The following is a 144,179-nucleotide window of genomic DNA, read 5'->3' as shown; positions in this document are numbered from 1 at the left end:
ACTGAGCTGAACTGAGAGGAGGCAGGCCAGACACTGGAGTGAAACTATGGGTCCCCACCTCTCTTCCCGTAGCTGTTCATATGCCTGCACAGACCATCCTGGACAAGGCTCCTGGACAAGCCAGCTTGTAAGCATAAAGAGTTTTAGGGGTTCCCGGATGAAGAAAGACTTTCTTGACAAAAAAAAAAAAAAAAAGGTCATTTTAGGCCCTGGCCACCTTGTGAAAGTATGTAAGAACAAACAGTCACTAGCAGGCAGACAGGTAAGCCTAATTGTATCAAAGGCAATAAATCAGTGGTAAAACTCCCTGTACTGATTCAAAGTGAAGATTGACATCCTTGAGGTGTCATTGCAGGATTGAAACCCCTTTGAGCACTCAGATACCAGAGCTGCTAGAGCCAAAGAATTGATGACCCCGACCTTTCCTGGCCTTCATGACTTTGACCTGGACTTGGTCACGTGAAGATGACTTTTGACCCAATTCCATGCTACAGTCCCCATTGTGCAAGCCCCTTCATGAATACATACACACCCTTAGCTTAAAACCTCCCCAGTTTTATTGTTGGAGGAGATACCCTTTGGGAAATGATGTTCTTACTTGTTGCAAGTGAAACCCTTCCTTTTCCTATTCTTTGACTTGGTTGTGTCTTTGTCTTGACACCCACCTGCCCTCTGGGAGTTCATTTAGATCACAGTTTTCCAGGAATCTGTGACTCACCCTGCCCTTATCTACCTGCCAGGTGCTTCCCTGGCCAGAGGCCAGTGGGCTGATCTCTAGGAGAAGGAGCCAGAAGGGCCTCTGGATTAGGGGGAGGGAGATGAGCAGAGGGTAGTGGGGAGGGGCTGCAGGCCCTGGTGTCTTCCCTGCAGGACCAGCCTGGGCTACAGCCTGCTCCACTCCCTAGCCCTTGAGCTGACCACAGTCAGAGCCAGCCAGGTTATTAGCCTCACAGATCACCTTAGCATTTACCTTCTGAGGCTTGTCTCTGCACTTCAAGGAGAACATTTCCAAAAATGCCTCTGGATTCATTCTCGGTAAGACAGAGACTTCTGAGCAGATGGCCCTACAGGACTGAAACCACAGGGGAGGAGAAGGCAGGGCTGTTACAGAGCCATTTATTTCTTGTTTATTTCCTCTGAGGCCAATGACGTGCAATTCTCATAGATTGCTCCCAGGAAGAATGTGGCATCCTAAGGTCCAAAGAGCTGCGAGAGGCTTACCAAATTTCTAGGCCAACCTCTTCTTCCCAGGCAAGCATGCTCTTCATATAAAGACAGAACTCCAGACACAAGTAGAATTTTTCTCCTAACCAGGGGACACTGCAACCCCTCTCTAAGCACGGGGTTCCCAGATTCCTCTAACCTACCCAGTGTCCACACCTGCACAACACTTACGAACCATACCTCAGCCAGGTGCCCAGGTTAAAAAGCAGTGGTCTGTGAAGTCACAGGAACCTGGCTTCGGATCTGGAATGCACTGTGTATTAGCTGCGAGGCTTCCAGCAAGTTTAGAAGCTTTGGGCCTCTAGACAAGGGGGTGAAATGGGGACCAGTTGAAATGGTCAATTTTATGTGTCAACTTGACTGGGTCATGGAGCGCCCAGATATTTGGCTAAACGTTATTTCTGGGTATGTCTTTGAGGCTGTTTCCACCTGCAATTAGCATTTGAATTGGTGGGTTCAAATAACTAAATAATTCAGGCTACAAAACCGCCTAATTGAACTATGAATACAGGTCTGTTTTATCTGGCATTTTGCTTCAAATCCCTGCTTTTGTTGACTGAGAGGCACCTGACTCTTTTTTTCCTTATCTTATCTTATCTTATCTTATCTTATCTTATCTTATCCTATCCTATCCTATCCTATCTTTTAAATTTACATCCAAGTTAGTTAGCATATAGTGCAACAATGATTTCAGGGGTAGATTCCTTACTGCCCTTAACCATTTAGCCCATCCCCCCTCCCACACCCCTCCAATAACCCTCTGTTTGTTCTCCGTATTTAAGAGTCTCTTATGTTTTGTCTGCCTCCATTTTTATATTAGTTTTGCTTTCCTTCCCTTATGTTCATCTGTTCTGTGTCTTAACATCCTCATATGAGTGGAGTCATATGATATTTGTCTTTTTCTGACTAATTTCACTTAGCATAATACTCTCTAGTTCCATCCACATAGTGGCAAATGGCAAGATTTCATTCTTTTTGATTGCCGAGTAATACTCCATTGTATATATATACCACATCTTCTTTATCCATTCATCCATCGATGGACATTTGGGCTCTTTCCATACTTTGGCTGTTGTTGATAGTGCTGCTATAAACATGGGGGTGCATGTGTCCCTTCGAAACAGCACACCTGTATCCTGTGGATAAATGCCTAGTAGTGCAATTGCTGGGTCATAGGGTGGTTCTATTTTTAGTTTTTTGAGGAACCTCCATACTGTTTTCCAAAGTGGCTGCACCAGTTTGCATTCCCACCAGCAGTGTGAAAGAGATCCTCTTTCTCCACATTGAGAGGCACCTCACTCTTAACCCAACCCTGCATCTTATTACAGTAACTGAAGCCACTCAGAAATAACTCCATTGTGATATTTAGCAGATTATTTTTAATCTGATGAGTAAATTCACATTAGTGCAGCTGTTCATGTCAAAGAGAAGAACAGAGTGAAGGGTGTTTGGGGCACCTGCTGGGCTCGCCTCATAAAAGGGGGCTTATCTTGCGTTCTGTCTCAGGTCATGCTATTTCTGTGGGAGTATGCTGTCACAGACTTACTGCTGGTGGCAATTATAACACTTGAAGAATGAGGAAATGTCCTAATTCAGTAAGAAGGCCATGACTACACAAGTGAGGCAGTTTTCCAGAGGAAGGAGGATGCTGGCCGCAATCCCATTTTCCTAAGCCTTGTGCTAGGCAGACTTCCTGCACACCTACCCCTTCACTAGGTTTTCTTTTTCTTCTGTGGGACTCACTCCCAAGGCAGAGAGCAACCACTGCCTTGTTCACTGGCTAGCTGGGTTCACCTGCCTATGGGACTGAGATCTTCCTAGCAAATTCCTTCTGGAATCATAGCCTTCAAAATTGCTGTTCCTTCAGCCAGAGACAGGCTTCCCCCAGGCCTGTACATGACTGTCTCCTTGCCATTCAGGCATCAGCTAAAATGTCACCTCCTCAGAGAAGCCCTCCCTGACCACCTGTCTAAAGAAGTCCCCACCCCTGCCAGCAGTTTCATGTACTGTCAGCCATGTGAGTGTGCCACTTCAGACATCGGACTCAGCCAGGCGTTCAGATGGCCACGGCCCTAGCTGATATCTGACTGTGAGGATGTGAGACCCAGTCAGGACCCCCAGCTGAGCCTGGTTACCTCACTGACCATGAGGGAGGTAAGTGACAGCAGGAAGCCAGAGTGCTTATCTCACTGCAGCCCTAGGAGGAGCGAAATCCTTGTTTTTGTTTTTGGTTTTTAGTTTCTATTTTAACCGCCCCTCCCCCCCACTAGTGCTCTTCACAAATGTCCTCCTTAATCCCCACCACCTATTTCCCCCATCTTCCCCCTCACCCCCCACCCCCCGGGAACCATCCGTTCTTTACAGTTAAGAGTCTGTTTCTTGGTTTGTCTTTCTCTTTCTCTCTTTGTCTCCCCCTTTGCTCATTTGTTTTGTTCCTTAAATTCCGCACATGAGTGAGATCATATGGTATTTGTTGTTCTCTGACTGACTTATTTTGCTTAGCATTATCCTCTCTAGCTCCACTCATGTGGTTGCAAATGGCAAGATTTCATTTTTTTTTTTAATGGCTGAGTAATATTCTATTGTAAATATACACCACATCTTCTTTATCCATTCGTCAGCTGATGGCCACTTGGGCTGCTTCCATATCTTGGCTGTTGTAAATAATGCCGCGATAAACATCGGGGTGCCTGTATCTTTTTGAATTAGTATTTTTGTATCCTTTGGGTAAATAGTAGTATGATTGCTGCATTGTAGGGTAGTTCTATTCTTAACTTTTTGAGGAAGGGAGGAGGGACATTCTTTTTATTTTATTTTAGTTTTAGTTTTAGTTTTTTATTAAAAAAATTTGTATGTTTATTTTTGAGAGAAAGAGAGATAATGAGAATGAGCAGGGGAGGCACAGAGAGAAAGGGAGACAGACAATCTGAAGCAGGTTCTGCACTGTCAGCACAAAGCCCAACGTGGGCCTTGAGACCTTGAGCCGTGAAATCATGACCTGAGCCAAAGTCAGACACTTAACCGACTGAGCCACCCAGGTGCCTCTGGAGGAGGGACATTCTTATCCCCATTAGAAAAGAGGAAATGAAGCCACACAGAGGCAATTTTACCCCCACACCTCTGCTATGAGGCATTAGTAGCCTGATTTGATAGAGGAGAAAGTGAGGCTCCGAGGGGTTTGAAAATCTCCCTGGGAGTCCCTGCTGGTGGCTTTGGGGTAGGTTAGAGGCCCAGAGGACTGAGGGCCTGAGCCTCCAGCCTCCACCCTCACCCCTTCCCGGCCTCCCTGTCACTTCCAGCCAGGCTACTGCATTTCTCACCTTTCCAGGGAGCCCCGCCCTCCCCAGGCAAGCACCAGGGGCTGACGTTTTGTGAGCTGTGCTAGGAGCAGCGCTGAGCAAAAATAAACTCCAGATGGAGCAAAGAGCTAAACAAACAAAAACGAGAATAGAATATTGGCAGAATATATAGGAGAATATTTTTGTAATCCTGGGGAGTGTAAGCCTTCCTCACCCAGTCACCAAACCCAGTGCTACCAAGGAAAAGATGTAACAATAAAAATCTTCAGGCTGACAAAAGGCACAGCGAGGGGAGTGAAGTGGGATCACAGGCCCTGTGTTGGGCTCTGTGCTGACAGCATGGAGCCTGCTTGGGATTCTTTCTCCCTCTCTCCCTGCCCTTTTCCCTGCTCTTGCTCTCTGTCTCAAAATGAATAAACATTAAAGAAAAAAAAAAAAGAAATGTGGCTAGTCTGAACCACAGTGGGCTATAAGTGCAAAATACACTGAGATTTTAAAGGCTTGGTGTGAAAAAGATCATGTCAATGTCAAATACCTCATTAAGAATTTTTAAAATATTGATTACAGGTTGAAATGACAATCTCTGGATATGTTGAATCAGATAAAATATTATTAAAATCAATTTTATCTGGTTCCTTGTTTTTTTTTTATATATTTTTTTAATGTTTATTTATTTTCAAGACAGAGAAAGACAAAGCATGAACGGGAGAGGGTCAGGGAGAGGGAGACACAGAATCTGAAACAGGCTCCAGGCTCTGAGCTGTCAGCACAGAGCCCGATGCGGGGCTCGAACTCACGGACCGTGAGATCATGACCTGAGCCCAAGTCGGCCGCTTAACCGACTGAGCCACCCAGGCGCCCCAGGTTCCTTGTTTTTTAATGCGGCTCTTGGGAAAGGTAAAATTCCATATATGACATGCATTTATTTCCCATGGACAACACTGTTTCAGGATACAACTAAGCTGACACTTTTTGCGAGCTGTACGGATATGTGGTTCGGCTCAACCTGGGTTGAGTTCCCCCCAATCCTTAATTAATGGGGCCACGTGACTGAAGGTTGCTATCTTCCCAGCCTGGGATGGGCAGTGGGTGAAGAAGGGTGAGAGGACCCAGGGTCCGTCTCTGTATCTATCAGGCTGGACGTTGGGCACGTGCATCCCTGCCATTCCTAGACTTGGTTTTCCTCTTGTACATGATGTGGGGGTGTCAGCTCCTGCTCTGAGAAAGGGAGACTAGATGCCTTCTGGCCTTCCAATGCCATGGTGGGGGTTGGGTACTCCCGACAGCAGCCATCCTGGGCCTGACCCTCTAAGGGACGGATGGACAGACTTCTGGGACTTAGAAGGAAGCCACCTCCCTGCTCAGTGGCCTCAGAGGGAGAGCTGCCAAGCAGAGCTGGATGTGGAGAGGTACAGGAAGCGAGGGCCCTGGCAGCCCAACACACACCCAACCTCAAGGCTACATTGGCCTCATTGACCTGAGCACCTGGATAGAATGGACTTGAACCTCAGAGGAGCTGGAATATTCTGAGCCGGTAAGAGGAGAGAGAGCAGAGTGAGTGTGCTTAAAATATGTATGTGTGTGTAGGGGAAGTCACCATGGCCAGACTCCTGCTCCCCCCTTTCATAGGGGGTTCCTCCGCATAAATATTCTTTCTTCTTCCAGCCCGACAAACTGAGTGAATCAAACCTTTGGGGCTACTCACACTGCCAATACTGAAATGTGAGTTGGTGTGTGAGTTAGAAATAGTATTCAACTCTGAGCCAGGAGACAGCCTCCCCACACCCCCCAATAAAAAACGTAGGTCAAACATATCACGTCAGGTGTTTTGTTTTTCCTGTCACATAGAAGTCCACAGGAAGGTGTTTTAGGGCTGGTGTGATGCCCCACAGTAATCCGAGAGCCAGGCTTCTTCTGCCTTCCTGCTCCACCGTTGCCAGTGAGTGGCTTTCATCCTTAAGTTTGCCTCTGCTTCAAAATGACTGTTGGAGCTCCAACTATCACACCTGCATTCCAGGGAGGGAAAAGAGGAAGAGAGAAGAGCAAAAACATGCATCCCAGCTTTCTGCTCTCCTCAGATATCATACTCGGTAGCCTCTATTTGCATTTCATTGACCAGAATTTCATTACTCGGGTGCAGGGGAGTCTGGGAAATGTTGTTTTCTGGCTGGATGCATTACCACTTTGAATTAAACAAGAGTTCTGCTTCTTTTCTTTCTTTCTTTTGTTTTTTTAAAGAAAGTGGGGGAGGGAGGCTTTTTAAACTTTATTTTGAGAGAACGAGAGAGCGAGCACGAGCAGGGGAGGAGCAGAGAAAGAGAGAGAGGGAGAGAGAGAGGATCCCAAGCAGACTCTGTGCTGTCAGTGCAGAGCCCGACATGGAGCTAGAACTCATGATCTTTGAGATAATGACCTGAGCCTAAATCAAGAGTCGGCTGCTTAGGCAACTGAGCCACCCAGCCGCTAAGAGTTCTGTTTCTAAGGAAGAACAGGAGAATGAATCTTGGTGGGCAACTAGCAGTTTCTGCCTCACCAACATGGCAGTCAAGGTCTTGAACCTCCACACCAGTGAGTTCATTCTGCAGGCATGGCTCGCAGATGGGACTGCGTGGAAAGCCCATCATTTGGCTGTTAGGTCTCTCTGCCCTGACTTGAAGAAGAAACTCCTGAGCAAGCTGGAGTTTCCTACCTCTGGCTCAGCATTTCTGCTGCTTCTAAGGCAACATCTGGAAACCCATGTGAAGGCCAGACCCACTGACAGCTCTTCCTCATTGTTCCCCAGTGAGGAGGGCAGTTTCCATTCCGCTACCCTGGAGTTGCCCACTGGGAAGACACTGAGTTTGCAAGTGCACGCACGCATGCGCACACACACACACACGCCCACCCCTCCATTCCAACTCTCCCTCTCACCTACACTTCTCCCAGCTCTCTCTCGTGCACACACCTACATTCCCCCCCCCCCCCAACTGCCCCTCACCCTTGTCTCTCTTTCTTGCTCACACTCACCTCTCAAGGCAAGGACCCTCTTCTAGTATTAATACCTTTTCCCCGGAGCAGGTTACACAGCCTTCTCCCATAATACTGGCAGATCTTTGGGGAGGGGTGTGGGTCCTGGAGGTCTGCGATCCAAAGCCCTGCACGCCCCCTACAGGACGCTGTGGGCATCACCCTTTCAGCTGCGCAACCTCGTAAATCAATATCGCGTTTCATTTTTAAAGCTGCTTTCATGATGACACTGGTTTTCCATTTAATCCCCCAGAGCTAACAATATGTAATCAGTTTTCCTTAACAAATGACCTCTTTTAACTTCATTAGATCATAATTAATTTGCTAGCATGTAACCAAGATAATTAACACTGCAGATTAGAGCCAGGCAAAAAGAAGCAGCCTCTTTTCTCATGGCTGAGGCAAATATTGACTCAAATCTGAGCTGTTTTCTAATTTCCCTTACAATTCAATTCATTGAAGGTGGTGATTGGTGGTGACTGGTGGGTTTTGTTTAAAAAATTAAAGAGGAGGCAAGATGGAGGGGTCTTGCTACAGAACACTGCGTTGCCAACTCATGTTTTGGATCATTTGGCTTTCCTGTCCCCGGATGCAGAGACATGAAACCAGAGAATCAAGTGGCAGTTGAACATGGTTAATGGAGACTGTATTATTTTTTTTTAGAGTTTATTTATTTTTGAGAGACAGAGCATGAGTATGGGGAGGGACAGAGAATGAGGGAGACACAGAATCCAAAGCAGGCTCCAAGGCTGTCAGCACAGAACTGGCTTGAACCCATGAACTGTGAGATCATGACCTGAGCTGAAGTCGGATGCTTAACTGACTGAGCCACCCAAGTACCCCAGTCAATGGAGACTTTAAATACCTGGAGCGACTTTCCCCTCAGTAGGCAGGGAGGCGGGGAGGTGGGGCAGGAGAGAGGCTCCCCGACTGACTGTAGAATAAGGATCTGGATTGTGTGTATTCTCTCGCCAGGGGTAGGGGTGTACAAAGCCCCTCACTCCCTTCTCTGGTTTGCTCCCCATGAAGATTGGTGCTGGGCATGGTGGAGACGAGCCACCTTGCTGGCCTCGGCATTTTGGATGAGAAAACAGCCCCAGAGAAGTGAGAGAGGCTTGCCCTGTGTCTCCCTGCTGTTGGCGAACACCGATGCAGACGTTGGCTGATGCTGGGCTCCTTGTAGCTTTCAGTGGCACCTGTACATATCATCAGTGAGGCAAGCAAGGTGCCAGGCCACGAACTTGGAGGACCCCTTACTCTCAAGCACCTGCATTTGTGCCCTCACTACCTTCTTGTTGCACTCTGGCCCAGGCCCCGCATCACAGCTTGCTAACCTCTGTTTCCAGGTATTCCCTGCCAGACCCTGCACTACTCATTTTTCAGGTATTATTGCATTCAATTCCCACCATCCTAGTGATATGGGTGTTATCGGTACTTTCATTTTTACTGACAAGGACAGTGGGGCTTAGAGAGAGAGTAACTTGACCAAAGTCATGAGGCTGGAAAGGCAGAGTTCGGTTGGAATCCCAGCTCCAGGCCCCATGCTCTGTTAGTAGAACCCCAGATTTCCCAGGGAGAGAAATGCTTGGATCCAGACATTATCGTCCCATGGGTTGCTTGCCCAACCTGCAATGGCAGGGGTGGGGGTGGGGGTTCCCTGGAGAGGGGCTGGGGAAGGGAGAGAAAGCCAGGTGCCACATGGCTTGGGAACATGGCCTCGCATGTGTGAGTGGTGGTGGGGAGGGTGTGTGGCCACAGGAAGGAAGCAAGGAATCTCACTCTGTCCCCTCAGGTCAGCAGACCCTGCTGATGAAAGCAGGGCTGCTTTTACCTTTGCCTCTTGCAGCCTCCCAATCTTAAACACATAATTTCTTTGCATTTGGCTCTTTCTCCGAGTCTCTGGAGATGGAGCCTTTCCCTGGGGACGGAGGATAGGGTGGGCATGCTCAAGGGGGCTGGGGTTTGGGGCTCAGGCTGTGGCTAACTCCAAGCCTTGGAGGCTGATAGGAGGGCAGCCTCCTGGAGCATCCCCACAACCCCAGTGCAAGGAACATTTACTCTTTGGGGGAAGGAAAGCTGGGGACAGGGGGTAGGCTCTCTGCAAGGGCAGCAGGGATCTCTCGGGCCATGAACAGTGCTCTGAGGGAGCCAGCCCAGCCCCCTGCCCACAGTGAGCTGAGAACCAGAACAGCAGCTGATCTGAAAGACTGTGATCTATGATTTATACCCAGCTCCTTCCAGAAAGGACTGGCGGCTGTCTGCCAGGGGATTTGTTACTGTGGGTTTTGCTTTGATGAAGCTAAGGGGATTTCAGGTGGTCCCTCAGGTTAGGTGGTACTGAATCTGCTGTGAAGCAGATTCCCATGTATTCACTTCTCTATCTTCACAGCACTGCTACAGAGTCAGAATAATTATCTCCATGTGACATATGGGGAAACTGAGACACACAGGGTGACATGACTTGCCCAAGGTCCCATACCTGGAGAAGGCAGGATTTAAATCCAAGTCTGCTTGATTTGGGCAGCATCCAAGATTATTCCCTAGGAGGCAGATGTTGATGTCATTTAAAATCTCTGGCTGAAATCTCTTTGGTGCCTACGGGCATTTTAGGCATGACCCAGCTCTGCATGTTACCCAGATGGTTCTAGCCACCCACTGACCTGTGGCCTATATTTCCCTGGGAACATTTCCACCCAAAACATGGGTCTTGGCTGGTCTGGAATAGAATGTCTTTTGTTATGTAGAGTAAGGAGTGAAGGGGGTGAGATTTGAAATCTATGTACTTTGTGCATGCGGACCTGGCCGTAAGGAGATCTACTACCCACCTCTCCAATCAAAGAACTGAATTGTAGATGATGCGGTCCTTAAGAACATGACTCTGAAGTCAGATTGCCTGGTTCCAATGTTGGCTCTGCCACTGGGTGATGTATTTGTCAGCTTGGGCGGCCATGACAAAATACCATAGACTGGGTCGCTTAAACAAGAGATGTTTAAATATAAACATTTCTCAAGAGAAAAATGTATTTTCTCACAGTTCTGGAGGCTGGAAGTTCAAGATCAAGTGTTAGTTGGATTGATTTCTTCCGAGGCTCCTCTTTTTGGCTTGCAGATGGCCTCCTTCTTGCCATGTCTTCACATGGCCTCTCCTATGTGCACATCCCTCTGGTCCCTTCCTCTTCTTATAAGAACACCATTCCTATGGGATTGGGGCTCTACCTTTATAACTTCATTTAATGTGAGCTATTCCTTTAAAGACCTTATCTCTCAGTACAGTCACATTGGGGGTTAGGACTTCAACATATGTATTTTGGAGGAACAAAGTTCAACAGGTTTTTTGTTTTATTTTTTATTTTTTGAGAGAAAGAGAGAGTGAGAACAGTGGAGGAGGGGCAGAGAGAGAGAGAATCCCAAGCAGGCTCCACACCCAGTGAGGAGTCTGATGAGGGGCTGTATCCCACAAACCATGAGATCATGATCTGAGCCAAAAATCAAGAGTCAGATGCTTAACCAACTGAGCCACCCAGGTGCCCCTGGAGGAACACAGTTTAGGGCATCATATATGAATATAGTCAGGAGCCTCCCTAAGCCTCAGTTACATGAGGTTAATAAAAGTAACTATTCCATAGAGTTGTCGAGGGAGTTGAGGGAACACATGAGGACAACACATGTCATATAGCAAGTGCTTCATGTACCCACTGCCACCACCATCACCTCCACCATCACCACTGCATTATCTGTGTCACTCTAAAGGGAGTTACGAGGAACCCAGGGGGCTGCTGGTTTCAGACCTGTAGGTCCTGCTTGTCGTTTTTGGCTCAAAATTGCAGCCACACAGAATCAGAGCTGCAAGGATCTTGACATATGATACCAGATGCCGATTCTACAAATGAAGAGACTGAGGCTAAGCTAGTGGCTCATCTAGGGTCAGAATACTGGTGCCCTGGCCCCTGTTCTGTTGTTCCTATGGCTTTTTGAACCATTTCAGTGACCACAAGGGGCCAGAAAGATACGTTCCTTGCTGGAGCCACCATGAGGTATCTGAACTATTATTTTTTTCCCCTTCATGTTTTTTTTTATGTTTATTTACTTAGAGAGAGAGAGTGCACACGTACATGAGTTGGGGAGAGGCAGAGAGAGAAGGAGGGAGAGAGAGCACACAGGAGGGGCAGAGAGAGGGAGGGAGGGAGGGAGGGAGGGAGAGAGAGAGAGAGAGAGAGAGAGAGAGAGAGAGAGAATCTCAAGCAGGCTCCACACTATCAGCACAGAGCCCAACATGGGGCTCAATCTCATCAACCACAAGACCATGACCTGAGCTGAAATCAAGAGTCAGATGCTTAACCAACTGAACGACCCAGGTGCCCCTTCCCTTAATGTTTTAATGCCTGTTTTCCTCATGTCTGGACAGAGTGCCTGTTAAAAGTGAATGAATTAAAACCATTAATTACCAGCTCCCAACACATGGGTCCTCAGCCCAGCCCCTCTTCGCAGACCCAGTGTCCCAGCTCCTGATGTGATGACATCAAACCCTTCCAAGGGCAGCCTAACATTTCCTTGCCTTATCCCATCCAGGCATCTGTGTCTCCCCAGGAATTTGGATGGAAGTATTAATAATCCACCAGGTTTCAGTCAGAAGGGCATGATGACTCACTTGTTTTGACAGTATAATATCTCTAGTTAAAAATAATGCAGATGCTAAAATCCAGAAGTCCCAACAAGGCCTGGCAGTTTGGTTGACTTCTGACCAAACGTCCACTCCTGCCATCTTCCTTCCAGCAGGACCCAACTGTGCTCAGGTCTGAGGTACCGTGTACTCAGTGGGAGTCAGCCTGGAGCCCAGCTCTCTCCTGTTTTGTGTTAGGGCTGGGCATGTGACCCAGTTCTGGCCAATGGGATTGGAGGGAAGTCTCCTGGGACTTTTTTAGATGGGAATCCCCTGCCTCCTAGTTTCAGGTCTTGGGATTCAGTTGTTTGGGAAGTGATGGCTGCAGCAGCTCTCCTACAACCAGGAGGGCAAGGTCAGAATAGGCGCTCAGAGGATGGGCCTGGAACCCAGGCCACACAGAGCTTTGAATCTGCCCCGGAACTGCCCACCTCCATCTTCTTAACTGAGGTGAAAACCTGTGTTGTTGTTGTTGTTTTATTTTTGAGAGAGAGAAAGCTCAATTAGAGGAGGGGCAGAGAGAGAGGGGACACAGAATCAGAAGTGGGCCCTGTGCTGACAGCAGAGAGCCCGATACAGGGCTTGAACTCACAAATCGTGAGATCACGACATGAGCCGAAGTCGGATGCTTAACTAACTGAGTCACCCAGGTGCGCCAAACCTGTGTTGTTTAATTAAGCCAGGTTTACTTGGGTGTTACTTACAGCCAAAGCCATCACAATGAAAGCCAAGTTGGTGGTGAAGCCCTTGGCCAGGTACAGCTAAGGGAAGGTGTCTGTTTCTACTCAGGGACAGAAGAGATTGTAAGGACCCTGGATACACTTCTCAGTCCTGATGTCTCACCTTGTGACAGGTGGTCAGATAGTCCTCCCACACCACCCTCTTTCCTGTCCCCTTCATCCTATCCCCCTCCTCCACCTTCATGCAACAGATCAGTGGGCACTGCCCTTCGAGGTGAGGGGGGGTCGTTCTACTCATTAGCTTCACACCAGCTGCCTCTTCCTTCCCACGGCCATTTCTCCACCACCATCTCCTCAGCTCATTCTGGTTCTGGACTTCAATTTTACATGGAGGTCCAATGAGCAGCTACTGAGGTCTACACATGCTCCAGGCCATACACGCCCTCCACTGGATCCCTCCACTGACTGTCTGATATGGGCCCTCAGGCTGAGCCTGGTGCTCACCATATTTTGCAGATGGGGAGGTGGAGCTAAGTGAGGCCAGGTGATGCCCCTAAGATGCTGCAGCCAGGTGTTACACCTCTTTCTGCTACTTTTTCCCTGTAAGATGGGGTGAGATTGGTAATATAGTGTAGTAGGTGAGGGTCCTAGCATGAGGGCGAGTGGATTCAGATGTGGCTGGGCAGGGGCATGGGCGCTTTCCAGAAGTGCGTTGGCCTGATGGCCTAAGGAATTTGCTGGGATGAGAAGTCACCTAAGGGAGAGATTTGGCAAGATCAGCTCCACCCAGGACTGGCAGTGGCACAGGGGAAGTGGTTGTTGGGACTGCACTGAGCCTGAGTGTAGTCTGGGGCCTTGGCGACCTATAGGGGACAGCATTGCAAGTAGGGGCTGTGAGATGTCAGGATGGCCACACTGCAGCTCGGGGGCCTGCAGGACCTGAGTGGGGAGAGAGGTGTCAGCATGGCCCAATGGCTGCCAGTGCTGGAGAGAAACTAACACACATATGGGCAGGTCCAGTCCCCAGGTAGGACAGGTGTGCATGGGGGCTGTGTGATCCCCCAGACATTTGAGGGCTTTGCCTTGGAGGAAAGCTGTAGACAGCCTCTCCTGCTGAGTTCCTTGCCCAGGGTACTATAGTCCAGGAGTTGGCATATCTGGCCCACCACCTGTTTTTGTGTGGCCTATGAAATAAGAACGGTTTTTACATTAAGTGGTTAAATTTTAAATATTTATATAAGTACATATATAATATATATATAAATTTATATAAATACAATATACTCAATTTTGCTTCTTGGCCTACAAAGCCTAAACTATTTACTATCTTGGACTTAGTAAAGTTTCCTGGCCTGCCTGTGGTATGGTCTTTTTTTTTTAGAGTCCAGACTTGGGGGTACTTGGCTGCTGGTGGAGAGACTTGGCCTTGCCTGTATCTCAGCCCTGGGGATGCTGGCCTTCCTTGGTTTTAGGCACAGTGCACCAATATGCCCCCCTTCATTTTCCCTGAGGCCCCCCAAGTATAGAAGGGTAGGTCTGGGAGAGGGTGCCAAGCTCCAAGAATGAGCCCATGGCTCCACCTTCCCACCAAAGTCTTCCCAGGGCCGTCGGTGCTTCTGACAGCCACTCGTGCTGGGGGCAGGTGTGTTCCTGCCAACTGAGCAGCATCTTGCTGATAAAACCCAGTGATCTGCGTTTAACAACAACAAGGCCCTGCCATGTGTCTTTCCCCCGGGGCTGCCCATCTGTCGGCCCTGGGAGATACTCTTCGTGCAGCTGGAAGCTTCCCCACCATTGAATCAGGAGAGAGCTGAGGCCCCCAGAGCCAAGCCCAGCATACAGGCCAGCAAATCTCTGTGCTTAGCCTACGCCAGCTCCTGGCCACCTTCCAGGCTCTCCATGACATCGCCAGATGGTGGTTAACGAAGGGTGAAAAGCTCCTGGGGAAGGCCTGGGCACAGAGCAGTGTGGGAAGTCCAGCCAAACAGAAGGCACCCTGACCCTGGCCATGGGGAGGGCTCCAGGTGTGGCCTGCCTTGGGCCAACCAGCTTTTATTCCTGACCCCTTGCCAGCTGCCTTTCCTTTTCTTTCCTTGTCACTGTCTCCAGGGACCTGCCAGTTGGATGCTTATACATTGCAAAGGACAAGCAAAGGCAAGGTGTTAGTGGGTGTGTGAGGTCTTATAGGCTCAGGCCAGCGTGTTCTGGGAGGGCAACTGCTCTGTGGCCTGCCTACCTGCAGATGTCCTAGCAGACTGAGCCCTTCCTTTTCCCTGGAGTGAAGGATTGGGGCATCACACATCTGGGATCTCTGTGGTTCATCATGCATCCCGCCGAGCTACAGGCTGGTCTGTTCAGGTGAAATAGTTTGACCTAACTATCAGAGCTGTGACTGATGTTCACTTCATCCCCTAATGTTCTCAAGCATCACTCTAGAGAGGCCAGTTCACTAGTTCTGTCCCTACCTGGGCCTCTGTCTTCTTCTCCCTTCTGGAACCCCCAGAGAGCCAAGTGGGTGAGGCCAGATGGGAGAACAGGGCTGGGTCAGGACAGATCCAGTTCCACATAATGGAGAGAATATTGTTATAAAATAATCCAAGCCGACTCCAGGATGCCTGTCTCCCTAGCGGGAGCATGTGGCATACTTCCTTCCCCTGGGTGTGAGGAGGGAATGTGGGACGGAGGAAGGAGGACACCGCAGGACATGGTGTGCTGTTATGACAATGTGCCATGGTGCATCTGCCAGGAGGTTCTGGGCTATTTGTCGGTGGGAGCTGGAGAAAGCTGCGGTGCTGTGCACGATAAAGCAGGGGGTCTTTTTGAGGTTGCAGGGGAACAGGTAATGAAGAAGATGCCCAAGCAACCTGGTACGCGCTGGCTGGTAAAATGGCTGAGGTTCTTGAGAGTGGGCATAGCCAAGATTTAATTTTAAGCTTGTTTCGCGGATCCACGTGCCCTTCCTCTTTCCAAATCACCAGTGCAAACTGCTGCCTTCTCAAGGCCCGGGGTGGGTCTGTGCCCCGTGGTTGGACAGGGTCATATGAACACAAAGAACCAGCCAGGGAACACAGAGCAAAACCCAGGAGTTCAGAGGAGGCAAGGGAGGAGAACTGGAGGGGCCAAGGGCATGTAGCACTTTGGGGAGGGGTGTGAGAGGAGGTCTGAGGCAATGTGGTCTGGATCTTAGGGTACAGAGAGACCCCAGGGGACACCTATCCACTCTAGAAAAGTGCACTGAGCCCATGATCCCAAGGTGGGTGGATGACAGCTCTGCTCAGCTGCACGTTGGCCCGTTTTCCTGGCAGGTTACCAGCCAGTCCCGGTGTCTACATCTCCCTGGCTTTTAAAGCAAAGATAGGAGTCTGCAGCCCAGGGTCGGTCAGGGGGGCAGAGCTTTAAAAGGGCACCAGTCATGCCTTTGAGCAAGGGAAGAGCTGGGCATTGGAATGTTTCTCTTATTCCGTTTATTTTGTCTCAGCGATGGGGAGTGAATGGAATTAAAAACCTAAAGAAGCTTGGAACTTTAAGACAGTGGGGATAGGCCCAACCTGACCCAGGATCCCTGGGTCCTTGACCCAGAGGTGGAAATGGTTTTGGAGAAGGTCTTCCCCAGGCCTTCCCCTAGCCCTGCTTAGCCATGCTCAGGTGGAGGTGTGGTCGCAGGGAGGGACGCTGGCCCCAGAGGTTCTTACCTGCTGTGGGTTTGGTGTTTTCTGGCTGGTGAAGGTCTTGCTTGGCTAAAGAAGAGCTAGAGAAGGTGGAGCATGAAGCCCAGATGCGCCCTATTAGTTCTGGCTGGAGAGGGAGCCAGCCTGTTGGGGAGCCCAGAAGGCAGCACTGTTTGTTGCCAGGCTCCCATCCGGGCCACTGGGGAGGCGGGCATTGGCACAAACCATGCCAAGTGAGGCATGGAGCAGGTTGCATTTTACAAAGAGGTCTGCACCAACAGGCACCCCACCCCACACTCTTCTTACAGTGTGACATTGACCTCCATCATGCAGGGAAGCAGGTGTTCCCTGAAACTGGGAAGATACTGGTGACTGCCTCCACCAGTGAAGTGTGGTAAGTGACTTACAAGGCCAGGTCATAAAGGGTAATCTAGCTTCTGCTGGGACATGCACTTGTGGGGGCCTGAGCCCCCAGCTAAGAGGTTTTAGTTACACCAAAGACCCCACGCTGGAGAGAGCATGTGGCGAGACCGTATAGAGATAGAGAGCAGCTCAAGGAGCCCACGCTGCCACAGTAACCCCGTGGAGCATCAGACCTGAGAGGGAGTGAGCCTTCAGGTGACCCCAGCCCCATCATTCATGTCTTCCCCACCGGATGCTGAATGGAGCACATGAACCCCCTGCTGAGCCCTGGTAACACTCCAGCTTCGTGGGCAAAAGAAACACGTTGCTGTTTTAAGCCACAGAGTTTTAGGCTGGTTGTTACGCAGCCACAACTGACTGATACAGGGGTGGAAGGAGGATATTACCACATATTAAGCGGCCATTTTGCCCAATATTTCACAGGCATGACTCATCTAATTCCTACAACAGAAAGGTAAACACCTCTGCTGGCCCTTCTTTAGAGATGCAGACGCTGGGAGTCATAGGCACTAAGTAGCTCCACCAGGGACACATGCCTGTGGGTGACAGGGTCAGGACTGGAACCCAGAGCTGACCTGGAGCCAATGCTGTTTCCCATGGTGACACCTCTCTGTTCTGGAATTCTTGCCCCAGCTCTGTTGTGAGCTGACTGACCAGCCTGGGACAAGCCCTGGCCCTCGTCTATGCCACAGCAGACTCCCCGTCTTGTACCTGTGGCCTTGCCCGACCTCTGCCTTTGGACACCTGAGGCTGGACCCTATGGACCTACAAACTTAGGCCTTTTGAGGCCAGTGGAGCTGCACACATAGACACAATGAGGGCTGGCTCCCCAGCAACAGTGACAACAAGAGAAAAGTGTGCTCTGGAGCACAGAGCGTTTTGTAAAGGAGCTGAGAAATATTCTCTTTCTTTAAAAAAATTTTTTTAACATTCATTTTTGAGAGACAGAGAACACGAGTGGGGGAGGAGCAGAGAGAGAGAGAGGAAGACACAGAATCTGAAGCAGGCTCCAGGCTCTGAGCTGTCAGCACAGAGCCCAATGCAGGGCTTGAACCCATGAACCGCAAAATCATGACCTGAACCGAAGTTGTATACTGAGCCACCCAGGCGCCCCAGAAATATTCTCTTTCCATGCTTAGCATTTACCCTGTGCAGAGCACTGCTCCAAGGCTTTTTACGAGTAGTAACTCTTTAATCATCAGAGCAGTTCTATGAGGTGGGCACCTAGTTGTACAGATAAGGAAACTGAGACACAGGGAGGTTACTGAATTTGCCCAGAGTTACATGGCTCATGAAGGCTGGAACTGGTATTTGAACCTATCAGTTTGGCACAAGCATCCCATGTGGAGGGACATTAAAACAATTCTCTTCTCAGACTGGTCCAAGCAGATTCTACATTGCGTTTTCTTTCTTCTTCACATCCATATTCCTTGATCTGAATCTCTTGGAGAGAGAAAACAGGAAGACACAGGCTGGCACTATGAAGGGGAAATGGGGAGCTCTGGGCTTCTCTCTGCCCCCCAGGATGCATTCAGTCAAGTAGCCTGCTCCTGCACAATGTGGAGACAGAGGTCTGAAATGTCCCTGAAGAGGTACTCCCATCTGAGCAGGCTCAGAGTCTCCGCAGTGCCTGTTGCCATGGCAAACAGCCATATAGAGAGCCAGGCAGATCATTCCAGAACCCCCGCCCCACCGGTTACCCTCTGACCCAGCAAAGTGAATGGTCTATGCTTTGAAGATGCTGCATCTCTAACAGGAATCTGAGCTCAATGTTTGGCCTCACCTTGGAGGCCATGTTCCTGCTTTGGACCCGGAAGTAGCTTTCCTCCCACCCCACTGTTCTGGGGGGAATAAAGATAGTGCAGTGTTCCGATGCTCACAACCCCTCAGCCTTAGAAAAGCACAGTTACTCTCCACGCTGATGAGACTGGATCCTTGCATTTAAGCTGTCACCGAATGCTGATCTTGAGCTAGGCCTTGCATGTCCCCATATCAAACACTCAGGAGCGATTCACTAGTCAGTGACTGAGGTTGGGTTATTGTTTTGTTGGGTTAAGTAGAATATCTCCCCTTTTTGGGCTCCTGGGTGGATAGAATGAGGTACAGTACATCAAGGACTTAGCACAGCGCCTGGCGCCAGAGAGAGGCAAAATGCATGCTTATTCCTGTTCCTTGTTCTGACCTGTCCCCCTGCTACCCAGTACATCATCTTCTGTCCTCTCTTTCCCTGGAAAGTACACCAGAAACATGAAAGAAAGCCTAGAGGGCTTCCTGGAGGTGATATTCCTATACCCCAAACAGGATGTATATATGTTCTAATAAAATAATGGCCCCTATTTTTACAGTATCTACTGTGTGCCATGCACCATCTATATGCTGTCTCACTTGATTCTTATTGCAGTCGTTTGAGGTTTCATTATCCCTACTTTTCAGATGAGGAAACTCAGATGAGATGCAGAGAAATTAAGTAACTTACCCAAGACCACACAGGTTATTTGAACCTGCGAAGTCTGGTACCAGAGTGTGGGTATTTAACCCCCACGCAATCCTTTTTTGTGTCATATTTGTGTTTGTATTTGCATCGGGACTCTTTCCAGCTGCCCTTCATACCCCTCTTCCTGCTCTGGCTCCTCTGAGCAGCTAGACCTACCTCCCTGAGGGATGGGGAACCTCTTGCCTCTGTCCCCTTTTGGATTCTCTATGCCTTCAGTAAGGCAATGACCATTTGTTCAACCACTGGACTGCACCTTCCAGTCCACTGAATGACTATGGAAAGAGAAGGGAAACAAAGGAGACAAGCTCAAGTGTGAGACTGACTGGGGCCATAGCCATACTGGTTGGCAGGCTCATGGAAAAGGAAAAGGTCCCAGGAATGGGGCTAGAGTGGTCCTGGCAAGGCCAACTCAATGGTCACCATCCAGGGTCTAATGGCAAGCTCTGGGAAGTCTGGGAAGCAAGCTCCAGCTTTGAGAGACAGGGCTGGAAAATTCTGGCAGTGTTGGGTCTCCAACCTGAGCTCCCTCCAGACAGGGGAATCAGAGCTGGGCTCCCGGTCTGTGGGGCAACAAAGTTCTGGGCAGGGAAACTGAGGCAGGAACCTTATCCTCCATGTTGGGCCAGTCCAGGGGTCCACATGCAAGGTGCTGACTCCCAGTATGACCTGGCCATGCAACCTTAGGCCTGTGGGTAGTAGGACTCCATTCAAGCCCCACGGGATGGCATTACTAAGGCTGTTGAGACATTTGCTGCCTGTTAGGATGGTCCCAGACCTGAGTAGTGCTGGGTCTGCAAGTGGGCATGGGCATTCCAGCTCAAGGAGGTGGGAAGGAGAATCAGGTGAGTAGAGGTGAAGGTCACACCTCTTAGCACCCCACCTCTCCTACCATAGGGTCCTGCGTGCAGAGAGCTCAGAGTCCTCAGACCCTCAGAGTTTGCTCTCCAAGGGCCTTAGGATTGGTGTCACCTAGGGCTTAGGAGGGAAGGACATGACAATCTGATTGTAGAATTTTATACTAAAGTGTTAATGACTACTTGTTTTTTTTAAAGGGTCTGAGGACCTCACAGAGGCCCCTTATTAGTGTGATGTGGGGGGGTGGTGTCGACTAAGCTAGGGGGATGCCATATATGCCAGTAGCCTGATTAAAGCCTACCTGTCTCCCCACACAGCCCCCTTCTCTGTTCTTTACAGATGTCCCAGGTCCTTGACTCTCCCCTCCTCACTCCCGTTTTGACCCCCCATGTTCTCATTCTTTCCTTTCCTTCACTTAGCCACAGTGAGAACCAGTCCCCCATCTTGTCTCTGGCACCCTGCCTGGGAAGCGACTTCTGGCATTTGCCCTCTGCCCCAAGGACCACTAGAGATGTCTCATCCAACATGTCCAGCCTCCCCGGCTGGGCCTCCGTGGAGTAGAGGGACAGAGCAGGAAGTGATAAAGACCGTGGCGTCCTTTGGGAGTCAGGAAGACTCCCCTTCCTCCCAGCTGAGCCCTCCTTCTGAGGGAAAGGCAGAGGCCCCTCTTGGTAGTACAGAGTGAGCCCCACGGGTAGACCACTCTGCTCCCTGAAGCCAGGAACCCGCATCATCTCCTTGGTGCTTGTCCTGGACTCCTGGCAAATTCACACACTGTGCCCTGGCTTTCCCAAACAGAGAGGTCAGCCACAAAAAAAAAAAAAAAAAAAAAAAAAAAAGCAAAAGCCATGGGGGAGAGATCGGGGAGGCCATTCCTCTGGCTCCCACATATGGGTTTATTATTCCCAAACTGCAGCACTGGGGTCAGCCGTGCTGGCCTCTGCCTGCAGCTGTGGCCGCCTATCTCCACTCCAGCAGCCTCCTTCCACCTAATGACTGCTGGCCACCTGCACAGGGAGATAGATGGCTGCTGTCACCCCAGCAGGTGTGCAATGCAGAGACACAGACGGTGGGCCACAAGGGCAAAGGTGGTCGTTGCAGATGGGTTGGGAGCTGGTTTGGGGCTTCGGGAAGGACGGAGGCTCCAGATTGCAGCCTTTTGTGAAAGGCAGTCGCCATTCCGGCCTCCTTCCCTTTTTCCTCTTCCCCTCTGTCCTGGAAGCCAGCCACCTTTCCCTGTCAGGACCATCGGACTGGTGATGCCTGGGCACCATGGGCTGTCCCTGCCTCCAGGGATGAGAGGGGAGGCTTCCCGGTGTCATGTGACCCAAGTGCTGGCTCTGGACTTCTGTCTTTATCCTGATGTCATCATTATGGCCTCCACACTGGCTGTTACCAGGAGAGGAGGAGGAAGAGGAAGAGAAAGAAGAGGGGGGGGAGGAGGAGGAGGAGGAAAAAGAAGAGGAGGAGGAGGAAAATGGGGGTGGGGTGGGAGTGGGAGGGGAAGGAGGAGGAAGAGGAAGAGGAGGAGGGGTCATTGACTCCCATGGGGCACTGTGGTGGGAGAAACTCCCTCTCACTGAGCTGTGGAACTTGAGTGACTTACCCGTTCAGCTTGTCTGGGACCAAGTGGGTTCCGGGGGGTGGGACTTTGAGTTTTAAAACTACGAAGTTCCTGGCAAGCTGAGATGAGTCAGGTACCCTGCGTGGAAAGCCATGGGTGGATGGGGCTGGAGGCAGTGCCCTGCTACCCTGGAAAGAAAGTGCCTGCTTTCCCTGCTCCCCCGACCCTCTCCAAGAATGCAGCTTTTCGGTCACCTGGCCATGTGAACTATGGCTTCCTGGGGGATGAGGTCGTGCCTTCATCTGCCTCCATACCTGGTGTGTCTCTGGCGAACTCCATTTTCCAAGAACTGGTGCACTGGGAACCTTGGCTGTGCCCTGAGAATGAGATTGGCCCGTTTCACTGGCACCTTCCCATCCCTGGGTGGTGGCCCAGAGCATGTCTCTGAGAGCCTAAGGTTCAAACCAGAAAAGCAGATGCATTGTCAAAGCCAAGGGTAAGGGTGGGAAGTGAGGGAGACAAGAACTTCTGAGAACATGAGACAAAGCCAGGGTCAGGGCTGTGTTTGAGACTCCTGTTGATGACTGGTTTGTAAAAGTCACCGTCACATCCCCAAAACATCAGAGTGTCTATGGCAGAGGTGCCAGTACGAAGGGAAGGGAGGAACTGGGTGAGTGATGCCTCTGACCCTGACTTTGCAGAGGATGCAGCAGGGTGGCTGGGCTGGGCTCTGGGAGGTGGTCGGCTCGGGTGGCCTGACGTGGGCTTTGTCCCTAAGAATCAGCTTCCTGCACACCTGAAGCTGGAATGAAGATTTCCACCTCCCTGGCCTGGAACCCTTCTGCACTTGCCCTCTGCTGGCTGTTCTGGATGACTCAGCCCCTCTGCCCACCCCTGAATTAGCCTGCCTGGTCATTCCATCACAGGTAACATGGAGAAGAAAGCCCGAGACCTCAGGCGGAGATATTACCAGGCACACAAATGAGCTTCAACTTTAGTCATTTAAAAAACAAAAAAACAAAGAAACAAAAACCAAAAGAGCGGATTTCCGGTTTGCCTCTGCAAAGAGGAAGTTTTCTTTAACTTCTCAAATCTTTCAGGCCCCAGTGCTGACTGTTCTTCCTCTTAGGCACCTGCAGCCCCAGCCCCGGCTGGAAGTGTCCCTTTATGCAGTCAGCACCAACCATGTTCAACTTCTTAATAGCTGATTCCAGCCAACCTTCTCCTCTCCCCATTTCCAACCCCAAGAATGTTGCAGAGATTAATTAGAAAGAAGCTATCTGCAAGAAGGCAACCGCATGACAAGTCTCTTGAGAATGGGGCCCCTGTCTAATTCAGCTACTCATTCTATAAATACATATTGAATGTGCCGGGCACTCTTCCAGGGAAGAGAGTAGAGCGGTTATGGGCACAAGGCTCTGGAGCAAGACTGCCTGGGTTCTTCCCTCGGCTCCACCAGTTACAAGTCGTATGACCTTGGACAAGTTAATTAACCTCCCCAAGTCCTAGGCGTAATAATATTACCTACCTCATCAGGTTTTAAGGATTAAAAGATATATACACGTTTCTGAGAACAAGGGATGAAAACATATCTCTGCACAAAACTTGTACACAAATGTTCCTAACAGGCAAAAAGTAGAAACAACCTAAATGTCCATCAACCAATGAATGGATAGAATCTGGTACATCCGTACAGTAGATTATTCAATAAAAAGCAATGAAGTACTGACCCCTGCTCCAATGAGACTGAGCCTTGAGAACATTATGCTGAGTGACAGAAGCCAGTATTATATGGAAGCACCACATATTATATGATTCCATTTATATGAAATGTTCAGAAAAGGGAAACCTATAGAGGCTGAGAGGAGATAAGCAGTCGCCTGGGCAGGAGGAGGAGGGGAGAATACAGAGTGATTGTTAGTGGGTACAGGGTTTTATTTTGGGGGTAATGGAAATGTTCTAAAATTGACCATGGTGATGGTTGCACAACTCTGTGAATATGCCAACAGCCACCGAATTGCATTTAAATGGGCGAATTGTATGGTATGTGAGTCACATCTCCATGAAGCTGTTTTTCAAATGTCTTCGAACAATGGCTGGCACATATTAAGCACTATGTATTAGCTAGTGTTATCTGGGGCTAGGAAAATAGGAATGAAAAAGATGAGCAGATTCTCTGCTCCATCCAGCTTGTGCTCCTAGAACTCACTTCTCTAGCTCATGCATTGTCAAACGCAGGGCTGGCACACAACCGACTTTTGCTATCATTAGCCTGTGTGTGCCCTGTAAAGTGTGGCCATCTTGCTTTCCGTGAAGGTGTGACTTCTTTTTTTTTTTTTTTTTTAAGTTTGTTTCTTTATTTTGAGAGACAGAGAGAGAGAGCATCAGTGGGGTAGGGGCAGAGAGAGAGTGGGAGGGAGAATTCCAAGCAGGCTCCACGCTGACATAGCACAGAGCCTGTCATGGGGCTCAAACTCAGGAACCACAATCATCACCGCAACTGAAATCAAGAGTCAGATGCTTAACTGACTGAGCCACCCAGGCACCCCGAGGGTGTGACTTTTGATGTCTGGCTAGCGCTATCTGCCCATCCCTTCTTGTCCCTTAACAAAGCTCACCCTCTCATGGACCACAGGACTGACCCACCGGTTCTGCTTCTGAATTTTCTCAACTCCTGACCTGGCTTTGTCCTCTTCTGTAAAGCAAGTGGGAACTCAGTGTCTCCTACAGCCTTTGCTATTCAACGTGCGGTTCCAGGACCAGCGGTGTCTGCAACACTATGGAACTTGTAAGAAATGCACAAAATCCCGGGCACTGCCCCGGAACTACTGAATCAGAACCTGTGTTTTGACAGGATCCCCAAGTGATTCATTTATACATTGAAAGGTTGAGAAGAAACCCTGAAGCCCCTTCTTGGCTGTAAAGCTTTAGGATTCTGTGGGAAGGCATCTAGTAACAACAGCCAGGATATGTGGAGCCCTTACTCTGTGCCAGGGCCTCACACAAGTCCATCTCATTATCCACACAAGCTCAAAACTGGGGTAATCATGATGCTATCTTCCAGGAGAGCGAGCTGAGGCTGCCTCAGAAAAGCTGGGCCTCTCCGCTCAGGTCACCTAGCTAATTGGGGACAGAGCTGGATCCCAAATCGGGTGGGCCTGACTTCAACCATGCCGCGTTGCCTCAGGGGTCCAGGCGATGCTTCAGAGAGGAGTTGACATTAGAATTTTACATTGCCAGATGATGAGGAGTTTGCCAGGCAGTGCGTGGGAGACAGACGTTCCAGGGGAAAAAAAGAGTGAGGGCGGTGGTCCAGGGCTGGGAGAAAGTTTGGCAAGTCTAGAGAGTGGCCTGAAGTGTGGTTTTGATAAAATCAGTGATAATTTGGCAAGAGCTGGTTTCTGCTGAGCACAGCATGGGAGGAGGGGGAGATAGTCAGGTTACCTAAATTATAAGCAAGTTTAGATAAAAATCTAATGACATTTTAATGTGTTTTCTGAAGGTGCTATTTACTGAAGTGAAACGTATTATACTGAGCAAGCATATGTTGTTCATTGTGCTAGAGAAAGATCATTCCTGTGGATTGAGTTTGCCTTTTATAATTTACCTGCCATTACTTTAAAAAGGGTCAGCTTTGCCGTAGCCATGTAAAGTATCTTGGGAGTTACGGACAGTTGGGAGTTATGGGAGTTACGAGTCTCTCCTCGGACAGAAGGACCATTACCAAGAAATGTTATACTTGCTAGAATTCTTCCCGCGTTTGTCGATCCACACATGGTTCTGAAGTTGTCCTCAAGGGGTCTCCACATCACTGGGCAAAGCATCACAGAGTCATAGCAGTGAGGCCACAAGTCATGTCCTAAGATTGTAGCCATGGTGAAAACCCTCAAAATCAAATCTCAGAGGCATTCATTGGAATGGACATTTTTAAGCTCATCTTTAAAGTTCTTGTTAGAGTCTATGCCCCAGTAACAAATCATTTGGTAAAAACAAAAGAAAGAAGAGATAACACATTCTTCTCTTTAACTTGGATTTTCCTCTACTGAGGAAGTATCTAAATCAGTTAGGAAGTACTGAACTGCAAGGAACAGAAACCGCAAGGAAACATGGTCTAAATAGCAGAGATGTAGCAGGCAGCTCTGAGTTGGACAGCTCCAAGGGCTTGCTAAGGGATGGCTTCGCAATGATATCCTGGCCTTAGGCTCTTCCCTATACGTCTGTCTCAGAATATTGGTTTGTCCTCTTGTTGGCTTCCCTCATGATTCCAAGATGGTAACAGCAGTTCCAAAAATCTAGTAACATAAAAAAGGGAAGCATCACCTTATGGGTTTCTTTTAAAAAGAATTGAAGCCTTTCTAGAAAGCCCCTCACCAGACTTCTCACATTTCATTGGCCATAACTGTGTTATATGCTCTTTGCTATATCAATCACCAGCAAACTACAGTTGGCTTAGATCAGTGGATATTTGCCCCCTGGGGGTGCAGAGGAGCACTTGTCTGGGCTGAAAAAGAAAGAAAGAAAGAAAGAAAGAAAGAAAGAAAGAAAGAAAGCAAGCAAGCTCCACCAGTAGGAAAGAATACCAGAAGGCATGGTTTGGGGTAGGTAATCAATAGGGTTTTCTATTAATTTCTTATTCATGGCAATGGAAAACTCTTGAAATTCTGAAATCAGGGGGTGTGATAGTCAATTATTGGTACAAAAGTGCTGTTTAACAACCACCACAGAATTCTGGATGCCTCAAAAAATAACCAACTGGGCTGCTGTCTCATCTGGACTGTGCTTGGCTGGGGTAGCTTCTCTGTATCTGACCCTCACCCTCCTCCTGTGGCCAGCAGACTAGGCATGTTCTTCTCATGGAGGTGGCAGGGGTATGAGAGCCCAAGCCCCAGTGAGTAAGCCTGTTCAAGCCTCTACTTACCTCCTGTCTGCTAATGCCCTATTGATCAAAGCAGGTCACAGGGCCAAGCTGGACCTCAAGGGGCTCGACCCATTTAGTGGGAGGTACTGCAGAATCAGACAGCTGAGGGCCTGGATACAGGAAGGGGACAAATGCAATCTATTATAGGGGGGACAAAATAGTAAGTCAAAATAAAAACAAAATATTAAGTCAAAAAGAAAACAAAGGGTGACTTTAACAGTATTTTTGCTTTTAAACTGCACTTTAAAAATTCAAAGACCTTTTTTTTCTCAGAACATAAAGGAATTTGGAGATGTTCAGGTGAATAGAAACATTAAAACATTGGGACCCTGGGTGGCTCAGTCGGTTAAGCATCCGACTCTTGATTTCAGCTCAGGTCATGATCTCACAGTTTGTGAGTTCCAGCCCTGCCTCTGGCTCTGCACTGACAGCCTGGAGCCTGCTTAGGATTCCCTCTCTCTCCCTCTCTCTCTGCCCCTCCCCTGCTTGCACGCTCTCTCTCTCAAAATGAGTGAAATTTTAAAAAACATTAATAAGTTGTGTGTGTGTGTGTGTCTGTGTGTGTGTGTGTGTGTGCATGTGTGTGTAGATTGCAAAGAGTTTCAAAAAGCAGATTTTTCTAGCTCTGAACACCACCGTATCTGTGGTTGTATTAACACCATATATCAGAGTATCCATTTCCACTGGTAACTACTCTCATTGCCCCATCCTTCTCTTAAAAAGCAATACCTATGGTCTATACTGAGGAAATAAGTGAAGACCATATAAATGAGAAAAAACAAGGCTTTCACTGAGAGCAGAAACTCAAAAGCAGGCAGGGGAGTGGGGAAGCTTTATAGTGAGGGAAAAGGAGGATTTCAAGATTGTCCTGATGGGAGATTGTTGAGGAGGCTGGAGGTGGGTAACTGGAAATGGGACATTCTGTGTCATTGGTCCTGAGTTGGAAGCAGGGGCAAAAAATAGTGAAGCTGGCTGGCAGTGACAGTCCTAGCCTTTCTGATGGGACTGCTGCACAGGCAGATTGCTGCAGAGGTTAAGGTCAGAGTTCTATCAGCCACGGTCTGGCCATTGTCTATTTGTGTATTAGTTTTCTAGGACTGATGAGACAGAAAGTCCCAGGGGCTCCTCAGCATGGTGGAAAGAGCCCTTCACTCTGGACTCCAAACTTTTCTGTCCCCCTCCAGACATCAGTGCCACCAGCATGCCCAGAGACACACACAGCTCTCACCTCACCAACCTGGCCACCGGGGCACCTCCACGGTCCCAGAATAGAGTGTGTGCCTCATGCCATGCCTGCTTTACATCTGTCCATCCAGGTCAGGCTCAAGAGCCCCACCCCTGCACCTCCCCAAAGCTTTTCCCCTCTTTTCCCCCAGACAGAATGAATTGTTCCTGCCTTTGGGTCACCCAAACGATTTGAGTGAATATTTATTAAGATGAGGATTGATCACCTTGTGTGAAAAGGCATTTGTTACCAGTTTGTCTCCTCCCCTATGCTGTGAATACATTGAAGGAAAGCTTTCAGCTTTCTCTGTGCCTAGTAAAGGGCTTTGCAGAGAGAAGGCTTACAACAAAGTCTTTTTGGGAAGACAACTGTCTTTTTGGGGGAGAGAAAAGGGCATAGTTAGAGTTGACAGATAAAATGCAAGACAGTTAAATTTGAATTTCCGAGAAACAATAATTTTTCAAATATAAGTATGTTCCAAATATTGCCTTATAAGCAGATCCAGAAATAACGTATGAGACATATTTATACTAAAAAAAAACAAAAAACAAAAAAAAAACCCTACTCATTGTCTATCAGAAACACAAATTCAATTGTGCCTACTGCATTCTTGTTTGCTAAATATAGCAACCCAGACCACAGGGTAACGCCTAGTGAAACTGCAAAATGGTTTGACTCTGAGGCCAAGAGGAAATCTCCCCAGTCCACTCTTCCCTTCTCTGTGAGGTCAGAACTCTGCCCCTGGAGTTGACGAGGCTTTGCTGCTACTGTACCCACTGATAAAACCCCAAATGGCTGGCTCCTTCTCCAAAGATCAGAAACCAGGCTGCTCATTTCCGGGAAAATGCTTCGAAGATTCCTAGAGGAGAAGCAATGCGTGGAAACGGTAGTGGAAAGACAGGAGGAAGGAGCTTTAATGGTCCTTAATGGGCAAGAAGTTAATTTTTTGAGCCATAGTCATTTCCTTCGTGTTGGAAAACAGGAGTTAATTGTGAACACAGATGAGGAAGTGCTTCTTTGCATGGGGAAGTCTCCTGTGATGAAGCATGGTATCCAGAGGAGCTCTGCGTGGTCACGAGAGAGGAAAAGAGAGATGCTGGTCCATGCTGTCCCCCGACTCTCCTTCTGGGCCCCACTTCATCCATAGAAATTGCGGGGAGGATGTGCGCGGCAGGTTGAGTGGTGACCCACAAAACCTGCCAGTGTGATCTTACTTGGCGAGGGGGTCTTTGCAGATGTAACTAAGGACTGTGAGATGAGAAGATCATCCTGAACTATCTGGGTAGGCCTCCAAATCCAGTGACAGATGTCCTGATAAAGAACACACAGAGGAGAAGAGAGACGTACAGAGGAAAAGGCAAAGGCAGAGCCAGGTGACACGAACCCAGGAATGCTGACACCACCAGAAGGTAGGCAGAGTCACAGAGGATTCGCCCCGAGGCCTCCAGGGGCAGTGTGACCTTGATTTTGGACTTCTAGCCTCCAGAATTGTGAGAGACTAAGTGTCTGTTGTTTTAGGTCCTCAAGTTTGTGGTATTTGTTAAGATAGCTGCAGGAGTAGAGTCCTTAAAGCCCAGTGCCAGGCTGGGAGCGGGAGTTAAGGATGTCCCCCCAGGGGGCCACACACTGCCGCTAATACGAAGCCTCTCTTGGTTTCTTATGAGAAAATGGCCTACAATCCCACAGAGTTCCAATTTTATGTAAGACCAAGCCCTATTTACCAGATACTTTATACTAGCTACTCAGTTGTCATAAACATTGAGTATAAGGCAATGTTTTAAATTGGGAGTAGTATGTGGAACATCTCACTTGCACATTTTTGACATCAAATTTAATTAATGTGTATATGGGGAATCCACAGAAACATGAGATTCTCCTCATGTTTGTTTTTGACAAAGAACATCGGTAGTCTCTAAGTAGGGGAGCTCAACACCATCCACTAAATTGTAGGAAAAATAGTAGAACTTTAGGTCCAAAAAATAAGAAAGCAGTTTCCCAGTTTTCATATGTTGAAACCCTAACCCCAATGTGACTATATTTGGAGATAAGGCCTTTAAAGAGGTGATTAAGGTTAAATGAGGTCATGACATGGGGTCATAATCTAACAGAATTGGTGGCCTTATAAGAAGAGAGAGAGGGGTGCCGGGTAGCTCAGTTGGTTGAGCATCCCACTTTGGCTCAGGTCATGATTTCCCGGTTCGTGAGTTCGAGCCCCACCTCGGGATCACTGCTGTCGTCAGCCTGTCAGCACAGAGCCCACTTCAGATCCTATATCCCCCTCTCTTTGCCCCTCCTTCACTTGTACACTCCACCCCCCCCAAAAAAAAAGATAAAAAAAAAAAAAGAAGATCAAGAGAGGGATCTCTTGTAAGCCCATATTGAGAAGGCAACCATCTGTAAGCCAGAAAGAGAGCTCTCACCAGAACCTGATCATGCTGGCACCCTGATGGCAGACTGCTGGCCTCTAGAACTTTGAGAAATAAATTTCTGTTGTTTAGGCCCCCAGTGTATGGTATTCTTATGGCAGTCTGAGGTGACTGATACAGGGATATGCTATCAAAAACATTTGGGGACCCCTGAAGTACATAATATCGTTCTTATATATTCCTTCTCTAATTCTTACCAAATTATTTTCCTGGAAAGTGCAAATGGCTCAGAGAGGTTGACTGTGGCAGCAGCGATGGCTCCAATCTGTCCTTGCTTTCCTGTGGGTGGTCTCCTCCTATACAGACTTTGGCCTTGGCCTTGTGACTTGCTTTGGCCAATACAACAATAGGTATTATATCATAAGCAGAGGCTTGGAAATTGCTTGTGAGTTGTAGGTTGCTCCCTCTCTTACTGTGGGACCTTCTAGCACTTAGTGAAAAAAGCTACCATAGTCTCGGGTGGCTGAGAGACCATGAGGAGAGTGACTACAGACATCCCCTCTGAGGCCTGGGGCCTGTGCATGGGACCACCCTGGACCACCAAGCTCTAACCAGCTGGCCCTGAGTAGAAGAACTTCCCAGACAACCCACAGAGTCATGAAAAAGTTGAAAGGTTTGTCATTGGAAGTCTCTAAGTTTTGGGGTGGTTTGTTACATGGCAGAAGCCAAGTGATACATGGGGTAGGCAGATTATAGAGTCTTTCACCCAGTTTAGATGAGTTGCAGCCCAAAATATAGATGGTCACCATATGAGATGATTTTCTTTTTCTTTTTTTAAATCTTTATTTATTTTTGAGAGAGAGACAGCATGTGAGCAGGGGAGGAGCAGAGAAAGAGAGAGAGAGAGAGAGAGAGAGAGAGAGAGAGACAGAATGCAAAGCAGGCTCCAGGCTCTGAGCTGTCAGCACAGATGTGGGGCTTGAACTCACAAACTGTGAGATCATGACCTGAGCTGAAGTGGGACGCTCAACCCACTGAGCCACCCAGGCACCCTGAGATGATCTTCAAAAGTCTTTCCAGCTTTGTTATTTGTCTTTGCACATATTAGCACATATCAGATGCTCAAAAACAGTTGTTGAGTGAAGAAGATGGGTCATAGCAAACACACATCAAACATTCCCTACACATGCTTACATGGATTATTTTACTTAGTCCTTCCCCCCAAATATGCAGTAGGTACTACGATTACCATGCCCATTTGAAGATGGAGAAATCAAGGCTTAGGGAGGTTAAGTAACTTGCCCAAGACCAGACAACTGAAGGCAGCCGAATTGGGATCTGATCTCCCGTATCTCTGCCTTCACAGTACCCACGTAGGTCCTAGGTGACACCACAAATTCTAAACTGCCCATCCTTCTGTACTGGATGAATTCCGACGGAAGCTGGAAACAGAATTATGTTGTATTTGGTACACACATCCTGCTTCTGCATCCGTACAGTGGTGGATGGGGTCTGATCGTCTTAGTTCTCATGATGGTGCTTCTGTGGGCCTGGTGGCCTGTGCCTGATTGAGAAGAGGTCACCCATGGAGGTTGTTAGGAGTAAGTGACATACAGCACAGGAGCTAGCAGCTTCTGGTGCCACTACCTGGGAGGAGAGCCAGGGTGCCTTGCAGCTCGGGCTCACTGAGAACTAAGTGATGCCAACTGCCTTCCCTGGGACCCAGGTGGTGCCCATTATGCAGAGATAGAGCCAACTCCGTGGAAGGTCAGTGCCAGGCAGAAAGAACAGCTTTCTCTACTGGAGGTCTGTGTGAGGCCTTCGGTCTGTCCATCCTCCTGCCTTCATTCTCGGACAGAAAACCACAGATGGAGTCACTCTGGTCAGAGCTGTGTACAAGCTGCTGGTGGGGGTGCTTGGGCTTTGTTAGAGGCAGTTTTCCCTTTGAGGGGAGAGGGTCTGGCAGCTTCTGGGCAAGGGCTATAAGAGTATAAGAGTGGTGAGAGTTTTACAAGAGGTTGTTCTTTTAGTCCTTAGAGGGGGTGCTTTCCTGGTTCCCTGTGCCTCTCCACCCCGTTATTCTACATTATGGTAAACTGTGATTTACCATTTTACTGTGATTATTTTGTTTGCTTATTCACTTGCTTAAAATTTTTTTTTAATGTTTTATTTATTTTTGAGAGAGAGAGAGCGAGCAGGCCAGGAGCAGAGAGAGAGAGGGAGACACAGAATCTGAAGCAGGCTCCAGGCTCTGCGTTGTCAGCACAGAACCCTACGCAAGGCTTGAACTCATGAACTGTGAGATCATGAGCTGAGCCAAAGTTGGACGCTTAACTGACTGAGCCACCCAGGAGCCCCTTCACTTGCATTTTTCTCCTCTCTTCCCCATTGGACATGTATCTCCATGAAGGTAGAGACCTTGTCTTTTTCTTTATGGCATCCCCAGCATAATGTCATGTACATTTACTCGCACAATAAAAATGTGTTTAGTGAACTCCGCAAGGCAGACATTATTAATCTTACGTAATAAAACAGAAAACTAAAGGTCAGAATTGTTGGGTAACTTGCTTAAGATGACACAAGTAGTGAATCATGGGAACCAAATTCTAACCTGGGTTCTACTGACTTTGAAGCCTGTGAAGTTTCTCTAAAACACGAGGCAGGTACCACAGGTGGTGAGAGACTATAGTGCACAAATGCATTTAAATAATATTGAATCATGATGCAAAAGGCATTTCCTTTCCACTTATCCTTCAGTCCTGATTATCTAAAAAAATTATTTTTTCTAAAAAAAAAAGTAGGACTCAAGCTTAGAGCAAGACTGTCAGCATGAAGTTTGGCTGTGAGAGGCGGAAGGTTTGAAAAGATTGGATGAACGAGGTAAGGTATGTTTCTCTTTCATGTAAATGAAGCATAGGCAAATAGCCCAGAGTTGGAAAGGCAGTTCTGTGATTGTCAGGAACCCAGACTTCTTCCACTCTGTTGTCCTGGCACCTTGGTCATGTAGAGTATACTTTATAACCCAAGATAGTTGCTGCAGCCCCAGCCATTGTGTCCACCTTCTAGCCATCGGGAGAAAGGGAAGATCCTGCCACTTTCATTAAGGGCCACTTCCCAGAAGTCATGTGTAACAGTTCACTTTATATTCCCTGGCCCACCGGAGAATTTTATTTCCACTGCTGTGTTAGGAGCCTGGCTTTCACAAGGTTCGTGGGCTCATTGCATTTGGCAGAGCCTGCAAGACTGGAAGCTTTGATCAGAAAATCAAGAAGTGCTCGAATGTGGGACGGGCTGTAAAGTAGGACTTGCCTTATGGCTCTGGGCCCAAGGCTGATGAGGACAGGGAGTCAGTCTGCATGGGGCTGTGCGAGGGAGGGCTGTGCGAGGCAATTTCCTTTCCTCCCCAGGGTGCGGGGTGGAGGGAGGGAGGGGATGCTCCTTTGTGTTGCTCCCCTCATTGTCCTACTGAACCCAACGAAGGGGAAGGGTTGCAAAAGAATCCCTTGTAGGGACTAGGGTGCCCGCAGGAGGGGGAGCCTGGCACTCCATCCTGATCACATAGCTCTCAGGCCCTGGACGTGCTGGTCTCCAGATGGGCCTCACTGAGCAGGGGAGGAGAGGGCTGGAGAGAGATGGAAGGGTGAAGGCGGACCCTACTGATGTATGCTCTGAACACCCACGTGTGTGAGTTTCTCAGGAGTCCAGGGGACATGGTGGGAGGTGGCTGCCGCCGGGCAAAAGAACCCAAGCAGCAAGAGGCTGTGGGTATCGATGCCAGAGGGGGCAGCTTGAGGTGTGTGGTAGAGTGGAACCAGATTGCTCACTCGGGGAACTGGTGAGCGGAAGACACCTTGGAATCAGGAGAACTCCTGCCTGCACCCACACGTGCTAGTGTCTACAAGCCACCCCCAGGGAGGATCAGCCAGGCGAGTGGAGAGGACTGCAATGTGCCAGCCACACCAGGAGACCTCTGTCCTCTCCCCTGCGTTGCTGAGTCCCAGCCCCCAACCCCAGACAAGCTGGAGAAGGGAAGGATTTTCTCAAAGGCAAAGCAAGCCTCCCCTTCCCTCCTAAGTATGAGGAGGAGGGAAAAGCAGACTGCCTTGTCCTCACTCTAGTCCCTAGACCCCGAGCCCAGTTGTGATGGGGAAGAGGTGACCTTGGAATCAGACAGGAAATTAGCATGCTAAACCAGACTGGGCTGTTTTAATAAGCTCTGCAATATGCCCAAGATCCTGGGGAAGGGTACTCCACAGAGGCTGATTGATTCTTTTACTCACTGTACGTACTTACCACCCATTGACATTGTGCTAGCCACTGTCAGATGCATAGGTCCCTGCACTTGTCCAGTGGCGAGGGAGACAGATGATGGAAAATAAACTCACGCCCCCGCGGTGGGCTACAGAGGACTGGGAAGGAGATGGAGGGAGGTAGTTACCTTTCTGAGGAGGCGATCTTGAGCAAGGGCTCAAATGAGCAAGGGAGGGGCTTGTGGGACTGTGGGGGCTAAGATCGGAGTTTTCTCCCGATTTCCTACTGGAGGAGGCCTAGCCAGCCTGCTGGGGTCGCCCCGTGCTCCATGCATGTCAAAGCTGGTGATGATTAGGATCTCAGATTCCCAAATCCAACCCTGGGATTTTGATCCGGTTGTATGGGAGATGGGCCAGAACCTTTCCAAAGGTTTATCTGATTCTGATCATCTCAAGGTCTGAGAACCAGACAGCTCAATGATCCCATTTGCTACTCACCATGCACCTGCTGACTTGAAAAGGGAGCTGGAACCATTAAGAATTGAGAGCTTTCACTGTGTATCAGGAATGCTGCTAAGCACTTTGCATTATCTTTAATATGTATATATGTATAATATTTGCGAGACCACTGAAGTAGGTACTATTATTCTACCCATTTTGTAGATGAGGAAACCGAGGCTCAGAGATGTTAAGTCACTTGCTTGAGATCACAAGATGGCATGTGGGAGTGCGAGGTTCTGACCCTGGCATGAAACTATGGCTGTGCCTTCACCCTTCAGAGATGAGGTAAACACTCACCATGACAGCAACCAGCCACACAAGGCAGTAATTTCAAGTGACACATAGGAGTGGACCAAGCACAGCTTAAGATTTCGGAGGTGACAAAGAAGGCAGTGAGGTCTTGGGGCGCCTGGGTGACTCAGTTGGTTAAGCTGCCGACTTTGGGTCAGGTCATGATCTCATGGTTTGTGAGTTCAAGCCCCACGTCGGGCTCTGGGCTGACAGCTCAGAGCCTGGAGCCTGCTTCCGTTTCTGTGTCTCACTCTCTCTCTCTGCCTCTCCCCTGTTCGAGCTCTCTCTCTGTCTCTCTCAAAAAAAAAAATGAATAAACATTTAAAAAATTTAAAGAAGGCAGTGAGGTCTGGATATTGAGGAATAAGGGCTTGGACAGTCTTCAGTGGGGGGCTAAGGCTTGGGAAGGAGGAACAAGCAGAAAGCGGTGCCTGCAATGCAGAGCGTGGACAGTCACCCAGAGAGAAGCAGAGATCAGAGACCACATGGGCCCTGGATGGGAAAGTGGAGACAGTACTGGCCTCGGTTCCTTATGGCAGTTTGGACCTTCATCCTAGCGCAGAGGGTGATAAATGGAGCCTGGGGGCTAGAGTTTGCCTGGAAACAAATCTCAAGCAGTGGAAAACTAGAGGTTTCATGGTCAGCATATCTAAAAATAGTAACTCAGTGCAAAACTGAAATAGAAAAAGTTGTCTACCTGCGTCTCTGTGACTTTCCCACTGACTGGCACTCAGGAACCTGTGTCCCTCTGCCCTCCTCCCTTGCTGTGCCTCCCATTGTTTGCATGATGCTTGGATGTACTTTTTCTGTCTCCAGAATCCAGGAGATCTCAGTAGCCTCATGATAAATGCTTCTGTTGCTTCAGATAGTTGAGTGGTTTTTGATCCCTGCAATCAACATATCCCTGTCTAGAATAGAAATGATGAACCTGATGTCCGGTACAGGCCAGTTAAGATATGGGTATGGGATCATGCAGGGCGACCTCTGCTAGGAAGCTGGAAATTAAGAGATGGAATCTGAGCAACGTATTGAAGATAATGCCAGCTGCTGTGACAGATAAACCCTGAGACCTTAGTGGCTTAGCACAGTAGTTTATTGCTTGTTGACACCATGGTGTGTGCATGTTCCTGATCAGACAACCTTTATCCGGGAACCTGGATCCCTCCATGTTGTGGCTCCTCCCTCCCATAATACTTCCCCTGTGCTCACCCATGACTGTGCTGAGCCTGTGGGGAAGCACCCCTGCCCAGATGTGACAAAGATCCCTTCTACTCACTTGCCACTGAGGAGAATGAGTAGTCACTCACATGATCTCACCAAAATGCAAGGGGGCTGATGCTCTAGCAAACAGTATGGCAGTTCCTCAAAAAGTTAAACGTAGAGGGGTGCCTGGGTGGCTCAGTTGGTTAAGCTTCTGACTCTTGGTTTCAGCTAAGGTCATGATCTACTGGTTCATGAGTTCGAGCCCTGTGTCGGGCTCTGCATTGACAGTACAGAGCCTGCTTGAGATTCTCTCTCTCTCTCTCTCTCTCTCTGTCTCTCTCTCTCTCTCTCTCCTCTCTCTCCTCTCTCTCTTCCCCTCATGCATTCTCTCTCCCTCAAAAAATAAAAATAAAAAAATAATTAAATTGAAAAGTTAGACATAGAATTACCAAATGACCCAACAATTCTACCCCTAGGTATGTACCCAAAAGAACTGAAAACAGATGTTGAGATAAATACGTGTGCATGAGTGTTCTCAGCATTATTATTCACAAAAGCCAAAAAATGGAAACAGCCCAAATGTCCATCAACAGATGAATGGATAAGCAAATTGTACGGATATCCACACAGTAGAATATTCAGTCACAAAAAGGAACGAAGTGTTGTTATGTGCTGCAACATGGGTGAACCCAGAAAACTTACGCTAGGTGAAAGAAGGCAAATGCAAAAGGTCACATAATGAACAATTTCTTTTTTTATAAGACATATCCAGAATAGGTAAATCTATGTTTGTTTTTGTTTTGTTCTTTTTTTTTTTTTTTTTTTTTTTGCGAGAGAGTTGTGGGGAGGGGCAGAGGGAGAGAGACAGAAAGAGACTGAGAATCTTAAGCAGGCTCCACACTCAGCATGGAGCCCGACAGGGCACTGGAACCCACCATCCTGGGATCAGGACCTGAACCAAAATTAAGAGTCGGATGCCCAACTGACTGAGCCACCCAGGCACCCCAGAATAGGTAAATCTATAGAGATAGAAAGCAAATTGGTGGTTACCAGAGGTTGAGGAGAGGGAAGAATGGGTAGTTATTGCTTAATAAGTATGGAGTTTTCTTTGGGGATGATGAAATGTTTTGGAACTTGATATAGGGGTTGGCTGCACAACATTGTGAATGTATGAAGTGATGCTGAATGGTACATTCCAAAATGTTAATTTTATGTTGTGTGAATTTCACGTCAATAAAAAAAAATGCAAGGGGGCTGGGAAGTGTCATCCCTGGTAGGGCAGCGGCTGCTTCCTAGGGATAACTCCACACTCCTGAAGGGGGTCATGTGTCCTTGGTGACCAGCTAAGCATCTGTGTGCATCTTTCTTCATCCTTCCTCCAGAACACACTTATCTCCTCCCCAAGGGGAGATAATCCAAAGACCTCCCAGGACACTGTATCCAGCTTAAAGCTGAGGATGTCCTGTCCTCTGTTGATTTCAGACATGGCTTCCCTTGCTCATACAAACTAGAAGGACAAGTTATCTGAATCCCTCACCTTCGCACCCAACACCCAGAGGTAGAGCAGAAACAGCACTACTACAATACAAACTTGTGTTCTGAAAGGGGAAGACAGGCAGACAGAGCAGCCCCTGGCCCCTGACAATTATGAGCTCTGGCTGGGCAGGCACCGAGGAGGTGGGACCATGGGTGGAGAATTTCCCTTGTTAGACCCCATTATAATTTCTGGGAGGAGCTCCCTGGCCCATTGTTCTTTATGGCCCTGACTCCATCCTCTGGGAGATTTTGCCTTGATCATTATCTCCTGGGCCACATCTAAAATGAATGTTGGAGAGTTTGCTCTACTTAGCGACTGTGCAGCTTGCACAAGCTGACTTCCTGCCTGTGCAATCTCAGGGCCCCAACGGTTGTTTAATGCTTGAACAGTCAAAATATTTGCTAGTTTGGGTTTGTCATTTCTTTGGCAATAAAACACCTAAAAATGGGAGGCTTCTTACTAGACACACAAAAAAGTGCATTGTGTATGATTTTAGTTATATGATATTCAAGAACAAGCAAAATGAACCCATGATGCCCCTTGTTTTTGATCAGAATCCATGTACAAGAAGACTCAGAGAGGCTAATTGGCTTGCCTAAAGTCACACAGCCACTTTGAGCAGAGGCAGCACTAGAACACAGGTCTCCAAATTTACAGCCCAGAAAGCTTGGCTTGGCACTCACAGGGAGTGAATAGACACAACAGTTTCCAAATGTGGATTTTTCTTTTGGTACTTTTAATTAGCATATATGAAATACACTGCCAATCTAATTTAATTATAATTAGGTAACCAGAAGGCTGATTATGTTGTAAATTTAGATTAAAGAGCTGTTGTTTTCAATTAGGTTTGATTGTAAAGTGCTTTGACACTCTTCTTCGCCTCACGGAAAGTTCATTATATAACTTCCCAGTTTCTCACTTGGATTTTGCCCACAGGTCTGGGGTGGTAGTAACTGAACTAAATTTCCCAGGACACCCCCAGTCTGGTGCAGATTTGGACCTGGTACCTACCCATTGGTGGCAAGGGCCGCCAGATGCTACTGGGCTGTTGGATCAGGGTACTTTCAGCTGCCTGTAATAAAGAATCCAACTGGAAAAGCCCAAACCTCAAGGGGACTTAAAGTCACACACAATAAGACACACACAGGTATGCAGGCCGAGGGTTTGTTAATTTCCTTTCAAACCATCCTTAAGGACTCAACTCCTTAAGGATTTCATCTCCCTGCTCTACCAACTTAAACGTGTTGGCTTCTGTTCTCAAGCTTGTTGCTAGATGCTTATGGGATGGTTGCTGCAGCCCCAAGCTTTCTTATGCCCCCAGAGGGAGACATTCCTTCCTTGTGTCCCTTGAGCCTCCAGCAGACTTCTCATGGCTCCTTGGTCAGGACTGCAGCACAGACCCGTTCCTAAGTCACCATCCCTAACGAGTCACCATGATTGACTTGAGCAAATCAAGTAGAGTCTTTCTAGGAGCCCATGATTGCCTGATACCCACCAGCAAATTAGGAGAGGCCGTGGGGAAGGGCAGTGGCTGTTGGCTAGGCTACCAAAGGTCCTTGCCTGAGGCCAGTGTGGCCACACCCTGCAGAAATGGCTAAGCTCAGCTCCAGTTCTTGACTCTCCAGCAGATACCTGCTCTCTCTATTCCTCAGGGCTAAGCTTTGGCATTGTTTGTAGATGGTGTTGGCCATATAAGGCATGGCTAAGCAAGAACAAGGATGAAAAAGAGAAGACATTTTAGAAGATCATGCAAGCCAACTAGAAGATGAGACAGAAGTGCACATAGCTGTGGGAGTGGCTAAACCACCCCGGTTGTCTCCGGGGAATATCGGGAGCTCTGCCTTGGAAAGAGGGTATCAGAGAGAATGGGTTTGACCCTCAGCACCTCAGGTAATGTTCCCAGCAGTCCTCTGAAGTATTATCTGACCCAGACTCAACTGTTCTCCCACACCAGGCTGCCTGGAGAAGTGACCATCCTCTTGCTGGCAGATCACCTGAGGCTCTGAATTCCCTCTGCTGCCATGCATGGCCCACCTATGGACAGTGGAGTGTGGTGGACATGTAGGTAGGTCCTGAGGTCAGACTCCTCATGCTCACACTCCAGCTCCTTTCACCTCCAACCCTGGGAGTTTCTTCAAGCTCTCTTAGCCTCAGCTTCTTCATCTGTAAAAACTCTACTTTATGGGTTCTTGTGAGGATTGAATGAGATAATCCATAGAAAATTCTTAGCACAGAGTCTAGCAGATAGTCAACAGGCAATGGATATTTGCTATTTTTCTCACTACCATCCGTAATTCATGGTATTCTGGGCCAAGTGGAAGAGCTGGCTAATGCTCTGGCCATCACGACCCCCAAAATCCTTTTCAGCATTGGTTTGGAGGGTAGCTCTGAGCACAGAGCAGAAAAAAGCAGCCCATGCTGGAAGCAAAAAGCCCCTGGTATGGACCTGGCACATAGTAAGTACACAATAACTATTAGTCACCCTCCCTGTCTTAAAATTATACAATCAGCTCAATGGCCTTCCTATTCTCTCCTGTCAAGCCTTTGGAGTGATGCTTAAACTGTCACCTTGGAGACAATGTGCACCAGGAGACAGGTTTCCATTTTGAATCTCTGATGACTACACAGGCCGCCTCCATTTTTAAAAAAAAACATCTTCAAAATGTTGGGGCAACTGAATGCCTGAAAGTTGAACAATGGATCCCCATAGTAATGACGTTGCACTCTCAGAAAGCTAAATATATTATAAAGTCCTTGATCATAATTGTCCTTTTTGACAGTCCTTAACAGTGTTTTGTTACCTTTTGAAATGAATTTTGTTCTTTTATTTTGCAATTAAACACATGACTAACTGGCTGAAGTCCAGTGAATGGCCGAAAGAGATTAGAGTCTCTGAAGCACTTGTAATGGTTTCCATCTGTGTCCAAACAGGATTAACTTTACAGCTTTTTAAAAATCACTGGTATCAGTTCATCCAGTTTTCCATTCTCCCGTTTTTATGAAACAATAAGGCAAAAACATGCAATTTTCAAAAACATATACTGTTGACCACATAATAAAAGGGAGCCTCCAAAACTGACCTGTTGGCTGGCAGGATGCATCACTGTTTCAAAGCTGGAAATGTTTGGGTTTAGAGGATGAAGGGCAATTTGGGGTGTGAAGTATGAAAGTGCTGATTAACGTGTGAAAAAAAATGGAGTTGAGACCCATTTATATCTGCCCCTTCTTAAATATGACAAGATAGATACTAACTCCTACCAGATGACCGATGTGGCCTCTAAAAGGTCCTGGCTTCTGCCCATGGCTACGCCACTGAGAATGCTGGCCTCATGATCATGAAGCATCTTGGTCCAACCACCTGGAATGCCAGTGAGCATTGCCCAGATTGACTGGCCATGAAGAACCAGGTGTTTCGTGCTCACTGCTGCCAACCACAGACATGCCCATGGCACCTGCCGGTGCTGGCTGATGGCGAAGGGCCAGTCCTCAATTTCAACCACAGGAGGGGCCTCACTTGCAGGCCACAGCTGAACTGTGTTGGGCCCAGGTGTTGCCTTCCCCTAAGACTCCATTGGGATTGGACGCACTGGATCTTTCAAAGCTGTGTCATCACTCAACATGCAAACAATGACTTTTAATAAACTTCTGAATTCTCATCTCCAGAGTTCTCTGTAACTTTCTCCCCTGACACAGTCCTTCACCCCACTCCTCCTACACAACCCTTTCACTGCTGCATGATCAGCACATTCTTTCATGTATTTTTCCTTCAAATTTTTCCTCCAAGTCTTTGCTTTAACCCAAACTTAGCTGTTGTCTGAGCACAGCATCTTTGTGGCCTGTCTAGGAGACACATGTTTCTCATACCCTGAAGTATTTCTCTGATAGGGAGGTGTTGGCATCCTCCTTGTTCCTTCCCTCCCCCTTGTAAGCTCCAATGAGGCATACACCATTGGAGTTTCCCACCCCATCCTCACAGAGCAACCATCTCCTGGTTATTAGCACCCCTCACTTTTGTTTCTGGATGACCTTTATCTCTACATCAATTTCTGCCATCATTCCCTTGAGGGAAACTTCAACATGCATGTGGGTGGTCCTTCCAGTCCTCTGAACTCTTCCATCCCTGGCTCTCCCATCAGGCCCAATTCTAATATTTGCAGCAGGAGCACAAATGGAGGCTCATCTGTATGTCCCAGTATTTAAATGTTACACATCCAGCTAACCAACTGTTAAATAACACATATCCTATTTCCTTTCCTTGATACAAAAAAAGGTACATGTAAAGTTACGGCAAAATATCAAGGATGATTGAATTGAACTACTTTTGTATATGTCTGTGCACTCTTTCCACGAGCCTATTATTTGGGTAAGTAATGAAATAAAGTCATACATAATTCATAAATTATATTTATTCCCTAAAAGTTAATTTTCTTGCCTTCATTTAAGTAAATTACTAATTATGTTGTTATAATCAAGACTTTCACATAATTTGTGTTCTATTGAGAGTAATGACTAATTAGACAAACTTCTGGGGACATTGTGGTTGTTAAGGTGTTTTTCATCGATTTCAAAGTGGAGAAACTATGTTTGGCTGAGGTTGAAGCAGCTGGGACTTGTCAATTAAATTCTTAAAGTAATACTTGGATTGGAAGGGAACCATGAGTTTCATATATCACATTCATATCATGATAGATCATGAGTTTAACATACAACATTTTGATGGGGTTAGGTTGTATATTATCAATTATATATCACATTATCACAGAAAATGGCATAAAATATATTAATTTTGTTACATAAATTGCTAACCATCAATATCACAAATTTTTATTGTCTCTCGAAAGAAATATCAAGATCGATACAGTATTTTAAAGTGTTTTCCTTCCAAATTCTCCAATGTTGACAACAACAACATGTTATTAATTTGTTAAAATTTTTCTCCAGATTACATTTTGAGATGTAATGGCCCAAAATAGTCTCTATAGAAATTAGTTTGGGGAAATGTTGTATGAATTTCCTTCATGGTCATGCAAAGTTTTTGTTTCCTTTAAAAATAAAAAAAAATGTTTTAAAAAATGAAGTAGACAAACTTAACTCTGGTTTTCTTTTGTCAGCCACAGTTCATACCAAATAGCTGTGGGATAGTGCAACCACCCTTTCTTCTAAAGACTACACTCAGATCTGAGAATCTTCTATTGTCTCACTTAACTCTTCAAGTGCATCTCATCTATCTTGTCTAAATTATATCAAATTGCTTTAACACAGCAAGTAACTCCAAGACCGTGAATTAGAACATGAAAATGGACAGCTCGCACAAGTGGGAAATGTTACTTTGTTATGCAAGAATCTATTGCAAGTGGAAAGGATTTCAGAAGTTAATTAATTTGTCTTCCCTTTCAGTTAAGTGTTTCTGTCATTCAAATGGTCTCTGCATTTTGATATATCTCTGTCTCATGTGTAGGTGGTGGACACCACCCAAAAGCCTTCATGGCATCCAGGAGAGGTCACTTGTTTTGAGGACAGGGGGTACAGAGAATGTTTGCCAACTCAAACATTCTACCTTTGGGTTATGACCTATCCTGCTGGTTTCTTAATTAAAGACAGACATCCTTGTAATAGCTCTTCGACTTCATGGAGACTTCTCATTCATAAACAACTTTACCTTCTCTCTAGCCATCTGCCCCATCTGTCTTTATTTTCTTACCCAGCTTGGAGTCCGTAGCTGATTCATCATTTCCATTGCTCACCCAACTCTCCTTCCATTGCATGCATCTGATAAAACCCCAGTTATGGATGACCATGATCGTCTATCTAGGTCTGTGTCAGAGTGGCTGAGTTATCCTTGAAACCTTTCCTTCTCTCACTTTCCCGATTTAATGCATCGAGTCCTGTCCAGCCTAACTCCAAAATCAATCTGCAGTCCAGCACCTGTTTCTACGCCCACTGCCATCCCCCTAGTCCAAGCCATCATCATCTCTTGCCCTAAGTATTGCCATATTCTCTAATTGGTCTCTTTTTTTTTTACTCTTTCCTTTCCTAAAGGCCACTCACCTCAGGGCAGTTAGACATCCTTATAAAAACGTAAAGCATACCACAGCACTTCCTCACTCCTTTTCCATTCAAGCAGATACACAATCCTCAACAGGACTTACAAGGACTTGTATAACCGGGCTATTTCCTACCTTTCCTCCAGGGATATTCCATATCCCTTTTCCTCTCCTTCACTCTACACGAGTCTCATTACTTTCTTTGGGTTCCTAGATTATGTCAAACACCTTTTCCCCTGCTGAATCTTCTGCCCAGAGTGTTCTCTCCCTAAATTGCTGATGGATGAACTTCTACCTTTCTCTCAACTTAGCAGAAATATGCTTTTTCAGAAAAATCCTCCTTGGTCACCCAAAGTAAAATACTTTTCTGTTGTGCCCTCTCACAGCATCTAGTATTTTCCTTCATGATGCCTTGTCATGCTTTGGCTTATGTGGTTAATTGTTTAATACTTGGCAGTGCAGTGGAATGGAAATACGAGAGGCAGAAACTCTTTTTGCCTGTTTACTCTCCGAGCCCCAGCACGTGCCTGGATACAGATACACTTGTGAGTGACTGAGTGAAAGGGATCGGCCTGCAATAAGGTGCTGATAGGAAGAACTTTTTTTCTACAGTCTCCTTCAGCCTAAAGTCATTTCCTTCAGCCTCTAAATTCACCACAGGGAGAATCTGCATCATTATCTGCTTCCCTGCTAGGATGGAATTTAGCATTCAGATGTTAAGATGTAAAAGGAAGGAACAAAATCCAACATGGAAAGAAATTTCGAATAAAGAATACTCCCCCGAGTGGCTACACATCTTCACGTCAGCAGCAATCTCTGTGCAACGAATAAGGCTTGAGTTATTTATATGTCTCTAATCCTCTTGCCTTCTAATCAAGATCATTCCAGTAGCTTTGCATTTAGACTTCCAATTGCATTATACGTTTACAAGTCACTTCTCTGTCAAATGCTGTATTGATCCATTATAATCTCCTAGGATAAAAAAAAGTATTCATTCGGAGTGACTGGGTGGCTCAGTCAGTTAAGCGTCAGGTCATGATCTCAAGGCTCAGGAGTTCGAGCCCAGTGTTGGGCTCTGTGCTGACAGCTCAGAGCCTGGAACCTGTTTCAGATTCTGTGTTCCGCTCTGGCTTTGCCCTTCCCCCACTCATGCTCTGTCTCTCGCTTTCAAGAATAAACATTAAAAAAAAAATTAAAACAAGACACAAAAAACAAAGTATTCATTCTTCTTTATCCTAATATAGTTTATCTCTATCAAAGTAATTTTTTTAAGTTTTCCATGCTAATGCCTTCATGAAATTAATAGTAAGTTTGAAATAAAACAGCAATTAAATCATTTATATATTGTATGTTGTCTACAACATCTTCTCTGATTCAATTAGTTCTTACTTGACTGTTAGAAGATGCATGTACAGTCTGTGGATTTTTTCACATAACTTTTCTTGTCTTCTTTCCTTTTCTTGTTCACCTCTGAGCAATGTCATCCTTTACTAACAATGCAAGAACTAAGATAAAAAGATGTAAAAATGGCAATAATAAACTTTGCTTTCTCTTAGGGAAGAATGTATCTCACCATATAGATCATGTTTTAAGAGCTGATGAAAGGGAAAAGAACAGTTGATATGAATAAGCTTTCAGGTAGACTTCAGCTAGTCATGCATTTATGCATTCAAAAATATTGAACAATCACAACGAACTATTCCATGGGAAAGGTGACATGAAGTACTTAAAGACTGCACCCACCCCCTCCAAGTTTTAACTATGTATTTTTTAGTTCTTTTTAAAATTTTTTAAAGGTTTATTTAGTCGAAAGAAAAAGGGAGAAAGAGAGAGAGAGAGAGAGAGAGAGCAGGGGAGGGGCAGAGAGAGAGAGGGAGACACAGAATCCGAAGCAGGCTCCAGGCTCTGAGCTGTCAGCACAGAGCCTGATGCAGGGCTCGAACTCATGGACTACAAGATCATGACCTGAGCTGCAGTCAGATGCTTAACCGACTGAGCCACCCAGGTGACCCAAGTTTTAACTATTTTAGACAATTAGCCATATATTTATCTAATCTGTATATACGCAATTTTGTATAAATATATTGATTAGGTAGGTGCTAATGAAGGGGAGGGAGTGGAGAGTTTGTGATGAAGTTATGTAACGGATAGGCTTGAGGAGATTAGGTACTTGTGCCTTTAAGGGGCACTGTTGCCTAGCCAGCACTTATTTAAACCTCCCAACTTGACCCCAGGTTTGTTCTTGTATCTATTCCTCACTTTTCAGCCGATGTACTGAAGGAGAAGCTGATACCACTCTGGGCTCCAGGGGTGGGCCTTATTTGCCAGGAATAAATCCATACCCTTTCCAGTAAATGGCTCTGGAATATGTGTAAATGTCATGTGAATCAGTTCAGGAATGAGCCAATGAGGCACTGAGAGGATGTTTGCCGAGGGCTTCTGGGGAAGGACCTGCTTGCTTATAATAGACAGCTATCAGAAGTTACGGCCGCCTTCTTCTTGCCATTGGTGTCCATGAATACAAGGCCTGGGGCTGTGACAGCCATTATGCCAGCAGCCTGAGGATGAAGCTTGTGAAAGAGGAGATCAGGACAAGGAGCACGACAGAGAACAGAGCTGGAGCCGGTGCTGAACCACACCTCACTTTGCCCTGCTTAGACTTTGTCAGTTTGTTAGCCAATGAATAGCCTTCGTTTTTATGCAATTTTTACTCGAGATTTGTGTTTCTGGGAGCCAAAATGAACATTTAGTGTATAGAATTCCAATTTATACTTTCTTCATGTTGTTTTGTTTATTTTTTAAAACTTGCAGGTTCGGAATTTTTTTCTGATTATAAAAATAATACACGCTCATTGTAGAGAATAGAAAACATTGAAGGTTAAAAGAAGATTAAATCCATCCATAAGCCTGTTATCCCTAGATAACTATTAGTATTTTGAATTAGTCTTTTCTTTATGTGTACAAACTTATGATGCAGGCTGGCGGGTCTAAGGACCCAGAGCAGGTCCCACAAGACTACCCAAGAGTGTCCCTGGCTTTGCACTGGATGGAATCAGATGCAAGCTGAGTGGAAGGAAGAGCAGAGTTTGTTGAGGACATAGAGAGACAGCAGATACAGACACGGCATCTACGAGACCCAGAAAGGAAAAGGAACATGAACCTCATCTTTGCTCAGGGGTCTGGAGTTTTTACTGAGGGTGGTGGTCTGGTGTACATGTCCCATCAGGCATCCAAGAACCTGTTTGAACAAGGACGAGTGCTCAGGTGTCCTCTGTCGTGACTTACGCCCTGGAGCCAGGGGCTTCGTGTCAAGGTGTTTGGAGTCAGTGGTCTTGGAGAATGTTCATGATGGCCCCGCTCAATCACTCTTCAGATATTATCTATTGTGTTGGAAGGATCCAAAGAAATCATCAACTCCTTGACCTTCACATGGAGAACATACATTAAGGCATGTGTAAGGCAGGGGTGCAGGTTCTAGCAAGAATAGAAACAGGAAAAGGAGCAAAGAAAAAAAATATATATATATACATTTATCCTGATTTAATGAAACTCATAGCATAGTGGGAAATAGAAACAAACAAACCAACCTAAAGATCAAACAAATAGATTGATACCTGGAACTATGGAAGGTTGTAGTAATTATTAACCTGGGTTATAACTCTCCAGTGTCAGGTCAGTGGTTGCTAGTAATGCTATTCCCTATCTCCATATCCTAGAACAAATCATCTAAGATTTTAAGTTAATAACTATTAAAATATATGCTTTTAAGTGTAATATAATGATGTCTCAGAATATCCATAAAAAAAAACCCAGTTGTCAACATGTCCATTTGGTTTCTCTTTGGTAGATGGTGTTTCTTTTTCTTTTTCTTTTTTAACGTTCACTTATTTTTCAAGAGAGAAAAAGAGAGCGTGTAGGAGCTAACACGGGAATGGGGGGGAGGGGCAGAGAGAGAATCCCAGGCAGGCTCTGTGCTGTCAGTGCAGAGCCTGATGTATGGCTCAATCTCACGAACTTGTGAGATCATGACTGGAGCTGAAACCAAGAATTGGATGCTTAACCGACTGAGTCAGCCAGGAGCCCCAGGTGGTGTTTCTTCTTCTTTTTTAATTAAAAAAATTTTTAATGATTATTTTGAGAGGAAGATTGAGAAAGAGAGAGAGGGAGAGAGAGAATGAGTCAGGGAGGAGCAGAGAGGGAGAGAGAGAACCCCAAGCCAAAATCAAGAGTCAGACACTTAACCAACTGAGCCACCCGGCCCCTGTTTCTTCTTATTTATATGGCAAGTTGCACCCTGTCAGTGATTGCTTTGGCCCAATCATCATTATAGTTTTCCATAATGGTGTATTTAATTGCAGCTAAAATGAATGTCTTATAGCGACCATTTTGGCAGTACACACATGAAGAGTTCAGTGGCCACCAGTATGCTGGTAGGGCCTTGATAGAATGGAAGTTACATTGCTAAGAGAGTACCAATACCTTAAGTTCTAAATGTTTTCCAATTTCCGTTATGGTTTTCTCACCTGTGAGTTGATTGGAACAGTAGAAGCCTGAGGGTTTACCAGCTGTCTGGTTATTGATTTCTAATTTAACTACATACTGGTTGAGAAGTTGTTGCTGTGATACCGATCCTTAGACATTGTAGAGAGACTTGCTTTATGACCTAGTACGTTCAATTTTTGTCAACTTTCTACATATTCTTGTTTATATTCTGTAGTTGTTGAGTGCATTGTTCTACATGTATTCATTAAATCAAGCTTGCTAATTGTGTTATTCAGATCTTCTGGTTCCTTAAAGATTTTTTTTGTCCCCTTGATCTATGCATTAGTTTCCAGTGGTGCAGTAACAAATTATCACAAATAGTGTGGTAAACAACAGAAATGTATTCTCTTACAGTTCTGGAAGCTAGAAGTCTAAAATCAAGGCACTGGCAGGGCAGAATTCTCTGGAAGCTTTAGAGAATCCATTCTTTGCCTCCTCCAGATTTGGGTGGCTGTTGACATGCAAGTGGGAATGTGGCTCCATCACTCCAGTCTCTGCTTGTGTGGTCACATTACCTCCTGTTTTCTCTTCTCACATCTCCCTCTGTCTTTCTCTTAGGATGACACTGGTCATTGATGTCATGGCCTACCTGACCAATCCAGAAAGATCTCATCTCAAGAACTTTAATTACATCTGTAAAGACCCTGTTTCCAAATAAAGTAAGGTTTCAGGGATTAGGACATGGATGTATCTTTTTGGGGGCTACTATTCAACCCACTAAAATCTATTAGAGAGAGATGGAAAAATCAGCTACTATGATGATAGAGTTCTCTTTCTTCTTGTACTTTTGTCAACTTTAGCTTCACATATTTTGTATATTAGAGATGTATTTATGATTTGTATCTTCCTTGTATATTGAATATTTTATTATGTGGAGACCTCTCTTTATCTCCAGTCACACATACCCACCCACCTAGAAAGTCTATTGATGAAAAACTACCAGTTGCTATTTGTCTGAAAAAGATGATTTGTTTTCCCTTTTCCATCGTCTTTTTTGCTAGGCATAGAATTCTAAGGTTACATTTTTTCCCCACCCTTAGGGTTTCACTCAATTATCTTTTACTTAAAAAAATATTTCCAGGGTGCCTCGGTGGCTCAGTTGGTTAAGCCTCTGACTCTTGATTTTGGCTCAGGTCATGATCTAACAGTTAGATCAAGCTTCCCCCAACCTCCACCCTCCACCACCCATCTCTGGTTCTGCTTTGACAGTATGGAGCCTGCTTGGGATTCTCTCTCTGCCCCTTGCCCGTACATGTGTCCTCTCTCTCAAAACAAATAAACTAAAAAAGTATTCCCCAAACTTCCCAGGGCCAGATAATTAGCATAGTTCTAGCCCCAGGCAATTAAAAACATGCACTGCTTCAAAAACTGTATGCCATTAATTCATATGTGAGAACACTGTCTGATTAAATCATTGTTAAGTGATTGGTAAACAGTTCCATTAAGTACAGTACAGAATATATGGGAAAACATAGGTAGAGGAGCCGAAATAAACGTGGACATTGAAGAACATCCGAGACAATGATTTCTCACTGGCTGAAGGGATTCTTTACACTAACTTCGTATCTGTGGAAATAAAGATTATCTGCTAGTTTAGTGTAGTAACGGTGTTTTCTCGACTTTACCACAAGTAGCTAGAATGTGCTCCACAATAAACAATTATAACATATATTCTCATATAATATACTGCTATTGCTATAATTGGAGAACGCAGAGGAATTAAAGAAATTATAATAGAGCTACATAACCTCTCCCCCTTGCCCCTCTGAACTCTCCCATATAATCTCAAATTTGTAGACAGATTTGTTAAACACTATAAAAAGCTTTGCATTTAATAATTTAAAATTCCTGGGGTGCCTGGGTGGCTCAGTTGGTTAAACGTGGGACATTGACTCAGGTCATGATCTCATGGCTCGGGAGTTCGAGCCCTGCGACCGGCTCTGTGCTGACAGCTCAGAGCCTGGATCCTGCCTCACATTCTGTGTCTTCTGCTCTCTCTGCCCCTCCCCACTCCTGCTCGCTCTCTCTCAAAATTAAATAAACATTAAAAAAAATAAAAATTTAAAATTCCTGGCCTCAGTGTATGGAGAAGTTAAGACACTTAAAAAGAAGAATCCATGAAGAGCTCACTCGCATTCTTTTTTAAGCCACCTTGCTACGTTTCGGTTTTTATTCTTGGTTTTGAAGGTTTCCGCAGTGTGGGCTGAGGCCCACGAGCAGACTCATCAAGGGCCACCCAGGATAGTCCCACCCATTTGTAACGTGCGAACCAGGGCCTCTCGTGGCTCCCTAGCTCTGTCGTCAACCAAAGGCCGGGGCTATGAAGCTCTGCGCGGTGCGGGGGCCCATTTAATCCGGAGGGCGTACGAAAAACACCACTGAAGCGGGGGCCCGGACCATAGCGAACGCCGAACGGTTTGGGGCGCATCTTCAAGGGCCAGCCAGATTCCGGTCGTCCCGGTAACCAGACAAAGAACGCGCTTGCGCAAACTCCTTGTCACGTGGGGCTGGGTCGGGGGCGGGACCGACGGCTGCTCCTTCGGACCCGCGGCCCCTCCCCTCTCAGCGCCGAGGCCAGCCGAGGCGGGGCAAACCTCTGCCCTTTTGCGTGGGGGTGACTCACAGCTCCTGCCCCTTTTCACTTTGGTCTCTCTTGGCTCGTTCCTCGCACCACGTGCCCTCCTGGCCGCGCCCCCAGCTGCCCTTTCCAACTGCCTGTTGGAAGTTGCTGTAAAATGTCGTGAGGGGCGCTGCCGCTTTACGGCTGCCTCTCCCAGGCTAGAGCCCGGGAGCGCCCACCGCCGTCAGCCCTGTCTCGAAGAGTCTGCTCGGCTGAGACGGAGAGACCCGGCGCGCCGCTCCCCGCCCCGCCTCGCCCGTGCCGGCCGCCGGCGATGTGAGCTCGAGGTGGCTGCGGTGCCCCCTGGCCCGGGGTTGAGACGGGCGGCAGGTGCCTGTGAGGCGGGAGGGTGCTGGGGGCCTGCAGGATGGAGGAAAGCATGGAAGAGGAGGAGTGGGGCAGCTACGTGGCGATGATGGACGACCAGAACCACAACAACTGGGAGGCCGCGGTGGACGGCTTCCGGCAGCCCCCGCCACCGCCGCCACCCCCCTCGTCGATCCCAGCCCCTGCGCGAGAGCCGCCAGGGGGGCAGCTGCTGGCGGTGCCCGCGGCCTCGGTGGACAGGAAAGGCCCCAAGGAGGGGCTCTCGATGGGGCCACCGCCACCGCCGGAGGCCAATGGGGTGATCATGATGTTGAAGAGCTGCGACACGGCCGCCGCCGTGGCCAAGGCGGCCCCCGCCCCCACTCCCAGCTCCACCATCAACATCAACACCTCCACCTCCAAGTTCTGTGAGTCCAGCCTCTTCCCTGCAGCCTTGGCTTTTCTCCTCCCCCCCCGGACACCGAATCCACCCTTCTCGGCCAGCCCCGCTTCCTTTGTTTCAGGCCTGGGTCTCTCCTCCCCTCCCCGCCTCCCTCCCCCCTCGTTCGGTGTCTGCGGCCAGCGCCTTAGCGGCCCTGGCTTCTTGTGTTACCTGGCCTAGAGAAGCAGCCTGGTGCGCCCACAGCCCCAAGTTCTCCTGCAAATGCGATCCTTATCACAGCTGGCTATCTCTCAACATTAAGAAGCCCTTTTCTTCTCCGTTGCCCCTGAAAAGTTTCGCCCTCAAACGTGAGGGGAAAATTAGGCCGTCTGAGTTTCGTTAAAGGATTCTTCTTTTTTTTTCTTTTTTGTAGTCAGAGAGAAATCTGGCAAGTTGTGTTCTTGTGCTTTTAGCTATTCTGCGTTCGACAAGTCAGGAATTAGAAAGCTGACCAATAGTTACACCTCGTTCTTTCCCTTCACTAGCGTGCACTTTCTACGTCCTGATAGAGAACTGTAGTTGTTTTTAGAGTGACACCAATGCGGTGGGAGCGACATCCGTTTTGAAGCTAATAATGTATGAAATTACTTGTCAAAGCGTACACTCATAAGAATAAGCCATTTAGCATGTGTACAAGATAACGTTGAACTTTAGGTTAGTGGTCCGCGTTAATGCTCAATTGCAGGCGGAAAGATTTAAGACCAAAATCTGTTTTGTAATCTGAAACTGACCCTAAACCGACCCTAAACGTAATTTCTATAGCTAGGAAAAAAGAGTGCTTTTGCTTTGAGTGGGGTGTTTTTTGTTTTTTGTTTTTTGGAGGTGGTGGTAGTGGTGAAAAGTGACCATGGCAGCCAGATTTTTCTCTCCTATTAATAACTGCAAGTTTTAAATGACATCTGGTAAAGCAACTGGAGATTTCATTTCTAGTTACTAATTTTATCAAGCAGTACCAGTAATTGTCCAATTAGCTGTGTAGAGAAAATATCTGCCTTGATTCAAATATATATTTAACAACCTTATGCTTTTATTTTTTTGGTGGGAACAGCCCATAATCTAATTTATTTGCCCTCAAGATACAGCTTTGGTCAAAGACATTCATATGTAGGTATGGTTGGTAAGATTTGGATATGATTTTTTTTTTTTTTTGTATCATGTGTATGTGAGAATAATATATTATATAGTTTGTGTATTGAAGTCTAGTAGTGAAACCAGGCTTTGGACAGTGTGGCCTAGTGACTTATCTAAATGCTGCAGGATCTTGTTTTAGTGCTTAAACAGTTCATTTGAGAGTTCAGAAAACATCCAGTCAAGAGCAGAAACCAATGAAATTAGGAACAAAAGAAAGACTTGCTAAACCAAAAGATCGTTCTTTGAAGATCGATAAGCTAGATAGACCTCTGGTAAGACTGATCAAGTAAAATACATGAAAATATAATTAAGTGAAAAAAACATGGGAAGTAACTACAAGCATGAGATTTCAGAAAAGAATTTTATGAATTCCTGTAGGTTAATAAGATGAAAAGTATCAATTATTAGAAAAATACATATTGAAAGTTGGTATCAGAAGAAATGGATAGCTTGAACTAATAAATATTTAACAAAGTGGAAGGAAGGGTAAAGACCTCCCCTTTCAAAAACTGGACTGAGATAAATGAGTTGCATTGGACTCTTAAATAACAATTCCTTTTTACAAGTTTAGAAACGGAAATAAAAAGATGCCTAGTTTGTTTTATAAGGTTAGTGAAATCTTGATTTTAAAACTAGATAAGGACAATATGAGAAAATTATAGACCTGTTTCAGTTATTAGCATAGATATGAAAATCCTACACATCAAATCTAACAATGTGTTAAAAGAATCCTGATCTATGGAGTTTAAGAATGTAAATATGACTCAACATCTATTTACTGTTAATATAATTTATCTCATTAATAGACTAAAGGAGGAAAATCATGATTATCTTGATACCATAAAAGCATTTGATAAGATCCAATAGCTATGTGATAAAAAACTCTTTTCCCACGATTGGGATATGAGATAACTAGATCGAGGTCATTACCAAAAACCTACAGCAAATAATAATACTTAATAGAGAAATTTTAGATTCATTCACTTTAAGATAAGTAACAAGTTAAGGATGCCCTTTATCACTATTATTGTTTAACATTCTAAGAAAAGTCCTGGCTAACACTACAAAGGGAAAAAATAAGTGTAAGGATAGGAAGGGAAGCAATAAAACCCATTATTTGCAGATAACATCACTTACCTAGAAGAACCATTAGAATTAAGAGAAACTATTAGAACTCGTAAGAGTTTAGCAAGGTTCCTGGATTCGAACCATAGGGCACCTGAGTACCTCAGTCGGTTCAGTGTCCAACTTCAGCTCAGGTCATGATCTCACAGCTCGTGAGTTCAAGCCCTGCATCAGGCTCTGTGCTGACAGCTCAGAGCCTGGTGCCTGCTTCAGATTCTGTCTTCCCCTCTCTCTCTACCCCTCCCCCGCTCACACTCTGCTTCTGTCTCAAAAATAAACAAACATTACAAAAAATAGGATCAAACCATAAAAATTAATAACATTTATGCACTAGCAATGAACAGCTAGTATAGGGAATCAGAAGTAAATATCATATACAATAAAAGCAACAAAACTGTAAAGTCTGTAGAAAACTTTAAAACTTGAATAAGGAACCAGAAGAGAATCTAAATAAATCTTTCCATGCTCTTGAGATATGTTTGTTTATTATTATGAGGGTCAGTTTTCTCCATTTTAATCTATAAATTTGATTAAACTGCCATCAGAATTCCAGTTGGTTTGTCTAACAAACTCAGTAACCTAGATCTAAAACTCATATGGCAGATAGAATAAAGTTTACGAATAGCTAAAGCAGTCTTAAAGATTTGGTTTTGGTGGGGTTTGCCTTATTGGAAATTAAGATACTATTTCAAGGCTGTAGTAATAAAAACTGTAGTGTAAGTGCACAAACGGAAAAATAGACTTGGGAACAAATTAGATAGTGGAGACTTACCCATATGTGTTCAGGAGCTTAAGAGAAATCACTGAAGAAAGGAGTCCTATTAGGGAGAGTGGCTCAGTATATGGAGAAAAAAACAAACCCTATAGCACAGGCAGAATGGGTTATGGATAAATTAAAAAGACCTAGATGTGAGAGGAGAAATTATAAAATTAATGGAAGACATTGTTGAAGTTCTTTTCTTAGGGAGCAGGGACTCCTAATGCTTCAAAAATATGAAGGTGAAAAAGTAGTGATTTTGATTATATAAAAATTAAAGATTTTCATTCAGTGAAAGATGAAAGCATGAGAGAAGGTATTTGTAGTGCCCAGGATTGATAAGGGATTGATATATAGACTAGACAAGGAACTACACATCCCTAAGAAAAGGGCAGCAATCTTTGTAGAAAAATAGGCAAAGGATATTAATAAATAGCTTATGGAATAGCAAATCTTTTTTTTTTTAATTTTTTTTATGTTTATTTATTTTTGAGACAGAGAGAGACAGAGCATGAATGGGGGAGGGTCAGAGAGAGAGGGAGACACAGAATCGGAAGCAGGCTCCAGGCTCTGAGCTATCAGCACAGAGCCCGATGCGGGGCTCGAACTCACGGACTGTGAGATCATGACCTGAGCCGAAGTCAGACGCTCAACTGACTGAGCCACCCAGGCGCCCCTGGAATAGCAAATCTTAACATGCATAGAAAGAGATGTTTGGAATTAAGTAATCAAGAGACATTCAGATTGAAAGAGTAATAGTATCTTTTCCCACCTCTTAAGTTGGCAAAAAGTAGAAAGTGAGATGGCACCAAGTGTGGGTATGGATACAGGATTTGCTGGTTGCACTGACAGTGTAGTGGACCAGTGAGGTGTTGAGATGCCCAGAGTCTCTGTGGACCAAATAATGGAAGATAGCTGGAGTGTTGATGAAGCCCTGAGCTGTGACAGTGAAGGTGTGTTTCTGGACTGTAAGATGAAAACAGCTTCTGGCGGTCTGTATTTGGAATAGATAAAAAGCAAGCATTTGTTAGCTTGATAGATGCATACTAGGCGCCAGGGATTGTGTTGATCTGTCCCAGTAGAGACCATATCTGGAACAACAACTACAACTGGAGTCACCACTTGATGATTTACTATAATCCACAGTCATTCTCCAAGATTCAGGTTCTCTGCACTGACCCAATAGGTTAGTGAAACAGAATGTCGTAACAGTTACCATCCCTGTGTCTTTTACGTCTTTGAAGTTGGTTCTGTCCTCTCGTTTCCACAGAGGTGTGCTCTTGCTTTGGGTTTATTTTGTTAGAAAGGGATACATCTAGGGGATTTTATTTGGCCCTTCTTATGCTCATAACCCTTACTACATAGTGTAGGGAGCCTTTAACTGTGTGTTCAAGAACTGGGGAAATTACAGGGTGGGTCTGTGGATTCACTGGGCCCACTGAGATGGATGGAAGCCAGAACACTCTTTCTCAATGTGACATCACAGCTCCTGATCTGGTTTACCATAGTGACGTTCTGGTCCCTTAGGGTTAATATGGGCTTAGAGCCGGCGTTAAATAACCCCCCCAAAAGCCTGAGTGATTCTGTTTCCCACATGCACTGTGTCCTTGATGAAAAACTTCATGTTCTATTTGGAAAAGGCTAGGAGAATGACTTTATGCGCTTGATGGAATTTTGTAGGGTCCTTCCTCAATGGAACCCATTATCTCCTTTTTTCCAGGCGCTCTGTGTCTTTGAACAAGTTCAGCCTGCGTATTAGGTGATATGCCATAACTCTTCCATTGTGGCCACTTAAGTCAAGCCTCAGTTTGATATATCTAGAGTTTTTTTGTTTTCATTTTCTTTTTTTCTTCTCGTCAAGTAATACATTAGTATACTCCACATCTGTTTTTCTTATGGACACTATGGTTAGCCACCACCAGAGATCCAAGCCATTCTGATAACGGGTCTGGCCCTCCTGCCTGTTATAATAACCAGGCCTACTTTATATCTGACGGTTAAGTGCTTCTACTTGTCCTTTATCACCTTGGAAATCCCACCATCCCATTGAAATCAGGGAGCTCCTTTTAGTGGCAGTATTACCCATCTTTAGCCCAGAACTAAAAAGGACAGCCACCACAGCAGTTTTCAAGGAAATCCGTGTATCCTTCACCAGTGTATTTCTTAATTCCTTGATGAAGGGTCTTGGAGGACATTTAAGAGAGAGAGAGGTAGAGAGAGTTGAATATGATAAAAACACTCAAACAGTCTTGTCTTCATAAGTCTAGATTCATTCTTCTGCATATTAAGGAATTTCTGGTGTTCCAAACTCACCTTCCCTCCCTCGTCCTCTTCATTCTCCTATTCTTCTTCTTTCTCCTCTTTGTCTATTTCCTTCTTTCTCATACACCTTTTCTCCTTCCTTCTCCATTTATATTCAGTAAATTGTACCCAGTTGAGGCATAAAGTTTTATCTAGGATTTGAGCCAGCTAGAAGCTAGCCTATTGCTACGAATGCTGGCAGAAGTCAGGAAACTCCTGGATCAGAGAAAGAAATGTTATTCATGGCACCACAAATAGGGTGAGAATCAGCATATTTGCATAGGTTCCCCTTACCCCCCAAGTCTCCAGAGACAAGCACAGTACGGCCAAGATGGATGCTCCCTCATTGGGCTTGTGTTGCAGCTGAAGAATATTGAACTTGGGGAATCTACTGCTTTTATAGAAAGCAGTAAGCAAGCTTCTTCTTTGTTCAGGGGAAGATAATACCTCACCTTTCAAGGTTACCAGCTGTAGAGTGGCTCAGGTTCAAGAGCAGTTGGTCTGGGTCTTGCAGTCTTAGCACACTCAGCAAGACATGTAGGAGTGCAAGAAGCCCAAGGAAGACTACCTCTCCAAAGGTAACCATGACTGCAGTTGAGAACATTTTCATCATTTAAATACTTTTTATGCCTCTCTGCTTTCAGTTCCCCACCCCCTAGCCCCACTGCTTTCTGTTACTAGGTTTTCATATAAATGGTATCATATAATCTGTATTATTTCATGCTTGGTTTCTTTCCTTCACCCTGTATTTGAGATTCATTCATATTCTTGCATGTTACTGAGTTTAGGGCTGAGTTTTGTTTTGGCTGGGATACTACAAATTGCGTATCTGTTCATCTGTTGGTGATCATTTGGGTTGTCTCCAATTTGGGTTATTATGAATAAAGCTGTTATGAACCATCATGTGGATTTTGTGTAAATATAGGTTTCCTTTCTTCCTTTTTTTTTTTTTATGCTTATTTGTTTATTTTGAGAGAGTGTGCATGTGCACAGGTGGGGCAGCAGCAGAGAGAAAGGGAGAGAGAGAATCCCAAGCAGGCTCCACACACCAGTGCAGAGCCCAATACGGAGCTTGAACCCACGAACTGTGAGATCATGACCTGAGCCGAAATTAAGAGTTGGACACCCAACTGACTGAGCCACCCAGGAGCCCCTAGACATAGGTTTTCATAAATATATCTGTAAATGGATTTGCTTGGTCATACATTAGTTATATGTTTAACTTTATGAGAAACTGCCAACCTGTTTTTTCAGAATGGCTGTATCATTGTACATTCCCATTAGGAATGTGTAAAAGTTCCATTTGCTGCACGTACTTATTTATACTAAGTATGCTTCACATTCTTGGAATTGTAAGGTTTTTTTTTTTGGTTTTGTATTTTGTTTTAATTTTAGCCTTTTTAGAGGGAGAGTAGTAATATCTCATTGTGGTTTTGTTTTGCATTTCTCTTTTACACATGCCATTGGCTTTTCATGTGCTTATTGCCCTTTAATGTAATTTTGTTTGTGAGAATCTTTGTGTTTCTTGGGTTGTCTTAAGAATTCAGCATTAATTTTAGATACATATTTTATGAGATAATATGTATTATGAGTGCTATCTCTCTGGTTTGTCTTTTTATTCTTGACCATGTCCTGCAAAGAATAGATGTATTAAGTTTTGATGAAGTCTAACATCAGTTTTTTTCCTACAGCTGGTACTTTTTTTTTTTTTAATCTTAAGAAACATTTGCTTATCTCATAATCAGGGAGATTTTTTTCCTATATTTTATTTTAGAAATTTTATAGTTTTAGCTTTTATGTTTAGATCTGTGATCTAAGTTATGAGTTGATACTGGTGTGTAGTAAGAGATAAGGATTGAAGTTCTTTTTTTTTTTTTTGAATGGATATCCAGTTGTTTCAACACCATTTATTTAAAAGATTATCCTGTTTTTACTGACTTACTTTGGCGACTTGTTGAAAAATAGCTGACCATGTATTTGTGGGTCTAAATTCCATTAATCTGTTGTTGGGTGTATCATATCTAGGATTGTTAAATCTTCTTGTTGAATTGGTTGGTTGATCATTATGGAACTCTGTCTTTATCTTACTCTGAAGGATGCTTTTCTTGTTAGCTGTTCAGTTTTTTTTTTCTTCTTCAGAATTACTGTTAACACAATGTATCTTTTCCTATTATTTTATTGTAATCTGTATGTATTTAAAGTGCATTTCTTGTATACAGCATGTGGTTTTGTTTTGCTTTTTAAAATCTAGTCTAACAACCTCTGCCTTTTAATTGGAACATTTAGACCATTTACACTTAATGTAATTAATGACATGGTAGGGTTTAAATCTACCATCTTCCAATTTATTTTCTCTTTGTCTCCTCTGTTCTTTTGTTTTTCTTAAATTTCCTCTTTACCTGTCTTTTCATTAATTATTTTTTATGATTCATTGTTTGTCTCCAGTTTGGCTTATTAGCATGCCTTTTTTTTTTTATATATTTTAGTAAATTTAGTATTTACGGTATGAAAACTAAACTTATCACAGTGTACCTTCAAGTATTAGACCACTTCACATATAGTATAATAATCATATCAGTATACTTCGTTTCTTCTTCCTGCCCTTTACGCTGTGTTGCCACTGCTATAATCTTCTACATATAATGTGTCAAATATAGAGTTGCTAACTCAGCTTAAAACAAACATTTATCTTGAAAAAAAATTGAGGTGAAATTTATGTAACATAATACTCACCATTTTAAAGTGAACCATTCAGTGGCATCTAGTGCATTCACAGTGTAGTGCAACTATCTCTTTATCTGGTTCCAGAACATTTTCATCACCCTAAAATAACGTGTCTTACCTGTTAAGCAGTTACTCCCCATTCCTCCCTCCCATCAGCCTCTGGCATCCATCAACCTGCTTTCTGTCTCTATGGGTACACCTATTCTGGATATTTCATATGAATGGAATCATAATATATGAAACTTGTCTTAAATAATAAAAAATTGGGAAGTATTTTATATTTACTTAGTTATTGTTTCTATTACTCTTTATTCCTTTGCTTGGACCCAAGTTTTCACCACTTTTCTTCTGCCTTGAGAATTTCCATTAACATTTCTTATCGTGCAGTCCTTTTGGCCTTGAATTTATTCAGCTTTCGTTTGTCTGCACAAGTAGTTTACCTTTATTTTCTTTTTAAAATTTTCTTTTTTCTTTTTTAATTTTATTTTTTCAATTTACATCCAAATTAGCGTATAGTACCACAGTGATTTCAGGAGTAGATTCCTTAATGCCCCTTACCCATTTAGCCCATCCCCCCTCCCACCACCCCTGCAGTAAGCCTCTGTTTGTTCTCCATATTTAAGAGTCCCTCATGTTTTGTCCCCCTCCCTGTTTTTATGTTATTTTTGCTTCCCTTCCCTTATGTTCATCTGTTCTGTGTCTTAAAGACCTCATATGAGTGAAGTCATAGGTTTGTCTTTCTCTGACTAATTTCACTTAGCATAATACCCTCTAGTTCCATCCACGTAGCTGCAAATGGCAAGGTTTCATTCTTTTTGATTGCCGGGTAATACTCCATTGTATATACATACTACATCTTCTTTATCCATTCATCCATCAATGGACATTTGGGCCCTTTCCATACTTTGGCTATTGTTGATAGTGCTGCTATAAACATGGGGGTACACGTGTCCCTTCGAAACAGCATACCTCTATCCCTTGGATAAATACCTAGTAGTGCAATTGCTGGGTCGTAGGGTAGTTCTGTTTTTAATTTTTTGAGGAACCTCCATACTGTTTTCCAGAGTGGCTGCACCAGCTTGCGTTCCCACCAGTAGTGCAAAAGGGTTCCTTTTTCTCTGTATCCTTGCCAACACCTGTTTTTTCCTGAATTGTTAATTTTAGCCATTCTGACGGGTGTGAGGTGGTATCTCATTGTGGTTTTGATTTGTATTTCCCTGATGGTGAGTGATGTTGAGCATTTTTTCATGTGTCAGTTGGCCATCTGGATGTCTTCTTTGGAGAAGTGTCTATTCATGTCTTTTGCCCATTTCTTCACTGGATTATTTGTTTTTTGGGTGTTGAGTTGATAAGTTCTTTATAGATTTTAGATACTAACCCTTTATCTGATATGTTGTTTGCAAATATCTTCTCCCATTCTGTCGGTTTCCTTTTAGCTTTGCTGATTGTTTCCTTCACTGTGCAGAAGCTTTTTATTTTGATGAGTTCCCAATAGTTCATTTTTGCTTTTGTTTCCCTTGGCTCCAGAGGTGTGTTAAGTAAGAAGTTGCTGCAGCCAAGATCAAAAAGGTTTTTGCCTGCTTTCTCCTCGAGGATTTTGATGGCTTCCTGTCTTACATTTAGGTCTTTCATTCATTTTGAGTTTATTTTTGTGTATGGTGTAAGAAAGTAGGTCCAGGTTCATTCTTCTGCATGTTGCTGTCCAGTTTTCCCAGCACCACTTGCTGAAGAAACTGTCTTTATTCCATTGGATATTCTTTCCTGCTTTGTCAAAGATTAGTTGGCCATATGTTTGTGGGGGTCCATTTCTGCATTCTCTATTCTGTTCCATTGATTTGAGTGTCTGTTTTTGTGCCAACTTTACTTTTATTTTCTAAGGATATTTTTGTTGGATATAGAATTCTAGATGGGCAATTTGTGTTTTGTTGTGTTTTTCTTTGTCAACACTTTAAAGATGTTTTTCCTTGTCTTCTGGCCTGCCTTGTTTCTTATTTAATAAATGTCTGTATAGTCTTATCTTTGTTACTCTCTCTAACGTGTCTTTTTTTTTCTGGTTGCTCTTAGGATTTTCATTTATGCCTTAAGTTTTCAGCAGTTTAGTTGTTACATTCCTTGGGGTAGGGTTTTCTTTATGTTTATTCTTTTTATTCATTGAGATTCTTGGATTTGTAGGGTTTTAGAATTTGTCAAATTTGGGGTGCCTGGATGGCTCAGTTAGTTAAGCCTTTGACTTTGGCTCAGGTCATGATCTTATAGTTCGTGGATTTGAGCCCCACACCCTGCTTTGGGCTCTGTGCTGACAGCTCAGAGCCTGGAGCCTGCATCAGATTCTGTGTCTCCCTCTCTCTCTGCCCCTCATCTGCTCATGCTCTTTCTCTGTCTCTCAAAAGTAAATAAACATTAAAAAAAAAAAGAAAGAATTTGTCAAATTTGGAACATTATCGTTCATTTTATATGTATATGTGAATATATATACGTATTTAGATTTACCATTCCCCGTCAGTTACACATATTGTTAGACCACTTGTTATTGTGCCCTGAATCACCGAGATTCTGATCATTATCTTTTTTCGTTTTTTTTTTTCCCCTCCCTGTGCCTCAGTTCAGATAGTTTCCATTGCTACGTCTTCCTTGGTATCTGATCTGCTGTTAATCCTGCTTTTATTCAGCAGGAGGTCGAGCTGTTTGTAATGTAGGTCATCATTGAGTCCAGGTTTGAGCCAGTTAACGGAGCAAACTGTAATAACCGTATCTAGTTGCTTGAGGTAGTGCAATAAATAATCTTTAGTGAGTATATTCCTTTTGATAAGTGTTATCTAAAGTTATGTTTCATTCTACTCAGTACCCATAGAATCTGATCCCATGTGTATTCTCTAGGTTTTTGTTAACATAAAGTATTTTCTTTTTTTTAATTTTTAAATATTTAAATTTTTTTGGATGTTTATTTTATTTTTGAGAGAGAGCATGAGTGGGGGAGGAGCAGAGAGAAAGGGAAACAGAATCTGAAGTAGGTTCCAGGCTCTGAGCTGTCAACACAGAGCCCGACTTGTGGCTTGAACCCACAAACCGTGAGGTCATGACCTGAGCTGAAGTTGGAGACTTAACCGACTGAGCCACCCAGGTGCCCCAATGTTTGTTTTTGAGAGAGAGACAGAGTGTGAGCAGGCAAGGGGTACAGAGAGAGGGAGACACAGAATCTGAAGCAGGCTCCAGACTTCGAGGTGTCAGCACAGAGCCCAACGTAGGGCTCGAACTTACGAACCACGAGATCATGACCTGAGCTGAAGTTGGATGCTTAACTGACTGAGCCACCCAGGCACCCCTCCAACATAAGATATTAATGTCTTTGGACAACTTAGAGTCTTCCAAGAGTCTGTAGTGTTTTTTGGAATGTAAGCTGACTCCCGTTGGTTTATATTTAGTACTTGTTCCCCTGGAGAATCTGATTTAGTTGGAGGTTTAGGGACAGCTTGTAGGTAAGGCATGTGGAGATCTGCATTCCCTTGTAGGTTTCAGGTAATGTCATGACAAGAGTCTTTAGTTAGGTAAAGACTAGCTTCGTATTGTGGAGGATGGGTACTTAGGCAGGGAAGGCTCAGTGACTTTTGTGAGGTCAGAGTTCCCAGATTGATCAGAGTCCACCAGACTGGTTCCATTTCAAGTCTCAAGGTCGTACTGTTTCACAGTCAGTACCCTTTCACTTAGATTTATCTAAGATGGGGTGCCTGGGTGGCGCAGTCGGTTAAGCGTCCGACTTCAGCCAGGTCACGATCTCGCGGTCCGGGAGTTCGAGCCCCGCGTCAGGCTCTGGGCTGATGGCTTGGAGCCTGGAGCCTGTTTCCGATTCTGTGTCTCCCTCTCTCTCTGCCCCTCCTCTGTTCATGCTCTGTCTCTCTCTGTCCCCAAAATAAATAAAAACGTTGAAAAAAAAATTTTAAAAAAGAGATTTATCTAATAATTTAAATTATTTTTGTATGGTTATTGTGTGTAACTTGCAGGATCATTCTGTTTCTGATTTTTGAGGTATGTCAACCCTGTGCCTATAAGAATTAAGAGATTCTTTTATGACAGTCACGGATGCTCTTTGGTCTTTGTTCATTGAGCTAATAATTTTCTTAAAGTTTTCACCTGTTACCAGAATCAGTTTACTCCACAGTCTGTGTTTCTCATTTCCATCATAACTGCCAGAACAGTCTGCCGTGTCGTTTCCTCAAGAACTTTATTCTGGGTATCCATCGGTGATAATTTAACTCTTTACTGCTGCCTGACAGGTCCTGTTGTATTATGTTATCTGATGTTGGCACGGTCATCCTTGTCTAAATCCACCTAGATCGCAGGGTGCCTGGGTGGCTCAGTTGGTTGAGTGTCTGACTCGGTTTTATCTCAGGTCATGATCTCGTGGCCCATGAGTTCGAGCCCCATGTCAGACTCTGTTGCCAGCGCAGAGCCTGCTTGGGATTCTCTTTCTCTCCTTCTGTCTCTGCCGCTCCCCAGCTCACGTAGTCTTTGTCTCTCTCTCTCTCTCTCTCTCTCAAAAGAAATAAACTTAAAAACAAAAAAAATCCAACTAGATGGGAAAACCAGAGCCAGCTTCCTAGCTTATGAGAGTGTGTCCTTAACTACTCCAGTACCAAATACTTTATCATTTATAGTTCAGTGCAAGCAATCACTAGGTATCCAAAGCAAGAAGAGATTTAATACTGGCATTAGGTCCTTGAAAAATTGTTGAAGAGGTTGGAGGTATAGAAGTCAGTGAGGCTGCTCCACTCGAGCTGAGGGCAGGCTCCTGCTGGTGCTGCGACACCACTATGCTTACGTCATCACACCTGCCTCCCTCATCCCTGAAGCTGGTCACCAGACCCTGGAACTTGGAGTTGGGATGCCACAAATTCTAACGTCTCTTGACTTGCCAGAATCACCGGCAGCAATAATACATCCTTTGTCTCACTTTGGCCTTCCAGATTTCACTCAGATGTGTCTCATTGGTGGAATCCGATTTGGGAAGTGTAATTATTTAGTTCAGCTTTACATTGTACATTGGTTAGCTTTCTGTGATAATAACTCCCCACATCTCAGGAGCTTATGGAACAGTGCAGGTTTATTCTTGCTCATGTTATATTTGTGGCTGGCAGTTGGCTGTGGCTTTTCACATGTCCTCTCATTTGCAAGAGCAGCTCTTTTCTGGGTCCTGTCACTCTTGGCAGAGGCAAACAGAGGAAAGTGGACAGAAGCACTAAATGGCTTTTAAAGCTTTTGCTCAGATGTAGCACGTCACATCTGCTCATATTGCAAATATATTAAATAGAGTGGAATGAATGGTTCCCTGTTGCAAAGTATTGGGGATGGAGGCAGGTGGGACTGGGGTTTGAGGGTAAAAGGCAGTGAGGGGATAAAGACGGATAAAGACAGGGACTGGGGGGGATCTTGCCTTGACTGACAATACTGTGCAGTGGTCTCAGGAAAGTGATTAACCTAGTGCACCAAATGTTTCTCTTCAGGTAAACAAAAGTTTCACGGTATTTTAAATTGAACTCCGTGAAATCACTCTGTTTTTTTTTTTTAAATTAATGATTAAAAATGTGTTAAAATGGACTTTTGAATTGGATGAAAAGTGTTAACTGATTTTAGTAAATCCTACCCTTTGCATCTGCCAGTTTCCAGATTGGTTGATCCTTTGGCAAGCGTATCAGTTAATACATTCAGGTCTTAAAATATGCTCTGTTTATAGCATCTGTGGTCGTGACTGGGTATTTTCTTACCTTTCAGTTTAGTGGAGTTGTGCCGCAGTGAGTGGCACTATGATACTGATTGATTGGCTGGATTTCAGGATCTCATTGGGAGTCTTGTCTTGCCATTTTTGACATGTATTGCATAAAGTGACACTGATGAAACCTTAAGGGAAAGTCATTGTAATGTTTATATAAGGCCCAGTCCCAAATCCCTAAAGGAAATGAATGCTGCTTGCTTCCTCTTTATTATTTTTTTAATGTTTATTTATTTTGAGAGAGAGAGGGAGGGAGGAGGGAGGGAGAGAGGGAGAACAAACCCAAAAACAGGGGAGGGACAGAGAATCCCAAGCAGGCTCCACACTGTAAGCACAGAGCCCAATGTGGGGCTCGATCTCATGAACTGTGAGATCATGACCTGAGCTGAAACCAAGAGTTGGGACGCTTAACAGACTGAGCTGCCCAGGTGCCGTGCTTACTTCCTCTTTAAACTGTAACTCTGTAAGCTGTAGACTGTATGTAATCACATGGTAAACTGTTAAATAGCATATAAAAATTATTATTGATAGTCTTTTGTAACATGTCTTGGCAGGAGAAACTGGCTTTCCCTTTTTCTTTCTACTTTTGTAGTCATTAGGCTATTAACCTCTATGGGTAGAGTTATATATAGGTCCATACGTAGTTGCAGTTGTTCTGACCAGACATCTGAATGGCATTTTATTCATCAAATATTTATTTAGGGTCTTCTGTATGCCAGGGTAATACTTTAGTCTCTGTTGATGAGATAGAGGTTAGTGTGGAAGATGATGACAGATAATTATGATACGTTGTGATTAAATGCTATAGTAAAGTTATATAAGTGCATGGTAGCATAGAGGAAAAAGAGAATCTTTATGAAAACCAATAAAAGTTTGTCATGTGGGTTGAGGAGGCAAGATTGGGCTCAAGGAGACTTCCTTTGCAGAGGGAGCAGCCTGTGCTTAAGACCCAGAGTTGAAATTGTTGGAACACAGGGTTTGAGGAGGGAGTGGTACAAATTAAACCTAAATGGATAGAAAGTTGTGTAGATGTGAGGGGCTTGCCATGTTAAAGATAGGATTTTCTCCTGTAGGAATAGGAGCCACAGAGGGTATTAAGGGAGTCAGCTTGGCAAAATTTGTCTTAGCATGTTAATTTAGATTAGAAAGGAGAGAATGGAGGCCTTGAGACTAGCTAGGGGGTTGTAATTTGTTGTAGTCTAGACAAGAAATGATGATGTGAATGAATAAAGCATTGGAAGAGATCATTTTTCAGATTTTAGAAATATTTGGGGACTAGAGTCTATAAAATTTGGTGGTGAAGGAGGGAGGATATAGATGTGGGAAGAGTATAGGTAGGTAGAGGTGTGTGTGTGTGTGTTTCTGTGTGTGTATGTGTCTTTTTTAAGGTCTATGGAATAGTCACATAGAAAGGTCTAGTGCGCAGTTGGTAAAATCTGAGCTTTCTCATTCCGTGTGCCTTAGAATATTGGAAATCCTGAAATACTGAAACAAAAATTTCTTTCCAGTGCATTTGTTTTTCTGAGCATTTGAGATTCACCAAACTCATTGGCCTTAATACAAAACAGCACAAAACTTTGTTTTTATTAAGGTACAGGTTTATCATTTAAAAATTTAAACTATATGAAAACCTATGTAATGAAAATCAGTGGTTCCCTCCTCTTCCACTTCCATTTCTAACCCTCTAACTCAGAGTCAACTTTTTGTTCATTTAGCTGTTTCTTCTAGTATTTATCTACATACTTCAGTTGCTGTTATTGCTTAATTTTTCACTTTTATATGATCTGTTGGCTTCCTGTTATTAATGTGAGGTTTTAGTTCTCTTATACTTCTACCTACCTTACCCCTCAATTCTTTTAATACCACAATTTTTGGATCAATTAATAAGCCATCTTTACATTATGATTATGGCCAGGAATGCATTCGGATTACATTTTCCTACACATAGATCTTCGTTATTAGTTGCTTTGTTTACACTTACATAATGTGTCAAACTTATTTTTACAACTCTTCAGTGGCTTCATCAGATTCACCATGTATCTGTCACTGGTATTTTAAAAATGTTCCATTAATCAGTATTTTCGTGTCTGCTTGTGAAACTGTTAATCTGTTTCTATTTATTCTTTAGGGCCACTGCCCAGTTGCTACTCAGGGGCTTCCCAGATAGTGTTTTCCGGTGTGTGTGTGTGTGTGTGTGTGTGTGTGTGTGTAGAACTTATCTTCTAGTAGCTTCCTGAGAAAATGTGTATATATAATAAAGTTTTGTCTTTCCATGTCTAAAAATTCTGCTTTCACACTTGATTGATGTTTTGACTGGGTATAGAATTATTAACTGAAAATAACTTTTCCTTGGAATTTAAAGCGTTGCTTCATTGACTTTAAGCTTGCAGTATTACACTGGAGACTTCGGGTGCCATTTTAATTCTTGTTCTTTTGAACTAACCAAACTCCACACCCGAAAAACAAATAATTCAGTGAAGAAATAGGCAGAAGACATGAATAGGCACTTTTCTAAAGAAGACATCCAGATGGCCAACAGGCACATGAAAAGATGCTCAGTGTCACTCCTCATCAGGGAAATACAAATCAAAACCACGCTGAGATACCACCTCACTCTGGTCAGAGTGGCTAAAATGAACAAATCAGGAGACTATAGATGCTAGAGAGGATGTGGAGAAATGGGAACCCTCTTGCACTACTGGTGGGAATGCAAACTGGTGCAGCCGCTCTGGAAAACAGTGTGGAGGTTCCTCAAAAAATTAATAGATCTACTCTATGACCCAGCAATAGCACTGCTAGGAATTTACCCAAGGGATACAGGAGTGCTGATGCAGAGGGGCACTCGTACCCCATGTTTATAGCAGCACTTTCGACAATAGCCAAATTATGGAAAGAGCCAAAATGTCCATCAACTGACGAATGGATAAAGAAGATGTGGTTTATATATACAATGGAATACTCCTTGGCAATGCAAAAGAATGAAATCTGGCCATTTGTAGCAATGGGGATGGAACTGGAGAGTGTTATGCTAAGTGAAGTAAGTCAGGCAGAGAAAGACAGATACCAGATGTTTTCACTCATATGTGGATCCTGAGAAACTCAACAGAAGACCAGGGGGGAGGAGAAGGGGGGAAAAAGTTACAGAGAGGGAAGGAGGCAAACCATAAGAGACTCTTAAATGCTGAGAATAAACTGAGGGCTGATGGGGGGTGGGGGGGTAGGGAAAATGGGTGATGGGCATTGGGGAGGGCACCTGTTGGGATGAGCACTGGGTGTTGTACGGAAACCAGTTTGACAATAAATTTCATTAAAAAAAATAATAATAATAATTGTTCTTTTGTATGTGACCTTTTTTCCCCTTGAGAAAATTTCTGGGATGTTTTCTTATTTTAATGTGTCAATATTTTTTTCCCTTTATGTTTTTTCTATTCTTTCTTTTTTTCTGGAATTATTGGTAGTTATATGTTAAATTTCCTGTTTTTGTCTTCTGTTAACTACTTTTGCCATATTTAATCTCTTCCTCAATGTTTTGGGAGAATTTCTTGATATTTTCTTCAGTTGGTTTTTTTTTTAACAGTTGCTATATTTTTACATTAAGATCATTTGGATTGCTTCTTTTTCATGGCAGTCTTTAGTTTTTATTTTACATCTCCAAGGATAGTAATTATATGGGTTTTTTAAAGTTTTTAAAAAGTTCTCATATCTTTCTTTTTATCTTTTCAATTTTTGTTTTGATTTCTCATGTCAACTTTCTGCAGATATTGGTGATCTGTAGTAGTCTGTTCATACTTAAAACTGAAAAAGGCTAATTGTGGTAGTTGTGTGTTTACAAGGGACCTTACCAAGTATAAGTGTTGGCCTTCATTTTAGGCTATTTAGATGCAGAGCTGCTATTTTGTTGGAGAGCTGCTATATTTGTTGCCAAATATTAGTATGTGAATATCTTTTCTCTGGCACTGTTGAGTTTCTCTAGAGGGAGGATCTTCATTCTGGGAGAATGGTGGGGGAGGGGTAAGTGGAACAGGAAGTAAAGTACATTTTTCCTGGTCCATGGCATTCCCTAACTTACGAAAAGGAGCAGGATTAGATGTTTGAGCATTTCTTATGTTGACTTTTTAATCTTTTTATTTATTTTTTATTTTAGAGCGAGCAAGTGGGGGTGAGGGGTAGAGGGAGAAAGTGAGAAAGAGAGAGCGAGATGGAGGGAGAATCTCAAGCAGGCTCCACAGTCAGTACGGAGCCTGATGCGGGGCTCAATCCCATGACCTTGGGATTATAACCTGAGCTGAAATCAAGAGTTGGATGCTCAACCAACTGAGCCATCCAGATGCCCCTCTTCTGTTGACTTTTGGCTTTTACTTAAATCAGTCCTGTGCTTTGTGCACACGTTTGTGCAGGTACCCCTTACCTCCTTAATGTATCTATGTCTCAGAGTCCCAGGCTTTTATCTTTCAGTTTTTGCACAGAATAACCCTTCTGTAGACATGCAACCAATCTTCCTTCCTTCCCACACCCATTCTCTGCTTCTAACCCATACTCCTTGTATCCTGTCTTTGAGCCCTGAACTTCTCAAGGTCCTGCAGGGCAAAATTAGCTCACTTTTTGATGCTTGCACCTCAGCACACACTGCCTTATGCTACTACTTCAAAGTTAAACTTACCTGGTCTTAATGTCACGGAGAGATTGACTTGTATAAGTCTTTGAGGAAATCAGCAGACTTCTAAAACTATGGCAGACTTGCACTTGGCATGGTTTACACCTGTGTATTCAGTTGAACAGATACTTTCTATATGAATATTAAGAGATTTGGGATTAGTTGGAATTAGAGCTATAATGATAGCCCTTGACCTTTTCATATATACTGTTATAACATGTTCGTTTTAGGATGTGTGTCACAGTCTCAAGTGTGATGTTGTAATTGTACAATAATGTGTAGTAATTCTTCTAGAGGTTTGTAGATTTCATTGTTGCTGTTTGGCTGCTGTAGCTGGTTTTCTGATCAAGTAGTGATGAAGGACATTTGCATCATTACATTTCATTACATTTTGTCAAATTGAGAAATGTGTGGATTTTTAAGCAGTAAAACAGTAATGAAGTGCTTTTCCTATACAAGTTTTACAGTGTTTTTAGGAAAGAAACATGTTATTTTAACCAAGGCAAAGCAGGTTATATATTTAGTTTCATATAGTTAGTATGTAAAAAGTCTTTTGTGGATTCTGTTTGGGGAGGATAGGATAGGATGGGGTGGGAAGCACAGAACCTTTAACCAATATTAATAAGGACTTACAGAAATAAAAATAAGATAGTAGTGTTAATTTAATTGTTTATGTGAATGTAACTTCATTTTTACATGGAATGATTTCTTAATGATCACAGGAGACATTTTATATTGTCCATAGTATTTAATTGAATGAAACCACAAACTCTAAGTCTTAGAAACTTCCTAAACAAATACCTGAAGCATGGAACTTTTAAAAGGTTTTTGCCTGCTTTTTTTTTTTAATGCTTATTTATTTATTTTTGAGAGAGAGAGAGAGAGAGAGAGAGAGAGAGAGAGAGAACGAACACGCATGTGAGGGGCAGAGAGAGAGGGAGACAGAGAATCCGAAGCAGATTCCATGTTGTCAGGGCAAAGCCTGATGCAGGACTTGAACCCATGAACTGTGAGATCATGACCTGAGCCACAGTTGGACACTCACCCTACTGAGCCACCCAGGTGCCCCAGGTTTTTGCCTACTTAAGAAACAGTTGCTTCATTAGGACTTAACATTAGCTGCCCTTCTCTATTGGCAAATCAGAATATACCTAACTTGTAGGGGTTTTTTTCTCCTAAGGGAAAGGATATTTAAAGTATTTGGTAACCCCTGTTACTATTTTTTTTTAAACCAGCTAGTTCTCTTATGAACAGCTAAGTATTAACGATCTCTTGTGTCAGTATCAAGTTATTTTCCTTTTGAGAGAAATAAATAATTGGAAATTTCTTTTTTTTAGTTAACACCCCATTTATTTATTAGAATACATTACTTTGTTCTGCTTCAGAGTCTCCTGTTTTATTCTATTCCTTTTCTTCATTCCCACGGACTTTCCCCCAATCCCCAGGCTTTGTTCTTGGCCTTCAGCTTCTCTCTGTCCATTACTTGAAAGTGTTCAGTCATCCCGTTGTGCTGGAGAGAGTAGAGCATTCTACCAGGTGGTAATGTTTTGGACAACACAGGTTTACTGGATTGTTACTGATGATGGATGCGCAGGCAGACTGTGGCAATAAGAAGTCATACTTTTTTTCCCAAGATCACATACGCTAGCCAGAGTTAAATAGAAAACCCAGAGCTTTTTGCCCTAGTCCATTCTGTCACCTTATCTAGTTGTCATTAATTATAGTTAAGAAGTCATTGCATTTGAGACGTAATTTGGCCTATTAAATTTGGCTTAATCATTTAATTTGTAATTGCCTTTGTTGTATTTTTTTTTTGAAGTTTGTTTATTTTTGAGGGTGAGACAGACAGAGCATTGGGTGGGGGCGGGGGCGGGGGGGGGGCGGGGAGGGGGTTAGGGCAGAGGCAGAGAGAAAGGGAGACACAGAATCCGAAACAGGCTGCAAGCTCTGAGCTGTCAGCACAGAGCCCGTCACGGGGCTTGAACTCACGAACTGTGAGATGGTGACCTGAGCCGAAGTCTGATGCTTAACCCACTGAGTCCCCCGGGCGCCCTGCCCTGCCTTTGCTGTATTCTTCAGGAGTCAATTCTGAATGAAGGCAGTGTTCTTGGTGGGAAGAAAAGAGACATAGAGGAATATATAAAGTTAAGGAATTTTTGATATGAAAACAGCTCCTAGCTGTTGTTTCACCATTCTTCTTTGATACATTTACACCTTTATTTGACTCTACAAGTTGTTCAGAATACACCTGTGACCCTGGCTGTCCTGAGCTGCTGGAGTAGCATTAGGCTGTGGGTCTCACTCAGACTTGAGCAGGTGTAAGAATCACCTGGGGTGCTTGGTAAACAGATCCCTGTATTGTGAATCACTCCCCGCTCCTCTCCAAGTTTCTGATTCAGTAGTTTTGGGCTAGGGCCTGGCAGTTGGCATTTACAACAAATTTAGATGATACTGACACTGTTCTGAGTATCACGCTTGGAGAACCACTAATATAAGGTAATGAAAGGTCTTGCAGTAGACCAAGTATAAATTAATAATGCCTGATATAATTTCTGAATATATCTTCCCCTTCCTTACAAACAAATAACAAAGAAATTCAAAAGGAATGGTAGAACTTAACCTGGTTTGCTTCAGTCTATGTGAAATAAAATATGCTTTAAACTTTAATTCCAGAACAACCACTAAGTGGTATGCCATCAACTGTTTTTATAGTAAGCATTTATTTTGGTTTTCGGTAAATTAATTCACGTGTTAGTGAGTACTTGTCGTGTGCTAGGCACTCTTTGGCGGGAGTTGGGGCTGTAGTAGTAAATTCCTCCTCCAGGGGGCGAGTGTCTAGTTTGAGGGAGATGGACAGTATGTAATATGTCAAGTTTTGATGAATTACTTGGATAAATAAGTATGAGAATTGAACATATGTATTCCTGCCTGGTGTGAATTATATATCTCTAATAGTTTCTTATTTATTAATAACCTGCTAATATTCCCGAACCTTAGATTTCAACTATTCCATGTGTTTTAGACTTTATTTCACTTTATTTTAGTAAAGATCAACTAAGCAACTTTCTCAGTAGGACTTAGACTGCATGAACTTGCTATCTAATAAATACGTGTTTCTAGGTTTAAGTCTTGTGGCATGATGTTTTGAGGCTAACACTAGGGATTTTACGTTTTTTGAACTGGACTGTCTCTAGAGAGCACTGCATTCTTCAGTTCATTGAAATGCTCATTGTTCTGATTTTTATACTAGGCCTGCTTTACTCATTTATATTACTGACCTGGGCCTTGTTGGGTTTTGAGTTTTAATACCTTTAAACTGCTTAAAAAGTAGTGCATTATTTTCAAGCTGGAAAACACAACCTAGATAAAATTTAGAAATCTAATGGTAATTTTTGTTCAGTGTCCATGCTTTATATTTCTTTCGGTCAGTCTGAACTTCTTTGTGGACAAAGTTGAGAGTGACTGACTACATTTCTCTAACAAGAGGATCTAGTTTTAAAATTCAAGGCTACATACTGCACACATACAAACACATGCTTTGTATGTATGTGTATATATTTTTTTAAATCAGGGATTAGGTTGAGATTAGCAAGGAAATAATAGATACCTTGAAGTTTCTTGGATTGTCATTTTAAGTGTTGATTGCAGATTGGCATGAAAAACTTAACTAATCTTTGGCTAAGAATTTACACCAACATGTGCTCATTCTTCATACTACCTCTGGTTCTCTTGATGCTTGTCAGTATTCTGTTCTTTTGCTACCATGGTGAAGATCAGCTGGTTTCCTAGAAGAAAGTGATGTTAGCTAGTGTCTTAATCCATTCAGCTGTTACAACAATATCAGAGACTGCATGGCTTATAAATCACAGAAACTTATTTCTCACGGTTCTGAAGGCTGAGAAGTCCAAGATGAAGGCACTGGCGAATTCAGTCTGGCAAGGGCCTGCTTCCAGGTTCCTGTAGACTGTCTTCTTCCTGGCGACTTCTATTGCATAAGGAGTGAGGAATGTCTCTGGGGTGCTAATTCCATTTGTGAGGGCCTCACTCCCATGACCTAATTACCTCCCAGAGGCCCTTCCCAGTACCATCACATTGGAGGTTAGGATTTCACCATATGAATTTTGGGGGAAGAAACACAGGTAGTCTGTAATAGCCAGCATTTAATAAAGGTCAGCCAAATTGGCTACTTATTTATTTATTTTCCAAGCAAAATATATGTAGAAATAGACGTATATTATATTTATAGATGGAAATGTAAAGTGGAAATAGATACGGCTTTTTTTGATGTGGAAATAGGCTTTAAGATTTTCTTCTGTGATCATGCCTTTTTCATTTTGGTTTTAAAGTCTCTTTTCAAAGATACTTAAAAGCAGAACATAAAAAAAAAAAAAAGCCACATGAAAGATACCTGAGAGGCATCAGCAATTACTGCTTCTGTAGTGGGACTCCATTCTGTACTTACAGCCTCAGGATTTTACATTTTAGATTCTTTTTTCTCCTTTGTATCCTTGACTTGGTGATTTGCTGAAGTGTAAAGCCTGTGGTTGAGAAGTAGGAGTGCTTTCCAGTTGCAAGCAGAGGTGGAGATCATCGAACTCAGCAGTTGGGGTGCCATGGGATGATTATGTTAATTCTTGGCTTCTGTATTTGAAGTTTTCTTTCTGAGCATGTCACTTACCTTCATTAAGCCTCACCTTTTGGTGTAGAGTGGGTATGTGATCTGGTTTAGGTGATATAGGAGATTCAGTAAACTAGAACCACGTAGAAGAGAAAATCGCTTTCGGTAGATCGCTGACAGTGGCCTTTGTGTTTGTGGACAGAGTAAACGGGTGGGGCACCAACAATTTCTGCTGTATTCTCAGATATGCTGAGCTTCTCTTACATCCATTCTCATCTCAGTACACAGCAACCCCATCCTTTGGTGCTCAGGCCAGAAACTTTGGAGTCATTCTGGACCCTTCTGTCATATCTCACATCTAGACTGTCAGCAAATCTGGTTGGCTCAATCTGTAAAATATGTACAAAGTCTGACCTCTCTCACCCTCACTGCTACCACCTGGTTCAACCTCCATCATCTCACAGCCTCCTCACTTTGCTTACTCCCAACATAGCAGCTGGATGACCCATAGAAAACCCAAGTCAGAACACATCACTTCTCCATCCAAAACTCTCCAGATGTCCCCATCTTACTTAGAGTAAAAGCCAGTCTTTAAAATGTCCTCTAAGGCCCTCTGTGATCTGGCTTCGTCCATCCTTTTGTGTGTGTCTGTGTGTCTGTGTGTGCGTGCATATACAGTTCCTTTTGGTTTTAGCCTTTTATGTAGCCAAAACTTTTCTTTTCTTCATTCCCTTCAGTGCAGGAATTCATTGGTCAAGATTTTCATTCCATCTTTACTACCCCATCCTGCTTGATTTTTGTTTTGTTTTTTTACATTTTCAGACGGTAAATTTACTTATTGTATAAATTTCTGTTGGTTTTGACAACTGCCTGGAGTGGCGTATCCACCCAGACGATTCTACACAAAACAGTTTGTTCTCCCATGTTACCCTTTGTAGACAGTCCTCCCCACCCTCCGGCCCCTGGCAACCACTAGTCTGTTTTCCTTTTTATAGTTTGACTTTACTGGCATCTTATATAAATGAGAATCTTATAATAGCCATTTTGGTCTGAGTCTCAACTGGCAAAATGCATTTAAGATTATTCCATGTCGTATGAATGTGTTCTTTAGAATAAATATAAGCAAGAGGGGTGCCTGAGTGGCTCAGTCACTTGTGCATCTGACTCTTGATTTCAGCTCAGGTCATGATCTCAAGGTCGTGGGATTGAGCCCTACATTGGGCTCCACTCTGAGCATGGGGCCTGCTTGGGATTCTCTCTCTGCCTCTCTGCTCCTCCCCTGCTCACACATGTGCATGCACGCTTGCTCGCTCTCTCTCTCTCTCTCTCTCTCTCTCTCAAGATAAATAAATGAACATTTTTTAAAAAGAATAAATTTAAGCAAGAAAAAGTGAATTCATTTAAAGAAAATACTGAGCAACGATGACAGGTGGTACATACATATGAGAGACCTCTTGAAGCTGAATTTGGAAATCAGTAGGTAAAGGCTTTCTTTATCTGGTACTTCTGACAGTAATTAGCCATGTACTCTTAGGGAAGTCAACTCTGCTTCCCACTTGCTGGTAAAATGAGTAGTAAAATACTTGATGTAGTAGTTGTTACCTTCTGCCTCTTGAGATGGTGGTGGTTCTATAAGACTCAGGGTATTTTAGGTTCTTTGGATAGCTCCTTTTTCCAGCGGGCGGGGGCAGAGTAGCTCTTTTTAACATTGGCGTTTCATTGGTGTGAATCCCCTGTCACCCTGGATTTCAAAGTTGTTAGGATCAGCTGTTGTAAAAACTTTATGAAACCTTTAGTGAAGGAAGGAGAGCCAGACAGTAGGAATGAGGTCAGCCTCAATATAAGTCTCCAGTTCGTTGATGTTTTTCTGTTGGGCTTATCAAGTGTAAGTTGGTAGAGTCTGAGTCCGAGCCTTAGTAATGTCCAGGAAGTGCTGGTGGTGCAAAAATGCCTGCGAGTTTCTAGCAACCTCTTTTGTCACTGTAGCATTTGGACTTCTAGTATGGGGATAGTCCTATGTTATGTGAATTTTCTCGGGGGTGTCGCTGAAGATTGATTGTTGAGGTTCATAATTTTCCAGAACTTTGTTGTGGTTCATGGATAGGCTGCCTTGTCACATCATTGGCAACATGTATTTGAGGGTGACGTGTGTTTGAAAATGCTCCACTGATAATAGATACGAAAACTGGAAAAGGAAACCAAAGATACTTGCTTGTTTTGTTTTTATTTTTAAAGATGGATTCATGGTCATTCCTTTTTAAATCGTAATTAATGGCTTCTTTAAAATCCCTGGCAAAGTTGCTGTTTCCTTGTTTTTGAAATGGGATAATAACTGAGTTGTATTTAGGTGATTGAATGTCAAAGAAATTAGAATAAGTGAAAGGAATTTGCGAGCACAAAATTGCTTTGATTTGTGTTTACATGTGGTATGTAGTAATATTTATTTTACTTTTTACTTTTAGTAATGAATGTTATAACTATTGAAGATTATAAGAGCACTTACTGGCCAAAATTGGATGGTGCCATAGATCAGCTTTTAACCCAGAGTCCTGGTGACTATATCCCCATATCCTATGAACAGATATACAGGTAAGTCAAGATTTCATTTGCCTGGGTTTGAGAGGGTATGTTGAGATTCATGACACCTTGAATTACGGCAGTAGGTATGCATATAATACATGTATGGTGAGGCTCTATAGGTGATTTGTATATTCCACACTTGGTGGTTGGAGGTTTGATTTTATACTTTCTGCTTCAGAATGGCTTTTGAATCAAGGTAGAGTTAACCTCAACTCGATTAGACTTCCTCCCACCTCAGCCTGCTACCCCCACTATACATAATGAAGAAACTTTGGAGGTCAGTGAAAAAGACACGAATGACCAGTATCTGGTGCAAAAATAATGTATTTTTTGTTTCACAGGGAGACCCTTGCTCGATCTGTTGATGTTTATTGACACACAATTCTGTCTTTGGTTATTTTGTTCCCCGGGTCCTGGTAAATGGAAACAGCAAATTAGTGAGGACCTGGGGTAGGACATGAGATCAGCCCTGTCACAGAGGAGGAAGCGACAGTTGTGTTGTTCGACACAAGTGATGCACAAAGAGATTACATTGCAAACCTTTTGTGAGTTAGAAACTTGGTGCTAATTATCACTCTCTCTCCCTTATTTTGATATTCATTGAAACGAGAGAGTGAGTGAGAAGCTAGTTTGTAAGTAGTTCTAGTCAGATTCTCAGATTTTCACCTGATACTAGATTATCTACTACTGGCAAAATGTGTAATGCATTACTCTGAAAGATTTGCAGCTGGTGGTGGTATCTCTTTCATCTGAGCACTGATTGGGGCAAGGTAAACTTCTATTTAAAAGTTGTGATTGGTCAGTTTTTTAGGCCTGAATCGATTATTTGACCAGTGTCCGTATATCCAAAGTATGCATTCATCTTAGGTTGAATGAAGTTCTTTGTTGTTAACTTGGTTTTTCTGTTTTGGTTTTCCCCCACAGTTGTGTGTATAAATGTGTCTGCCAGCAGCATTCAGAACAGATGTACAGTGATCTGATTAAAAAGATAACTAATCACCTAGAGAGAGTCTCGAAGGAGCTGCAGGTAAAGAACTGATCATACTGATTTTTGCTTCCTTGGGATTTTTGGACTGGTTGAAAGTAGTCTCTATGATATATATTTGGAGGCTTGTTAATTTGATTAAAGTACAAATTTATAAATATTTCCTAGATGAGTATTGACCAAATTACCTAACCTTTAGAGTAATTTGTTAGAGAGTTAGATATAAATTGTGGAACTTTTTAGATTGAATATACTTCAGACTTTAACAGATTCCATTTATTATGTCAGTGTTGCTTTTATTTAAAACTTGATTGTTTCTGCTAACCTTAGTATTTGATGACTTTTATAATATAAATGTAGGTATATTTTAATTTTTTAACTGTAACTTTTTTGATATTATCTTTGAGGATTGGTGATGGCCTGCTAGTTTCTAATATTTGCTAATATAAACAAGTGAAGTCACATTTTGTTGATAAACCCTCTGTAGATGAACATCATCCCAGCTGTAAAATTTGGGTAGGGCAGGTTGCAGAAAGTATTCTGTTGAAGGAAGCACTTGGCCTCTGATCCCTGTCCCTCCCTGCCTTAGTAAAGTTTCCAGTGCTTGAAGGTCAGGGACTATCTTTATGCCAGGGCCAGATCATATTTTAGTTCTGGTGCAGAAGTGACATGTATAGAAAAGTCACTCAGCAGTAGATGACCAGGATCCATACCACACTTAGGAAGTGCTCCAGCAATTCTGGAATATCCACAGTTTCTAGCATGCTTTGGCCTTGGATATTGTTCCTCACTTGCCTTCTGGTCTGAGGTATCTTGGTCTTGTTTACTGCAAACAGTTGCCCTAAGTAGCTTTTATTTATTTATTTTTTGATTGTAGCCAGAGCTGTTTATCATGGCCAAATACATAGTTTTCCTGTTGTTAAGAGTGTAAATTGTTCTCTTAATCTTTTTGCCACCAAATATGAAATATTTACTCATTTAACAAACAAATTTATGTATTAAAAAAAATTTTTTTTTAAGTTTTATTTATTTTGAGAGAGAGCAGGCCGGGGAGGGGCAGAGAGAGAGAGGGAGAGAGAGACTCCCAAGCAGGCTCCACACCATCAGCATGGAGCCCAACATGGGGCTCGAACTCAAACTGAGATCATGACCTGAACTGAAACCCAGAGTAGGACACTTAACCGACTGAGCCACCCAGGTGCCCCTAACAAAAAAGTTTGGTACCTAAGCATTATAAGTTGTGGATGAAACCCAGGATCTGTGCATGATAGCTTTGAGTTACTTGCTTACGAATTCTTGATTCTACCCTTGCCCTTACTTCTCACATACAATTTACTACCAGATCTTGTTTGCTTCCTATTTCTCTCTTGGCTCCTGTCCACTTCTCTTCACTAGCCACTACCAACCCAGGCACTGAAACACTCATCTAAGCTGGTTACTCTGCCTCTAGTCTTCACATCTCTTGCTTTATTCTTCATTTCAGAGTGACTGTTTCTAAAGCATAAATCTGATTATCATTTTTCTACTAGATGGAAGTTCAAACTTTTTCATATGACTTAGGAAACATTTCATTATTTGATTCTGCTTATTTCTGTAGCCTGATATGTTATGTCTCTGCTCCTGTGTATTGAACTTACTTCAGTTCCTTGAACAGTTTATGTACTCTTCTTGGCTTTTGCCGTGTTAACTCGATGGCCTGGAAAATTCTTCCTTTTTCTCTGCCCTCTTATTTTTTTGGCTGGCGTGATCTTACTTTGGCTGCAGCTTGGACATCATTTGATTTGGGAAACATTCTCTGATACGTTGTTCCCCCAAGTCTGGGTTTGGGGGCCCCTCACCTGTGCCTTTGCAACACCTAGTATATTATTGTAGTTCATTCTGCGTATTATAACTTCTTGTTTAGCTGTGCCTTTCCCTCCACCTGCCCCCAATATTATTTTCTGGGAAGGCAGAGGAACATGTCTGCTTTCTTTGTTATTGTGTCTTTAGCACCTATCCCAGTATCTGATATATCCTAGCTGTTTTTATTGTGTTGTTAGTACCTAGTCTAGTATCTGATACATACTAGGCATTACATGCCTATTGAATGCAATGTATATCAAATATTTACTAATAAATAATTTACTGCTTGTTGAATAACCTTTTTCTAGTAGAAATCTGAATGTAATCATCTTTTTTAACTTCAAGCATTAGGTGGTTTTGGGGTTCAGGAGTACCAGAGCTTTTATTAGAACAGCAAAGAACTCAGTATCCTCAAAAAGGATGATTTTATTAACACTGTTTTGCTGTTACTGAAATAATACTGATTAATCTTCTAAAAGAAAAAAAAGCAAACCATTTCAGTTCAATTATCAGGGCAAGATATGCTACTTGTCCTATTTATATCTATGAAATGTGGGTTGAAAATGTTATTATGTGTATTACACTTGGGCCCTGACTTCACATGTAGATCATTAATTTGACCAATAGAACTCTGATTTGCTAAATTCATTTGTTAAATTGGAGCTTCTGCTTGAGTAGATTTTTCTTGTATTTAGTCATATTAAGCACTGTAAGACGTTTTTTCATTCTTACAGTTACAGTGTTATATTTTTAAAGTTAGAGGGCACAATAGTATTGTATTATCAAGCTCAACCAAATTGGTAGTTTTGGAAGGTCACTTGGTTACATCTTTGCCGTGTGTTTGCTTGACCAATTATCAATAATATGAAGGTAACCTGTTACTTGCCCAGGCTGTGCTGCCTGGGGTACCAGTCGGTACTCTGGAGTCACTAAGGTTTAGAGACGAAGTTTCTGAGGTTTTGGAGAATGGTCCCTGTCAGTGTGCCTAGAGCTCCCTCATTCTTTATCATGAATGTCTGATTGTCCATTAACCTTACTTTATTGATGGACCTTCATTTATTTAACTGATTTTTGATTGATGAATATTTAGATTGCTTCCAATCTTTGGGTGTTACTAACAGTGCTGCAGTGTTTTACTACGTCCGTCCGTATTGCAGTTCACCAAAGTCGTGCCAACGAACAGTCTAACCAGTTACGTATAGATCGGAGTGCCTGTTTTCCCCCACCCTTCCTTACTAATACATCATATTAGAAGACTAAATTTTCACTTTAGGTAATGAAGTAATTTTTATTAAAAACGAAAACATAAGAGTAGTATCTTTTTTGATGTTAGTATTTTGGAAACCACATTGATAAATGTAAAGGTAGTATATAAAACCAAGGGAATGTAGTTGATTTTTAGAATCCGTACATGTTCTACTTAAGAGTTCAGCAATATGGCCTATAAAAATATTTTACTTCAGAATGATATCTTTTGTAAGATTCTAAAGTCTAACCATTATTAAATAGCCTGGTGAAGTGGGTAAAAACATGGGGACCTGCGTTTTGGTCTCAACTCTGCCACTCAGTAGTTGTGTGCCTCTTGACTAAACATGCTGGTATCTTGTAAATTTTCTCAACATTGAAATGAAGTGGCTTTACTGAAATATCTGGTTGCATTAAGCAAAGTAATAAGGTATTTTGTCTACTGCTTCCTGCTTGGCAAATGCTTCTTCGTTGTTTTCCCAGGCTCAAGCTTGTTAGTGTCCACCTGTGTGGAATGTTCTGGACTCCTTGCGCTCCCCTCAAAGCAAAACAGACCATTGGAATTTTTCCTTCTGGATACTTACAACACCTTGGCAATGACAACCCTGTTAGAGCAGTTGTTGTGTTATATTGTTTCTGCGTCCGTGTTTGGCCATCTCGCAGGTCCTCCTGTGAGGGCACAGACTCTGTTGTGTTTGTCTTTTTATCCGTCATGTCTGGCACACTCCCAACACAGCAACTAAATTTGACCTATCCTATGGAAAGAGTAGCCTAATTAGGTACATACCATCACTAATCTCTAGATGTTTAGGCATTTTATAAATGTATTCAGTGTTCAGTTGATTCTGTTTATTGATTTATTCATCGTTACAAATACGTGGCATAAGTTTTCATGTGGAACAGAACAAGACTATATGCCAGGCTCCATGAGCCAGAAAAGTTTAATTTGGGTGGAACGTTTTGTTTGCAACTCTGATTTTAGAAATGAAATACTGTTAAAATTTGCTAAAACAAAAGTGGGATGAGTTGCATTTGGCACATAATCAGAAATGTAGTGCTGGTGTTGATAAATCCATGAGTTAGACCTTCAGGGCATGGGCCTTTATCTTTCAAGGACATCTTAAAATAGCTGCAGGTTTGTATGGTTTATGTGTCAGAGTGACTTATTTATCTCCATCATAAGTCATATCCTGTTGGGGAGACTGAAGGGTATATGAAATAATTTTCCATATTGCGCAGTTATTGACTTAAAAACTAGAGACTACTGTTTTCAGAGATTTCAAAAGATTTTAATTAGTTAAACCTAAATGTTTCTCCGTAACTGTATACTCTAATGTGTTGACTCTTAAAAAAAAAATCGGGGCACCTGGGTGGCTCAGTTGGTTGAGCATCGACTCTTGATTTTGGCTCAAGTCATGATCCCAGGGTCATCAGATTGAGCTCTGTGTCTGGCTCCATGCGGAGTGTGGAACCTGCTTAAGATTCTCTCCTCCTTGGACCCTCTCCCCTGCTCACACTCACTCTTAAAAAAAGGAAATCCTAGTTCTTTTATTTTGGAAACAATGACTTTTCTACCACTTAAGTAACTTTAAAAGGCTTTTTTGTTATTTAGTTTATTAAGTTTCACAAATCACTTAAATAGCTAACCCTACTCAGTATTCTGCTTACATTATACTACACAGCATGTATATCTATACTTTTTTACCTACTACTAGATTGTTTGAGCTGTGATAGTGTTTTGCGTTAGGTTTTTTTTTTCTTCCAAGTTTTTATTTATATTCCAGTTAGTTAATATATAGTGTAATACTAGTTTCATGAGTAGAATTTAGTGATTCATCACTTACATGTAACACTCAGTGATCATCACAACAAATGACCTCCTTAATACCCATCATCCATTTAGCCCATCCCCCTGCCCACTCCCTCTGCCTCAGGTTGTTTTAAAGCCATTCTGCTCCCTTGCATTTAACTCCTCTCTTCTTTAAATAAATTCTCTATTAATACATTTTCCTTTTTCTGTATCTCCAAAGCCTCAAATGTGAATTTCTAGTTCTGATTTTTTAATATACCAGTGAATGGAAATAGGTAACAGGTTTATTAGTTTAGTGAACGATATTCTGGTTAGTTGTGGAAAATTCTGTTGAAACTCTTAGCAGTCCCCATACTTTTGGTGAGGGCTCAGACCAGGTTCTCCAAATGTCTGTTGACCATTTCAACTGGGATTTCTTCTTGTGGATACCTCATATTCGTGTCTAAATCTAAATTCCTCTTCACCCAAATAATTTTCACTCTCAGACTTGAGATTTCATGTTCATCTTTGACTCCTTTTTTCTCCTTCACCCCTTGTTTCCAGGTGATTGTCAAGGTTGATAGAACACTATCATTTCCCTTGCTTCTGTCATGTTTCAGTCTAATTGCTGTTGTTCTTCTCCATGTCAGTATTGGCTCATGTCTGCAGTATTCTCCCAATTGGTTTTTCTATACTCTTTGGTTAAGTAATCTTCTGAAAACACTAATATGATGGGCACACTTTCTTGTTCAGAAACCTTAGACTCCCTATTGCCTTTCTCAGTCACAGTCAATTTTTTGGTTAGTATAAAAAACTGAGCTGGTTGATTGGTTATGGGGGTTCCTAGTGGGAAACCTGATGTAGCCAGTGCCTTCCATCCAAGTATATAAGGTAGTCTGTTAGGTATAACAGCACATAAATGATTGATAAGGCTAGATAATTTGGACCAACGCTTTACTGATTACAATGTAAAAAATGGACAAGGTTGCTAATAAAAAGTGTAAGGAATTATAGGATTACAATCGGAGAGAAGGAAACCCAGAGAGGGGAGTCTAGCACTTGAGCCATTTCTCCACTAGGGGCCCCTGTTTATTTTGGAAAAGAAAGCTAATTGGCTGAGAATTTAATAGAGTTTTGATGGGCTTGTGGGGGTAGGGTGATAAAAATTGGGAGATTAGAGTCCATCAGATGTGAAGGATCACATCCCAACAGTAGCAAAAATAGTAAGTTACCGACTGTTGTAACTGGAGCCTGATTCCTGACTGCATTAAGGTGGTGTGGATTTGCTAGTGCCTCTAGTTGCTTACCAGAAGCAAAAGTAAATTGTCTCTGAGAAAGATAACGTTATCTGAGGCATCAGATGGTTCTCTGATTTTTCATAAACAGTATCTGGCACTCCATCAGAAATAACTAGTCATGTTAGGAGGTGAGCATAAAAGTAAAAGAAATGGTAAAATCCATTTCTGGACAAGAATTGAGAGAATCCATCATCAGTAGTCTCTCACCTTAAAGAAGTAATGAAGAGTGTTGTTCAGATAGAAAGAATATGTTCCTAGATGAAAACTTGGAGAATCAGGTAGAAATGAAGAACAACAGAAGATAAATATGTGAGTGTAGAATAATAATAATGATAATGTCTTATAGAGTGTAAAAATCTACGTAATCAAAACACATGACAATTACATGTAAGGTGGAGGGGAGTACCTGGGTGTAAAATGTTCTAAGGCCCTTGCATTGTGTAGAAAGAGGTAAAATACTAAGTTAGACTGATAACAAGGATGCAGTCTGTAATTTTAGGGTAACCACTAAAAGAATGGTAAAAGAAAGTATAATTAACGGGTAATAGAGGAAGAGAATGGAATAACTTAAAAATAATCAAGGAAATCAAGAAAGGATTAAAAAAAAAAGGACAGAGAACAGATGGAACACATAGAAAACAAATAGTAAGGTAATAAATTTAAACTTCAGCATATCAAGCAAGGGCCACCTGGGAGGCTCAGTCGGTTAAGCATCCGATTCTTGGTTTTGGCTCAGGTTATGACCTCACCGTTTGGGAGTTTGAGCCCGATGTTGGGCCCTGTGCTGCCAGGGTGGAGCCTGCTTTGGATTTTCTCTCTCCCTCTCTCTGCCCCTGCCCTATTTGCGCTCCCCCTCAAAATAAATGAACTTAAAAAAAATTTTTTTAATTAAAAAAATCATTTAAAAATAAACTTCTGTGTATCAATTATTATGTGAAATGTTAAGACTACTGTATTTAAAAAAGTAAGCAGATTATCAAACTGAATGCAATTCTGCAACCTTATGAAATGCTGCTAATATGAGGCAGCATATTTAGCATAATTTTAGACAGAAGGATTGAAAATACATGATGGAAAAAGGTATACCATACAAACATAAGCCTGAAAGAAAGATGATATAGCTACATTGATATCATAAAAAGTAGACTCAGAGAAAGAGGTATTATTGTATATAAAGAGAACTTGTTTTAGGTTTATTTATTTTTGAGAGAGAGAGTGCACGCGTGCAAGTTGGGGAGGGATAGAAAGAGGGAGAGAGAATCCCAAGCAGGCTCTGTGCTACCAGCATAGAGCCCGATGCAGGGCTTGAACCCACGAACCGTGCAATCGTGACCTGAGCTGAAATCAAGAGTCGGACACTTAACCGACTGACTGAGCCATCCAGTTGCCCTTAAAGAGAACTTTTTATAATAAAAAGTTCCAGTTCCAGGAAGGTATGTAACATTTCTAAAATGTGTATGCACCCAATAACATAACCCCTAAAAGGATAAACAGACAAATCCATAATCATAGTGAGAAGTTAACACATCAGTGATGTTAGCAGCATTTATCTCAAGAAATTAGAAAAAGAATACAGATGAAACCCAGAGAAAGAATTAAGTCACAATCTTTGCTAGTAGACCGTTGAAATGATCAGAAGTATTCAGGAAACTGCGGTACAAAACAGAGTAAGAAAAGTGCCATGACAGACTAACGGTGTGATAGTCACAGCCAAATGGAGGAGTAGAGAGGAGGCAGCATTAAAAATGATACGTCATGAAGAATGGGTAGATGTTTGGGGAGGGAGCATTTTTGGGCTAAGAAAGCTTCATAAGCAAAGGCAGTTTCTGGGGAGGTTTGGGTAGCAAAGAGAGGTCCTGTGAAGATAGATGTGGTGTTTGAGCGAAACTGGGAGGAGATCAGGCTGAAAAAAGGCAGGTTGGAACCAAACTGTAGAAGTCCTTACGTACCGGAGTTGCATCTTAGATCAGTGTAGAATACCAAAGATTATATAAATATAAATTGGTTGCAGTAGACCAGGTGAACTACAGGTCCACAGTTCCTTATCTGAAATTCTAAAATCCAAAAAAAAGCTTTGAAAGTGTATTTTTCTTTTTGTAAGTTTGGTGTCAAAACTCATGTAGTAAAACTTGATTTAAACTCGTGAGGAACTTGGTGGGAACATTTACATATTTTTTTTCTCAGAGATATCCGTGTGTTACGAATTTCTCCCGAAAGATCAGTGTGTTGATATTCCCAATCTCTACTGCATATTCCCAATCTCTACACATAATATATTGTGTAGATACCATGATACCTTCTGAATCTGAAAAGTTCTGAATTAATGGCACACCTCTAGCCCCAGGAATCTTGGACAAGAAATTGTGGACTTGTTGGTAAGGAGAAGGGAGAAAGCAGCATCTGGAATGTGTTGCAGGGATCAGAGAAACAGAATAGCTAAAACCATGACCAGTTGGAAGAGAGGCAGGGTGAGTGGATTGAGAGATCGATATGGTTTCCATAGAGATGTTGGCAGTTGCTAAAGGGGACTTGAGAGATAGGGAAGGAAGATAATGGTTTGAGAACATTCAGGTCTGCAAACATTGAGTGTCCATGTGTGAGCAAATGTGCTAGATGCTAAGGCTGCAGGGATATTCTTTAGTACTGTTTAGGGGAAAGGTGTAATGATCATTTTAATATATGAGAATGTGATGAGTAATAGGATAGAGGTAGGAAATGAGTCCCAAGTCTTGCTAATTTTCCCCCGTGTAAAGTGTCTCAGATTGATCCCATGCCATGTCCCTAGTTTAGGTCCTCATTGGGACTTGGCTGAAAAATAGAAAAAGATTTCTAATTTGTATCTTGGCCATGCAGCTTGCCTTAGTCCGTTTTGTTTATTTTTCAGACTTATCAGCTATTTTCTTAACCTTTTGACTCTCTATTTACCTAAAGAGCAAAGACCATACTCCTTAACAATTAGGATTTCAAGGCTCTTCACACTGTGAACTCAGCAAGATAGTGTAACATTATTTTGCTGTTAAAATTTAAATGGGCTGTGTGTTTTCATCCTTATGTGTTTTCTCATTTGGTTTCTTTTGCCACTATGAACAATGACCCTTGAACAATGGGGGGGGGGGGGGGCTGGTGCCCCATGCAGTTGAAAATCTGAATGTAACTTTTCACTTCCCCCAAACTAACCACTAGTAGCCTATTGTTGACTGGAAGTCTTACTGATAACATAAGCAGTTGATTAACACATATTTTGTATATTATATGTGTTATATATTGTATTCTTACAATAAAGTGAGCTAGAGAAAAAATGTCAAGAAAATCATAAGAGAAAATATATTTACAGTACTGTACCGTATGGAAAAAATCCGTGAATAAGTGGACCCATGCAATTCAAACCCGTGTTGTTTGAGGATCATCTCCCCCCTTTTTGGAAATGGGCGTTCTACTTGTCTGTTAGGGTTTGCTGAGCTTTTAATTTTAACTCCATTGTTCCCAAGAGGCTTAATTAATCACTTTCTCTTCTTTGCTTCTGTAGCATTTTATTTGTATTGCTACTGTCGTCCTTAGTTGAGCACTTTGACGTCTATTTAGTTACCCAGGAGGATGCCATCTGTGCAGCCTGTGAGCTCCTTGAGGGCAAGAATCCTGACGTACTAGCGTTGGTTTCTTTTGGCCTGTTGTAGTCTTGAGCTCAGTTAAGTACTTATTAGATAAATATTCTAGTCATGGGGCGCCTGGGTGGCGCAGTCGGTTAAGCGTCCGGCTTCAGCCAGGTCACGATCTCGCGGTCCGTGAGTTCGAGCCCCGCGTCAGGCTCTGGGCTGATGGCTCAGAGCCTGGAGCCTGTTTCCGATTCTGTGTCTCCCTTTCTCTCTGCCCCTCCCCCGTTCATGCTCTGTCTCTCTCTGTCCCAAAAATAAATAAACGTTGAAAAAAAAAATTAAAAAAAAAATATTCTAGTCATAATGCCATTAATCGAATGTTTGCATTTCTCTTACTTATGGGATGCATGGTAGGCGTATATGTCTCTATCTCATAGAAGTTAAAGTTAGACTTAGCTAAGTGACTTGCTTTGGCCTGTGAATTGTGAAAGAAAGTGAAGTGTGTATGGTGAAGTGTGTACCCAAAGATCTGAAGCCCTTAAGATCAGCTGTCCGATTTTCTGAATTTCCCTTTGCCTGCTAAGTGTTTCAGATGGCAGAGGCTTTCTTATCCCGGGTCCCTGGGTAAGTATGACATGGAACAGACTTTCAAGATGGGCCTGTAGCCTGAGGAAGAAAGCTTTGCTATGTATTTTTTTCCCAGTTTGAACTCATTGAAAAAGTGTACAAACTTGGTTTTAGTGTAGTCATGAAGTGGTGCAACCATCACTGCTAATTTATTTATTTGTTTGTTTGTTTATGTTTATTTGTTTCTGAGACAGAGACAGAGCATGAGTGGGGGAGGGGCAGAGAGAGAGGGAGACACAGAATTCGAAGCGGGCTGCAGGCTCTGAGCTGGCAGCACAGAGCCGGACGCAGGGGTCGAACTCACAAACTGTGAGATCATGACCTGAGCCGAAGCCGGTCGCTCAACCGACTGAGCCACCCAGGCGCCCCACATCACTGCTAATTTAAAGAACATTGTAGGTACCCTAGCAAGAAAACCACTAGTCACCGGCAGTACTTTCCCACCCTCCCCTTCTCTCAGCCACTGGCAACCACTAATCTGCTTTAAGGTTCATTCCTGTTTATATCATGATTAATACTTCATTTCTTTTTATGGCTGAATAACATTGCATTGTATGGTTATAGTACATTTTATTTTTATTTTTTTTTAAGCTTATTTATTTATTTTGAGAGAGAGACAGAGTGTGCACAAGTGGGGGGTGGGCAGAGAGAGAGGGAGAGAATCCCAAGCTGACTCCACACTATCAGCATAGAGCCCAACTTGGGGATCAAACCCACAAACCATGAGATCACGACCTGAGCCAAAATCCAGAGTCAAACGCTCAAACCGACTGAGCCACCCAGGCACCCCTGTAGTACATTTTATTTATCCAGACTTTGTTATTTTAAGTCACTGAGATAAGTATTTGAGTTGACAGTATTTAGAATATCCTATTTGCCCCAACATTTGGATAATTGAATTTAATGGATAGAACATTCTATACTCTTAAAACTGTCTTAAATGACACTTCCATACTTTGATTATTTTTGTGTACATCTGAATCCAGAATCCATTAGAGCAATCATGAGGCATTTTTCCCCATGTAATGTTGATAAATTTATTGTATACATTAATGCACTTTATTCTTTTGAGAGTATATTTTCACTTTCACAACAACTATTGATGTTTTGATCTATTAGCTTTATAGCCAGTAACCTGTTCACAAGTGTGTTCCTTCCAGCAGTTGGTCAGTGATCTGGAGCTTGCGCTGTACATCGTGTACGTGAATACTGTGTTTAAACAGACTTGGTTCTCAGGCCAGGACAATAACATTGACGTGTTAGGAATGGTAACGGTAATACTAACCTGAGTTCAGGGTTCTGAGGAGGAGAGGCCACAGAAACAGACATGGGGAAGAAAGATGTTGCAGTTTTTATTCCCCAGTAGGGCTGAATTTGGAACGGTTAGATGAGTATTTGTCAAGTAATTGTGTTTAAACCATTTATTTTACTAAGATTGGAGTAGTTTTAATGTCTCGTGAGCTGAATATATCTTGGTTGAGGTCAATATAATTTAACTCTAGACCTATTTGTAATAATGGAAATTAATAGAAACTAAACCATAATTAGTCAACATTACTTAACTTTGTGTCGCTCTTCAGAGACACCAGATTACAAATAAAAGCTTTACTGCCAAACCGCCAACAAACTGAGCCAAATTGTCTTGGTGTTTGAAGTCAGAGCAAGGGTTGCTTTGCTGTTTGTGTTTTGTCCAGTGGGTGGCAGCATAACTCAACTGGTTGTCTTGGTGGCCAATTTGAAATTTTACGTATTTTTTAGAGGCTAGAATTTCTGTACTCTGTTTAACTACAGAGTGTGTTTTGAAAAAAACTTTCATCCCCCGAATATGCTATTTAATCCTTACTGAGTATGATATTTTTTAAACTTTCTTTTAATGTTTATTTATTTTTTAGAGAGACAGAGTGCAAGCGGGGGAGGGAGAAAGAGGGAGACACAGAATCCGAAGCAGGCTCCAAGCTCTGAGCTGTCAGCACAGAGCCCAACATGAGGCTCGAACTCACCAACCACGAGATCATGACCTGAGCTGAAGTTGGATGCTTAATCGACTGAGCCACCCAGGAGCCCCAGGATGATTTTAGATAATAAGAAAATTGCCTATTGTCTCTACATAGATTTCAAGTAAAATAATTATCATTGCCAACTGGTAGGCAGTTCTTCGTATGTGTATTTCACTGAATTTGTTTTGAAAAAGTTATTTTGAGATCTATTTTTTTATCCAAACTGAAACTTAAAGCACTTGTTATAGCAAAGTTGTTCTTGTCTCACTGAATTTGCTAGTGAGATACTTCAACCCTCTGCAGACCATAATTCTAATAAGTTCACTGTCAGTTTTTCAAGATAAGGACTGTGTTTTCTTTTTATATGCCCTCATGGGGCTTAACATAGTGTCAGACTCAGAGAGAGATCCAATAAAATACTTGTTGATAAAAAGCATGTGTTTGCTTTACAGCTGAGATTACTAGAACCATCTACTTGTTACTTAAAACAGCATCCTGAAGATGGAATTTGTGATTAGCAAGAGAGTCAAATCACTCCAGTAATGAATAGGTGTTTGTAGTTATTTATGATCACAGTGTATACAGAGTACAAATATGAGTTGTATTCTTTTTATTTATTTTTTAAATATTCATTTATTTATTTTGAAAGAGAGAGAATGAGGGAGGGGCAGAGAGAGAATCCCAAGCAGGCTAATGTGGGGCTTGATCTCACAAACTGTAAGGTCATGAACTGAGCGAAAGTCAAGAGTCCCCAGTTATATTCTTTTTAAAATAAACTTTTTGTTTTGAGACAGAGTCATGTATTTAAATTGGAAAAGATAAGGGAAAAAGTTTTCTTTAAAAAATAAGCAAATAGGGATAAGTGGTAATTTTTGTTAAGTATTAGAAGAGGTGAGGTGTGTAGAAAGTGAGAAGTCATCCTAGTCCATCGGACTTCTTTAGATATTTTCCTGTGTTAAGTAATCCTTGAACCTTTTGTAACTGCCATGTCACCTAGCTTAGTCACTGTTAATGTGGGTAAGCTATAGGAATCAGGGTCACAGAGGCTGGACTTTTAATTCAGTTTACTCTCAAAGACTCAGTGGAAACTTACATAAAGGAACTGGAATGGGGTGCTTGGGTGGTTCATTTGGATGAGGATTCGACTCTTGATTTCAGCGCAGGTCATGATTTCACGGTTCCTGGTATTGAGCCTCGAATTTGGCTCTGGGCTTCAGCCCAGAGCCTACTTGGGATTCTCTTTTTCTCCCTCTCTGTCTGCCCCTCCCCGACTCACTCTCTGTCAAAATAAATAAATGAGGGGCGCCTGGGTGGCGCAGTCGGTTAAGCGTCCGACTTCAGCCAGGTCACGATCTCGCGGTCCGTGAGTTCGAGCCCCACGTCAGGCTCTGGGCTGATGGCTCAGAGCCTGGAGCCCGTTTCGATTCTGTGTCTCCCTCTCTCTCTGCCCCTCCCCCGTTCATGCCCTGTCTCTCTCTGTCCTAAAAATAAATAAAAAACGTTGAAAAATAAATAAATAAATAAATAAATAAATAAATAAATAAATAAATGAACTTAAAAAAAAAGGAACTGGAGAATAGGTGTGGACTATCCTTGTGTTGGGGCTCACAGGGATTCTGAACTGTTAGTTATACGTGGCCTTTAATGATTTGTTACCGTTTCTGTTGTTTTCTTACCAGCCTTTGTGGCTGCCATCACTGATGGAGAAACTGTACGTGTGTCCATTCTTTCCTTAGACGAGCTGGTCACTTTTTATTTTTATTATTTTTAAAAGATTTTATTTTTGGGAGGCACCTGGTGGCTCTGTCACTTAAGCATCTGGCTCTTGATTTTGGCTCAGGTCATGATCTCACCATTCATGGGTTCGAGCCTGTGTCAGGCTCCATGCTGACCGTGAAAACTGCTTGGGATTCTCTTTCTCTCCTCGGTTTCTGTCCCTCCCCTGCGTGCGACCTACATGCTTGCCCTCTCTCAAAATAAATAAACTTTAAAAAATATACATACCTGATTTTTTTTTTTAAGTAATCTCTACCTTCAACGTGGGGCTCAAACTCACGACCCCAAGACCAAGAGTCATTTGCTCTACCAATTGAGCCAGGCAGGCACTACGGAGCTGGTCACTCTTTAGAATTCATTTCACCTAGCTGGACAGTGCAGCTGTAAAATACAGAGACCTCAGATCCCTGATGAGTTTGGAAAACTGATTATGTATTTTAACTAGTTTTTTTGTTATCATGAGGGTGGGACTGATGTTTTCTAGCAGCTTTCTGCATTCTGAGTGGATGTGGAACTTCCATTACATTTTAATAACTTTATTTTTTTTTTTATTTTTATTTATTTTTTTTTTCAACGTTTATTTATTTTTGGGACAGAGAGAGACAGAGCATGAACGGGGGAGGGGCAGAGAGAGAGGGAGACACAGAATCAGAAACAGGCTCCAGGCTCTGAGCCATCAGCCCAGAGCCTGACGCGGGGCTCGAACTCACGGACCGCGAGATCGTGACCTGGCTGAAGTCGGACGCTTAACCGACTGCGCCACCCAGGCGCCCCACATTTTAATAACTTTATAATCACAACAGTGATTTGACAACAGTCAAGAAGCTGTTACATTTAAAATAAAAATTTAGGTAGAGTTTATCACTAATGTTAAAATGTTAGTGTATCATTTTTTACTAATTTGAGTATAGTTTGCAGCTAAATTGTTCCTGTTGTCATGCAGTAAATGCCTTGTGTTGCATGGGTGATTACTGCTCAACCCTCTCTTGAATCCTCTGGGCTTCCTTCCCATAAAACTGCTTTTCCTTCACAGTGGTCTATGCTTGACTTTTCTAAATATTTAGTGGCCGCTGACCAGCTGTTTAAAGAATCCCCTGAAATTCTCAGTAAAAATATACACTTCTGGAGGGGCACCTGGGTGGCTCAGTTGGTTAAGGGTCCGACTTCAGCTCAGGTCATGATCTCACAGTTCGAGCCCCACGTCAGGCTCTGTGCTCACAGTGCAGAGCCTGGAGCTTGCTTTGAGTCCTGTGTCTCCCTCTCTCTCTGCCCCTTCCGCGCTCATGCTTTGTCTGTCTGTCTCTCTCTCTCAAAATAAATAAATATTTTAAAAATATATATCTATACACTTCTGGAAAGTTTCAGAGTTAGGACTTTGGAGTGTGGCTCAGGAACCTGCATCATTAACAAACCCTTCGGGTGATGTGGAGAACAACATTCTTTGAGACTCGCTGGCCTGGAGAAGTGCACCACTGTTGCTGAACCTGGTCTCTCTTAAGCAAGGAGTGGTGTCATCTTGTTTAAATAGAAGACTGTGTTATGGCTGAAGCCACTGAACACATTTGCACCACTGAAGTTCTAGTCTGGGTTAGAGAAGTATCCATGCAGACCGGATAATATAAACAGTAAAGCATAGTTTAAGTGTCTCATGAAGAGGGACAGGTAAAATAGACAATGGTGTGTCCAGATGGTCATTATGTGGTAGAAATGTATTTGACCTAGGAGATGTTGCTGTATAGCTGAGTGATAAAAGCAGATTACAAAATAATGTAATTCCATGTTTGTTAAAACATGCACACACATACAAGAACAGATGGAAATGTTAACGGTAGTTATCTACCAATGTTGGTAGTGGTGGTATTTCTATAATTGCGTTTTTAATCTTTTAAAATTTTAGTAAACATGTGTTACTTCTGTAAAGATACATGTTAGTAGCCTTATGTGTTTTAGACTCTTCTCTCCCATCCTTTCTTCTTCCCTATTTCATTTTAACATGCAAAAGTCATTTCTTTATTTGAAGACAATGTTATTATGAACATAAAAGCACATATTCTTTTTTTTTTAGGTTAATTTTTTTATTTATTTTGAGAGAGAAGGGGAAAGAGAGAGAATCCCAAGCAGGCTCTGCACTATTAGCACAGAGCTTGATGTGGGGCTTGAACTCATGAACTGTGAGACATGACCTGAGCTGAAATCCTGAGTTGGTTGGCTAACTGACTGCAACACCCAGGTGTCCCAAAGCACATATTCTAAAAACTTTTTTCATGTTTCATTTTGGTGGGATGGGGTTGGGGGCAGAGGCAGAAGAGGAGGGATATAAATAGGAAATTGTGGAACTTGTTTGTATCTTACATTTGTGTCCATTTTGATAGCCACTAGCCATGTGCATCTCTTCAAATGAAAATGGAATAAAAACTCAGTTCCTTAGTTTCATTAAATACATTTCAAGTGCTCAGTAGCCCTACATGGCTAGTGCAGGTATAGGACTTTTCCATCATCGCAGAAAGTCCTGTTGGCAGTACTGACCTCGATCGTAAGTATTTTTAAGTCTATTGTCTAGTAAAATTCTTGAAATAAATCATGTTGCTGTAAAATTAATATACATCCCTTTAGAATAACTGACCACACTTTTTTATCTAGCTTTCAAAACTAAAGATAAACTTTTGTTTTCCTTCCCTTCTATGAAGGCTTGGTATGGTATGTCAAATCCAGCTCTTCCCTCCTTGCGCTAAGGAATATTCTTAATCATATATATATATAATTTATATATATTATTTATATATTTATATATGTTATATATAAATAATATATATTATTATATATGTGTAATATAATATTATACACATATATACTATATGTATAATATAATACAATATACTATATGTATAATAATAATATAATACATATACTATATGTATAATATAATATTATGTGTATGTGTATGTATATATGTATATATACATACATGTGTGTATATATATAAAATGTTAGTGATTCTTAGCAGGTTGGGTCTTCAAAACTAGGTGCTGCCAAAGTTCTTTTGGTTCCTATACCATAATCCATAAGACTATCATCTAGTTCTTTTTTTTTAACTTAAAAATTTTTTAAAAAGTGCTGTCTATAAAATAACATCTATTTGAAGTTATTAATTGCAACATTGCGGTAACAAAAGATTGAAAACAAGCTGTCAATATGGAGATTAACTAGTACATTCAGATATTGTACTTAGAACAGGTTTCTTAAAGTGTGGTTTGGAACTTACTAGTTTCCCTGAAATCCTTTCAGGGGGTCTGCAAAATTGAAACTGTCTCTAGTACTACTAAGATGTTTTTTGCCCTTTTCTGTGTTGATACTTGTTCTGGTGGTGCACAAGCAGTGGTGCAAACTGTTGGTGCCTTCGCACAAATCTTCACTTTCACATACTGCAGTAGAAAACGAAAGCATTTCACTTAAGAATATCCTAGATGAAGCAGTGAAAATTATTAACTTTATGGTAACTTTGGGTACTTTAAAAAATATCCTGGGGGCGCCTGGGTGGCTCAGTCGGTGAAGCGTCCGACTTCCGGCTGAGGTCATGACCTCGTAGTTCGTGGGTTTGAGCCACACGTCAGGCTCTGTGCTGACAGCTGGAGCCTGCTTCAGATTCTGTGTCTCCCTCTGTCTGTGCCCCTCCTGTGCTTGTGCTTGCCCTCTCTCTTTCAAAAATAAATAAACATTAAAAAATTTAAAAAAAAAAATACTCTGTGCGGGGCACCTGGCTGGTTCGGTTGGAAGAACATGTGACTCTTGATCTTGGGGTTGGGAGTTCAAGCCCTATGTTGGGTGTAGAGATTACTAAAAACAAAAAAAATAAACTTAAAAAAATCCTGTGTGAAGAAATGGGAAACTACATACCAAAGTACAGTGATTGTTTTAAGAAAAAGCACTTGTGTGTGGTTGTATAAATTTTGAGCTAAACTAGCTGGGTTTTGTTTTCCTGGAGACACTATTTTTATTTGAAAGAATGACAACAAACTGTGGTTGTTTAGACTTTGGTATATTCGACATTTTCTCAAATCAAGTGTGTCACTTCAAGGAAAGCAACTGACAGTATTTGTTGGCAATGATAAAATTCGAGCTTTGAAGTAAAAATTAGAATTTTGGAAGACCCGCATGGTCTACCACCATGACCTTGATAGCTTTCTAGGACTTTTAAAAAGACTCTTCTGATGAGATAGGTGGTGATAGTAACAAATGTAATTTTTTCTTTTTCATGTATAGTGAAACGTGTCAACGTGTGGAAGATCTGCATAACTCAGTCAGTATTTTATAAATGACCAATTTATGATGATATAAAATGTATGTGGTAAAAGATCCATTCATAGTAGAAGATAGACCAGTGGGTTTTAATGTAATAGAGTACAAAGAATTCATGATAGTTTCAGCTTTCCTGTTGCAACTAACCTTTGAGAAACTACCACTTGTCAAGTTTCAAAGAAAAATATCCACAATTACCTGAAAAGGATATTAAAAATGTCTTCCTTATCTGCCTACATATCTGTGTGAGGCTAGATTTTCTTCATTTACTTCAACTAAAACAACATACCATGACTGATTCCATACCACAGCAGGTATGAGAATCTAGCAGTTAAGCTAGATTCTGTTAAGCCAGGTGCTAAAGAGGCTTGCAAAAATGTAAAAACAATGTCATTTTTCTTACCTTTTTTGGGAAAATAGTTATTTACATACAACTAGTTTGTAATCTAAAGTATATACTATAATAAAGTGTTAAAATGAAATAACTTTATTATTGTCATTTTGGAATAAATATGAATACATATTTTTAAAACCAAGGTTTAGTTTCTAGTATGGTAATTATTGATAGATACAATCCATATGATACAAGCTTTTTGGAAGCTTTAATAATTTTTAGGAGTGTCAAGTGTTTCTGAGACCAAAACGTTTGAGAGCCACTAGAATAAAAGTCTCCAAGATAATGTTGTTAGGAAAGGTACAGATTGTTTTGGTTTTATATTAGCATTTGGGTGGAAAGGGATATAAATGGGATAGTTATTTTCTTGTATGTATGTAAAATTCTTCTGGAAGGATATAAAGGAATTAAGTGTTGGTTGGTCCAGCGAGGAAGGAGTAAAGGTAAACTCTTTACTTCCTTTTGAATGCATTTGAATTTTAAACCAGATGAATTTATTACCCATTTAAAAACAGAAGAGATTGAAACATTCCTACCAGCTGTGTTATGAATTTCAGGGAATCTAGGTCTGTTATGAAAAGTTGGAGCAAGTTTGGAGCAATGGTCATTTTTCTGGCACCTTGCTTTTTCTTGTTTTTCTTTTCTTTTCTTTTCTTTTCTTTTCTTTTCTTTTCTTTTCTTTTCTTTTTTTTTAGAAGAAAAATGAACCTTGCTTATTTTAGGGATAAAAAATTGCATTTAATGTCCAAGCCAAATACATTCATATTGAAATGATGTAAATCAAATAGGTAGCAATTTCCCCAGTGGGGCCCAAGGTATACTGAACTTAAGTTTTAAGGAGGAACAATCTGTTATTTTTTTTAATAGCAGTTATTTCTAGTTCCTAGTAAAGAGATTGGATTTATTTTAGAAGACTGTTATAATTTATAGTCCTGTCATTTAAAAGGTTTTGAATAAGTGCTGCATGAAATGTGGAACTAAAAAAGCTAAGTAAATGTTCTGACATTTGATTTAGTACAAAAAGTGCTTTTTAATACTCATAACCTTTGAGGCTTTGGGAATTCTTGAAAAGAATAACTAAGGAATTCAATTTTATTTATTCTGTCTGCTATTAAGTGTGCCTTTTGATCAGTGTTCATACTTTTAACTTCTGAATAGATAAAGTGTCCTTTTATGAAAAGGGAAAATTATTTTAATGCAAAAACTCTTCAGATTTTCTTTTTCTCATATAATACTTCTAAAATTTATTTCTTTGGATGCTGAAATATCATTTCCAGAGCTCTTTGCAGCAGTTTAGAAAAAGATATTACATGTGATTCTGCCCATTAGTTATAGTTAAAAGTATGCTTATAATGTGGAACCATTTCCCCCAACTTCTTTAGTTAACAAAAGACTGCCTTTCATAATGTTAATAGGTTTTTCTGAAGTATTAGACAAATAGGTGGTTAACTCTGAAAGTTTACTTATCCTCACTAGTTGCATATGCATTTGTAATGTTTGACATTTTTCAAAGCATATTCATATTGTTTTCTTTGATTGTTGGCATATCTTAGAAGTAGCACAATTAGTATTCTTCCTATTTCATATTTATGGAAATTGAAATTCAGAAGGCTAAATGAATTGCCTAAGGTCATACAGTCTTGTCAGATAATAAAAAAGCAGTTTAGATAAAAACAAGGCTAGATTAGATTAGATTTAGATACATTTAGAGAAATTTAGATTTAAGGAAGACTGTCCTTGCAAAAATGCATTTATCTCTGCATGCTGTGTTCCAGGTTCTGTGGTCAGCTGCGGAGGCATAAAGAAAAGACACAGGTCTTGCCCTCCGGGGACTTGAAGTTTAGTGGCAAAGACCAGCTAGCGGGAGAAGTGAAGAAGAGGGATGGTGCCCTGTTGGACGGCCTATATCTCAGATAGTTTTGAGAAAGGGACACAAATCTTGAAGGGTGAATAGAAGTTAGCCCAGGGTGAGTCTCATCAGGGCCTAGTGATAGAGACGTTCAGGAAGAGGGGTCAAGGAGGTCTCAAACAGCACACCGACGTTGTTTGGGAACTGTTTAGGAGTGCCTTGTGAGTGCTGTGCCGGGCCATGTACAAGAAGGAGCAAGATGTGAAGCAGAGAGGCAGATGGTGTGCCCTGAATTGTTCTAAAGGTTACAGGGTGCCAAATAAGGAGGGTGGATACATGGAAGGACTCAGATTGACCAGGGTTTGAGTCCTAGTTCTTGGGCTCACTGGCTGTGGGGCTGTAGACAAGTGACTCCTGAGCCCTTAGTTGCCTCATACGTAGAATGGACATAACATTCAATTTGCAGGTAATTATGAGGACCAAGAAAAATAAATGTGAAAAAAGGACCTAATTTGTGCCAACCCTCTATTCAATAATGAGAGATGAATTAGAAGTAAGGACAGTTCACTACACATACTCTAACGTCTAAGTAGAACTGAAAAAAGTATAAATTAAGTCTTATTTTAAAAATAGTATTAGAACATTGGGACATTTCTAAAACAGTATAGCTGAAATGGTTTTATAATTTCATTGCTTAAATTTAGCACTTAGGAATCTTTTCAGCATAGCATTTCCTTATACCTTGTTTGAAAGCAAGACCTTCTGTGCAGGTTATGGTTGTCAGGTAGTGAGACTTCGCCGGGTTGGAACCACCTGTTTGCATGGCAGGTTGTGCCATGCCCATCCCCCTAACTCTCTAGCTCTGGAATGAATTCGTAGCTGGGAGACCTGGGTCTATCCTATTTACTCTCTAATTTTAGACAAATGACTTGCCCATTTGAGCGTTTCTTCAATATTAAAATGGCACCTAATTAATTTACCTTTAGAGAATAAAATGCAATGGTAGATGGATGTACTTTCATAAAACACAGTGCCTTAGTCTGCTTGGGCTGCCGTAACAAAATACCGCAGACTCTGGTTGGTTTAAACAACAGAAATTTATTTCTCACTGTTCTCGAGCCTGGGGAGTCCAAGATTAATGTAGCCTCTGATTTGGTTTCTGATGAGAGCTCTTTTTCTGGCTTGTAGACAGCTATGGGCTTGCTGGGTGCTCACATGGCCTTTCCTCTGAGTGTGTTGGTGGGGGATAGATAGGTGGAAGAGGGAGATAGAAAGAGAGAGGGAGGAAGGTTGAGCCCCCTGGTATCTTTTCTCATGACACTAATCCTAAAGGATCAGGGCTCCACTGTTATGACCTCATTTAGCCTTAATTGCTTCCTTATTCCAAATATAGGCACAGTAGTTCAGGCTTCAACACAGGAATTTGGGGAGGGGGACACATAATTCAGTCCATAGCCTGCAGTAAAATTGGAAGTGTTTCTTTCGATGGCTTTATGACCTGGTATTTTGGTAACAATGAGTTAAAAGCCAGGCATGTATTATGTTTATTTTGTTGCTCTCCAGAGCTGCAGATGTATGTGCACCATTTAAGTCTCTGCTTTCTAACTAATTGGTTAGCTATAGAAGTGGTATAGAACTCGGAATATTACTGTGCCTAAGGTAATTATAAAAATTCAGCAAACTTTTTTTTTTTAATTTTATTTATTTATTTTGAGAGAGAGAGGGCAGAGAGAGAATCCCAAGCAGGCTCTGCACTGTCAGCAAGGATCCTGATGTGGGGCTCCAGCTCACGAAGTGTGAGATCATGATCTGAGCTGAAACCAAGAGAGTTGGACGTTTAGCCAGCTAAGCCACCCAAGCGCCCCCAACAGCCATTCTCATAGTGTATTAAGCCTGTGCCATTTCCTTGAGTTGTTTTTTTTTTTTTTTTCCCCTTATTCTAGGTCCATATACAGCCTGGTTCCTATCAGAAATGTACACATAGTTTAGTGATAATTTTAAAAATCATTTATCTTAATAAATACAACTTGTGAATTCAACTTTTTACTCATTAACCGAGCAAGCCTTTTAGCTAGCATGGTAAAGTTACAGTTTTTAAAGACAGCAAAACCAAACTTCAGTTTTGCGTAGCAGATTTTGAAACAAAGATAGAAGTCTAAACTAAACTTCAGGATATACACCTTCTCCTTTTCTTTATTGGGAATTTCATTATGAATTTTGACTTGGACTTCTGAGTGTATTTGCATTTTAGATTTGTATTGGAAGGTCTTTATACTTGGTTTCCCATAATGATCACATTTATGTTCTTTCTCACAGGCCAGCCCTCCAGATCTCTATATTGAAAGATTTAATATAGCCCTTGGACAATATATGGGAGCATTGCAGAGCATTGTGCCTCTTTTCATATATATGGTAAGTTAGAGCTGTTTTCCCTTTCCAAAGTGTCTCAGTTTATTGGCCTAAATACAGATAGATACAGAATTAAGCATGTTCTCTTTCTCTTTCACTACGTATTATGTTAGAAATGGAAATTAATCTACCATAGTAATGTTTGATTGTGTTGACATAGACTTGTTTACCCTTTTACTGTTTAAAAACTCCATAAATAACACTGCTGAATAGACAATTAGGCATTAATAATCAGCAGTCACTGTGTTAGCATTTATTTTATTTCTGCCATATGGAAGATCCTGTGCTTGGGAAATAAAGATATATAAGAAAGATTTCTTGTCCTCGGAAAGTACAGAGTTAAGCAATATATTTAAAAACATGATGTGTGATAATGTCAAGTAAGTCACCCCATAAAAAAAGTAGAATAATAAAATTTTCTTCCATTATGATCTCTTTCATTTGGAGAATTATGCCATGAGTATAGTTTGTAGTCTGTTGACTTTGTTGATTTGCCTCCCTCTCTCTCCTAAATATATAAAGCCATAGAATTTTTTTTAATCTTTATTTATTTTAGAGAGAGAGAGTGTGCAAGTGGGGAAGGGGCAGAGAGAGAGAAGGAGACACAGAATCTGAAGCAGGCTCCAGGCTCTTAGCTGTCAGCACAGAGCCCGATACAGGGTTGGAACCCACGAACCGTGAGATCATGACCTGAGCCGAAGTCGGACAGTCAACCGGCTAAGCCACCCAGGTGCCCAAGCCATAGAACCCTGATGTTGGTGTTCTTACTGAAGGCAGGGGCCCTTAAGAACCATTTTTGCAATTCCTCTTTGTTTTTTAGATTAGGAAATGGGATGTTTGGGTTGATCTGTATTCTGTAGCATAAAGATTGCTATCTGTGAAATACTAATCTCCAAAATGATTTATTCTCCATAAAATAATACCTTGCTGAAAAAACAAAACAGAACACTGGGAGAAATCTGTATTATCAGCAGGGGACTATTACTTAACTTGTGGGAGATACTTAACAGTAGAAAAGTAAGCAGTTAAAGGTAATAACATGTATGTACATTTAGAGAGAAATCTCCAGATACATTAGGTAAAAAAAAAAGCAACATGCAAAGCAGTATGTAATATTTCTTTATAGCAAGTGTTTTCTCTTTATTATGGAAAATAAAGCATATTCATATATATGCAAGCAGCATTTTAGAAAGAATATACAAAAGTTTCCGCAGTAGAATGGGGCCTTTGGGATTGCGACAGAGGGTCTGTTGTGCGAGACTTATTTTGGTTGCATGGTTTTATTTTGTCACCATGTACTTATTATTATGATTTTTATAATCTTCTGTCTAAGAATTAAGAGAATCAGAGAGCAACTTGCTAATGTTCTTCCTTGTATTTCCCACATCTGTCCATGGAGTTGACATTTAAATATGAACAAGTTCAATCTTGTTTGACTTGCCAGTCGTTCTCATCAGGATGCTTTTGGCTACAAAAAAACAGAACACCTGATTCAAAGTGATTTAAGCAAATTAGGAAAAGTATTAATCCCTTGGAATAAAACTCTGCAAATAAGGCTATCTCTAGGGTTGGTTGAATCCATGGTTCAGTAGTGTTACCAAGGATTCAGGTTCTTTTTTGTCTCTTCACTGTACACAGCATCTGTTTCATCTTATTCTCACGGTCGTAAAGTGACTATAAGATGCTTGGCACCAAAGCCTAGGTTTCCCTCAGTCTGATTGTTCTATGTTGGGTCATGTGTCTGCCTTTGAATCAAAAACCATTCCTAAGAAATGCCACAGGTGAATAACTTAGACTAATGATTACAATGGATTGTATGTTGGGGAGTCAACCAGTGCCTGCTCAGCCTAGATCGTTGGTAAAAGGGGTACCTTTCCCTAGTGTTTCCTGTTGTTGCCTTTCAATGATGGAGTGTTTCTAAAGGGCATGTTATGTGCCTCTCCCGCAGTGTGGTCCATGTGTCTCTATATCTGTTTAGTTAATGTTGAGTATCTTCCCGTGTTCTTTTGGAGTGTGTGTGTGGTTCATAGCATTTTATCTTTATGTACTTTAACCCCTTGCCAGAAAGACATATAACTAATAGTAGCAGGGCTTTTGTTTTCTGATATTGGGGTTTAATGTTTTAATTGATGCCCTTATAAATTGTTTCCTAAAATAATTTATTTTTTAGTGCTTCAGTTCATTAGACAGATCATTTCCCCCTAATCGATACACTAAACATAATGTATTTTCTCTTTCAGAATAAGTTTTACATCGAAACCAAGCTTAACAGAGACCTAAAAGATGACCTTATAAAGCTGTTTACGGAACATGTTGCAGAAAAGCACATTTACAGCCTAATGCGTAAGTGTTTTCAACTTATAGGGATGAGTTAACACTAACAAGGTTTTTTTTGTTTTTGTTTTTAAGTTTATTTATTTTGAGAGAGAGCGAGAGCATGAGCAAGGGAGGAGCATAGCGAGAGGAGAAAGAGGATCCCAAGCAGGCTTTGTGCTGTTGGTGCAAAGCCCAACGCAGGGCTCGACCTCATGAACTGACCTCACAAACTGTGAGATCACCATCCGAGCTGAAATCAAGAGTCGTACTCCTAACCGACTGAGCAACCTAGGCACCCCAGTGATCTTTTTGATTTTTGATTAGAGAGTATCGGCATATAAAGCCCAGTGTTGACATCTTCTGAATCATAGCAAGAAGTGTTGGAAGTTCAGTTCTGTAGAGAGAGACCCAAAGGAATTGAAAATGTGATTTGAAGCCCCCTGGAGAGCTAGGGGCACTTAGCCAGGTTATTGGGCAGTGAGTGCCTTTATTATCTGGCCTGACACTTCCTCTTCCCCCGCATCCCTCCGCCAACAATGGGGGAAGTTAACCCCTAACTTTGTTACGGGTAATTCTAGAAGGAGCACAATACTGTATCTTTGAAATGGAAGCACAGAATCCTCTCTGGTTTTTTTACCCTTTGGTATAAAAATCTCCTCTCAAAAAAAAAAAAAAATCTCTAGTCTGGCTCTGTCACTTATTAACTATATGTTAGGCAAGCTTCTCAGCCTCTGGTCCTGAGTTTTTCTTCTATTAGTTGGGACTTGTAAAATGTTTACTGTAATGGCAACATAGTTAGCAAGTAAGCAGATCAAAGTGCCAAGTTCAGTTAGTTTTTCTCTCCCCCTATTCCCTGGCCCCCTGCCCCATCCCAGTAGGTGGCATCTTATCCTACCTTTCCTGAAAGAGTATACGTCTCTACGTGGAGTTTAGGAAGTCCCTACAACCTAATGTCTCAGCATCTTTTAAAAGCTCCTATTTTATGCAGTATATTATTGAAGTCGTTTTTTAGAATTTGGCAGATATTTGGATTTGTAGTATGTATTTTTTGCTTTCCTAATAGTCATAAATAGTCTGTACCACAGCAAACTTTTATTAGTATTTACAGAAGAATTATTCTAAGCTTGACCATAAACTCTTTCTAATTTTTGAGTTTAAATTAAGAGAAGGAACTGTTAAACATTGGGCTGGTTTATTTTAGAAAAGCAGAATTTTCAAATAATATGCTAGATGAAGATAATATTTGTTTCATTATTATGTTCCCAACAGATTCTAGAATCAGAATAGAGACTGATATCTTGGGAGTACGACTTTTGAAAAAACTGGACATATGTTTATAAGCATCTTTAAATGTAATCTCATGAGATATTGCAGCTGTTACAACCACTTAAATATTATCTCTGATGTTGACATTGTCTTTGCCTTCATTGTAAATTAGAACAGAGTATTTTGAAGTCTTTCCTTTTAAAATTCTTTGAGAAACGCTGCCATTTGGTAGAAAAGCTTATTTGATTACTCTGTATGTTTTTATATTTGTCATTAATTTGGAAATCAATTTTATTAGGCAAAAACAAAGAAAATATTCAAAGAGAATATAGTAGTCCAGATCTGGTGAGACAACTCTGTCTTCAGTCCATGTAAAGCCTTCTATAAATTCATGATCTTTTATAAGATCAGACCACATAAAGACATAAAATCCGGAAAAAAATGAATTTTTTTTTCCTTTTAAACCTTCAATTAATTTGTACTTTATTTTTCAAAAAAAAGTAATTATCATCTTGTTTATTATAGAATCTGATTTTCAACCAAAATTATATTTAAAGGTAGACAGGCTTTTCTTTTCCAAGGAACTGTAAAGTTCCTTAAGCTTTTGTAAATTGGATAAACCTGAGCTTATCAGTTATCTGTTGAGCAGTTACCAGGCATTGTGCTTAGAGTAAGGGATTCACACAGTGATCACTGGCCTAGTTTGGGCTCTGTAACAACAAGAGACACTCTAAGTGTTTAATAATGTTATGTTTAAAAAAAAAGATTTTTTAAAAATAAACACACATACAGTGCTTACTATGTAGTAGGGCCTATTCTAGGTACTTTAGGACAGTCATTACCTCCATTTTACAGATGGAGAAAATGAGGCATAAAAAGGCTAATATTAATTAAATCAGAAAAACACAGCTATTAAGAATTGATTTCTTGGCCCTAGTTGACATTTTCCTATACTTATCCCCTCCAGCAAAAACAGCTACACTCCATGTGTATAATTTTCTGAATTCTGATCAGTAATTTCCTTTTTGTGGCTTTAGATACATTTGAAAATGCTAGTGTTTATTATTACCATGTAACATATCACCTCAACACATAATCTTTTATAAAGTCATTTATTTTGCTCACATCTGCAATTTGGGCAGGGCTTTGCGGGGCACTTTATCTCTTTTGTACTCAGCATTGGCTGATGTGACTCACCCAGGGGTCGGGGACTTTGAAGATGGGTCACTCATATGACTGGCAAGTTGTGGTGGCTGTAGTTTTCTCTCTTGTGTTCCCTCTAAGAGTGAGTGTCCCAAGATCAAGGAAATGGAAACTGCCAGTTTCTTAAGTCCTGGGCCTAGAAACTGGCACAGTGTCACTTTTGCTGTCTTCTGTTGAGCAGGCAGTTATAGAACCCAGATTCCAGGGGACTGGACAGGGACACCTCTCAGTGGGAGACCTGTTGAAACAATTTAGGGGCCATGTTTTACAGCAGAGCAAAATGAACACCCTCTCTGCTAATGAATAATTGATATTCGAATGCCCTGGTTTTTAAAAATATGTGTATTATTTTTTAAAAGCAGGCTTTTTTTTTTTTAAGTTTATTTTGAGAGAGAGAGACAGACAGACAGAGATAGAAGGGGTTGAGAGAGAGGGAGAGAGAGAATCCCAAGCAGGCCTGTCTGCCCTGCCAGTGTGGAGCCGGATATAGGACTCACACCCACAAACCACGAGATCATGACCTGAGCTGAACCAGGTGTCCCTTTAATGCCCTAATGATCACCTAGGTGTCCCTTTAATGCCCTATTTTAACAATTGTTTCACGAATGAAGATAGTGACTTCTCATTGCAAATAAAGGTAGTTTTTTTTTTTTAACTTTTATTTTTTTTTAATGTCTATTTATTTTTGAGAGAGAGAACATGAGCCGGGGAGGAACAGAGAGAGAGAGAGAGGGAGACACAGAATCTGAGGCAGGCTCCAAGCTCTGAGCTGTCAGCACAGAGCCCGATGTGGGGCTTGAACTTGTGAAGCACGAGATCATGACCTGAGCTGAAGTTGGACACTCAAGTGACTGAGCCACCTGGGCACCCCAAAAAATATTTTTAATTTCAGTTTTGATTTTAAGAATTACTTCTCATATTAAAAGAGGAGAGAAGCCCTGGGGTCAGCTTGTAGCTCTGAGGAATAATTGGATGAGTGGAGGAGCTTCGTTCTGGTTCCAGGTCAACTGTTAAGCTGTGTGACTCTCAGGATGGCACTTAATCTCTCTGGACTTTAATATCATAGACTGTAAAGAAAGAGGTGAGAGCATTAGAAGTTCACTAAAGTCCAATTCTAGTTTCCATCAGTGGGATTGTTGGAGAATCCTTGTTTTGTCTTTTTAACTATATAATTTGGGGGGGGGGGACTGTTAACTAAGGGTTTAGTTAACAGTGACTTTAGTACTAGTTAGTACTTTATTAGTACCTGTTACATGTAAGATCTGTATTTCAACGGTGGCATGGTGAATTAGAATGCAAATTTAGAGTCAAACATAGGTTCTCAGCCCTCTTCTGCTGCCTGCTAGCTCTGTGACTTTGGATGCATTTTTCATTGTGTTTTATATTGTTTTGTTTTTAGCCTCTGTTTCCCTATCTGTTAAAAAAAAAAAAAAAGATGATAATTAAGCTTGTGAGAAAGTAAATTGTAAGTAAAGTTTATGAGAAACCTGTAAAGTACCTAGCACCTGTTAAATACTCAAGAAATATTTTCTTCCCAGTCTCAAGCTGCTGCCTCCCCAGATTCTCTTCCTTTTTCTTAAAAGAGGAGATCAACTACAAGTCTTCTAAACACTGATCTCCTAAAAATAATTTAGGTGGAGAGGATTTTAGTGAACTGTTAACACCTTCTCAACTTTGTAATTGTTTGGTATTGAATATAATTCTTTTCATTTAATTCACCCCAAATTAATTTTTATATATTTTATGTATAATTTAATTTGTGAATGTATCATTTCTTCATTTGTAAATGTATATATTTGATTACATAATTAACATGTGACTGAACATGAAGATTTAGTGGGATCAAGATTTACGAAGGCCAAAATGATTGGTCAAAAGGTAGGAAATGATTTGAGATAGAGTCTGCATGTGGGACATATGTTGAAATTAGAGATAACCTTGAGTTGAAGAGACTCCTAGGGTCTAAAATTTAGAATTGCAATTTTTAGGGGCACCTGGGTGATCAGTCGGTTAAGCATCCAGCTTTGGCTGAGGTCATGATCTCACAGTTCGTGTGTTCGAGCCCTGTATCGAGTTCTCTGCTGTCACCACAGAGCCCGCTTCGGGTCCTATGTCTTTGTCTCTCTCTGCCCCTCCCTGCTCGAGCTCTCCCTCTCTCTCAAATATAAATAATTACTAAAAAAATAAAAATAAAATAAAAATAAATAATAAAAAAAATTGCATTCTAAAACATTTTCTGCAGTGCTCTTGTCATCCTTAAAATGTATCTATCTGTGCCATTCAGAGTTAGCAGCTCTCTCCTGACCATAGAAGCAGAAGGATCACCTTGAACAGTGTACCTCTTACTGTCATCACATAAGTTCAGATGTAACTCGCATTGCGTGTTTGAAAACTATAAAATCATTGCTGGCCAAGTGAGGTGGTGTTTTCATTTTTGAAAAGGCATAGCTTATATATGACTTTACAAGCTTGGCTTAGAGTAAAATTATGCCAAATTTTATGGGTTTGGGGGTAGTCAATTGTAGGTCTTTGAGAGATAAATTAAAAATTAACTTCTGAGTCAGTGGTGTCTGTTGTATCTACGAAATGATGGAATATGTTGATATCTGTTAGTGATGTTATTTGGAGGAATTATTTCTATTTATTTAAAAATGTTTTAATAAAATTTTCATTGGAGAAGATAACCTAAAAGAAAACTGACTCTCTTGTCACTGTCGGTCGGAGTCCTGTGGTTGTGAGAGTCAGGAAAGTGAGGATGAGCCAGGCAGTGTCTTGTCTTTACTTTTAGTAAGAAAAAAGTACATGTGGTTGTAGCATTTGGAAAAGTGACTTTCTGACTGATTGCATTTCCTAAAATTACGAATGAAGTATCCAGGAGCCTCAAATATGGCGATTTGGGGAAAGAGAAATGATTCAAGGGGGTTAGAGACCATTTTATTTTCCAAATGTAAACCTCCTGACTCATGAACTTAGTGGGAGGTACTCTCAGCTCACTTGCTAAGTACCGTGAATACTATTGCTTTTGGAAAGCTTATTTTCAGAACCTCCATGAATTGAATAATCTCCCTTAGTGTTTTAACAGACCTGCACGTGTTTACTTATTAGATTGAGCTCTAGTGCATTGGATTTTTAAAACTCTTTGGAGTATAAACTTGGTTTGTCCTCTGAGGCTGTTCTTTTCTTGTGCTCGTTTGCTCTTTAGTCTTTGGGAAAAATAGTAACAGAAACCTTGACAATAAGTGTTCTATCATTTTTATAACCCATTTTCTCTTCTTTCAGCTTTACTCTTAGAAGCCCAGTCAACACCATTTCAGGTCACACCTTCAACTATGGCAAATATTGTGAAAGGCCTATACACTCTCAGACCAGGTAAATAGTGGTCATTTCTTTTGGGGTTGGGCTTGTTTATCTGTTTATGGTAGCTCCAGCTTATCCAAGAGGACAGTGTTTGTCTATCTGTTTCTTGAGGCTTAATGGTATTTGGATTTGTTATAGCAAAAAAAACCAGAAAACATTGAGTAGATACTACACTCATCATTATGAAATGTAAACTCAGGACTCGCTTGAAATTCTTTCCACACTAGTGAAAACCAACTCGGTTAGGAAATACAAGGAATGAATTTGTAGCAGACGTTTTGGATGAAATTGAATCTCACTCATATCCAGTATTAATCTCTTTTTTTGTTATGGAGTTTCTCCTTTGCTTGTACCCCACACTGCAAGTATATGTAGACATACACACCCACAACTTCATGTTCTCAGGCCTATTTTATAAATTGCAAGGAATCTAGAAGTGTTGGTAAATGTACAGTCATTTCATAAGTGTATTGTGAGGAGAGAGAGAGTCAGAATAGCAGAACCAAAAATCAGAGGTCACTGTATTCAAAGGCCTGGCTTGTAAATTGTCTTAATGTATCTATCTTAGAATTACAAAAAAAAAAAAAACAAACATTATGAGGGGCGCCTGGTTGACTCAGTCGGTTGAGCGTCCGACTTCGGCTCAGTCATGATCTCCCGGTTTGTGGGTTCAAGCCCTGCGTCAGGCTCTGTGCGGACAGCTCAGAGCCTGGAGCCTGCCTCAGATTGTGTCTCTCCCCCTCTCTCTGCCCCTCCCATGCTTATGCCCTGTCTTTCTCTGTCTCTCAATAATAAATAAATGTAAAAAAAAAAAAAATTAAAAAAAATTATGAATATAAAGGAACCCCAAGATGTTTTTGTATTTATCTTCCTATTTATAAGCCAGAACCTCAATCTTGTCATACATTTGTCCAGCGAATTACAAAATGCCTTTAGTAAGAGAGATTGCAAAAGCTCTCAGGGTAGGGGCACCTGGGTGGCTCAGTCAGTTAAGTGTTCGACTTCGGCTCAGGTCATGATCTTGCGGTTTGTGGGTTTGAGACCAATGTTGGGCTCTGTGCTGACAGCCTAGAGCCTGGAGCCTGCTTCGGATTCTGTCCCGTCCCCCCCACCTCCCACCCCTCCCCTGCTCTCGCTCTTTCTCTCTCTCTCTCTCAAAAATAAATAAATATTAAAACAGAAAAAAAAGATCTCAGGGTAGAACATTGTTCTACAATCTAGAAACCTTAAGGGATGCTTTTTTGACAGTGCTTTTTTGTGGAATTCTTTATGTCATTTAAGGATTGAATGAAATAAAACATGATCTAAAGAGCTTAACATGGTACCTGATAATAAGCATGGCTGATATTAGCTGTTTTGATTACTCTTCAGTTGGGTCCAGTGGTTATTTTATTTTCATTAATTGACGGCTTGATTGTTTGCTTAATTAATTTGAAAGACATGTGAGAATTTAGCTTGCTGAAATGGAAACCAATTAAAAACTGTGGTACCAGTAGTAGACTGTGATGTCAGAAATACCTTCTTTCCCAGGTTACTTTGTAAATGATTAGTGTCTGCTAGAATATTCAGATGTAATGTTACTTAAATTTGGATCAGGCCTTGCTCTACTCTTGATAACTGTAAACAAGTTATTCTTATAAAGTAATTAATTACTTACATAAAGTAGCAAAAATATTTTATTACATATGTCCAGTAAACTGATGTTTTCTAGTTTCTCAGAATTTTGTATTCATTTTATTAAATGATGAAAATGGCTCATGAAGTTTTCTTTTAGTGCTATAGGTTATGAATGGTTTTTTTTTTTTCTTTAATTTTGGAAGGCATCCAAATGCAGTATGACAAATTTCTAAATTCTGCCTCCCAAGTAGGCAGCTTTATCAGCTCTGGCTTTTATCATCTATAGCAAAATTGCATAATAAAACTAATCACTAAGGATAGGAAAACTTACAGATATGTATTTATCCAAATGCTGTTTTATCCATGTTCGAGCTCTTATAATAGGATTCATACTACTTGTGAGGAGAATTTTGTATTTGAGAGTTGTCCTTTTGAAAAGGCGAATTTTATCACAGACTAACCGTTTGCTGCCCTAGGCATTTTCTGAGATACTATTAAACATATTTTGACATTTACCTGTCTTGCCAGTGCCTGTTGTGCTCCTGGTTTGTTAAAGTAGTTTTAGTCACTGGACAGATTAAGGTTAAAATACTTTAAAAGTTGAATTTTAAATGTGGAAGTTTCTTTCATTGCAGTGGTTCTCAAGCACTGATCTTTGTATAATGAGAGTCACCCAAGAAAGTTTTTTAAACTAATTCCTAGACCCTAATCCTTGGAGATTCTTATGACTATTACAATTTTTGGTGTGTTTCCATCCGATCTTTAGAAACTTAGTTGAGACACAGTGCCAGCTGTCCCAGCCGGCCCTTCTTCATTTAATACACACACTTTTCTTTGATTCCTTCATCTTGTATTTTAATGATTGCCTGGAGTTCCTGAAAATGGCATATCGGTCTGACTCCTGCCATCTCTGACTGATGGCTAGTGGCTCTCCCGGGCACCGTGTGGAGACCGTAAAGCCATATTTGAGTTGAGCTGACAGGAGGGACACTATTGAGAACATTTTTGCCATGAGTTTATACAGTGGGTGAGCGGCTTGGCCCTGGTGGTGTTTTTGTGGTATTTGTTTTGTTGTTGTTGTTGTTGTTTTGTTCTGGTCGTGTTTAACTTACTATCCTCCTGTTGGGCATTTTTTTACTTACCAGTGACCCAGCATCACACAGCATTAAACATACTTGTTTGCTTGTGTTTGTTTCAGATTTAGAATTATTTACTCAAATTACAATTTTTAAAGCGAGCTCACTGGATTAAATACAGCATTGACATTTTATGGTTTTTGATATGTACATTAAGATGTTTTCCAAAAGGGAAAATTTGAAAGGACAAGACTAAAAGAATCTAAAAGGGATAACAGTGCTAAATTAAGACCACCAACAGGGTAGGGGAATGCTAGTTTTAGCATGCCCTTGATACAGGTGGATGTTAGTTGTATTTAGCATTCACAAAATAAGAGGAAGAGAGTGTTTATTTTAGCTTGAGTTTTTTGAATATTAACAAGGCTGTCATTGTGTTTATTTTTTTCTTGTAAATTATAAGTCTTGTATATTATTTGTCCTGTCTTTCATTCATTTATTTGGTCTTACTGATTTATAAAAATGTTTTATAAATAAGGATACTTATTCACCTTTGTCATGTCTGATGCAAATGTTTGCCTTTTCTGTTTTGATAGATGAATGCTTATTTTTCTATAGAGTATTCTCTTTATCTTTTATCTCTTTCTTAATAATTTGATACCCATGTTAATTCTCTTTTCTTTCAATACTGCATACATTTAATTTGCTATAATTTAGTTTGGGCCAAAATAGGTTTTTATTTCAAAAGTACTTACTCTAGTTATCTTCAGCCTACTTCCTAAATGTTTAGACCTCTCTCCCCCATTTTTGTGGTACTTTTTGTATGCTTCCTTATTACCTGTACTATTCTCTATTCTTGGGCCAGTATGTATGTATGTGTGTATGTACATAGGTGGTGTGCTTGTTTAATTTTTTTTGGTATTGAAGCATAGGTGGCATGCAACGTTATGTTGGTTTCAGGTATAGAACATTGGTTCGACACTTCCGTCTGTACATTACTCAGTGCTCACCACCATCAGCTTAGCCGCCGTCTGTCACCAATTGTTACAATATTTTTTACTATGTTTTCTGTGCTGTACTTTCATGTCTGTGACTTTGTTAGTATAACTGGAAATGTATACTTTTTAAATCCCCTTTATGTGTTTTGCTCATACCTCTGTGCATCTCCCATCTGGACCATGCTCTAAGAGTCTGTTTTGCTTGCTTGTTTGTTTGTTTTGTTTAATTAATGCTTATAGGGGTTAGTATTTCCACCAAACCCTCGCTTTTAAGTCCCTTCCACTTGGAATTCTTTGCCTGTCTCACTCATTTTTCCCCCATATTAATTACAATTTTTGATAGGTCCATTCACAGATTCTCTAGAGATTTTCATTAAATTTTGTTAAAACAGCAAAATGGAAAAATATCTGCTTTCTTTGACTATAAATTCATTTTAGAAAGGAAATTTAACCTGGTTGTATATTTTTTATCAGAATAGGATTACGCTAATTTTCCCCCCATTTTGAGTTTGGTTTAATATATATTCTTTCTTTGAACAAAAGAAAACTTTACATTTTTCATTTAATTTGTCTGATTTCCTTAATGAATCTTTTCCTTTCCTCACAGAGTGGGTTCAGATGGCTCCAACTCTGTTTTCTAAATTTATTCCAAACATTCTCCCTCCGGCGGTGGAGTCTGAACTTTCTGAATATGCTGCTGAAGATCAGAAACTTCAAAGAGAACTTATACAGAATGGTTTTACGAGGCAAGTTTTTTTCCCCCCTTTTGACAAAATATGTCCATTTCCTTAGGCCAGCTTGGCTTGGCAGGGGTGGGAGGCCAGAGTTCTTAGAGTGGGAAATAACTGCTGAATGGTCAAGGTGACACTGCGGGGAGAGGCCGTTGGCTCCCTGTCTGTGCACAGAGATGGGACAGCTGGGGTTTGATTCCATGGAAGCCGCCTGTCACTAAAAATGGATTTGAAGACAGGATTTCTCAGTGGGTGAGTAGTTAGACTGGGAAGCCTCTAAGTGCTCTTCTAGTTTTGATCCTCTACGTTAGTTCTCAACACCTGGGAAAACAGAGAAATTTTATGTTTAGTTACAAGGTACTTTAGTTACAAGGTACAAGCAAATGACTTCGTTTTACGACTGAACCAGTAAAGAGGCTTTTAGATTCTGTTTTTCATATTTTCACTTTTGTCCTAAATTCTACTTGTTTCTTCTTAAAAATTAGAGTATATCTTTACATGTGTCCAGAAAATTTGCCTTCCTTGGTTTTGATACATACACTTGGCTAATTTTTCTAAAATTTGCAGTTCAATATCGTAGCTATATCCCAGAAAGTCTTGCAAAGTGCATTTTTTCAACTGAAATAGATTATACTATGGGAAAATACCCTGTTGTGTCACCAAATCATTGAAAGGTGCAGTCAGGCCTTATATTTTCATAATCCCTACTCTCAGCACTCTTACATACCTTCTCTTGTTTCAATTCCTGACATTAAAGGAAGAAAGTTACGGAAAGTTAGGCATAGTTGTGAACACAATGGTAGGTTGAATATTGATTCACTTTATCTAAGGCTAGGCTGGGGATGGACCTTCTCTTTCACTGGTTCTGAAGCCAAGCTAAGTTTCGGAACACCAGTCTTGACCAAGATCACTGTTACTGTCTCTAGTCTCAGCACAGGTTAGGAAAGAAAGCAGAAAGTCTGTTCTTTGTAGCCTCACGGGTTGGTATTTATTCCCCTTTTGCCCTTGTGCTATCTATATTCATGTGGTAATGGGGGCACTGAGTAATCCACTCATCATTTGCCCCCTTGCTGGCAGCTCGCACAGGAAAGGCCCACGGAAGCTGTGTAGATAGGTCTGGTAATCTTGACTTTCTTGGATCAAGTTAAGGGAAGGCCATAGGAATGCTGGAATGTTAGGCTAATTTTTCTCCTTGATGTCCAGTGGCCAGGTGTTTCCTGACATTAATTGCAGTATTTCTAATAATGGTATTATTTTCATACACAGAATGAAGCCATTTAATGGCATAGCATTTTACTTAGTCATATTTGAAGAGCTGTTCTGTTCATACGGTTCAAAAGTCAAGATGATATAAAAAGCATACATTGAGAAGTTTTGCTCCTTCTTGTCTTCCAATCTGTTCCTACCTCGTTAGGTGACCGTTTTATGAGCTGCTGATGATTCTTTTCGGTATGCCTTTTAATATACCGATGCAAGCAGACACGATATGTGTTCTCATTTTTATTCCTTTCTTACACATTCTGTTGTGTAGCTAGAACTTGTTTAGCCACTCCCCTGTGGATGGCAACTTGAATTATTTCCAGTCTTGCTGTCACACATGTGCTACAATGAATACCCTTGTACGTGCATAATTTTGTACCTGTTGCAGGTCGATCTGGAGAGTAAATTCCCATCAGTGGGATTGCTGAGCCGAAAATAAAAGGCAGGTGTAATTTTGATCAGTATCACCAGTTTTCCCTTCACAGGGGATTGTGCAGTTTTGCATATCCACCAGCAAATTTTGAAAGTACCTCTTCTTTATGGTCTTGCCGGTAGAGTATGTCGTTACACTTTTGGATTTTCTCTGGTCTGGCAGGTGAAAAATAATTACTCAGAGTTGGTTTCATTTGCATTTCTCTTATGAGTGAGGCTGAGAATATGAACATGTTGTATTTCTTTTTTGGTAAACTGCCTGCTTATGACCTTTGCTTACTTTTCTGTTTGTTAGTCTTTTTTTTCTTGAATTCTAGGGGCTCTCTGTGTGGTGCAGAGATTGTTTGCCCAAGATAAGACCGTTAGTTTTCTCAGTTTGTCTATGACTTTACTCATGGTGGCTTTTTTGTTTTAAGTCATGCAGCAGTTTTTTATTTTTGTGTGATTATCAGGTTTTTTCTTTATGGCGTATGGGTTTTGAATCGCAGTTGAAAGTTTTTTCTTAAATGTTTTTAAGGGAATGGAAAATAATCTGAGTATACCTTTTATGGTTTTCTTTAATTTAGGCTTACCATAATAGTGAAGTCTTTATGCTTTCATTCATGTTTTTATTTGAATGTTTGCTTTTAATTTTAGAGGTGAGTTTATTGATGCCTTTAAAAACTAAACAGCTTTCTGAAAACCTTTATTTCTGTGAAGCACTGTGTGAAGATAGCTCTTGTGGATTTCTCTGAACACCTTGAATTCACCTTCCAGAACAGTGTCTGGAACTATGTAAACACATCAGATATTTTCCTAAGCCTGATTTTGGAACTGGAAGAAGAGGACAGGGTGCAGGACTGCTTAGTGTGCAGCAGCTCTTAAAATTTGCTTGGGATGAAAGAGGAACTGACTCCATAAATAGCCTAGTGTGACGTTGCCTTTGTACGTGAAGGACTAACACGGCGCTGCTCTGCCCAGGCCAAGTGGGTTGTAGTCGGGAAAGGTCCCTTGGATTTTTGGTGTGTATTAGAATTTTTGTTTCTCTTAGTGGAATTCTTTCATACAACTTCTGCCTGAAATTTAAATGTTAGTATTTCAAGAGGTGATATGATTAAAATGTTTTATTTTACAAACCAGATTGGGCCCCTTCTGGAATTAAATTAACAACTTCTGCATTGCTGTGAGGACTAAAGTCTGCCTCACAGGTTATGCTGAAGGGTGCTTTGCACAGAGTAGGCTCTGTCTAAGCTGACATTCTTGGACTCACTCCACTCCACTGCTGAGCCGCCCCGCCCCCCATGGAAAGGTGTGCGCACATCATATACTTAACAGCTGAGAGAAAGGCTGCCCATGCTGCCGTGAATCTCTTGTATGTGGGTCTTCTGCAGTCTGCCCTGCCAGACCTGATGCCTTCTTCGTTCATTATCTGGCTAGGATTGTTTTGGAAGAAATGATGTCCTTCGATGCAGAAAACCTTGAGAATATAGTACAGACTGACCAGAATTCTGTTGCTGGCTGTCCTGATTGAGCAGTCATTTTATGATTTATGTCTAACCAGTTACACGATTCCTGCTCAGCTTCACAAACAATTTCTTCATTTAAGATCGTGTTCCATTTACGTGGTGTAGTCCCGAATAGGCATCACACAGCTTTGATGTGGATGGCACAGAGTGTCTTTGAAATGAGGTGTGGATGTTGTCAAATATATCCTCGATTGCAGTTAATGGGCATTTCTCATCGGAGCTGGAGTTCATGTGCAGCATCTTTATGTACATGGAAATACACGTACTAGACTTAACATATGAGAGCAGAATTTTGTCTTTATCTGTTACCTGCATGATTAAATTGATTATTGGAGGGTGGGGGAGGGCAGGTTGGTATCAAAGATGACATTATGTAATCTTGTTTGGGAACTTCTAACATGAGTGCCCTTAGACGGAACGTTCTCTTTCAAACCAGACTATGGGTCTCTTCAGAGCTTGTGCCGAATAGCTTTTAAAAGCAGGTATCTTGCAGAGTACTTGTTACTTGGATTTCTGCAACAAAAATAGAACCTTGCAGGGATCTTGTTGATCTTTTAGTTGAGAGGGTCACTCTAGAATTGGCACTTTTTTATTTAGTAGCAGGGGTCTGGTTTTGAGGGCAGCCATAGCTTGCCAGACTTGGGGCATTAGATAATATCTTTGGCCACATAGATAAATTTGGCCACATACACAGCCTCTCGCATATATCACATTCACATATCACATTCACATCCCTTTGTGCCTTCTGTTGTTTGCACATCTGTATTATCCTCCTCTTACTTTTACGTGTTCAGCTTTTATTTAACCCTTTGGGAGTGGGAATGAAGGTTGTGTATACAAGTTGAGGCTCTGGATATAAAATCCTGTGTCTACCTTTTTGATCAGCATTAACCTACTTGCTTCAGAATATTTGGTGAATGCTTAACTGTGATGATACAGCTGGCTTTGGCCAGGGGTAGTGTTAACAGCAGAGGTGTTAAGAAAGTGGCATTAGGGCAGATTTGTTGAGAGTTCTTTAGGCTGCCTAAGGCTCGTTGATGCTAGTTCATGCTATGTGTGCTGCATGTTTTTCTCTACATGCCCAGCCTAGAGAAAAAACCTTCAGAGGCCATTTGGTATCTTCTCTTCCTGCTGGTAATCGAGACTCCTCGCCTTGTCCAGCAAGAGGTTTCTGTCCTGGTCTTGAGCACAGCCAGGGAAGGAGGGTGGGAAACTCTGCTAATCTAGAAGATCACTCAAAAGCATGAAATAATTACTTGAGCTAGCATTTTCATAATCCATCTGTAGAGGCCATTTATGAATTATTCACTGATTTGTTAATTCAGCAGGTATTTATTTTCTGCCCATGTGCTAGACACTATTCTAAGTAATGGGTAAAAATGAGACCCAGTTTTTATGGAGCTTGTGCTCTAATGTTGGGAGATAAATAACGAACATGTACGCAAATTATTTCACATAATAAAACATGCTGTGAACAAACCGAGACAGCATGGGATAAAGAGTGAGTGACCAGAGCACGTGTGAAGGGCTGGTCCAGCCAACTTGAACATGAAACGCCTTCCAAGGAGGAGACATTCCAGTGAGGACCTGGGTGGTAAGGAGACAGCCACGTGGCTAACTAGCGGGAAGAGTGCTGCGGGCAGAGACAAAGGAAAGTACCAAAGTGCTGGCGTGTCCCAGCGCAGAAGGAAAGCCAGCATGGCTGGAGTGTAGTGAACAGAGGTAGAAGATGAGGGTAGGGAGGTAGGCAAGAGCCATGTCTCACAGGACTGGGAAAATGAGTTTGAATTGATTTTTTAACTGTGATGGAAAGCCACTGAAGGGCTTTAATCAGAGGCATGAAATAATCTTACTTATGCTTTTATGTAAGATGGCTCTGGCTGTGGTCTGGACTAATAATAAGATTCTTGCAGCTGTGTTCGGGGAGAGGTGATGGTGGCTTGAATTGGGAGTGGAGCCATGAAGATGATGGGGAGTGGTTGAGTTTGGATTATGTTTTGCGACAGTATGCTCCAGAGCAAGAGAAAGAAAGAAATCAAGAATGAGCCAGGGTCGGGGCGCCTGGGTGGCGCATTCGGTTAAGCGTCTGACTTCAGCCAGGTCACGATCTCGCGGTCCGTGAGCTCGAGCCCCGCGTCAGGCTCTGGGCTGATGGCTCGGAGCCTGGAGCCTGTTTCCGATTCTGTGTCTCCCTCTCTCTCTGCCCCTCCCCCGTTCATGCTCTGTCTCTCTCTGTCCCAAAAATAAATAAACGTTGAAAAAAAAAAATTAAAAAAAAAAAAAAAAAAAAAGAATGAGCCAGGGTTTTGATCTGAGTAATTGGGCGGATGGTGGTGCCATTTATTGAGGAAGACGGAAGAAGGAGTGGGGGTGGCGTGGAGTCAGACTGCATTCTGGCCATCCTGAACTGCCAGCAGTCCTGGCTCACCCAGTTAGATGAGGGGAGACAGCTGGACCTCCTATCTGCAGCATAGGGAAGGAATCAGAGCTGGAGACAAACCTGGGAGTCATTGGTATATGGATAGTATTTCCAGTCTTTGCACTGGTATGTATGATCACCATCCTGGCCTACGGAGAATATATACGTGGGAAAGAAAAAGCGGCCAAGGACCATGCTGGGTGGAGCCAAAAGTGTTTAAGGAAGGAAAAGATGGGACAAGGTATATGCTGCTAAGTGACCGAGCAAGGAAAAGCTAGCAAATTGGTTGTTATTACTCATTATAGTTATTTGTCTGGGTTATAGTCTGAGAAGCTGGAGAGACAAAGGTAGGATTTACGGGTAGCATTAGGACCTAATCAGAATCTCTTATCTGTAAAGTGGAACTAGAATCTTCTCTAGGTGTCTAAGATGGAACTGGTTAATATTTATGAAGGCTCATGTTCTTCCACTTGTAGGAAGGGTATTCATGTACATTAAGATTCTGAGATTTTTCTAAAGCCTTAAGCAGTTTTTGGTTTTATAATAAGGCTTTTTTGGGGGGAAGACTTTGAATTATCCTCTATTTCATATTTGAAATGTGCCCTAGTATATGGCGGTCGCTGTGGGTGTTGGTAGCAGAACCCAGGTTTATCTTCAAACACATTTTTAGTCTGAACCTATTCCTAGAACCCAGTGTAAGCCATTTTTCTAGATAATCCTTCCTTCGTTTAATAGCGTTTTATATTTAAAAGACAACACCTTTTAGCTAAGAATATTCAGGTTATAAATGACTGTACTGCTGTTTAAGTTTAATGCCTATTTTAAGGTAGGTTGTTAGAATTGAAATACTTGCTTTCCTTGTATTACCAGTTATGTCAATTCACTTCTCCCATTTGGATGTATGAAGATGTCTGTGTAATCTGGTTGATTCCCTCTTCTTTTCTTATCCCCAGAGGTGACCAGTCCCGGAAAAGAGCTGGGGATGAGTTGGCTTATAGTAAGTAATGATGTTCCTTACCATTTCTGATGGTTCTATTATGTAAGGCAGCTGCTGGTGGTGACCGTACGGTGAGTGTAATCGTGTCCACAGTGCTCTTGATGGTGGTCTCACCAGGCTGTCCGTGTGATCAAGTTCACGCTGTTTTGCAAGCTGTGACGGCTCCGAAGTCCACTTGGGGGCGGTGGTTCTCAAGCAGCTGTCAAGAGCCTCTTGGATTCTTTAGTCTCTGCTAGAGTGTGATAGTAGTGATCCAGTCTCCTTTCTGACCATGTAGCCTCCTTTCACTTCGCTCACTTTTTTTTTTTTTTTTTTAATCTCCTTTTGAGGGATTGGGAGAGGGGTGAGAACTATGTATTAAATAAACAGATTCTTACCATTATCAAATGCCGTCTGCTGTTCATACCTTTTCCTGTCACAATGTTTTTTGTTTTTCCAGACAGCTCATCAGCGTGTGCAAGTTCCAGAGGGTACAGATAGTGAATGTATTGAATGTACTTTCCTTCCCGAAAAGAGGACACACTGGAGCTGCAGAGACTGTATTGGGAGCACAGCGGGGGTCCTGCAGACACTCAGGAGCTCTGTCACAAAGTTGTTCTTGGAAGAGGATGTTGGACTTCTTACTTTGGTTTGTAATTTTAAAAAACAAATAACTAACAAAAACAAAAAACAGTCAGTTGCTGCTAGACTTGGGGATGATTTTGAAAGGGGACAATCTTTTAATGAGTTTATCTACAGATTCCGTGAGGAACAGGCGTCTTGAAAAGCGACCATTGCTAAGGGAAATCCAGCAGCGACCGTCAGCAGCTTCCTCCAAAAGTATAAGAGCAGAAGAATTTTTTTTTTTTTTTTAAAGCACTTGTTTTGTTCATTTGTGGATGTGGCACTTCAGCACATTGGCTTTTACACATCGAGATCTCTTTTGCTTTGAAATCGAGCAGATCATTACAATACAGTGTTTTTTACCCATAACTAAAACAAACCCCGTTTAAAAGAGTTGGTCTTTGTTTAGCGTTAGAAAGTCTTGTTCAAGGAAAATGCTAATAACTCTGCTTCTGCTATAACATTTCCCCTCACCAGTTCACAACTGTTTTCTACTCTGTGCCTTGAGCTTTGTGCACTTTGCAACTCCGTGACCAGTTGTTCGACTCCCGGATGCTTTCTGAAAAAGCTTGTGGTGTCACAGACTAACCCACTGAGGTGGCAGGTGTGACTTTAGCAGGATACTAATAAGTAAGTGGGAAGATAGAAACACGTTGCTCATTGGTCAGATTCCCCCCTGCCTCACCTGTGGCATATTCATGCTGATGTTGGGGACCAACTCTTACAGAACACATCCATTCCCTCCATCACTTCCATGATCTCACCAGCTGCTGTAGCGTTGGCATGATGCTAGCGTAGGATGGGCTGTCCTCTAGCACCAAAACTCCCTTTTTTAGGACAGTGGAGACTTATCAGAGGGTGACAGCTAGTTACTAGGATACTCCGGGGAGCAGATATGGTTATTAAATCCAGATATAATCAGTGATGTGGCATTCCTGGTCCATTTCATTTTAAAATGGGTGAGACAGGTACTTCAAAAAAAATGTCTGCAGTCTGCATCTTTTGCAGCATTATATTCGAGTATAACAGAAGAGAAGTAACACTGCTGTTTTGAACCTTCGTTCCAGCTGTGACACAGCTCTTTTTTTTTTTTTTTTTTTTCTACACCCACAGTGCTATTTAGTTTCTTATAAAAGACTCTAAAGCTTATTCTAGCCGTTTTGGGAAGGCAAAGAAAAATAGATGTGGCAGGTGAAAATATTTTTCTCCTCAATTTTGCTTGGATCTAAATTGAGCATATGCTTGACTGTATTTGGCCACGTGACACTAATATTTAGCTCTTCAGAGAACTTGGGGCAAAACCAGATGGATCAGGGATACTGCCACGCTTCTGATTGTCGGGTTTTTCATAGAGTGGCCTCTGCCAATTCACTCTGTCCTTTTTTGGGGAGCAGGCTGGGTGGGAGAGTTAGAAGTGTGATAGTAGGAGCAAGTAAGTGCTTTAGTAGAAGTCCTCTATTTGTAAAATTATTATTCCGAGAAGTAAACGTAAAAGTTGGCAGATTTATTTTTTAAGTACTTCTCAACCAGAGCTGGATTTTGTGGAGGACTTTGAATTGGACTCATTTAACCCTGTGAGCATCTTGGGTTGTATTGATACACACCGAATTACTGGAAGAATATATACAGGTTCTCACTGTGCCCTATACAGTTTGATTTGCTACCCCAGTAGCATTCTGGTATCGGGGAAGAACTCCACTCTATCATGAAGTCCAAAGTTTACTTTCTCAATGGAACGCTTGCTGCAGGCTTATAAATAACACCTGCAACTAAAGTCTCCCCTGAGTGGTTTCAGGAATATTTCTGAAAGGAATAAGATTGGGATGCTTCTTTAAATGTGGGATGAATTCTTCATTATCCTAATAATGTACCCAAATGCTTTTTCTGGGAGAGTGTTTCTTTGGCTAACGGGAACTTCTCTACAAAAGCATTGTATTATGATGTGAATTGGTGTTAAAATCTTTGGATGCTTTTGCATTATTAAGTTAATGGAGAAACATTTTATGTTGTCTTCTTTTTCTTATTATATATGTGTTAACAAAAAGTGGACAAAGTTTGCAAAATTCAGCTTCTCTAAATATTTGCACAGCGACTGCAGCTAGCTATGGGCCAGGGCGTGGTACTGCGAGGCCGTGAGTGGAAGGCCCTATAGAAAGAAGATACACGTTCTCCTAGTGCATGTGACGTGGTTGTTACCTGTTGGCCCCTTGAGGTACATTGCAGTATGGAAAACCTATTTCTTCGTTTTTGAGTAGAAATTGACCTTCCTTCTTTAATTGGGTTTCTTAACAGAATTCTTAGTTTGCAACACGAGGGGAAATCAGAGTTGCCCTCCGTTTTGTATTGACAAAGCACCGTTTACCAGAAAGTGTTTTCTTCTCATGTTTACTTGTATTCTTCTTTGCCAGTACAGTATCTAGTTTCTCCACCCCAGTTGAATCCTGGCTTTTGTGGGGCCCAAATCATTGAGGACAGAAAACTGTCCACCGATTGTCTTGTTAATCGGCACGTAGTTGCTTCGGCAAGCCTGACCGCCAAGCATGTGCAGCCTGAAACCAGGCTCTCCAAAAGAAAGCAGTTCAGTCACCTCGAAATAATGCCATGTCCAACTCATTGGTAATTGTAATTGAGAGACGGTACTTACTTTCAGAGTTGGCCTCATGCTTCAGTAATGGTGTCATCTCCTGGTCCCCGTTGTCACAGCTGCACCCTAACCTGACAGGATCTACTTGTTTTCTGTGGAGCAGAAAGCAAAACCTGGTATAGTGCCTCTGAACAGTTCTTAGGTAGAGTTAGAAGAAACGCAAACCCGGAGGCAGGAGTTGGGCATTGGTCAGGTTTGTGGGAAAGTCACTTTTTTTTTCCGTGTCCCTTTTACAAATTTGAGGCAGTTCCTCTCTCCCTTTCTTTGAGGCGTGGGGTGAACACTGACCTGTGAGTGAGATCGCAGGGGAACAGGTGCCCGTGGCCGTTCGTGCTGCGTGTGCGTCTCGAGTGCGCCAGCCCCGTAAAGCTGCCACTTCCCTCGCTATAAATGCCACGCTTTCTGTCAGGTTGCAGATTTGCACACGTGAAGAATTCCTCAGGAAGAGTTTGCACATGCATCGCCTCGCAATATTCTGTACTGACCGAACAAGGGATTTGAAAGTTTTTCAGCACAAAAGGAGAACTTCAGAGTGGTGGTCTGTGCACCCGTTCTAGCAAAGGTAATGGTGATCTAGCAAACACGATCGGTTTCTGCAGTTATAAAGTGAGCAGGGGCACTTGTATCATAGTATTTAAATAAGCCTGTTTAATCTCCAGAGTAGCCCTTCCAGATTTTATCTTCTTTTCTTATCGAGACTAGTTATATTTTCTTCTATGTTTTCTCTGTTTTAGGGCAGTTAATATTTTCCACGGTAATTACAGAGGCATTGCCCTTGAGCTAAAATTCAGTTGTTTAATAAGCAGCTATTATTAAAATAACTGAACCTTGTTTTATGAATAGACACTAATCTGAGATAGTAAAAAAATTTTAAAAAGCTGCATTAGGTATCCAGTCAGTTTGGATATTTTGAGTTGATTTTTTTATGGTGTCTCATTGCGCTTCAGAGTATTATGTTTACTTTACCCCAGGTCTAGGCCTCTTAAGGACTTTAAAATTTAAGATCAGAATGTGAATCCCTTGACTAGCATAGGTTTATAGGACCTTTTCAGTTGTGATTGCAGTTTTCAATAAGCTTGCCTAAGATGAAGTTCATGTTTATCAGAAGTTAAGATAGAAGTTATAGGAGTTCTTGGAGAAATGGCTTTCTTGTTACTTTCATTACCTTGTTGCAATTTGCCCCAGTTTCTGGCCACCAGAATCGATGAAAGGACCCCTGTTCTTTTTCAAGGGTAGTGATTCCTGTTTTGTCCCCACTGGTGATTAACTAAGTCACTGACGCTTTCCCTCCTCCCCTGGCCAGGACCCTATTTTGAACTTCTTTCCAGAGCCGAGTGGCACAAGTCCATACACTGATTCTGCTGACGGTGGTGGTGTGGCTGTGGGAGAATTAGAATCCTCATCAGAGGTACATTCTTGACCTCAGTACATACTGTACCCCTGCTGGTGGGAAATTTATCTTCATTTCTGGTTGGATTGCATTGTTTAGAAAAATGTTAATGGTTTATAATCCTAGGAAATTTACAGAGTGGCTCTGGGGTAAATTTTGTGGTTTGAAAAAAAATTTTTTGTATTGATTTTAACATGTCATTTCAATGTGGTGACGATGTACTAAATGCAATAGGACTGTGGATATTCTCTTAGAAGGGTATGTTTTGTTAAACAGATGGCAATTTAATTGCTCTCATTAGCCCTGTTTGTCAATATTACAGCCATGCAATTCAGGAGAAATTAATTCAGATGTGACGTTGTGGGGAACTGTGGCTGGAAACAGGAATGTTTGTGAATAAATGGGAGTCAAAGACAGACAAGAGGCTCTTGCCAGCCACCTGCACAGCCAGAGCAAGGAGGAAGCAATGAAGTCTAATCCCTGGTGGTGCTTCTTTGTTGGAAAGCATGGCGGAGCTTAGAACAGGGTGTTCTGTACATCAGTTCTTCTGTTAATCTAAGAACAAAATTGTGAATGAAACTCTTTTTGATTGGGGACTAAAGCCACTGACTTTGGCTCTGACCTTTAACTCTGGATGGATTTGGAATCACTCCTTCTGTATTAGGGTGTATAACCGTCACTCTAAAACATTGTGGTTAATGAAATAAATCTTGTACAGATGTCCTTGGCTTGTTATGTTGATACTTGGTTCATTGGAACTTTGTTATGGCACAGAACATAGGATTTTGCTTATGGTGTATTCACAATTCCCTCTTAAACGATAAGCACACTCAGCACATGTCTGTTCTGTCGTGGATAATCAGTGGCATGGTGAGTGTCCATCTTGACCTCTGTACCAGCGATAAAAGAAACGGGGTGTGTGTATTTATATACATTTAGTACATAGTCTGCATACGTATGTAGTATCTATACCTATGTACATATATGTGTCGTTTTCTTCTTTAAACACTGGCACATTGTAGACCTTTAATCAGAACTTTTGACTTGTGGTTGTTTGCACTGATGACACCATGCTTTAAAAAAATAACCCCCTGTGTTTTCTTGCTGTGATATTAGTATTATCCCCTAGGGTGTTGTGCTCCCTCTTGCCAGTTTTAGTTCCTCTCACTTTCTCTATACAAGTGTTCTTCCTAACAGTGTGCTCAGAATGCCGGTTTTCAACTTTCGTCTTCCACTTGTTTAAAACCCAAGCTGTGTTGTAGTGACACCCACTCTTAGATTACCATACCCAGCGGGGTTCTGTGACTGTCTTTTCTTTTTCTCTGCATTTAAGTCACCTGACAGTTGCCTTCTTCAGCTTTTTCTTTTTTTTCCCCAGCCAGGTAGGGAGTTGTTTAAATCCTCTCCCCTCTCTTATAGCAGATTTTGTTTTTTACGGAGTATAAAACTTTTCTACTAGAGTCAGTTCTTTATGTGTGCTTATGTGTGTTTATTTCCTCTATTGGCATGTGTCTTTAACAATCTAGAATTCCAGAACATTTTGCATTTCAAAGAACGTGTTTTGGTAGAAGGACTATCCTACATGTAATCTGAGAGCAAATGTTTGTCTCAGCTTAATGGAGTTGTGTGTTCTTGGGTAAGGTTATTTTTCTGAACTTCAGTGTCCCCATTGGGGAGGCCCATTTCCCTCCCCAAATTACTCATGATGGAGAGCCTCTGCATAGTGCAATGGGCTTAATTGGCCAGAAGGATATAACAGTTTTAAATTCAATTACGCCCCTAAGTGACTAATAATATACCTCAAAATATGTATTTTTAAAAATGGCCATAACTACAAAGAGAAATACATTAATCTACCAATATAATAGGTGTTTTAAACATACCTCCCTCATGAGTTAATAGATCATGAAGAAGACAAAAATCATAATGATGAAGGGCATAGAAGATTTAAATAGCACAGCTAATAAATTAGACCTGATGGAGATATCTAAAATCACCTTGCACCTTCCAATAAGACAATAAGCAATTTTTGCAAATTAAATCTAACATTGTATTTAGAGTATAACAAATGATGACCACGACGGATTTACCTGAGGAAGCAAGTTGGTTAATATTAGAAGATCAATCAGTGTAACTCATCTGTTAACAGATTAACATATGATCAGATTGTGAAAATCCAAAGAGTCTGCAAGGCAGATGAGAAGACTTAAGAGTTCATCAAGTTCACTGGAACAAAATCAACATGTGAATGTCAATTACATTTCCATGCATCAAGCAACAATCTATAACGTCTTAAGATTTTAATTTTAGTTAAGAAAATTTACAGTAGGAACAAAACAGTATAAAGTATAGAAGAATAAATCTTAAGAGCTATATAAGCCTTTTAATGAGAAATCGATGATGGAAAAAACCCCCAACACCTTGATTGACCTAAATAAATGGGAGATATGGATAAGAAGATCATGTAGGTCGCAGCTCTTTGTTCAAATTGATTAGTAAATTAATGCAATCCCAACAAAAAATCCCAATGGTTTTCACTGTGGTACTTGACAAGCTGATCCCATAATGTGAATGCAAGAGCAAAGGGCCAAGGATATTCAAAACATTACTAAAAAACAATGAAGTGTGAAGGGAACTAGCACTAGCAGATTTAAAAGCTTACTCTAAAATGAAAAACAAAACCAGAAGCCATTTACTCAGACATCTGAAGAAACAACAACAAAAAACTTACAGCAAATGTAGTCATTAAAACAATGCGGGATTGGTACAGAGATTACAAGTGGAGGAACAGACAAGGTTGAAGAGCTCAGAAACTGACCCGCTTAGTACGGGAACTTAATTTTTAAAAGGAGGTCAGTGCAGACCAGTCGGGGGGCGGGGGGCAGGGGGCGGAGCAGAGAATGGATTATTTAATAAACAGTGCTTGAATAACTTTTCACAAAGGAAAAAAGTGAGTTGAACCCCCCTCTACCTTGCACCGGCTGCAAAAAGCAATCCCAGGCACATTCAAGATTCACTTAAGAAAGTTAAAACTATGAAACTTTTAGAAGACAATAAATACAGAAGGATATTGTTATGGGGCGCCTGGGTGGCTCATTCAGTTAAACATCCAACTCTTGGTTTCGGCTCAGTCATGATCTCCCAGTTTGTGAGTTCGAGCCCCATGTTGGGATCTGCGCTGACATTGCAGAGCCTGTTTTGGATTCTCTCTCTCCCTGTCTTTTGCCCCTCCCCAGCTTGGTCTCTCTTTTTCTCTCTCAAAAATAAATAAACTTAAAAAAAGAAAAGGATATTTTTACGACTTTGGGGAAGGGCAGGATTTTGTAAACAAAAGAGGAAGTGCAAACCATTGAAAGATGAATAATTTGGCTATAAAGTTCAGAAACTGGAAAAACTTAGTACATTGTTTAGGGTAGGGATTCATGAGTAGTAAAACTAAAGAAAACAAAGATTAACATCTAAGATCATAGTTTCTTGGGGGTGGGGTGGAAGGAAAGCAGAGAGGAACACAGGCTGATAAACCCTTGATAGAGGTTGATAGAGGGGCGTTTTGACCGTTGTAAATAGATCAGTTCTTGAGTTAACATGTATATTCGGTGCAAAGCCAATCCAAATGCCAAAGAGTATTTATTTTTAATACAAATTAAAAATTCACATGGAAGTATGATAATACAGATAATACAGATGATAATAGGATCTTCATTGAAAGGGGAGAAAAAAGGGAACTTGCTCTACCAAAAAAATTGTTTTTAAGTGCAATTAAATTTTTACACTCATATAAAAATAGACAAAGTCAATGGAAAAGAGTTTAAAAGATAGACTCCAATGCTTTTAAGGACTTAGAGTACTCTAAAGGTGGCTTCTTGAAATAATTCTGACCATGATGGATTATTCAGTAAAAGGTGCTGGTTTAGGTAGAGAAAATTAAATTTATTCCCATCATACCATTCACCAAAAGAAATTCCATTTGGACTAAAAATTTTAAAAGGGTAAGTTACAAAAACTTGAAGACAATATAGTTAGTATTTGGGAGGATTGGAGAAGTTTCTTCTAAGGATGTAAGCAATAGCATGAAACATTGCTGTCCAAACCAGTCACCTGTGTGCACGTAGAACACCACCCCCAGCATGTGTATATAGACCTGTATATTTTTAAATTAATGTTTATGTACTATACTAAGACACATAGGCAAAAAGAAAAAAAAAGAAATAGAAAAAGTGAAAATGTTTTAAAATATCTTTTGTGTGTATTGTAAAAAAAATACCTTTTGCTCTTTCTAAAAATTTTTTTTCTTTTAGAGCTATATGATTAAAAAATGCTTCATTTTTCAAACTTCTAATTTTAACATTTTGTGATAAAAAATAATTTCTGGTTTTAAGGTAAGTTTATTTTAATGCTGGGTTTTAATGGCTATTGTAGCTAAAAAAAGCCACTTGATTAAGATCTGAGTATCCAAATGACTGCTTACTGAAAAACAATGCTCATTTTCAATTCCATCTATTAGTCTTAAAAAGTGTTTGTTGAAATCTTTATAATAAATTTCCATCTTTCTCACTGTCAGTAACTTGTTCTTGCTCAATTGCAAGTGTGGCATTTTTATTGTTGGTATATATTAAAAAAAAAAAAAAAAAAAAACGGGCTCAAAACCTACTGAAACTCCTGTTTGGATTTCGTATCCCAAGCTTTCAGTGTGCACTTATGAGAGTTTATAGGTGACAGTTTTTGGTAACACATTTTGGTAAAGTTGAAGTATGTCTGACCATTTTGAAAGTGCTTTTAACATGAATTCTTTTGGAAAAAATATCTACTTTCTTAATGTTAGAATGTCATCTTTACCTTGAAGGATCAGATAAAGTGGTTGTTGTTTTTTTTAATACCTTCCACATTCCATATTACAGACAGGCACTGGTCCATAATAAAGTATTGCAAGGGTGCCCTTATGTCAGATAACATCCATGAGACCACTCGCTCTGTGGGGACATACAAAATAAGTATTCTGCAAGATGGCGCCATTGTCAATGGCTGCACTTTGTGGAGCTCAAACTGCTTCTTGAAGCACGTACCTCACGTTTTCTGCGTGCTGCCTGGCCACTTACATAGACACTGTGTTAATGAAGTTTGGGCAAAGCTTCTTTACTCTTTTTTTTTTTTTTTTTTTTTTTAAATGTTTATTTATTTTTGAGAGAGGAGACAGAGCACAAGCAGGGGAGGGGCAGAGAGAGAGGGAGACACAGAATCGGAAGCAGGCTCGAGGCTCCAAGCTGTCAGCACAGAGCCCAACTCGAGGCTCGAACCCACGAACTGCGAGATCATGACCTGAGCCGAAGTTGGACGCTCAAGCGACTGAGCCACCCAGACGCCCCTCTTCTTTACTTTTAAAAACATAATTGGCTCCTGATTTCTTCCTGCACCTCTGTGGATCATCTTGTTTACTTCAGAGGCCACTAGCTTAAATCTTAAGGGAGGTGAATTACCTCACAGAAATTGCAAGATTGGGCAGTTCCAGGATCAATAAATGTGGCAGCTCATGGATGTCATCAAGGACCCAGGTTCCCTCCGGCTTTCTGCTCTGCCAGCCTCCATATGTGAGCCTCGTTCTGGAATTGCTTCCCGCAGGGTCTTGGCTCGCACAGTTGCCAGACATGAGGCCAACCACTTGAGAAGAAGACCTTGTTTCCCAGCTTTTTTTTTTTTGTTTTTAAGAGCAAAGAAACTCGCTCATGAGCCCACCTGCATGGTTCCTCTCACTTTTCACTAGGGAAGTTGGGGTACATAAACATGCCCAAACTAATAACCGGGAAAGAGATTGGGACCACCGTGGCAGACTTAAATAAGTCTCACCTCTTGGGGCTTCGGTTGGGCTCACCTTCCCACTGACCTCAAGAGGAGGATGTGCTAGAACTGAGCCATGTCTCTGTTAGGAAGACGGAAGAGAAAATGACTGTTGGCAACTATCGGTTTGCTTGAATCTACCGCACGGGGGAATGACTACTGCTACTTAGGAGCCTCGGGGAGATGCCAAAAACAACCCCTCTGATTCTACATCAGCTTTGTTTTCCACACATGTACACAAAAACCAACTCTTACCAATTCTCATTCAGAATGAACTGATGTACTCTTGTTTGAAAGTCATGGTAGTCCAGGTCTAGAATCCATAAACAACAAGGATATAGGCACACCCCTGACTGGAATAGCCAGGGAACTGTAGAGAACCCAAAGCTGGGAAGAGCTTGAGCTACCTGAACACAGACCCAAGAAAACCCAAGTCCCTGGCTGGGAAAATTTCTCTCTTGGGTATGACTAGTTTCACCTATAACAAAAATAAGACCATGTTGTTGAGCTAGTGCCTGGTAAACACATCCTCTGTCAATGAAAAAGGATGGCCCAAATGCGTAAGAGAGGGAAAGGAAATAGATGTGAACTAAGCACCTACTTTATGGTAGTGGCTGCTGTTTACTGGCCGTCTGCCTGTGTGGCAGGTGCTGTATGCAAATTTTAAGAGCATTTGAGCAAGGCAATTCGTGCTACTCTACTGAAGTGTAGGCAGCTTCTAGCCTGGTCCTCGGTGATCCCCGGCTCCTGGTATTCATTCACCCTTGAGAGTGAGCTGGACCTCATGACTCTACTCATGAATACAGCAAAAGTGATGGGTGTCACTTCCGTAATTAGATTACAGAAGACTGACATCCGCCTTACTGGTGTATACTCTGGCTCTTCTAACTTGCTTACTTGAATGTAAAGGCCCACCTGGCAAGGAACTGAGTGTAGCATGGGGCCAACAGCCAGCAAGGAACTGAGACCTTCAGTACCAGCCCATGAGGCACTGAATTCTACCAACAGCTGCTGAGCGAACTTAGAAGTGGATCTTGCCCCACTTGAACACAACGAGGATTTCTGCCCTGGCCGACACCTTGCTCATAGCCTTGTGAGAGATGGTGAGCCAAAGAACTTAGCCAAGCTGTGCCCAGATTCCTGCTGCAAGGAAACTATGAGATAATATATACATGGTGTTTTGAGCCACTACATTTTGGAGTAATTTGTTACAGAGCAATAGATAACAGTTATGAAAGAGTCAAGATGTCAGAGATTTAAAAACTCGTCCAAAGTTACATAGCAGCGGCAGATTTGAGCCTTCATCTGCCAGGATGCTTTTGTCTCTACCACCTGATCATCCTGACAGCCTCCGGTGGAGGTAAGCTCTGTCCCAGTGTAATTCTTAAGACCTACTAATCATACCTCCCTAGCCGAAGCTGTTCAACCATGTCTATAATAACCTTAGGAGAGAACCTTCTCCACTGAGGTTCCATGACAGAAGCCCTAGAGAAAATGGTTTGAACAGTTTTGTTTTTGTTTTTTTCACTTTTCCCAAGGCTGGTACATGGCTTCTAGATAGATGCACAGAGAGAAGTTCCATATACTGGGTGCCTTTGGGGCATAAGGGATTAATTCTCTCAGAAACCCTGGTTGAGAAGGGCTAGTGGGGAGAGAGAAGCAGAGCAGGAGAAAATCATGAGGTGTGCTCTGGGGAGAAAAATGCCCTGAGTATCCCCTGGAAGAGATTTTCCTCATGAAGCAGCCTCAAAAGCTACTAGTGAAGCCAGGAACTAGACACACACACACACACACACACACACACGAGTCCTCTAGGGCCAGTGCTCAAGGCCAGTCTGTGGCTCTCCTCTGGTGATAATAGGGTGAGGCCTTAGCTGGATGGGGTACTTGAGTCCCACTTGCACTGTTTCCTGCATTTTCCAGGGGCATCCGGAGGTGGGAGGAGCCACAGGAAAGGCCTGTCCTCTCAGGCAGCACTATCTGTTGGCATGAAGTCCAATGGAGCTCTTGGGAAGCGAGAGATTTCAGGTAGTGTTTTTAAGCCACATGGGCTCTTTTATGGACTGTCATGTCCCTATGCCTGAAAACACCTCTTGGAATACTGCTTGAGTACGTTATTCTCCCCCAGCTATTTGTTCATGTGTCATCTGATATCCTGTACCCCTTTAGGTATCCTGTACCCCCCAGTAGGATGTACCGAGGAGGATACTTCACCTCTGGTATTTTCTCCAAAATCCATAACCTCAGTCTACACACAAGAAAACGTCCGACACATCCAAAGTGAGGGACTTTCTACGGGACACCTGACTGCTCCCTCGTCAGAGGTGTCAAGGTCGTGAAAAATGAGGAAAGACCAAAATCTGCCTCGGATTAAGGTGACTGTGGAGACAGGGAGACTTAAGTGCAGCGTGGGATCCTGGGATTGAGAAAAGATATTTGTGGAAAAGCTGGAGGAATTGGAATAAACTTCGTGGCTTAGTTAATAGCGCTGTACCAGTGATGATTCCCTAGTTTTGATGAACGTACCAAACGTAAGGTTTTAACACTCAGGGATAACGGGGGAAGAATTTATAGAAACCCTCTGTACAACTCTTCCATAAATCTAAAACTGTTTCCCAAAAGAGTTTTTGAAAAATTCCATGGGTTTCTCACGGTTATAAAGTGGTGTGAAGTAACAGTCCTCAAGGAATCTGAGCTTCTAATTCCTCTTTCAGAAGCCGTACAGGGAGCCACGATAATTCCAATGTGCACGTGGCTGTTGGGTGTCGTGGCTGATTGCCAAGCTCTGTCATAAAAAAAATCCGTGTTGAGATGACATAAGTGTTTATCTTCAAATCTGAGAGTCTGAGCTTAACAAGCTGTGTTTTATTCCTACTGTCCTCTTGCTGGTGTTGACAGTACATTTTTGGCTTTCCAATGAGGGATTGGAGAATCGGATGGACATTGGTATTACCAGCCTAGCTTTAGGTAAAATGACATCGTAACCCATCAACCCATCAGAGGCAGCTTCTTTTTTTTTTAATTTTTTTTTTTCAACGTTTATTTATTTTTGGGACAGAGAGAGACAGAGCATGAACGGGGGAGGGGCAGAGAGAGAGGGAGACACAGAATCGGAAACAGGCTCCAGGCTCTGAGCCATCAGCCCAGAGCCCGACGCGGGGCTCGAACTCACTGACCGCGAGATCGTGACCTGGCTGAAGTCGGACGCTTAACCGACTGCGCCACCCAGGCGCCCCATCAGAGGCAGCTTCTAAAGAGGGGCAGTTGAAGTCCGTGGCACTTGGGTCTCCTGTAACTGGGAGGTCTTCCCCAGGCACTCGGGGGGCCCCTCCCTCCTGGGTTACTTGTACCCTCTGCTCTCAGGCTTTCCAAGGATAGTCTGGGTCTAGTGGGTACCCACCGGTTCCCAAGACCTGGAATTCTCAAGCTGGTTGAAAATCCTGCTGAATCAAGCTAATCCAAGGTGGCAGTGTGAAGTGTGACCCATCGGGGCCTGGAGACACGGCAGGGTGGGGGAGTGGCCATGAGACTCAGGCCAGGGGAGCAAGTGGCAGAGCTGGGATGTAGACCAGAACCTCTGAGAGGCAGCGTGGTGCAGTTGAAAGAACATACGCTTCAGACTCAGAGATGCTTTGGGTCAGCTAGCTCCTGGTGTATGAGCTGTGTGTCCCTGTGCAGGTACTTCAGCTCTCTGAGCCTCAGTTTCTCCTGCTATGAAGCCAGAGTGGCCAGGCTTTCACTTTCCCGTGGTTCAGGTGCTTCTCATCCTTCAGTGAGAATAACAACCGCCACCATGGTTACTCTCCCACCGTTCTGTCGCCGAGTGTTGGCTGTGTGCCTGGCACTGTGCAAGGCACTCTGTCCACTATCTCAATGACGCTCATTTTCCAGTGACAAAGCCGGAGCCCACGGATGTGAAGTGTCCAAGGTCACCCGCTGGTGACCTAGTAACCAGTCCTTAATGATCGCACACTGTCGGGTGGATGTAAGGGCTACAAGATGTAACCAGAACACAGCCTGGCAAGGGCCGGTGCCCAGGAAGTGCTCACTTTGCTTCCTTGGGGTGGCCCCAGGTGTCTGGATGGCAGAGGACAGTGTCCACAGGGCACGAACTCAGCCTCCTGTCATTGATGCTCAGCCCTCAGCCTGCGTGCTGTCTCGTGTCAGCAGCATTCTCTGCTGGGCAGTGCCTGCCAAGCTCCGGGTGGCTGCTCGGCCTGCAAACAGAGCCCCATCTGAGCCCATCTGAGCCCTAGCCTCAGGGAAGACCAGACTTTCAGGACACATAGAAGAAGAGGTGCCCAACAGGTCTGTCAAGAGTCCGCTCTCAGCAGAGCCAAAGACACCCCGAGTTAAAATGACTGCCCCGCCAGCCCAACCAGAAATCACAATCGAGTGGCTAATTATTGCTTGCTGGTTGGAGGGAGAGGGATCTAAGCCGCGGTCAAACATACTCAGAGGAGACTGAGCCCTGTTGCAGGGAGAGCTCAGCTTAGAATCTGGATCAGACTGGGAATTTTGGCTCCATCATTAATTCACCCGGAAAGTCACTGAACCACTCTGACCTCCAGTCTCCTCATCTATAAAACAAAAAAATTGGCCCATGGTGGTGATCATCGTTGTTTGGGTCTTCTGACCGTCCTTTTCTCTTCTTCATATAGTTTTGTTTGGGGAATTACTCCTCCTCTTCACTACAGTCTCGGGGGCACTGCTGGGGGAGCTGTCCCTCCTCCGTTAGCGCTGGGTGGGCAGGTAACCTGAGTTATCAGGCTTCCTTCCCTGGAGCTGGGATGGCATATGGGGCAGTCTGAAGTCTGAAAAGGGCAGGAGTCAGCCCTTCCCCAGAATGGACACGCCAGGGACTGGGTGGGGTTCCTGTCACTGAGATCCCTGGCCCAGCCAGGTGTGGGGGCTCCAAAGCCTGGCTCTCCGCACTGTTCCCAACTGGTGACCACTGTCCCTTTGTCCACCACGGCCTTACCGCTGCCTTAGAGGGTCATGGCCAGTGACTGGTGTTTGCAGCCCAAGTGCCCTGGCCAAGACCCCCAGAAGATCTCTTGGGCGGGATCCCTTCTCCATAGCAGGGACTTTGTTATCCACTTTGGAGCTCTTCTGAGACAATGTGCGGGGCAGAAAAATTAATATATTTAAAATATGGAGACGGCGATTTCTTCCTCCTCTGCATTTTCCCTCTGGAAAGAAAAGGGAGATGTCACAGTGGATCCAGAATGGAGTAACCAGGTGTGCGGTCCCTGGGAGCCCCCGTCCTTGAGCGCTCCCTGCAGAGAAATCAAGGTGTCCGCTCACCCCAGCCCTCCGTCGGGCGCAGCCAAGCCTCTGGTCACGTGAGCGATGCCCCTGCATGGCTGCTGGGACGTCTCTCAACGCCCCGGTCACCACGGCTTAACAAACCGCAAAACACTTCCAGCTCTTCTCTCCTCCTGCCATTTGTAAATCGCGTTTGCCCCAGTGCCCGACAGAGTGAAAAATGCGTTTCCAATCTTCAGGCAGCAGTAAGTGTATTTCTGCCACCGTGGGAGCTGGCGGGGAGGACCCTGCAGCCCGGGGCCCTGGTCCTCTGCACTGGGTCTCTGGGGCATCGAGGGAACTGGTGACCTTCTGGGACAGTGGGAGCCAGGTCAGCCTGGAGGGAGGGGGTGACCCTTGGGCACCTTTTGGGGACACAGTGGAATCTAACAGTTGGGGGTGGGCAGGGGCGAGGACGGCCCCCTCATTACCCACCCTGTGATATCTGGAAAGAGCGCTATGAGAACTGCAGGCCTCAGTTTCTGTCTCTAAATGAGGTCATTTAGGAAGAACAGCGCCACGGAGTGAGTCCTCTTTGTTCCAAGCACTGTGCTGAGCACTGTCACTCTTGTGTCATGTGTCCTCACTCAGCCCTGTGAGGCAGGCACCATTGTCAGCCACCCCATTTTCCACGTGAGGTTCAGTCCTGGGGCCCAAGCAGGGCTGTCTGAGTCCAGAGGGACTTTTGCTACACTGTGGTCCCAGGGAGCCAGCTGGCGATAAATCCAGGTCTCCCCCTCCCCCACCCAGGGCCATCGCCTCTCCAACAACGCTCCATCCATGCACCTGTGCCTGGCACGGTGGCTCCTGGGGGGGCACCTACTTGGGGGGGGTGATGTTGCAGGGCTGCGTGGAGCCTCGGGTGTGTATCCTGCCACCTGGTGAGACTGATGTGTGAGAGCTGGTGCTGTGTTAGCCGTCATGGGGTTTTCTCCCTGACTTTGGGTACAGGGTGCTAGTTGGCAGCTCGGTTCTTTGGAAGCAGGCAGGTCCCAGCACTGCCACTTAGAGCCGTGTGGCTGTGGCCTGCATTTCCCCCACCGTCTCAGGGGGGCTTGTACTGGAGGTGGGGCTAGTGAAGGTCCCTGGAAAACGAGAGCGGCTCTGATCACAGTGAGTGTGAATGACTTCTTTCCTTTAAGGAACACCATTATCACATGCCAGAGAATGACAGCAGAACCATCATACTGTCTAGTCAAAGCCCACTATTCAAATTGCCTTTTAACTTTTCTTTGGGCTAAAATTAGATGCCTGTTTCTTTTAACTCAATAAACAGCCACTGAGCGTCCCCCACGGATTGGATTAGGTGGTCTCCATGGTAATCCAACACATCTACACATCTTATTAGATTCATACCTAGACTGCAGTCCCAGAATGGAAGTCCTTGGGTAAAAACAGTAGCTTTCGATCACTGAATGTACCTGTTGTCAGGCTGTGAGCTAAGCACTTTGTATACACAATGGCATTTAATCCCCAAAATAGTTCTATGAGGGAACTAATAACATTTTCAGCTCCGTTTTACAGAGGGGTAAGCGGGCTTCAGAGAAATTCAGTAACCGATCCGTAGTCCCTCAGCTACCACGGGCTAGAGCTCTGGTCCAACTTGGGTCTGTCCCCAAAGGCTGTACTTCTGGTCCTGGGCCACAGTGAAGACCTCGGAGCGGGAATGGGGCTCTGAGCCACCTCAGCCCATTTCAGGATACTTAATAGGAACCGATCGTTTACCCACAAAATGCTGCTCGGGCTGGCTCACTCTGCAGCTGAAATGCTGTTAACTCTTCATGGTCAACATGGGAGTCTAATTTCCGTTGAATTGGCCCTGATGGGCAGTGAAAGATGTGATCGATGAGATAGGGTGAGTTCGCCCTTAACTGCACTGTGGGCAGGCCGCCTGGAGCCTGATGGGGCTGGGAACCTTAGGTCTGGGGGCTCCTGTTTCGCCCTCCTCCCCCTGGTCTGCTCAGAAACAGGGAGGGATGAGAGTGGGCAGCAGGGAACCAGAAAGGTTCTGAAAGGCAGATACAACTGAGCAACCTGCACCAACAGCTCGAGTCCGCCAACAGGTACCCCAGGAAGTGGGAACTCTCCCTATTCCTGGTTTCCAGACGAGGAGCTGAGGCTCAGAGAGGTACCCCGGTGGCAGAGCCGAGATGGCCAGACCCAAATCAGAGCCCCACAGGAACTATTCCCTACGCTGTCCTCTCTGCTGCCCGCCTGTCACCGCGTGGCAGTGGACCCCAGACCAGGCACTGTGCATCACCCCAAAGACCCCACTGGGCTGAGTCTGCCTGCCTGGCTTGCTTCTACTTCACTGGCTAGAAGAGCTGCCAGATCCCGGGTCCCCTCATGTGCAGCCGGGATCCGTCTTGCTGCAAAAGCCCGAAGCCTTACGTCTACTTGCCCCCCGCGACACATTGAGGTCTGGCACCACCCGTCTCCCTCCCTCCCCCCCCCCCATCTCAGCAGTGGCGGCATGGGTTGCAGGCCTTCTCCTGACATTACCTGGCAAAGGGTCCTTGGCCAACCCTTGCCCGTCGGTCTTGTCACTGGCAAGAAGAGGGGGGTCCTGAGCTTTGGTGCACGGGGCTAGCAGCCGGGAGGCTTGTTACTCCCCTAACCTCCACCCCACTAGGATTCTAATTCTATAGGTCTGGACCAGGGCCCAGACACACGCATTTCGGCCTCAAACTCCAGGGGCCTTGGATGCACGAGGGGAAGGGGACACACACTCGATCCGGTCTAAGGTGTGAATTTCTATGTGGTCTGACAGTTAATTCTTAGTCACCTTTCCACTTTTCTCATCCAGGGCTAAAATTAGAATCCCAAATTTAGTTGACCTTTTCATTCACCTGTCACCATGCTCTGAGCACCCATTCTGGTGCCAGGACCTGGGGTGGGGGTGCTGACAGGGACACACCGTGGCCCTGTCCCCCTGCTGTAGTTTCTCTTAACAGAGCCCTTGGCAACAGCTAGAAGGAGCTGAACACTCCAAATGGGGGCCCAGCATGCTGGGTCTGTGGGTCCCGTTTTCTGGAGTTCGTGATGCTTTTCTCCCCGAGCAAAGCCCCTGAGGGGCTTGGCGGGGGCTCCCTCCTCTCCTGGAAACCCTGTGAGCCCGGTTGTAGCTCAGCGAGCACATAGCACATTCCGCTGGCCGCTCGGCCCCTGGAAGCCTGTTGCCTGACGGCCCAGTTAGGGTGGTGTGACAATCCAGCTAGCTGGGGAGACGATGGGATCGGGGGGCGCTCCAGATTGGAGTTCCCCAGAGCCCTCTGCAGTCGAGGGCTTTATTAATATAGATTAATGGGCATAAACAAGATTCTTGATTTCCTCAAATAAATGGATTTTGAATGGTTACTCTGGCAACCAAGCCTGGCTCCATTCATTATCCAGCGGAAGGAGATTGAGCTTGTAGAATCTCCGTTCTTGTCCTTATATTTCACAATGTCTGAGTCGGGGGTGGGGAGAGCAGGGGTGGCGTGAGGAGGGGTGTCATTCGAGGGCTCCGCTGGCCTCTCGGTATGAGGCCGGGCCCTGGGGGAAATAGGGCAGGTCTTGTGTGGACTCTCGGGCCCCTGAGTCCTGGGCCAGTGGACCCATCACCAGGGGCCAGGAGCGCTGGCGGCTGTGGTTCTGACATTCAAGGACACGTGGGGCTTGTCTGTGGAGCCCTGATTCAGGACGCATCCTGCCAAGAGGATTCTTGGCCACCTGGCGCCGAGGGAGGGCTCCGGCTGGGAGTCAGGGTGCTCTTTGCAGAGGGTCTCCCCGTGCTACCCTCCACCTCCCTACTCTTGGGGCCTCCTATTGTGAGGCTCTCCAGAGGCAAGAAGGGCAGGAGCTGGGGAATACAGACTGCACTCTGCAGATGCGCCGGGCAGGATCCCGGGAGCACTGGGAAGGGGACCTCCGGCAAGCGGAGCCGGGTCGGCACCAGGCCACACTCCCAGACGCTCAGAGTTCTCTCTGCAGACACAACGCTGACCCGGCGTGGGCAGTGAGACCAGACTGATGCCGGAGGCCCGGCAGGTGGAAATCAGTCTTCCGGGGGCAGGTAGACTTCTCACCCTCACCGTAGCAGCCCCCCTTTCTTGAGCGCTCCCTAATGCTCTGACTCTGCCTGCACGATCTTTTTCTGCCTCCCGGGAGTCACGTGAGGCCCAGAGAGGTTAGGTGCCGGTGCGAGGTGGCACAGCCGGCCGGCACGGCACAAACCCGTATGGTCTGGCTCCACGACCCACACCCATTCGTTCGTCGTTCATCCAGCAGTTCTTTGTTGAGCGTGTTTTGTTGAGCTACGTCCTGAAATCTGCGAGGGCCCTAGAGCTCCTGAGCACGTGTCTGGGACTCCAGGGTCAGTCCCGTCCCACCCCTCTGACCCGGGGCCCCGGGGAGGTTGACGGGGTCCCTCTGTCAGTGTCATGCACCTGCCGTGCAGAGGCTTATGGGACACGGCGGATGGATGGTCTCCAGAAGCCTCCCGTCAGGCTCCGATGGGGAGATGGCAAGGGAAGAGCCAGCCGCCTCCCCGGCCGCCCTCTGAGGCAGGCCTTCACACAGTCAGGAGAGCCCGCAGAGGCAGGGCTGGCCCGGGCAGAGGAGGGCGGATGGGCTTCTCGCCTGTCCTGGTGGAGATTCCAAGTCTCTCCCAGGCAGTATTTGGGCTCGGCGAGTGTGGCTCTTAAGGGCTCTCGTGGTCTCAGACTGGCTCTTGCCGGACCCTCCCCAGGACAGCCTCTCCCCTTGCCCAGCGAGCAAGGAGCTGCAGAAATGCCTGAGCTGCGAGGCCCTGCAGGGGGGCAGCCCTCCCCTCCGGGCAGGGCAGCCGGCAGATTGTTGTGTGGACTCCTGCCCCTCCTTCCCTCCGCCCTTCCTTCCGTCCCTCCTTCCGTTCACCCTCTCCCCCATTTTCTCCCTCCCTCCCCCCTTCCTGCCCTTTCTTTAACTTGACCATCTTTTCAGGAATTCTGCCTGAAGTGCCTCACACCCTCTACCTCATTAAGCGGGGCAGCGGCTCATACTGAGCACGGTTTAAATTTGGCTTCTCGATTCCCAGCTGCCATTCAGAACAGAAATGATTACAGACCAGAGGACCAGGTGCCCTGAGGGCAGTGCTGCTCGACACAGCACCACTGGGCACATGTAGCTCTTCAATTAAAATTAGGGGTGCCTGGGTGGCTCAGTCGGGGGAGCATCCGCGACTCCCAATTTCGGCTCAGGTCATGACCCCAGGGTCGTGGGATCGAGTCCCCGCCCACCCCGTCGGGCTCTGTGCTGACAGCGTGGAGCCTGCTTGGGATCCTCTCTCTTCCTCTGCCCCTCCAAAGCTTAACTGAAACATTCAGTTCCTCAGTTTCACCGGCCGCATTTCGAGCAGTCGATAGCCATGCGTGGCAGCTCGGTGGCTTCCACCCTTGCGGGAAGGTCTCTTGGGCGGCGCGGCTGTGACTGCCGGGTGGAGAAGACGACGGAGGGCCTGGGGGCCGAGGGAAGCCGGGGGTGCCAAGCTTCAGGGGAGGGGACGGGAGGCCGGTGGCCCAGGCGTGGCTGCCGAGCCTCGGCGTGTGCGTGGAGCCGCGGGGCTTTTGAGGCCAGGCGGGCCCACGGGAGCCGCCTACCTCCCGGGGTTGTCGGGAGGATCACAGGTGCCAGCCAGCACGTGTCACCCACCTCTCGGCACCTCTCCCCGTGCCTTCCGGGGCTGGGCGCCCGTGAGGGCAAGAGTGCCCCTCTCTTCTCTTTATCTTCCTCTAGAACACCTGTGCCCAGAATTGCCTCACCTTTCCCTTTGCTCCCTGACAACCAACCACGTTAATTAGCTTCATTGCGTACTAACCGTATGCAACCCTAAGCACGTACGGGCGTGTATTCGAATTCATCCCCCTCGGGACCCTCCCCTCCACCTTGCTCGGACATCTCTTCCCTGCAGGTCAGAGGCCGTGTCCTCATTCCCTCCCACAGCTGCGTGGTATTGCAGTGCATCGAGGTATTTGGCTAGCCCCTCATCCACAAACATTTGGGTTGCTTCCAAGCTTTGCCTAATATACACAGGCTGCAATGAAAATCCCGCATCTCTGCCACTTGGGCCCTGAACGAGCTTATCTCTAGGATTGATTTCCAAAAGTGGGATCGCTGAATAAAATAGCACGTGCGTTTAAGTTCTGGCTTGCTCTCGCCAACTCGCCGCCCTTAGGAGGGATAACAGTCAATGTAGACTCCTGCTGGTGTAGCTGACGCAGCCTGTCTTCCCACGGCCCGACCTACAGGGGGCGCTACTAGTGTTCAAGATTATTCTCAGATAGGCAAACTATGGTCTCCCAGTACAGTGAAATTTGTATTTTTCTACCATTGATTGATCCGAGCATCCTGCCACGTGTTCAGGAGCATTTATGTTCGCTTCATTCAATCAGCATTGCCTTCTTCCTGATAATGGACCAAGGCCCTCTTTTTTTCTCCTTATTTGGAAAAAAAATTTTTAAAATAGGGGACAGTACAGAGAACAATTAGATCAAAGCTCTAGAGCAGTGCTGTCCAACAGAACTTTATGGGGAGATGGGAATGTTCTAGACCTGCACCCTCCAATATGGTAGCCTCCAGCTGTGTGTGTCTGTTGGGCCCCTGAAATGGGGTTAGTGCAACTGAAGAACTGAATTTTAAATTTTATTTCATTTTAGTGGATTTACACTTAACTCTTAATAGCCACGTGTGGCTCTTGGCTACTATACTGGGCATCGCAGCTCTAGAAGCATTAATTACTGATAACTGGACACTCTCATGCTCCTGGAGACTGAGCCATTCTCAGTATTTCAAGATCCTGCTGGGCACAATTTGTTTGTATCCAGCTGCACAGGCTGAGGTCACATCAGTGCAATGACTTTGGACAGAATGTCGGGAGGGCAATAGAGTCTGTAACCTGGATTTGAATCTAGGTCCCGCTGCTTTCTAGCTGTGTAGCCTTGAACATATTACTTGGCCTCTCTGAGCAGCCTAATCTGTGAATTGGCGGGCCGTGGGGAGTATTATTAGCATCAGCTTTTAAGTGTTTGAAGATTAAAAGAGATAATTTGGTGAAGTGCACTTGAACCCTGGCAGGAGCCAGGCCCACAGGAGGCAGACACACTTCTCCAGGTTCGTCCTCACCACAGCTCAGTTCATGAGAGCCAAGAGGAGTCCCAGGGCTCCAGATACCTGATAGATAGTTTCGTACTTGTTCTTACCCACAACCCTAAGCATAGCTACTGTCCTTGACTCCACTTGGCAGGTAGGCCCAAAGGGAAATCGACACAGAGAGGTTAAGTGACTTGCCTCAGGTCACACAGCCAGGAAGATGTGGCAGGCCTGGGCTTCAAACTCAGGT

The 144,179-nt window shown here is 43.0% G+C and overlaps 1 protein-coding gene and 1 long non-coding RNA gene across 8 annotated transcripts; both read left to right on the top strand.

Annotated features, from left to right (window-relative positions):
• Positions 1–28,749: 28,749 nt before the first annotated feature.
• On the top strand, positions 28,750–41,820 carry LOC124507176 (uncharacterized). 2 transcript variants are annotated; one of them, XR_006960957.1, is made up of 3 exons: positions 32,736–33,267; positions 35,296–35,418; positions 40,119–41,820. It is a non-coding gene; the product is annotated as an uncharacterized LOC124507176 (long non-coding RNA). The 2 variants fall into 2 exon arrangements; XR_006960956.1 differs by lacking the exons at positions 32,736–33,267; positions 35,296–35,418 and adding an exon at positions 28,750–29,425.
• Positions 41,821–51,501: 9,681 nt separating this feature from the next.
• On the top strand, positions 51,502–133,998 carry CACUL1 (CDK2 associated cullin domain 1). 6 transcript variants are annotated; one of them, XR_006960955.1, is made up of 11 exons: positions 51,505–52,104; positions 77,655–77,781; positions 78,697–78,799; positions 101,780–101,875; positions 104,113–104,215; positions 109,937–110,026; positions 114,310–114,448; positions 121,003–121,046; positions 121,486–121,674; positions 133,439–133,543; positions 133,685–133,998. XR_006960955.1 is itself a non-coding variant. In XM_047073510.1 (9 exons), the coding sequence occupies exons 1-9, from the start codon at positions 51,738–51,740 to the stop codon at positions 121,524–121,526; spliced, it is 1,110 nt and encodes a 369-aa protein (XP_046929466.1). In that variant the 5' UTR covers positions 51,505–51,737; the 3' UTR covers positions 121,527–126,406. The 6 variants fall into 6 exon arrangements, 2 of the variants coding, with proteins under 2 accessions (XP_046929468.1, XP_046929466.1); XR_006960952.1 differs by lacking the exons at positions 133,439–133,543; positions 133,685–133,998 and adding an exon at positions 124,703–126,406; XR_006960953.1 differs by lacking the exons at positions 133,439–133,543; positions 133,685–133,998 and adding an exon at positions 125,597–126,406 and having other exon boundaries at positions 121,486–124,855.
• Positions 133,999–144,179: the final 10,181 nt, after the last annotated feature.

This window comes from Lynx rufus, unplaced genomic scaffold, assembly GCF_022079265.1.
Source record: "Lynx rufus isolate CCGP_SWC_20201006 ecotype Redwood Valley unplaced genomic scaffold, mLynRuf1.p SCAF_11, whole genome shotgun sequence".
NCBI classification, from domain to species: domain Eukaryota; kingdom Metazoa; phylum Chordata; class Mammalia; order Carnivora; family Felidae; genus Lynx; species Lynx rufus.
This window is presented reverse-complemented; position numbering and strand designations above follow the sequence as displayed.

Bases quoted from the DNA above. Each gene is read 5' to 3' on its own strand.
- CACUL1 (XM_047073510.1), top strand. From the start codon at position 51,738: ATGGAGGAAAGCATGGAAGAGGAGGAGTGGGGCAGCTACGTGGCGATG. The intron at 78,800-101,779 runs GTAAAGAACTGA...TCTTTCTCACAG, and splicing joins GAGTCTCGAAGGAGCTGCAG to GCCAGCCCTCCAGATCTCTA. The intron at 101,876-104,112 runs GTAAGTTAGAGC...TTTCTCTTTCAG, and splicing joins TGCCTCTTTTCATATATATG to AATAAGTTTTACATCGAAAC.